General features: G+C 44.9%; 1 protein-coding gene across 8 annotated transcripts; it reads right to left on the reverse strand.

Annotated features, from left to right (window-relative positions):
• Positions 1–33,446: 33,446 nt before the first annotated feature.
• AKAP10 (A-kinase anchoring protein 10) lies at positions 33,447–113,293 on the reverse strand. 8 transcript variants are annotated; one of them, XM_033201301.1, is made up of 16 exons: positions 112,587–113,086; positions 100,857–100,904; positions 94,695–94,877; positions 88,961–89,518; positions 76,558–76,611; positions 73,831–73,929; positions 67,276–67,360; positions 66,033–66,156; positions 64,883–65,019; positions 61,388–61,532; positions 56,358–56,531; positions 51,022–51,131; positions 46,371–46,453; positions 38,731–38,783; positions 37,988–38,083; positions 33,447–34,979 (listed from the first exon to the last, which is right to left on the reverse strand). In XM_033201301.1, the coding sequence occupies exons 1-16, from the start codon at positions 112,672–112,674 to the stop codon at positions 34,974–34,976; spliced, it is 2,043 nt and encodes a 680-aa protein (XP_033057192.1). In that variant the 5' UTR covers positions 112,675–113,086; the 3' UTR covers positions 33,447–34,973. The 8 variants fall into 8 exon arrangements, with proteins under 8 accessions (XP_033057192.1, XP_033057278.1, XP_033057392.1 ...); XM_033201387.1 differs by lacking the exon at positions 76,558–76,611 and having other exon boundaries at positions 34,185–34,979; positions 112,587–113,080; XM_033201501.1 differs by lacking the exons at positions 33,447–34,979; positions 112,587–113,086 and adding an exon at positions 113,181–113,293 and having other exon boundaries at positions 37,591–38,083; positions 94,695–94,846.
• Between the last annotated feature and the right edge of the window lie 30,886 nt (positions 113,294–144,179).

Genomic DNA, 144,179 nt, shown 5'->3' on the forward strand with positions numbered 1-144,179 from the left:
TAACACACCCCTTGGCAACCATCAGAACTGCCACACCCTTTAAGATTATTTTCACTCCCGATATGCCTTTGCAAATTCTTTAGATTCTAAAACCTCTTGTAACTGTACTTGCGAAATAGCAAAGGCTAAAAAAAAAAAAAAAAAAATTTAAGGCTTAAACATGATTTCACGTTCATTGTGATTGAAAATGAATTGTCCAACCACCTTTCTCACCCGGAGCTCGTCTACCTGACTCCGGGGGAGAAAACGGTGCCGGGACTCTTCGGGGTGCAGGGGACCAGTGCTGAGAAAGGTGACACCTCCCAGGCTTAGAAAGCCTGAAGCTAATGGGACATCGCCCATTTTCCGCTGGGTCTGTAATTATCAACCTCAAAGGTGACCAGCCCTGGGCACGGGGAAAAAACCAGAGGTCCATTCACGCCCAAGCCTCGAGTCTGCACGGGGCAGTACCGTCTGTTTTGGGTCCAGGGCAACCTGGGTGCAAAGGCTCCTGCGACCGGCCCGCGGGGTGGGTCCCGGGCACACAGGAAGGTCAGCAGCAGCCGGTCGGTAGGCGGAGCGCTGCCAGAGGCTTGGGCCTCACAACAACCCTCAAAGGAGCAAAACAAACCACGAAACCGGCTGCGCGCACAATAGCATCCCCAGGCGGCTAGCCGTTGGGGGGGCTCGGCCCGCGGCTGCGCCAAGTTTCAGAACCACCTAGCCCAGTGCCTGCCGCCCGGGGCCCGGCCTCGCCCCGGCCGGCGCTCACCTGGCGGTGCCGCCCCCGGAAGACTACGGCGAAGGCCCCGTGTCCCACGAGATCCCTCTTGCTGTATTCGAAGTCGCCCACCACCTCCATGGCCGCGCCCCCGGGGCACACAGCGGGCGGGATGGCGGCGTAGCGCGGCGCAGGTATCAGCACCGCGGGTCTGCGGCCCCGGAGCGCGCCAGCGGGCGGCGGGTCTGGGGCAGCCGCAGCCTCGGGCCCGGGCGGACTCTCATGCCGAGAGGCCGGAGCGGAAACGGGGGAGGCCGCCGCGCGGAGCTGGGGTCAGCGAGGCCCGGCCCCGGTCGCTCCTCAAGGCCCGGCATGCTGCCGGTCGCGGGCTGTCTGGCGAAGCGGCCTCGGCGCTGCCGGGCCAGGATCGCCGTCACCGTAACTGTGCGCGCCTGGAGCCGCACACGCGCTCTGAGGCAGTGAGGGGTCTGGTACTCTCCATCCCCAGCTCGTCCGGCCTCTTCGGCCCTCCCCGCCCGGGGCGCTGCTGCGGCGGCAGCAGCTGTCGCCCTAGAACCCGCACCGCCTCCGCTCCGCGCTTCTCCGCCTCACGGCGACGCCCAATGCCCTCACGCGCGCTACCCGCTCCCGCGCGACTGGCTGCCCTCCGCGACGTCCGCGCGCCTTGAAGGCCGCAGCGCCAGCCCGCTCCCTCCGCCGGGGAAACGAGTGCGGCCTCGGCGGGGCGCCCGCAGCTGGGGAGATCCTCAACTGCTCCTGAGGTGGGAACGGCGGGCGGGACCTGCTGCGGCCACAGCGGGTTACGGGCTGCAGGCTCTGTTCTGGGCCTGGGGAGCAGATTACAGCCGACCACGCCCCGGGCTCCAGGCCGCTGGGAGGCGGACTTCAGAGAAGGGAGTCTTGAACCCCAGCTGCAGGCAGGACGGGAGAATCTCTGCAGGGTAGACCCCCAAATTCCTGCCAGAGCAAAGGAGCGACTGCTACTCCAGGCTTTGCCCGCGCCCTCGAAAACCGCAGTTAATGCTGCCAAGCTGCCGGCCTTCGGACGCCTCTCGGGATTTACTCGTTCCGGATCCCTAGAGGGACGGTGACAGGCGGGATTCTGCACCTTTTGGTGGTCCCTTGACTCTGCGAGAAGCTGGTCAAGCTCAGGGTCCTCTTCGCAGAGAATCTCCTCTGCATACCGACTCAGGATCGCACACGTTTTCAAGGCTCTCCTGGGGGCTCCCAGTGTCAGGCTAGTTTGACCTCGGGCTTACTTCAAATGGCCGAAGGGAGCTTTCTTTTCTACCTGATTGTTAAAGTTGTTCAAGTGACAAGGAACAGACTGTCAGGTTTCCCGCAAGGAAGTACCTTATGAAACCATTTACTAAACAATATGCTTGAAACGATGAGAAAACGCAGGCCCCACACTTGAGTGTGTGTTCCATTGTTTAGGGTTTGTGCTTTCAGGGTCTTTCACCACCTCGAGGCCGCTGCCTGTCCCTGCAAGCTGATCTCTGAACCCTGACAGAGTCTGCTGAGCGAACCCTCCTGCCTCACACGCTCAAAACGTAGGGCCTTGGGTTTCTGCTTCTGCTACTGTGCACCCTTACGTCATCCTGTCCTTACTTACATCTGGCCCAGGTGGTTGTGTTAGACACTGAAAATCTGGAGCCCTCAAAAGTTGACAGCAACTTTTAGGCAAATTTGCACATACACCCAAAAGTGGATAGAAATGATTCCTTACCTCACTGAAAGATTCTCTACAGTCTATCCTTTTCTTTACCTCTTTTTTTTTTTTTTTTTGAGACAGAATCTCACTCTGTCACCCAGGCTGGAGTGCAGATGCACAATCTCAGCTCACTGCAACCTCTGCCTCCCAAGTGCACGTGATTCTCCTGCCTGAGCCTCCTAAGCAGCTAGAATTACAGGCACGCACCACCACACCCTGCTAATTTTTGTATCTTAGTAGAGATGGGATTTCACCATTTTGGCCAGGCTGCTCTCAAACCCCTGACTTCAAGCGATCAGCTTGCCTTGGCCTCCCAAAGTGCTGGGATTACAGGCGTGAGCCACCACGCCCGGCCTGTTTTTTGTTTTTTGTTTTGAGACAGAGTCTTGCTCTGTGGCCCAGTTTGGAGTGCAATGGCACGATTTAGGCCCACTGCAACCTCCGCCTCCTGGGTTCAAGTGATTCTCCTGCCTCAGCTTCCTGAGTAGCTGAGATTACAGACCTGCACCACCATGCCCGGCTAATTTTTTTATTTTTAGTAGAGATGGGGTTTCACCATGTTGGCTAGGCTGGTCTCAAAACTCCCAACTTCAAGCCATCCGCCCGCTTCGGCCTCCCAAAGTGCTGGGATTACAGGCTTGAGCCACCGCGCCTGGCCATGAAGGTATTTTTAAGAAACCACCGATAGGCCCTTCATTTGGACATGCGTCGTCTCCTGTATTCATTCACAGGCCAAACTTGGGCCCCATGGACCTATCTATTTGAAAAGCAAAATGTGCAGGATTTCTGACCTCAAGGGTCAGAAAAGATGTGGGGGCAGGAGGCAGGGGGTGCTTTGCTAAAAAAATGTTTAGTTAGGACTATGTTGGTAGCAAATAGCAAACGTCAAATGTGATAAAGTGAAAAATAAAGAATGTAGCTAAAGATACAGGTGTGCTTCTCAGAGTTCCAGGTCCGGCTTCAAAAGCAAACTACCTGCAGAACCAGGATGTCAAAGAGAACCACCTTCCGTCTGTGCCCCTGCTTTGTTCTCTTGCCTGAGATCTCCTACATGGTGACAATGGCAGCCCCCGTCTCCAAACCAAATTCTTTTTTTTTTTGAGACAAAGTCTCGCTCTGTCGCCCAGGGTGGAGTACAGTGGTACCATCTCGGCTTACTGCAACCTCCGCCTTCCGGGTTCAAGCGATTCTCCTGCCTCAGCCTCCCAAGTAGCTGGGATTACAGACGCGTGCCACTGCACCCAGCTAAAAATTTTTCTGCATTTTTAGTAGAGGCGGGGTTTCACCATGTTGGTCAGGCTGGTCTTGAACTCCTGACCTTAGGTAATCCACCTGCCTCGGCCTCCCAAAGTGCTAGGATTACAGGCAGGAGCCACCACGCCCGGCCACCAAATTCTTAAGGAAGGGATTCTGATCAGCCTAACTTCAGCTGGGTGCTGGGCCCTGAACAATCATTGGAAGCCAGGAATGGGACTGAGGAAGGCAGGATCATGTAACTATGGCGGCCCCCAACACAAGCCTGTGAGTGCTTTGAGTCCCCAGAACTCATAGGCACATAGGCACTCCAAGAAGCGTTCACCCTAGATCAAATTTAGCCTTCATTTGAGAATGGAGGCCAGGGTAGATTTCTAGTTTACCTCTAAAATCACTGGAAATTGTCAATTTGATTCATGTTCATTGTTCTTAATTTGTCCTGTGTGTGTAGGTGCATGTGTGTTTAAACATGCTAAACTGTTGAAATCTTTCAATACCAGTTAGTAAATAGAATAACGGTAACTGCAATAAGAAGTAAAATTAGTTAGTAATATAGGCCAGGCTCAGGGGCTCATGCCTGTAATCCCAGCACTTTGGGAGGCTGAGGTGGGTGGATCACCTGAGGTCAGGAGTTCCAGACCAGCCTGGCCAACATGGTGAAACTCTATCTCTACTAAAAATACAAAAATTAGCCAGGCGTGGTGGTGGGTGCCTATAATCCCAGCTACTAGGGAGGCTAAGGCAGGAGAATCACTTGAACCTAGGAGGCGGAGGTTGCAGTAAACCAAGATTGCACCATTGCATGGATGAGAAGGGCAAAAATCCATCACACACATACACACACACAATCAGCCAGGTGTGGTGGTATTCGCCTGCAATCCCAGCTACTCGGGAGGCTGAGGCAGGAGAACTGCTTGAACCCAGGAGTGGCAGGTTGTGGTGAGCCAGGATCGCGCCACTGCACTCCAGCCTGGGTGACAGAATGAGACACTGTCTCAAAAAAAAAAAATTAATTACTTGGCCGGGCGCAGTGGCTCAAGCCTGTAATCCCAGCACTTTGGGAGGCCGAGACAGGCGGATCACGAGGTCAGAAGATCGAGACCATCCTGGCTAACACGGTGAAACCCCGTCTCTACTAAAAAATACAAAAAACTGGCCGGGCGCGGTGGCTCAAGCCTGTAATCCCAGCACTTTGAGAGGCCGAGACAGGTGGATCACGAGGTCAGGAGATCATAGACCATCCTGGCTAACGCCATGAAACCCCGTCTCTACTAAAAAATACAAAAAACTAGCCGGGCAAGGTGGCGGGCGCCTGTAGTCCCAGCTCCTCAGGAGGCTGAGGCAGGAGAATGGCGTAAACCCGGGAGGCGGAGCTTGCAGTGAGCTGAGATCCGGCCACTGCACTCCAGCCCGGGCGACAGAGCAAGACTCCGTCTCAAAAAAAATAATAATAATTACTAATATAAATTCTAATATAAACTGTTTAGTTGATCATCCAGTGCTATAGAAATGTTCTGATGATAAAATGTCTCCTGTGAAAATAAATGTGAGAAATATTCTGCTGGGCAGGGAGCATTCCAAGATGCAGGAGAATAGCCAGTTTATTATTATCTTCAAATTACATCATTGCTATTCCTTCTAGTTTGGTTCTATTGTTTCTAGTTTCATTACATTGCTGATGCTTTGAAATTCTTGTGAATAGTTAGGGTGCAGTGCTTTGATATTTATAAATGCAAGAATTTACAGTAAAATATGAAAAATAAGCACATAAAAGGAAGCAATAACAAATTTTGAGTATGTTTTTTAAAGTTTTAAAAAAGACCATAATAACAAATCTTCTGAATAATTAAGTTTTCTGAAACGGTATCAGTAATAAAGTTCAGCCTAGGAATATTTTGATGCAATGCAAAAACAAAAAAAACCAGCAGGGAGCATCTTTTTAATATTATGCAAAAATCAGTATAAAATTTGGCCAGGCGCGGTGGCTCACGCCTGTAATCCCAGCACTCTCGGAGGCTGAGACGGGCAGATCACAAGGTCAGGAGATGGAGGCCCTCTTGCCTAACACGGTGAAACCCCGTCTCTACTCAAAATACAAAAAATTAGCTGGGGGTGGTAGCGCCTATAGTCCCAGCTACTCGGGAGGCTGAGGCAGGAGAATGGCGTGGACCCAGGAGGCAGAACTTGCATTGAGCCGAGATCGCCCACTGCACTCCAGCCTAGGCAACAGAGCCAGACTCTGTGTCCCCCCGCCCAAAAAAAAGAAAAGAAAAACTCTATAAAATTTGCATTTCAGGCTGGGCTTGATGGATCAGGCCTGTAACCCCAGCACTTTGGGAGGCAGAGGTGGGCGGATCACGAGGTCAGGAGATCGAGACCCTCCTGGCTCACATGTTGAAACCCCTGTCTCTACTAAAACTACAAAAAATTCGCTGGGCGTGGTGGCAGGCACCTGTAGTCCCAGCTGCTAGGGAGGCTGAGGCAGGAGAATGGTGTGAACCCGGGAGGCGGAGCTTGCAGTGAGCCGAGATCGAGCTGCTGCACTCTGGCCTAAACAACAGAGCGAGACTCCATCTCAAAACAAAAAACAAAAAAAAAAAATTGCATTTCAGGCCAGGCACAGTGGCCCACGCCTGTAACTCCAGCACTTTGGGAGAATGAGGCGGGCAGATTGCTTGAGCTCAGCAGTTCAAGACCAGTCTGGGCAACATAGGAAAACCTCATCTCTACAAAAAATAAAACAATTGACCAGGCTGGGCACGGTGGCTCACACCTGTAATCCCAGCATTTTGGGAGGCCAAGGCAGGAGGATCACTTGAGATCAGGAGTTCGAGATCAGCCTGGCCAACGTGGTGAAACCAGAAGAAGACGACTCTATAACATTGCTTGGGGTTGCAAAGGTTTCTGGAAGAAAGTCATGTTGGATAAAAGTCTTGAAAGATGTATCAGAGCTTGCCAAGTAGGAAAGGTGAGTGAAAAGAGCGTGTTCAAAATGTGGCATTTGTGGGAACCAGTGGGCTGTTTGGCATAACAAGAATATAAAGGACATGGTTGGATGGGTTGGATAGAATAGTGGGAGATGGGGCTGGGAAGTTAGGTTGGGACCATATCCAGGAAGGTGCTAGAGGCCCTGCCAACTCCTACTTCCAGCCCGTCTGATAAGGTCATGTCCAAAAGGACTATGAAATGGGATCAAGAAGAAGCTGGGTTCCCCAGTTCTGTTCCCCACACGGTTGTCCATAGCTCTTACTTCTTCATCTGGGCTCTGGTGAGCATGTGTCCTAGATGAACAGGTGCACAGTTCAAGGAATGTGGGAAGGGGCATGGAGCTTCTATGTCCTCTCCAGGCACACCACCCTCCAGGAACCTCCACCTGTTCAGCTATCTGGAAGCACTTCAAAAATGTCAACAGAATCTACTGTATGGTTTAGAAAGAATAGAGCTTTTTCAGCCATGATGGATTTACTAGAACTTCAAAAAAGAAGTTCTAGTAAAAAGACCGGCCAGGTGCAGTGGCTCATGCCTATAATCCTAGCACTCTGGGAGGCCAAGGTGGGTGGATCACTTGAGGTCAGGAGTTCAAGACCAGCCTGGCCAACATGGTGAAATCCCGTCTCTACTAAAAATACAAAAATTAGCCAGATGTGATGGCACACACCTGTAATCCCAGCTACTCGGGAGGCTGAGGCAGGAGAATCACTTGAACCCAGGAAGCAGAGGTTGCAGTGAGCCAAGATGGCACCATTGCACTCCAGCCTGAGTGACAGAGCAAGACTTGGTCTCAGAAAAAAAAGAAAAAGAAAAAGACGACCAATGTAGATGTGCCATTGCAATCTAGATTTGAGCTCCCTCTTGCAAAACAAAGACCCACTGAAATGACAAAACAACTGTCCTTGGTTGGGTTCTCTGCAAACAGATGCTGACCTGGACTTGAGGTACAAGATGATTATTAGGGATTAACACCAGGGAAAACATGGGAGCTGGAAGCAGAACTGGACAGAAGAGGAAGAACGGTGATGCAGGCTCGACGATGCCTAACCTCCTCAGCAGAAAGCTCTGGAGCAGAACAGCAGAGTCAGAGTTGTCCCACATTGAGCCAAAACATCCCGCCTCACTCAGCCACCTGGTGGGGCCACCCAGGCCCCCTGACAGGGCGGTGAGGCTGCTCTGCCGCTGAGGCCGGGAGGAGTTGACTGCTGGACGCTTATGTGCTACCCCAGCCTCACAGCATGTCCGTCCTCCAGGGAAAGTCTGGGCAGCATGTCCCCAAGGCTACAGCAGCGACTTTCCGGAACACTTGGGAGTCAAGCTATAATTTTCTACCGTTATCAATGCCATGTCTATTATTTCACATTAAAGTATTTTAATAATGTCTTTAAATGCAAATTTTAAGACTTTAAAGATTGTTTAGTGCATCTTGTGAATTATGTGGAGCTAGCAGAAAAAATATCTGAAAGCATCTATTACATTTTTTTTTCCTGAGACTCAGCCCAGTGTGTAATCACAGCACTTGGGAGGCCAACGTGGGCAGATCACCTGAGACCCGAGTTCAAGACCTGCCTGACCAACATAGTAAAACCCTATCTCTACTAAAAATACAAAAATTAGCTGGGTGTGGTAGCGAATGCCTGTAATCCCATCTACTCAGGAGGCTGAGGTGGGAGAATCACTTGAACCCGGGAGGCAGAGGTTACAGTCAGTCAAAATCATGCTACTGCACTTTAGCCTGGGCAAAAGAGCAAGACTCAGTCTCCAAAAAAAAGCAATCCATCCTGATTTAGACAGTTTAATAAAAACGGTAACATGGGAGTGGCTAAATAATAAATAAATGAAACTTTTTGAGGGTCTAGTTTTAATAAATGATTTATAATAGAAAATTCAATCTTTTCTCTTTTTTTTTTTTTTGGGAGGCTGAGTCATGAGAATCGTTTGAACCCAGGAGACAGAGGTTGCAGTGAGCCAAGATAATGCCACTTTACTCCAGCCTGGATGACAGAGCAAGACTCCGTCTCAAAAAAAAAAAAAAAAAAAGCCAGGTGCAGTGACTTCCGCCTGTAAACCTAGCACCAATGAGCCACTGGGCCCGGCCCTTTTCTTTAGCTTTTAAGGATGTTGTTGAAACTGATAGATTAATTCAATGGCTCTCGAAGTGTGGACTGTGAGGGTTCCTATAGGTCTCCAACACACTATCAGGGGTTCTGCGAGGTCAAAACTATTTTCACCATAATACTGAGGTATGGGGTGTTACTATGTGGCATCGAGTGAATATTTGCGGTGATGATACAAAAGCAAGGGTGGGTGAAACTAGCACCACAACGGAAATCTGGACACTGACACTGACCTGTGCCACTCATTATTCAAATCTTCACCACCATGCACTCACCATAAAAAGAAAAAGCCCGCCGGCCACAGTGGCTCACACCTGCAATCCCAGCACTCTGGGAGGCGAAGCAAGCGGATCACTTGAGGTCTGGAGTTCGAAACCAGCCTGGCCAACATGGTGAAACCCCATCTCTACTAAACCTACAAAAAAATTAGCCATTAGTGGTTGTGGGCACCTGTAATCCCAGCTACTTCGCGAGGCTGAGGTAGGAGAATCGCTTGAACCTGGGAGATGGAGGTGCAGTGAGCCGAGATCACGTCACAGCACTCCAGCCTGGGCAACAGAGCAAGACTCCATTAAAAAAAAAAAAAAAAAAACAGCCAGTTTCCCAAGGAATGTTCTTGGTGAAGCAGTAACAATTACTAATTTCATTAAATATCAACTCTTGGAAAAGCACTTGTGCAGTTGTCTGGGTTGTGAGCAGACTTAGTCACTGTTTTCATGGATTACCATTTTTACTTGAAAGAAAAATTGACCAACTAACTATTTAGACTTCGGTATTTAAAAGACATTGTCCACCAGGCACAGTGGCTCATGCCTGTAATCCCAGCACTTTGGGAGGCCAAGTCGGTGGATCACAAGGTCAGGAGATCAAGACCATCCTGGCCAACATGGTGAGACCCCGTCTCTACTAAAAACACACAAAAAAAATCAGCTGGGCGTGGTGGTGCACACCTGTAATCCCAGCTACTTGGGAGGCTCAGGCAGGATAATCACTTGAACCTGGGAGGCAGAGGTTGCAGTGAGCCAAGATCGCACCATTGTACTCCAGCCTGGCAACAGAGCAAGACTCCCTCTCAAAAAATAAAAATAAAAATAAATAAGTAAATAAATAAAAGACGTTATCTTGACAAGGAAGGCCAGGTGTGGTGGCACATCTGTAATCCCAGTGGTTTGGGAGGCCGAGGTGGAAGGATGGCTTGAACCTGGGAGTTTGAAACCAACCTGGGCAACATAGTGAAATCCTTCTCTACAAAAAAAAAACTTTAACTTTTTTTTGAAAAAAAGTCTTGCTCTGTCGCCCAGGCTGGAGTGCAGTGGCACGATCTCGGCTCACTGCAACCACTGCCTTCCAGCTTCAAGCAATTCTTCTTGCCTTAGCCTCCTGAGTAGCTGGAATTACAGGCACCCGCCACCAGGCCTGGTTAATTTTTTTTTTTTTTTTGCCTTTCTAGTAGAGATGGGGGTTTCATCATGTTGGCCAGGCTGGTCTGAAACTTCTCACCTCAGGTGAAACACCCACCTTTGCCTCCCACAGTACTGGGATTACAGGCATGAGCCACTGTGCCCAGCCAAACATTTCTGTCTCTTTTTAAAATCAGGTTCTCAGTCTATTACTCAGGCTGGAGGGCAGTGTGTGGCACAATCACAGCTCACTGCGGTCTTGACCTCTTGAGCTCAAGCAATCCTCCCACCTTGGGTAGCTGGAAGCGCAGACGTGAGCCACTGTGCTGGGCTAATTTAGAAATTCCTTTTAGAGATGGGATCTCACTTATTGCCCAGGCTGGTCTCAAACTTCTGGGCTCAAGGGATACTCCTGCCTCAGCCTCCCAAATTGCTGAGCTTACAGGTGTGAGGCACCACACCTGGCCAATTTCTGTTTTTAATTTCTGATACATTATGCATATGTCAATAGGTCTAGTCTACATAAACCAAAGCTCTCTGGGATTCTCAAGACATTTTCAGGGTGTGAAGGATTTCTGAGATGAAAGGTTTGAGAACTGCTCCACTAGTCCAAGCTCAGGCTAGTGCTGGAAGAGGCCAGGCTTCATCTACACTGTGCTGTTTGCAGTAAAGTAGGTTCAGTTCCAAATTGTGCCACATCCTGGCTGTAGGACTTTAGGCTTTCCTTCACCTCTCTGGGCCTCTGTGCCATCTGTAGAAATGGAGATGATGATGTTTAGTGATTGCTGGTGGCAGACAGAGATAGAGACAAGTTCACTGACTTGTGAAACATTGGTGGGACAGTCAGGAGGTCCTGATGATGTATTATGAAGATGAGAGTAAAGAGTTGGTGGCCGGGGGCAGTGGCTCACACCTGTAATCCCAGCACTTTGGGAGGCCGAGACGGGTGTATCACCTGAGGTCAGGAGTTCAAGATCAGCCTGGCCAACATGGTGAGCTCCCATCTCTACTAAAAATACAAACATTAGCTAGGCGTGGTGGCAGGCGCCTGTAATCCCAGTTACTTAGGAGGCTGAGGCAGGAGAATCGCTTGAACCCAGGAGGCAGAGGTTGCAGGAGCCGAGACCGTGCCATTGCACTTCAGTCTGGGCGACAAAAGGGAAATTATGTCTCAAAAATAAATAAATAAAAATAAACTGTTGGTTTTTCTGATTTATTATGAAGACAGACCTATCTCATGATCTTATTCCCAAGGCTATTCTTTCTGTGCAGCCCCTGCAGCCCTCAGTTCCTCCTTAGAGGAGTCTGTAATCAGGAGGACTGATTTCTGGCTTCTGCATAATTGCTAACACTGGGAAACTAATATTTCCCTTTTTCTGCCCACTGTGGTGAGAATTGCTGAGCTGATATCTTCCCCCAACTCAAGAGGAAGTGAACGCCCTGCCCTGCGCAGGGGGCCCGAAGCCATCTCCTCTGCCTCTTGGGGATGTGGTCGGGATCTTGCCCGAGGTCAACCACACGGCACACACATGCCTACATGCCACACCTCTTGGGGAGGAAGCTCTTGGAGGCTGCCAGCCTTCTTCAAAGGAAGGAAGAAGCAAAAGCCACCGGCAGAAAGAACTAAAACTATGTGTGTGATCCCAGTGCAGACATAGGCAGATACATCAGTAGAACCAAATGGGAAGCCCTGAGACACACTGGGAGGTCAGCCCACGGCGCTGCGCCATGACAGCGAAGGGGTCACTCTGAGAAGCTGCAGCCCATGTCCTCCCTAAGGCTTGACAACGGGACGCTTGCTCTAGAGAAACCACCTCGGTTGGGATGCAGAACTTGGCCTGGCACTTCCGCGAACCTGATTTCACGAGCACCCAGAGATCAGGGTGAGTCTCTCTCTCAAGAGGAGTTCACGTTAATCACAATCCTAGAGGCTGTGACATTTATCCCAGAAGCCGAATGCATTGATTTGTGAGGGAAAGATTCAACTGTTAAAAAGTAAACCAGAAAAAGCATTTGACAAAATCCAACATTCATTTCTGATTAAAACAAAACAAAAAACTCCTAGCAAACTAGGAATAGAAGTGAACTTCTCCCAACTTTGGCATTTGTCCAAACCCATAGTACATCTATCACCAAGAGTAGACACTAATGTAAAAAGCCTCCTGTAAACAGTGGACTTCAGGTGATTAGAGTGTGCCAGTGCAGCCCGATGGATTGTGACCAATGAAGCACTGTGGTGGGGGATATTGACAGTGGGGAAGGCTGCGCATGCAGTGGGGGCAGGGGGTGTGTGGGAACTCGCTGGACTTTCTGCTCAATTTTGCTGTGAACCTAAAACTGCTTTAAAAAGTAAAGTCCTAAAAAATGCTCAGCACCACTAATCATCAACAAAATGCCCATTAAAACCACAATGAGATATCATCTCACATCAGTCAGAATGGCTATTATTAAACGGACAAAAAATAACAGCTGTTGGTGAGGCTGCAGAGAAAAGGGAACTCTTTATATGCTGTTGGTAGGAATGTAAATCAGTACAGCCTCTGTGGAAAACAGTGTGAAGATCTCTCAAAAACTGAAAATAGAACAATACTGTCTTTTGATCCAGCAATCCCTCTATGGGTATCTACCCAAACAAAAAGAAATTAGTGCATCAAAGGGATACCTGCACTTGTATGTTTATCGCAGCATTATTCACAATAGCAAAGATATAAAATCGACCTAAGTGTCCTTCAAAAGGTGAATGAATAAAGAAAGTGTGGTGCATATACACAATGGAATATCATTCAGCCATAAGAAGAAGGAAATTGCCGGGCGCGGTGGCTCAAGCCTGTAATCCCAGCACTTTGGGAGGCCGAGGCGAGCGGATCACAAGGTCAGGAGGTCGAGACCATCCTGGCTAACACAGTGAAATCCCATCTCTATTAAAATTACAAAAAATTAGCCGGGCGAGGTGGCGGGCGCCTGTAGTCCCAGCTACTCGGGAGGCTGAGGCAGGAGAATGGCGTGAACCTGGGAGGCAGAGCTTGCAGTGAGCCGAGATTGTGCCACTGCACTCCAGCCTGGGCGACAGAGCGAGACTCCCTCTCAAAAAAAAAAAAAAAAAAAAAAAGAAGAATGAAATTATTGGCCGGGTGCAGTGGCTCACGCCTGTAATCCCAACACTTTGTGAGGCTGAGGCGGGCGGATCACGAGGTCAGGAGTTCGAGACCAGCCTGACCAATACGGTAAAACCCCATCTCTTCTAAAAATACAAAAAAAAAAAAAAAAAAATTCGCCAGGCGTGGTGGTGGGCACCTGTAATCCCAACTACTCAGGAGACTGAGGCAGGAGAATTGCTTGAACCTGGGAGGTAGAGGTTGCAGTGAGCAGAGAGCGAGTCACTGCACTCTAGCATGGGTGACAGAGGGAGTCTCCGTCTCCAAAAAAAAAAAAAAAAAATGAAATTATGTTTTTGGCGGCATCACGGATGGAAATGGAGGTCAGTCATTATCTTAAGTGAAACGAGCCAGGTGCAGAAAATAAAATACTGCATGTTCTCACTCATAAGTGGATACTAAGAAATGTGTGCACATGGAGGTAGAGTAGAATGCTAGACAATGGAGACTCAGAAGGGTGAGGGGCTGGGGGGATGGGAGGGTGGATGATGAGAAATTAGTTAATGGGTACAATGTACATGGTGGGTGCACTGAAAGCCCTGACTTGACCGCTATGCAATCTATGCATGTAACACGATTGCACGTGTACCCAATACATGTGCACAAATCAAAATAAAGGTAACTAAAAAGATAAAAATAAAGTCTTCAAAAGGAAAAGAGTAACCCAGATTATGTTGTTCTTTGTTAAAAACCCTACAGAGTCCTCTCATCCAATCAAGGGAACCTGAAGTCTTTATAATAACCTTCGAGAACCTTCCCTATCTGACCTGTTTCCCATTTGTCCACATCTCACGTCACCTTCCCCCACCTTGCCTGGCCCGTCACACTGGGCTACATACAGCCTCCTGCTTCAGGGCTCCTGAACATGCTGTTTCTTCCTCTGGGAATGTTCTCACTCTATCTGCAAGGATCACGCCCTCACTTCCTTCAGGTCTTTACTGAGCTGTCACCTGCTCAGTGAGGCTATCCCTAGCCTCCTTTTCTCAAGTTGTATTCCTCCCTCTACAATTCCTATCTCCCTTCCCAGGTTTCGTTTTCTCCTTCGTACCCATCACCAGCTAACATCCTACTTAGTTTGTTTCTTTGATGGTCAGCCAGCTTCCTCCACTAGAGAATAAACGTCTTGAGAACAGGGGTTTTGTCAGTTATTTCTATTATTATTTTAATACATATATATTAAAAATGTAAATATGAATATAAAATACATATATTATATATACGTATATGTATTTCAGAGAGAGGGTCTCACTCTGTTGCCCAGACTCTGAACTCAAGTGATCCTACTGCCTTCTCCTCCCAAAGGGTGCCAGGATTACAGGCTCAAGCTATTGCAACCTGGCTACTTTGTCAATTTTGTTCATTCCTAAATACTTGTTGAATGAATGAATAGATGAACTATCTGGTGGGCTAACATGCTGGTAACAGTAGCTCCTCACATACCCTCAGCTCTGCAAAGCCACCTGGGAAGCCATAGCTTCAGGAGTACTGAGTAAGCTGGAATCTGAGCCCAGGGTGTCTGCTGACCTTGGGCAATGCCGTTGAAGGCATCATCCTTGGCAAGGCAATACTCCCTCTCCCCCATATTTTCTCCTTGACTCTGCCTTTTCATTCTTCCAGGGCTCTCAGCCCCTTTCTGATTAGTACACTCTTTACTCCCTCACCTCCCTCTTCTTCCCCTTGCTTCCTTTCACTTTTTTCTTCCTTTCTTTCGAAAGGGTCTCCTCTGTTGTCCAGGCTAGAGTGCAGTGGTGTGATCATAGCTCACTGCAGCCTCCAACTGCTGGGCTCAAGCAATCCTCCCACCTCAGCCTCCCAAAACACTGGGATTACAGGTGTGCACCACCGCATTCTGGCCAGCACACTCTTTCATTCTTTTTTTTTTTTTTTTTTTTGAGACAGCATCTCACTGTCTTACCCAGGTTGGAGTGCACTGGCATGATCTAGGCTCACTGCAACCTCCGCCTCCTGGGTTCAAGCAATTCTCCCGCCCCAGCCTCCCAAGTAACTAGGATTACAGGCATGTACCACCATGCCAAGCTAATTTTTGTATTTTTAGCGAAGACAGGGTTTTGCCATGTTGGACAGGCTGGTCTTGAACTCCTGACCTCAGGTGATCTGCCTGCCTTGGCCTCCCAAAGTGCTAGGTAGGATTATAGGTGTGAACCACCGTGCCTGGCCCTCACTCTTTCTTAAAATATACTCAATTTAAAAGTCTTGCTGCCAGGTGCAGTGGCTTATGCCTGTAATCCCAGCACTTTGGGAGGCTGAGGTGGGTGGATTCCTTGAGGCCAGGTGTTCAAGACCAGCCTAGCGAACATGGTGAAACCCCATCTCTACTAAAAGTACAAAAACTTAGCTGAGCGTGGTGGCGCACATCTGTAATCTCAGCTACTTGGGAGGCAGAGGCACAAGAATTGGTTGAATCTGGGTGGCACAGATTACAGTGAGCCGTGATCGCACCACTGCACTCCAGCCTGGGTGACAGAGCAAGATTCTGTCTCAGCAAAAAATAAAACAAAAAACAAAAAACAAAAACGCTCTTGCTGACTTGGCATTAAATTATTTCTCTAAGACATCTCACATAACCTCTGCTGTGAGTTACTTTTTGCTGATCTTGAACTCTGTCAGAACCAACCTCCTATCCACATAGCTGTCCTGGGAAACATCTATTATCCATGCCTCCATCATGAGAGTCTTAATGTCTGACCTAGCGCCATTAAAAAAATTTAATGGCTCACAGCTGTAATCCCAGCACTTTGGGAGGCTGAAGCGGGTGGATCACTGGTGAGGTCAGGAGTTCGAGACCAGTCTGACCAACATGGTGAAACCCTGTCTCTACTAAATGCAAAAAATTAGCCGGGAGTGGTGGTGGGCGCCTGTAATCCCAGCTATTTGGAAGGCCGAGGCAGGAGAATCTCTTGAACCCGGGGGGTGGAGGTTGAAGTGAGCCAAGATTGCACCATTGCACTCCCGCCTGGGCAATAAAAGCAAAACTCCATCTCACAAAAAAAAAAAAAAAATTGGCCAGGCATGGTGGCTCACGCCTGTAATCCCAGCACTTTGGGAGGCTGAGGCAGTTGGATCACAAAAGGTCAGGAGTTCCAGACCAGCCTGACCAACATGGTGAAGCCCTGTCTCTACTAAAAATACAAAAATTGGCTGGGCATGGTGGCAGGTGCCTGTAATCCCAGCTACTTGGGAAGCTGAGGCAGGAGAATCGTTGGAACCCAGGAGGCAGAGGTTGCAGTGAGCTGGATCACGCCACTGCACTCCAGCCTGGGCGACAGTGCAAGATTCTGTCTCAAAAAAAAAAAAAAAATTAGCTAGGTGTAGTAGCAGGTGCCTGTAATCCCAGCTACTTGGGAGGCTGAGGCAGGAGAACTGCTTGAACCTAGGAGGTGGAGGTTGTAGTGAGCTGAGATCTTGCCATTGCACTCCAGCCTGGGCAACAAGAGCAAAACTCTAACCAAAAAAAAAAAATTTTTTTAGAGACAGAGCCTTGCTCTGTTACCCAGGCTGGAGCACACTGACGCGATCATAGCTTACTGCATCCTTGAGCTACTAGGCTCAAGTGATCCTGCCATCTCAGCTTCCCAAAGTGCTGAGAGCAACTCTGGCAACTAAACAAAGTGTGGCCTCAAATAAGCAATATTAAAACCATGACAACTCATCCAGCTCACAGATGCTGACTAACTGAACCCCTGCTCCACCAGGCATAGCTACAGCTTTGATTCGTCAAGAGACTGATTTCAGTAACTTTCTCCAGACAAGAAGACCACTTTTGGGAGGCCAAGGTGGGCGGATCACTTGAGGTCAGGAGTTCAAGACCAGCCTGGTCAACATGGTGAAACGCTGTCTCTACTAAAAAAATACAAAACTTGGCGGATCATGAGGTCAGGAGATCGAGACCATCCTGGCTAACATGGTGAAACCCCATCTCTACTAAAAATACAAAAAAAAAAAAAAATTAGCTGGGCATGGTGGCGGGCACCTGTAGTCCCAGCTACTCAGGAGGCTGAGGCAGGAGAATGGCATGAACCCGGGAGGTGGAGCTTGCAGTGAGCTGAGATTGCACCACTGCACTCCAGCCTGGGCGACAGAGTGAAACTCTGTCTAAAAATAAATAAATAAATAAATAATAAAATGTTAAAAATACAAAAATTAGCTGGGTGTGGTGGCAAGCGACTGTAATCCCAGCTACTCAGGAGGCTGAGACAGCAGAATCGCTTGAACCCAGAAGGTGGAGGTTGCAGTGAGCAGGGATAGCGCCACTGCACTCCAGCCTGGGCGACACGAGTGAGACTCCATCTCAAAAAAAAAAGAAAAAAAAAAAAAAAAACCTCTGATCGCAGACTGGCTCTTGCGGGCTTACGAAGGTTTCGTATTTTCACGCCTTCGGGTCCTGAAAAGATCTTTTGACATATAGGGCCTAACTGTAATACATTGAAAAGTTAAGTCTCTACCAGAAAGTGAACACGGGTTGTATGTTACAGGTATGTTTGCTCAGTACACGTCAGGACTGCCTTCATCCTCCTGTAACATGTTGAATATGTATGCTTAGCCATCGTGTCCAGCATAACTTCTACCCTAACCCCTCCTCCTCTGAAGTGCCTATCTCTAGTCTTGGTCAGAGGCATGCTTTCCAGCCTGTGGGATGGCCACCTTGGGGGCTGTAACCCTTTTTTTTTTTTTTTTTTGAGACGGAGTCTTGCTCTGTCGCCCAGGCTGGAGTGCAGTGGCGCAATCTCCACTCACCGCAAGCTCCGCTTCCCGGGTTCACACCATTCTCCTGCCTCAGCCTCCCGTGTAGCTGGGACTACAGGTGCCCGCCACCACGCCCGGCTCATTTTTTAAAATGTATTTTTAGTAGAGACGGGGTTTCACCGTGTTAGCCAGGATGGTCTCAATCTCCTGACCTCGTGATCCACCCGTCTCAGCCTCCCTCAGTGCTGGGATTATAGGCGTGAGCCACCGCGCCCGGCCGCTGTAACCCTTTTATAAAAAATCAAGTCTCGGGGCCGGGCGCGGTGGCTCAAGCCTGTAATCCAGCACTTTGGGAGGCCGAGACGGGTGGATCACGAGGTCAGGAGATCGAGACCATCCTGGCTAACACGGTGAAACCCCGTCTCTATTAAAAATACAAAAAACTAGCCGGGCGAGGTGGCGGCGCCTGTAATCCCAGCTACTCTGGAGGCTGAGGCAGGAGAATGGCGGGAACCCGGGGGGCGGAGCTTGCAGTGAGCTGAGATCCGGCCACTGCACTCCAGCCTGGGCGACAGAGCCGAGACTCCGTCTCAAAAAAAAAAAAAAAAAAAAAAAAAAAAAAAAAAAATCAAGTCTCTTCCCTTTTTCTAAGTTTACATATTGTGGTTTTTAAAAAGCTAACAGTACAGGCCGGGCGCAGTGGCTCAAGCCTGTAATCCCAGCACTTTGGGAGGCCGAGACGGGCGGATCACGAGGTCAGGAGATCGAGACCATCCTGGCTAACACGGTGAAACCCCGTCTCTACTAAAAATACAAAAAACTAGCCGGGCGAGGTGGCGGGCGCCTGTGGTCCCAGCTACTCGGGAGGCTGAGGCAGGAGAATGGCGTGAACCCGGGAGGCGGAGCTTGCAGTGAGCTGAGATCCGGCCACTGCACTCCAGACCGGGCGACAGAGCAAGACTCCGTCTCAAAAAAAAAAAAAAAAAAAAAAAAAAAGCTAACAGTACAAACACTTTGGAAGACACTTTATTAGTATCTGTCAATGTTGAGTACGTGCATTGTCTATGATCCAGCAGTTTCATTGCTAGGTATACAAACAGAGATATAGACATACGTTCACCTGAATTCACAACCTAGAGTGTTTTTAACAGCACTATTTGCAGGAGACATAAACTTGGCATTCGTGGTTTATGCGTACCATGTGATACTGAATAGCAATGAGAATGAGTGAAGGACCACAAGCTGTCTACGGATGACTGCCACATGCATGACGCTGAGTTAAAGAAAGCAGACACAAGCCAGACAAAACTAAATCCAGAGGTTGCGATAGTGTTACCTTTTGGAGTACAGTGGCTGGGTGGGAGGATGACGGGGGTCTGTGATGGGGGAACTGGGTTTCCAGAAAAATGAGTGAATCCAGCTCATCCTATACGAAGAGGCCCAGCACTCTCAGCCAGCTCCAGTGACCCAGATCCTATAGCCCCAGTTGAGTCACCATAGGCAAAATCATGTGGGGCAGAGATGAACCATCCCTGATGGCCCTACCAGAATTCCTGACCTACACAGTTGTGAACCCTTAATTAATTAATTAGTTAATTATTTTTTAAGAGATAGGGTCTTGCTTGGTTGCTCAGGCTGGTCTCAAACTCCTGGGATCAAATGATCCTCCCACTTTGGCCTCTGAAAGTGCTGGGATTACAGGCATGAGCCATCGTGCCCAGCCTGTGAACAGTTTTTTAAAAATGTTGGCCAGGCACGGTGGCTCACACCTGTAATCCCAGCACTTTGGGAGGCCGAGGCAGGCAGATCACCTGAGGTCAGGAGTTTAAGACCAGCTTGGCCAACATGGTGAAACCTCGTCTCTGCAAAAATACAAAAATTAGCCGGGCATGATGACGGGTGTCTGTGATTCCAGCTACTCAGGAGGCTGAGGCAGGAGAATTGCTTGAACCCGGGAGGCGGAGGTTGCAGTGGGCCGATACCGCGCCATTGCACTCCAGCCTGGGTGACAGAGCGAGATGCCGTCTCAAAAAAAAATCTTTTTGGTTTAAGTGACTAAGTTTTGCAAAACAGCAATAGATTACTGAAACAATATTCATCCTTGAGGGGCTACTGAGGAAGGAACCAAATCTTTCTTGTATTTGGGGTGTTAAATATGTTCAACAATATTTAATATAAACAGTATAGGCAACATTTAACAACATTATGTGCTAACATACAAAATTTAACATTTTACTTTTTGAATAAGCCAAATAACACATGCCATAAACACATATATGCCATTGAAGATGTAGCATACATTATTAATTAAATTACTTTGAGGATTTCTAAATTATTTATCAATATTTTGAAGCTGTTGAGTGCTCATATGTCTGATGTGGCTCTCCCTAGTTAAATAAGGGCTCATCTGAACCATGGTTTAACAACAGTGAACTATATCAAACTCTTCTCATGACTTCCCCACTAGATTTAAAGTCACTAAGTGGCCTGTATTTTTTTTTTTTTAAAAGATGGAGTCTCGCTCTGTCGCCCAGGTTGGAGTGCAGTGGTGTGATCTCGGCTCACTGTAAGCTCCGCCTCCCTGTTCGTTCCATTCTTCTACCTCAGCCTCCCAAGTAGCTGGGACTACAGGTGTCCACCACCACGCCAGGCTAATTTTTTTTTTTTGTATTTTTAGTAGAGACGGGGTTTCATTGTGTTAGCCAGGGTGGTTTCTATCTCCTGACCTCATGATCTGCCCACCTCAGCCTCCCAATGTGCTGGGATTACAGGTGTGAGCCACCATGCCCAGCCTGGCCTGTATTCTTAATACCTAGAGAATGTTTCAATATTAACAATATTGTTCATGTCTCTGAATCTTCTTAATCCTTGTAATAATGTCAGAGATTTAAAAAATGTATCCAACAGCTTTATAAGGAAGTGTATATATAGTAATTTATTGGAATAAATATCTTATTTATTTTTAATTTTTATTTTATTTATTTATTTATTTATTTATTTTTGAGACAGAGTTTTGCTCTTGTTGCCCAGACTGGAGTGCAATGGCACAATCTCAGCTCACCGCAACTTCCGCCCCCCAGGTTCAAACGATTCTCCTGCCTCAGCCTCTCGAGTAGCTGGGATTACAGGTATGCGCCACCATGCCTGGCTGATTTTGTACTTTTAGTAGAGATGGGATTTCTCCATGTTGGTGAGGCTGAAACCTCACGGTGAAATCCCGTCTCTACTAAAAAAATACAAAAAAAAACTAGCCTGGCGAGGTGACCGGGGCCTGTAGTCCCAGCTACTCGGGAGGCTGAGGCAGGAGAATGGCGTAAACCCGGGAGGCGGAGCTTGCAGTGAGCCGAGATCGCGCCACTACACTCCAACCTGGGCGACAGAGCCAGACTCCATCTCAAAAAAAAAAAAAAAGAACCCAGGCTAAGGGAGAAGAAGGGGAAATGGAGGGCGGAAGGTTGCCCATAGTGAAGGAGGTAAGTTTAAAGAGAAAAGTAGAGACACAGAGAAGGGGGCCGGGCGTGAGCAGTCAAAGCAGGCGTCCCCGCAATTGACTTGCCACCAAGGGAATGTGGGTGAATGACCAAGGCAGGCGTCCCCGCAGTGATCAGATACCAATGGAGTGTGGGTGAATAACCAGGCAGGTGTCCCTGCAGTGATTAAACACCAAGGGAAGACTGTCTTCCCCAGTCCGTGACCCGCGCCAGAGTTTTGGGTCCATGGATCAAACGTGTCTCCTTGTCTCTACTAGAGAGGAAAAAGAACTGGAATTGGAAGGACAGGGAGATTGGAGGGTAGCAAGAGAGGAAGACTGAAGGGTAGCGAGAGAGACTGGAGAAGAGAGTGAAAAGATTGCTTACCGGATTTGAAATTGGTGAGATGTTCCTTGGGCTGGTTGGTCTGAGGACCCTTGGTCCTAGGTGGATCTCCTCACGGAGTGAGGGCGAGGACAGGGGACTGGTGTCCTGAAGGAGTCCTCCTGTCCCGGGTCGTCGCACCAAATGTAGCGCGTGTCCACGTGAAGAGAACACCAAACAGGCTTTGTGTGAGCAACAAAGCTGTTTATTTCACTTGGTTGCAGGCGAGTTGAGTCCGAAAAAGGAGTCAGTCCTTTTTTTTTTTTTTTTTTTTTTTTTGAGAGTCTTGCTCTTGTCTCCAGGCTGGAGTGCAATGGTGCAATTTCGGCTCACTGCAACCTCCGCCTCCTGGATTTAAGCGATTCTGCTGCCTCCGCCTCCCAAGTAGCTGGAATTACAGGCATGTACCACCACACCTGGCTAATTTTATATTTTTAGTAGAGACGGGGTTTCTCCAGGTTGGTCAGGTTGGTCTTGAACTTCCGACCTCAGGTGATCCACCCGCCTCAACCTCCCAAAGTGATGGGATTACAGGCATGAGCCACTGCGCCCAGCCTCGTGTTTTTTTCTTAAAGGTTAGTTACAATGTAGAGTCTGAACCGTATCAATGAACTGTTCATAGTCTGTTATATTAAAATCTATTGCTGGCTCTTGCACTTTGATCTGTTACCTAAACATGATTTTTCATAGCATGCACTGGTCATTTGGAAAATATTGGCTTGGCCAGGTTTGGTGGCTCATGCCTATAATACCAATGCTTTAAGAGGCTGAGGTGGGAGCATCACTGGAGGCTAGGAGTTTGAGGCCAGCCTGGGCAACACAGTAAGACGCCCATCTCAAAAAACAATTGGACTGGGCTAGGCGTGGTGGCTCACGCCTGTAATCCCAGCACTTTGGAAGGCCGAGGTGGGTGCATCACCTGAGGTCAGGAATTAACAATATGGTGAAAGCCCGTCTCTACTAAAAAAATTAATCAGGCGTGGTGGTGCACACCTATAATCTCAGCTACTTGGGAGGCTGAGGCAGGAGAATTGCTTGAACCTGAGAGGTAGAAGTTGCAATGAGCCAAGATTGCACCACTGCACTCCAGCCTCGGTGACAGAGCAAGACTGGGTTTCAAAAAAACAAACAAAAAAAATTGGACTGGATAATTTAGATCTTCCAAATATTGGCACATTTTATTATACAGCATTTTACAAATCACATTTGTTTGCCGGTATGGTGACTCACAGCTGTAATCCCAGCACTTTGGGAGGCCAAGGTAGATCACTTGAGCCCAGGAGTTGGAGACCAGCCTGGGCAACATAGCAAGACCTCTTCTCCACAAAAAAATCACGGTGGCACACACTGGTGGTCCCAGCTAAGAGGGAGGCTGAGGTGGCAGGATCACTTGAGCATGGGAGTTTGAGGCTGCAGTGAGTCATGATCAGACCACTCCACTCCAGCCTGGGTGACAGAGTAAGACCCTATCTTAAAAATGAAGAAAAGAAAATGTCTTTTAAAAACCCAATAGCCAATTGGTCAGTTGTTCTTTAAAGCAAAGATGGAATTCCATGAAAATGGTGGCTAAGTCGGCTGACCATCCAGACAACTGCATAAGTGCTTTTCCTGGGGACAGTCATCATACTGCACTGTGCAGAAGTGCTTTATGCAGACTTCCCATTTGTTATGCACATTAAAATACATGTACTCGAGGGTTGATACTTAGTGAAATTATCAATTGCTATCCTTCACCAATAACATTTCTATGGGAAATGGTTTTTTTTTTTTTTTTTTTTGAGATGGAGTCTTGCTCTGTCGCCCAGGCTGGAGTGCAGCGGCGTGATCTCGGCTCACTGCAACCTCCACCTCCCGAGTTCAAGCACTTATCCCTGCCTCAGCCTCCTGGGTACTGGGATTACAGGCGACCGCCACCACACCCAGCTAATTTTTGTATTTTTTAGTAGAGACAAGGTTTTGGCATGTTGGCCAGGCTGGTCTCTAACCCCGACCTCAGATGGACCCATCCACCTCGGCCTCCTAAAATGTTGGGATTACAGGCATGAGCCACTGCGCCTGGCAGTCTTTTTTTTTTTTTATGGTGAGTGCACAGTGGTGAAGATTTCAATAATGAGTGGCACAGGTCAGCGTCACTGTCCAGATTTCCAGAGATGCGTTTCATCTATCCTTGCTTTTGCATCATCCATGCAAATATTCACATGGTGACACCCCATCTTAGTCTGATTATGAAGTTTTGACCTTGCAGACCTCCAGAAAGGGTCTCAGGGACCCTTGGGCACCTGTGGGATGATGTCTTGTGAACTGCTGGACTAGCACTAGAGAGAGACATCTTAATGTCAGCCTCTTTGTAGGAGCAGACAGGGTGTTTTCCGGTAGACATCTTGATGTCAGCCTCTTTGTAGGGGCAGACAGGGTGTTTTTCAGGCAGATGGGCCCAATAGGGCCATTAGCTGGGCCTGGTCCATTTACAGCAAACTTATTTCCCCCTGCATCTCCTGGGCCATGTTTCCTGGGGACAAACCCGTCTTTCCTAGGAAGAGCTCACTCACATTGGATGTCATAGAGGCCCAGAACCGAACCGTCAGTGATGCCAAACTGGATGCTATGTGAGGACAGGCTTGGCATCAGGAAAGGCTTTGGGAGGATGTGGAGGAGAAAGTAGTCAGTCTTGAGAGACGAGAAGGACTTCTTTGGGCAGAATGTGGGGGAAGATATTTTAAATTGTGAGCATTGCTTGAGGATAGGTACCAGTTCTGAAGTGTGAAACCCACCGAGGAGACAGGAGATGTGTAGTTCAAGTAGTGGTGCTCCGGCTGGGTGCAGTGGCTCATGCCTGTAATCCCAGCACTTTGGTAGGCTGAGGCAGGTGGATCATCTGAGGTCAGGAGTTCGAAACCAGCCTGGCCAACATGGTGAGACCCCATCTCTACTAAAAATACAAAAATTAGCTTGGTGTGGTGTAATCCCAGCTACAAAAATTAGCTGGGTGCTCCTGTAATCCCAGCTACTCGGGAGGCTGAGGCAGGAGAATCGCTTGAACTCAGGAGGTGGAGGTTGCAGTGAGCTGAGATTGCGCCCCTGCACTTCAGCCTGGGCTACAGAGTGAGACTCTGGACTTTATTCAGTGGACAATAGGAACTTCATGAAACATACAGGTGATTTCTACATTTAATACAAATCCCTATTTCCCTAATAACAAAATCATTTAAAGTACCCAGAGTACTTAAACTTCTAGGAATGCTGATGAAATAGGCACATGTCTAGTTATAATATCTGATTTATTACTTTAGTTACACATGCATATTTAAAATAACATTATATATATAATACATTAATACAAAATATTGCTTTTTTCCCATTCTCACATTTCAAGTAACAATTTTATCCACTCTCTACATGCATCTTGGACATCAACATCTTCCTGACACCTAGAGTCCATTGCTTAAAGTGTATCTGTGTATCTTCTTCACATGAATCTAACATGTCTGAGGTGCAGCGCTTCTCAAATACATGTCTGACTCACTGTCACCACATTAGGACCGCCCTCCCCGACCCCAATTTTATCATGTAGGTGTATTTGTAATCCTTACGATAAAATCACTTATTCTTCCTTCCCCTCTAATCCACTCCAACAGGAGGACTCTATAATGGTACAAAATGTCATTGTTTGAGGTTGTTGTGGGTAGTGTGTGAGGAGAAACCGGAGGTAGAGCAGTTGCAGGGGATCACCGAGTTTGGATACGGGTGCAACCGAGGAGTGAAACGCCAGTCTTGGGAACAGGCCAGATTGCTGGGCAGACTCTGCCATCATGGACAGTGATGTTCCTGGGGTGGGAATGAAGTGAAGAAACCTGGGAGTGGTAGATGGAAGACTTGGAGAAACAGGAAGGAATGGCCTGGAGCCCAGCAGATGGCAGAAGTGAAAGGGCGGTTTCAGGTGGCAAGGCTGTGGAGGACGGGGAGGAAGGCTGTGGAGGACGAGGAGCAAGGCTGTGGAGGACGGGGAGCAAGGCTGTGGAAGCAGCACTGGCCGGGAGTGGGTGCTACGGACAATGATGAGGTGTGGGGTAGGGAGTCAGGACTGGGAAGAAATGGTGTCTTGAGACTTGCAGAATGGGCAGGTCCTAGAGAAAGAGTGAGATGGTCACAAAGTCTGTAAACTGCAGGGTTGAGGGAGGGCACCTAAACTGCCCCCAGCAGGTCCCTTACTGTCTAGTAGCACTCATCCCATTGAGTGGTCATTGCTTGCTTTCTGGGCTGCAAGGAGGGCAGGCAGTGTTTGTCCTGGATACTGCTGTATCCCCAGCAACTACAACAGGCATATGGCAGGCCCTCAGGAAATACATACCTGATGAAGAAATAGAGGGAGGAAGGAAGAGGGAAAGAAAAGACTAAAGTATGAGCAGACTCTGGGAGAGACTTGAAAAGAAGGTCAATGAAGGAGAGACAGGCCAGGAAAGGCACAGTTAGGACCTCAGAGGGAACTGAGGACCTGAGGTACAAACGGAAAGAAAATGAACCAGACAGGATTTGTGTGAAAAGTTCCACTGGGATCTTGGGTAAGATTCCAACAGTCGCGAGTCTCAGCCCGGACTGTCAAGGGCGCTGTTCCCAGCAAAGAGGCTGGGGAGCTGATGGCTATGGGGCTGAAATTGGTCTGTGGCCTCTTCTAAGCCTCGTCCCAGCAAGAGACTTGCTTTGATAGCCTTAGATCTGCCCAGGCTCCCAGAGACTGAAAAACCGTTAAGGTATTCTCAGCTTTGATAAACATCTGAAAAATAGTAAAGGATTTATGTGCTTGTTTGGGTGACTCATAAATAATAGATCTCAAACTACATTTCTGTGTAGCATGGTCATTCCCAATAAAAGGGAATGAAAATATTCATTTCCCAACTCACAGGAAAGATTTTAAGGCAGTGGTTCTTGAAAGTGTGGTCTCCAGAGCAGCGGCATCTGGGAATTTGTTAAAAATGCAAATTCTTGCCTGCAATCCCAGTACTTTGGGAGGCTGAGGTGGGTGGATCACGAGATCAGGAGTTCACGACCAGCTTGGCCAAAATGGTGAAACCCCGTCTCTATTAAAAATAAAAAAATTAGCTGGGCATGGTGGTGGGCGCCTGTAATCCCAGCTACTCAGGAGGTTGAGATAGAGAACTGCTTGAACCCAGGAGGTGGAGGTTGCAGTGAGCCAATATCACGCCAATGCACTCCAGACTGGGTGACAGAGTGAGACTCTGTCTCAAAAAAAAAAAAAAAAAGGCAAATTCTTGCACCATTCCAGACCTACTAAATTAGAAACTTTGGGGGTTACGCCCAACAATGCAAATTTTCGCAAGTCCTCCAGGGGATCCTGATGCATGTGAAAATTTAAGAACCACTGCTTTAAGGTAGATAGATGGGATATTTTCCATTTTAGAGTGAATCCCTCTAATTTTTTCTGCAGTTTTTGATATCTTCTATACTTGTCTGTGGTGAGTACCAATAAGCGCAAAAACAGAAGGAAGAGAACATTTGCAGGACAGAACAGTTGTAAGAGGGCAGTCTCCCCTGGCCGAGACCCTGGAGAAATTCCTTTACCTCTTAAGCCTGTCTTCTCCTTTGTAAGAAGGGAAAAAATGGCCAGGCATGGTGGCTCACACCTATAATCCCAGGACTTTGGGAGGCTGAGATGGGAAGAGTGCTTGAGGCCAGGAATTCAAGACTAGCCTGGGCAACATAGTGAGACCCTCTCTCTAAAAAAAAAAAAAAAATTTGTTTAAAGAAGGGAGAAAATCGGCCGGGCGCAGTGGCTCACGCCTGTCATCCCAGCACTTTGGGAGGCCGAGGTGGGTGGATCATGAGGTCAGGAGACCGAGACCATCCTGGCTCACATGGTGAAACTCCGTCTCTACTAAAAATACAAAAAGTTAGCCAGGCGTGGTGGCGGGTGCCTGTAGTCCCAGCTACTTGGGAGGCTGAGGCAGGAGAATGGCATGAACCCAGGAGGCAGAGCTTGCAGTGAGCCGAGACCACGCCACTGCACTCCAGTCTGGGCAACAGAGTGAGACTCCGTCTCAAAAAAAAAAAAAAAAAAGACGGGAGAAAATCAGTACTTACAAGATTATCATAAGGATCAAATGAGACGCTGCCTGGCACACAGTGTTTACTCATTATCCTGATTATTATTACCACTGCAGAACTCGGGAGCTGATTACTTAATTGAATTAACTCAACAGCTAGCTAGGATTTTCCAAGGTTGTGATTTTACATTGCATGCATATAGTAACTGTACAGTAGTCTTGTTTTTAAGAATTCACATGTCCCAAAGCTCTGCAGAGCCATGGAGCTGAGACTGACTTTAGGCCTCTTCTAAGCCTTACTCTAAGGTAAGCCCTGTTCAGAGACTTGCCTTGATGGTCTCAGGCATCAAGATGCTGACATATTGTCAACCAGGGGCTCAACACCTGAGGAAAAAACCTCCAGTCTTGCAGGAAGTGAACGGAGTGGCACAGCAACTGGTACTTGTGGAAAGATGAGGCTGACAGGAAAAAGAAGGGGGACCTCTCTTCAGGCTCCCCCTCTCGGCTGCAGCTCTCCCTATGGGTCTATAGCAGGAGAGCCTGATGATTTCCAGTAGACCTTGGTGGGTAAGAGAGCTAAATCAAGGGCTCAAAAGACCATCTTGAATAAAAAATGCCAGCACAGTTTAGCTGCTATCCCAACTTCCATCACTTCTTCAGTAGAATGCAAGCTCCAAGGTGTCTGCAAGTTTTATTCCTTCCTGTGTCCCTGTCAACAGTGCCTGGCACTTACAGGGTGACTGAATGGGTGAATTTACTGAACCAACAGTTACATAATTAGAAGAAACAAAAGGTACTCTTTGCCAAGAGAAAACTAAGAAAAACTTGAAAGAAGTGTGGTGCTTCCTTCAGCTGGAGCCTCTTTCCAAGTTGTATGGTGTGTGGAATTCTTACTGTGATGTGGGAGAGGCCAGCTTGGGTCACTTAGGGATGAGTCTGAAGGCACAGTCAATATACAGGACTCAGCTGAAGCTGGGGAAATGGCACAGTTGTTGCAATCATCGTCTCTCATTTGCTTCTTGGTAAATCCCAGCTCCTTTCAAGCTGAAACTAAGCCCTCTCTCTAGGCTCCTTGCCCACAGACTGGGCCAGTCCAACAGGTGCTTCAGTGGTACAGGGGGTGGGGTGGGGAAAGAGATGCACTATCACCTTTAGGCAAGGGGCTGAACGCATCCAGGTGAGTTGTGACATCCTGGATGTGCCAGAGCAGGCAGTTTGAGAGGAACAGACTGAGGAAATAATTGTTTATACAAAGTTACTAAGGCAGGAATACCCACCCTCCTGTGTGCCAAGCAAGCCAGTGGGCAGCAACCCTCCCTGAATATGAATGCCCTCGGGGCCTTTACTCAAATTGCTCCCTCCAATGTCCTTTATTGGACATCACTGGCCATCTCCACCTGCCCAGAATCCACGGTATCACCGGTCCTACTCTGCCCCATTCCCAGTCCTGCCCAAGCAGAAGGGCTTCCTTTAGTGCTCAATGTTAACCCGCAGAGGGCCTCAGTGGGTAAGTATTAGTGTGGGCCACCCAAGTTGTAAGCTTGAGGGGTTTTACTGGGGTTTCTTCCCACTTTATGGTTCCAACAAAGGCCAGAGACCTTGCCTAAATTGGCAGGTATTCACAAATTTTGTAAAAATGATCTCTCCTGCCAAACTTCTACCAGTACTCTAACCAAAAAACTTTCTATTTCTGGGTTTATTACAATTGCTGAAAGTGGTTATAATCCTCATTAGTGTTTGGAAGGATCTGAGAAGCATGAAAAGGCACTGGCCTAGGCCTGAGTTCTAATGGTGATCATCTCACAAGCCAGGGACTTCTCCCTTTCCTGGGCCTCTGTAACTGCTTGTTATAAAAACAGGAGGTGGCCGGGCGCGGTGGCTCACGCCTGTAATCCCAGCTCCCAGGGAGGCAGAGGCGGGAGGATAGCTTGAGCCCAGGAGTTCGAGACCTGCCTGGGTAATACAGCGAGACCCCGTTCTCCACAAAAAGGAAAAAAAAAAAAAAAAAAAAACAGGAGGTGTCGTGTAGGTCCATTAGGTTAGGACACCACTTTGAGAGAATACACATGATGACTAAGTAAAGTTTACTAAAGAAAAATTATTCTCCAGAAATCAGCAGTACTTTGCAGACATGCTGAGCGTACGTAATCATTAGGAATTAGAGCAGTCTGGCAGTATTTTAGCCAAACTCCTTTTGGTTGCACGTAATTAAAAAAACTCACTTCAGACTGGTTTCAAAAAATCAAAAAACACACCGGGTGCCATGGCTCACGCCTATAATCCCAGCACTTTGGGAGGCCGAGGCGGGTGGATCACCTGAGGTTGGGAGTTCAAGACCACCCTGACCAACACGGGAGAAACCCCCTCTTTACTAAAAATACAAAATTAGCCGGGTGTGGTGGCACATGCCTGTAATCCCAGCTACTCAGGAGGCTGAGGCAGAAGAATCACTTGAACCTGGGAGGTGGAAGTTGCTGTGAGCCGAGATCGTGCCATTGCACTCCAGCCTGGGCAACAAGAGCGAAACTTCATCTCACAAAAAAAATAAAAAATAATAATAATAATAATTAATTTAAAAAATCAAAAATCATTATAAAGATAACTGACAGATTAATGAAGTCCAATGCAAGGATGCAGGACTAGATGCAGAAACCAGGGATGTCTTCAGTGTTATCACGATAGCTGCTATCTCAGGCCCACATGCTTCTGTTTGTCTATGCAGTGCTGGCTCCTGATTTTGTAAGTGCCACATCCAAGCACCATCCCACATGGTGACCAGTATCTCTCTTTCCCCATGCAAAATTCTTTTTTTTGAGACAGAGTCTCGCTCTGTCACCCAGGCTGGAGTGCAGTGGTGCGATCTTGGCTCACTGCAACCTCTGCCTCCCAGATTCAAGCAATTCTCCCTGCCTCAGCCTCCCCAGGTGCCTGCCACCATGCCCGGCTAATTTTTGTATTTTTTTTTTTAGTAAGAGACAGGGTTTCACCATATTTGCCAGACTGGTCTTGAACTCCTGACCTCAGGTAATCCGTCTACCTTGGTCTCCCAAAGTGTTGGGATTACAGGCATGTGCCACGCATCTGGCCAAAAGTCTTTTTTTTTGAGACAGAGTCTCACTCTGTGGCCCAGGCTGGAGGGCAGTGGCGCGATCTCGGTTCACTGCAAGCTCCACCTCCCAGGTTCACGCCCTTCCCCTGCCTCAGCCTCCCTAGTAGCTGGACTACAGGTGCCTGCCAACATGCCCGGCTAATTTTTTTGTATTTTTAGTAGCGATGGAGTTTCACCATGTTAGCCAGGATGGTCTCGATCTCCTGACCTTGTGATCTGCCCGCCTTGGCCTCCCAAAGTGCTGGAATTACAGGCATGAGCCACCGCGCCCGGGGAAGTTTTTTTTTTTTCAGACAGAGTCTTGTTCTCTTGCCCAGGCTGGAGTGCAGTGGTGCGATCTTGGCTCACTGAAACCTCTGCTTCCTGGGTTCAAGTGATTGTCCTGCCCCAGCCTCCTGAGCAGCTAGGATTATAGGTGCCCGCCACCACATCTGGCTAATTTTTGTCTTTTTAGTAGAGACGGAGTTTCACTGTGTTGGCCAGGCTGGTCTCGAACTCCTGTCCTCAAGTGATCTGCCCATCTTGGGCCTTCCAAAATGCTGTCATTACAGGCGTGAGTCACCGTACCCAAAATTCTTTTCCCTTTTTTTTTTTTTTTTGGAGACAGAGTCTCCCACTGTCACCCAGGCTGGAATGCAGTGACGCGGTCTCGGCTCATTGCACAACCTCCGCCTCCAGGTTCAAGCAATTCTCCTGCCTCAGCCACCCACATAGCTGGGATTACAGGCGTGTGCCACAATGCCCAGATAATTTTTGTACTTTTAGTAGAGACAGGGTTTCACCATGTTGGTCAGGCTGGCCTCAAACTCCTGACCTCAAGTGATCCGCCTGTCTCCGCCTCCCAAAGTGCTGGGATTACAGGTGTGAGCCACTGTGCCTGGCCCCAAAATTCTTAACATAAAGAACTGTCTTGGGCCTGTCTGGATCAGGAGTTCAACCCAGGTCCAATCGACTGCTATGTGGGGAAGAGGGAGGAGAGGGTGAGAGAAAAGTTCACTGTGTAGAAACAAACCCCACTCCTGAAGTCAGGCAGGTACCCAAATAGTGTCACTGGAGAGAGGTCAGTCACTTCATCAGGTGCTTAGCTCTCAATACTTAAATAAGCAAAGAAGTTTGTATTTTTCTACAATTCAGAATGACCTTCCCCTCCAAATTCCTACTGAACTAGTCAAAACTCCGGTATCGTAAACTACTTACATTTCAAAAAGCTCTACTGAATGTTGAAACCTAAGTAGAAAAGTTATAAAAAGTCGCTCCCTGTTTTATTGCGGTTCACTGGATTTGGCTGACATTTGCTTTTTACTTTCATCAAATCTTACAGAGTGATGAAGACACATCAAGTTACAAAACGTATCACTTTCTCTCTAATATCTTTTTTTTAAAACAATTTGTGTCAATGTCAACAACATGATAAAGATGAAGGGTGTTCAACTGATTATTTGAACCTATGAAAACTCCACCAGGGAATCTTATTTTATGAGCACAATGCACAGAGTCTGGAACATGGTGGGTGCTCAATGTTGGAGGAATCGAATTCCAACTTTAAAATGAGTACAAGGATCTACTTTAGATCAAATATTACATCTGGCTAATAATTTCGGGTCACACTCCGCTTCTGTGTCTCAAAGCAGGTGGGGCAGAAAAAAGTAGCCAAGTGTCAAATTTGCTGCTATTCTCTTTATAAGCTGTTTACAACTACTTGGCATCTCTAGCTCAGAGGCACAAATTGTATATACAAAGAAATGATCAGAAATTATCTTTTTTTTTTTTTTTTTTTTTGAGACAGAGTCTCGCTGTGTCGCCCAGGCTGGAGTGCAGTGGCGCGATCTCGGCTCACTGCAAGCTCCGCCTCCCGGGTTCCCGCCATTCTCCCGCCTCAGCCTCCGAGTAGCTGGGACTACAGGCGCCCGCCACCGCGCCCGGCTAGTTTTTTGTATTTTTTTTAGTAGAGACGGGGTTTCACCGTGTTAGCCAGGAGGGTCTCGATCTCCTGACCTCGTGATCCACCCGCCTCGGCCTCCCAAAGTGCTGGGATTACAGGCTTGAGCCACCGCGCCCGGCCCAGAAATTATCTTAACTGAAAGCACTAGTTTGAACAGCCTAGAGTCTTGTAGAAATTGTTATTCCAAAACATGCAGAGGCAGCGAGTCGCCCAAAACCACATTTTATTCTATGACCTTTACATTGCTTGTCTGTTAAAGATTGAAGCAATGTGAAATGGATGGAAATATTTTGTTAAAAGAACAAAATGAATTAATCATAGCATAGATGCCTAATAAAAACCTTGGGTTTATGTCATACACTCCAAAAACAAGGCAAAGTCCAGTAGTGGCTCATGTTCTGAGTTTTTAGAAAACAAATGGAAATATTTGGAAAGATCAATATATTTCAACAGAAGAGCCATAAATACCCTGAAAGCAGAAAGTTGACACAATTTTAAATAGAATTCTCATATATATATTTTAAAATCAAACACAATTAAATATAATATGGTTTAAGTACATGAATACTTCAGCTTTAAAAGAATAACAGAGGTGGTACATAGTACCAAAAACTTACACAAAGCCTTTTTGCTTCTTCTGTCGATGAAACAGTGTGCCTCTATACAATCAAATATTGCAATGGAATAAATTCTCTGTTCATTCAAGACTTTCTCAAGGACAAAAGTGATTAATAATTATATATTTATACATATATATATATTTTTTTTTTTTGCAAAGTCTGAGCAAAAGCAGTAACATCTAAGAGAACTTTCTTCTCAATCATGTGCATTGAGGAAGCACTGGCGCCACGTGGTCAATGGAGTGTGCTCACCAACTGGGCAGTCCTGCTGATGGCTGTGCGGTCCCGATGCAGAAGCCAACTGAGCAGAAGTGCAATGAGTGAGTCTCTTACTGTCCTAAAGAAAGGAGAAGAAAGACCACCAACTGCACACTTCCCAGCTCACAGCAAAGAATGGGGGAGGCAGTCAAACAAAGTCGAATGTTTTTCTCTCCCCAATCATCCTGCTCACCTTATTTAAAAAAAAAAAAGTATAATTTGGGAATAACTGTTTTGTTCAAGGTGCCACAGGGGCAAAATTGGAGTCATCGCTATGCTTTCTTTCTTTCCACATGTATTCTGAAGGGAAAGTTAAGTACTGGAGTGTAGAATTCCAAAGGGGCAAATCCTAATGCTCAAAGTAAACCAGATTCACACCCTTCTGTTAGCAGGCGAGAGAATGGTTTTAAGTATACTGCATCTCAGGAGGAGGAATTAAAATGTGAAAACTGTATACTGCCATCAAAGGAAGGAAGAAGTCACTGAAACTTGACCCATGACTTGTCAGCTTCCTTCTAAATTAATGCTGCTGTCAAGGAAGACTGCTAATTTACTCTCACCCTGTTCCACTGAAGCTGCTAGCACCACGCTGCCACTCAGAGCTGCCTGGCTCTCGGTGGGGCTGACTCACCTGCTTTGGAAGGACAAAGCAAAGCACCTCTGGCACCTGCTTTATGATGCTGTTAGGGATGAGTTACTGCTACGAGTGTGCATCAAGTATCGGTTCTATGCTTATCTGCTTCCCAGAGGATGTGGTCCCTGTCTATTCCAGTAGGCTAAAAGACTCTCATAAATGGGTTATTGCCATTGGAAAATTAATAATTTTCTAGTAATGTAAACAATACCATTTTGTATCTTTAAGACTCTCACTGTGTGAACGTCATGTGCATCAATTATGCCTACGGGTAACTGCATTATGGTGGAAGTCTAGGATTGTCTCCCATTCTCTCCTGGAAACAACAGTGACAGATCAGAAATATAGTGCTGTTTTCATTGGCTGTGTTGAAGAATTCAACCAAGGGAAAAAAGTTCTCTTATTTTTCACAAGCAGATTTCCTTTATCTCAAGTTTTGAGTCATAACTGAAAAAAGAAAAGAAAAGAAAATGGTAAGGTGCATTTCTCTAGCAAGTGACCTATTATTACAAATTAAGGATGGACACCAACACTCAGTGTTTACTTATATACCAGAGTTTATGACAGCCAGAAGCTAACTACAATTTTGTGAGGTAAGATATTGTAATTTTCCTTGTTTTAACATATGAGTGAACAGAAGCTTAAAGAGGTTAGGTAACTTACCCAAGGGTCATTTAACAAGGACTGGCATCCAGACTTGCTTTCCCATGTTGGCAATAGATATTAGAATGAAAAATACTGCCAATTTTCAACAGAGTAATTCTACTTCTAGGAATTAACCCTATAGCATATTCAAGAGGGATGGTAAAGACACGCATGCAGACATTCACTGACTCCCTCCTGTACTCACAGCACTGGGGACAAATATCACTGGGTCCCCGGTATTGTGGCATGGGACATGTGCACATGAAGCAATTCAGTGATGGTGTGAGGTAGTTTATGCTGAATGTCCAAGTACATCCTATAGGCAAATGTCGAGTTGGAGGTTGAAGCAGAGAGGTATCAACACAGGATAAAGAGACTGAGTATTCCTTCACAGGCCTAGGACTTCATGCATTCATAAAATCACGGAATGAGGATTAGAAGGGGTTTTTCTTTTGGAGTTTTGGTGTCGAATTTCTCTGATCTACTAATGAGGACATGAGGAACTAAAGTAGTCACCCGCAAAAGGTCACACTTACTGCCTAAAGTAAAGAAAAACTCAGCTAGTTCTTTGAGTCTACTGTTTTTTTTTTTTTTTTTTTTTTTTTTTTTTGAGATGGAGTTTCACTCTTGTGGCCCAGGCTGGAGTGTACTGGTGCGATCTCAGCTCACCGCAACCTCTGCCTCTGGGGTTCAAGCGATTCTCCTGCCTCAGCCTCCCAAGTAGCTGGGATTACAGGCATGTGCCACCACGCCCAGCTAATTTTGTATTTTTAGTAGAGACGAGGTTTCTCCATGTTGGTCAGGCTGTCTCGAACTCCCGATCTCAGGTGATCTGCCTGCCTCGGCTGCCGCAAAGTGCTGGGATTATAGACGTGAGCCACCGTGCCCGGGCCCCATTTCTGGAATTTTTAATTTCAAGAAATTCAATTTGGTTCTTTTAAAACTATTTTGCATTTTTCTCATCATACTCTTGTTTTCCTTGATATTCTTGAACTTTTTTTTTTTTTTTTTGAGACGGAATCTCACTCTATTATCCAAGCTGAAGTACAAGTGGTGCAATCTCGGGTTACTGCAACCTCCGCCTCCCGGGTTCAAGTGATTCTTGTGCCTCAGCCTCCCACGTAGCTGGGACTATAAGCGCCTGCCACCATGCCTAGCTATTTTTTTTTGTATTTTTAGTAGAGAAGGGGTTTCACCATATTGGCCAAGCTGGTCTTGAACTCCTGACCTCACGTGATCTACCCATGTCGGCCTCCCAAAATGCTGGGATTACAGGCATGAGCCACCGCGCCCAGTCACTTGAACATATTTTTAATATTTAAAATAGCCACTTGATGGTCTTTGCTAAATTCACCATCTTTCTCACATTTGGGTCTGTTTCTATAGATTGAGTTTTCTCCTGGTTATAGATTAACTTCATGTCATACTTGGTAATTTGTGATTGATGTCAGACATTCTTTTATTTTATTTTATTTTTGAGTCTGAGTTTTGCTCTTTTTGCCTAGGCTGGAGTGCAGTGGTGTGATCTCGGCTCACTGCAACCTCCACCTCCTGGGTTCAGGCAATTCTCTTGCCTCAGACTCTTGAGTAGCTGGGATCACAGGCGCCCGCCACCATGCCTGGCTAATTTTTTCTATTTTTAATAGAGACGGGGTTGCACCATGTTAGCCAGGCTGGTCTTGAACTCCTGACCTCAGGTCATCACCTGCCTCAGCCTTCCAAAGTCCTGGGATTACAGGCATGAGCCACTGCGCCCAGCCTGGACATTAGACATTCTAACTTTACATTGTGAAGTGCTGAATTTTGTTGTGTTACTGTAAAGAGGGTTAGCCCTTTGTTTTGGCATGCAGTTGTTAGAGTAATTTGATCCTTTAAAAATTTGCTTTGAAACTTGGTTCTGGTGGTTGTACTCTAGGCCTAATTTATCTTCAGTAGTAAGGCATAACCTTTGTGAAGACACTACCCAATGCCTTGTGTATTACAAAGTCTCTCTACTCTGGCCAGATCCTTCTGGCCACGAACTTTTCTTAGCCCTATGTTCACCCTACTAATTTCTGGGGGGTTCTTTACTTGGACATATGCATTTTCACCCCACACATATACAGATAACTTAGGCCAAGGATCCAAGGGAACCTCTCTAAATATCTCTACAGCTTTCTTTCTGGGCAGCTTCCTCTTTTCTGGTATCTTATCCTACAACTTCTACTCAAATTGGTCTCTCTGAACTTTGATTTTTTTTTTTTTTTTTTTTTGAGATGGAGTTTCGCTCTTGTTGCCCAGGCTGGAGTGCAGTGGCATGATCTCAGCTTACTGCAACCTCCACCTCCCTGGTTCAAGCGATTCTCCTGCCTCAGCCTCCCAAATAGTTGGGATTACTGGCGCTTGCCACCACACCCAGCTAATTTATGTGTTTTTGTAGAGACGGGGTTTCACCATGTTGGCCAGGCTGGTCTTGAACTCCTGATCTCAAGTGATTCACCCACCTTGGCTTCCCAAAGTGCTGGGATTATAGGCGTGAGCCACTGCACCTGGCCTGAACTTTGATTTTTAACTCTTTCGTTCAGCAAGACTACTGCGCTCTGTTTGGTTTCAATGGTTTCCCTGTATTGCCCATTGTTCAATATATGGAAACAGTTGTTTCAGGAAACAGTTGTTTCATTTAGTTTGTCTGTTTTCTAGTTGCTTATGATAAGAAGGCAATCCCCATAGCAGTTAATCCTTCAAATGCAAAGAAACCCCTTACGTCCTTTTTTATTTTTATACCTGGAAAATAATACTTTTTAGTTTACACAAAACAAAGTCATCCTTACCTTTGTAGATTTCTCTAATGGTTGATCATACTGTGCCTGCTGCATAACGTCACTGACTATCATTTTAGCAATCTTCCAAGCTAGCTCTTCCTGGGCCTAAAGAAAATAATTTAAACTGGTGATAACGGTTATTCTTAGATGGATCGAGATGCACATACTCAGTGCTCTTAACAAATGGCTTATGCACATCATTTCTACTTATTTGGATAAGAATTTCATTCCCACGTACGAAAAAACCTGGGCCACCCTCTGGCTATGAATATTAACATGTCATTCTCTGTCTTCCAGTGTCAACTACTGGATACCTAGCACTGGAACTACTTTCAGGGTAGATGGTCAAAATAAAACACTTTCCTTTTTTCACCTCCCATCTCTCAATGTACTTAACTATTAAAAAAAGCAAGCCTCCACTACTTAAAGTAAAACTGATGGCAGGGAGGGAAACATTTGAGCTTTTGATCTATACATTGATTACTGGTACCTGCTGGCTGATGGAAACTTGAATACATGTATATCCTTCAGTGGTCCTAGCCTGTGGACTGAAGATACTTTCACTGCTACTATCAGGCAATTGTTATACGTTAAGAAGGAACCACTCTTTCTTGATACATTGTGGATAAGAGAGCATAAATGTGCCATGCTGCTTAAACATGGGAACTAAAGAAAAAGAAAATTTAAAACCTTACTCACACGAGGATGGCACTTATAAACAGAAATCTCTTTATCCTAAAAGTAGAATTTACCTCATCAGTATTTCCTTGCACCCATTTCTTCATAGCTTGTGAGAACATGGATCCTAGTAAACAAAAACAAAATTGAATGTACATTTCATGCATAATCTTACATTAAAAATGCACTGGGCACAGTGGCTCACGCCCGTAATCCTAGCACTTTGGGAGGCTGAGGCGGGCGGATCACCTGAGGTTAGGAGTTCGAGACCACCCTGGCCAACATGGTGAAACTCTGTCTCTATTAAAAATACAAAAATTAACCAGGCATGGTGGTGTGCGCCTGTAATCCCAGCTACTTGGGAGGCTGAGGCAGAAGGATTGCTTGAACCTGGGAAGTGGCGGCTGTGGTGAGCCGAGATCGCACCATTGCACTGCAGCCTAGGAGACAAGAGCGAGACTTCATCTCAAAAAAAAAAAAAAGCTCTTATTTGGCTGGCCATGGTTCACACCTGTCATCATAGTACTTTGGGAGGCTGAGGTGGGTGGTTCACCTGAGGTTAGGCGTTTGAGACCAGCCTGGCCAACATGGTGAAACCCCTGTCTCTACTAAAATAACAAAAATCAGCCGGGCATGGTGGCAGGCACCTATAATCCCAGCTACTCAGGAGGCTGAGGCAGGAGAATTGCTTGAACCCAGGAGTGGAGGTTGCAAAAAAAGCTGGGCACGGTGGTTCACTCCTGTAATCCTAGCACTTTTGGGGAGGCCACGGTGGGTGGATCACCTGAGGTCAGGAGTTTGGGACCAGCCTGGCCAACATGATGAAACCATGTCACTACTAAAAATGTAAATAATAAAAAAAAATTTAGCCAGGTAGCAGGCACCTATAATCCCAGCTACTTGGGAGGCTGAGGCAGGAGAATCACTGGAACCCAGGAGGCGGAGGTTGCAGTGAGCCCAGATTACACCACTGTACTCCACCCTGGGCGACAGAGTGAGACTCCGTTTCAAAAACAAAAACCCACCATCACCACCACCACCAACAAAATGCTCTTTTAAAAGCTGTTGCTTCCAGACATGGATATTCTTGTGTGATACCATCCAAAACACTAAGGAATGCTGCATTAATAAAACTGATTAGGCCGGGCGCGGTGGCTCAAGCCTGTAATCCCAGCACTTTGGGAGGCCGAGACGGGCGGATCACGAGGTCAGGAGATCGAGACCATCCTGGCTAACACGGTGAAACCCCGTCTCTACTAAAAAATACAAAAAACTAGCCGGGCAAGGTGGCGGGCACCTGTAGTCCTAGCTACTCGGGAGGCTGAGGCAGGAGAATGGCGTAAACCCGGGAGGCGGAGCTTGCAGTGAGCTGAGATCTGGCCACTGTACTCCAGCCTGGGCGACAGAGCGAGACTCCGTCTCAAAAAAAAAAAAAAAAAAAAACTGATTATATTGCTTCCATAACAGAGTATTTAACTTGCAAACATCATGGCTTGACAAACTTTTGAAAAGGTGTTTCAGAGTTCTGGACTTTTCTTCTACTCTCCTCACTTGATGAAAGAAACTAACATCTAGTGTTAGTTTGCGGCAAACATTAAAAAACAAAACAAAACCCTAACCAGGATATTGCTCTTGGGTAAGGATCTAGCAATACATTGGGAGATATCAACACATTTGTTATGTTTTCAAACCTTTCAGACCAGATCCTATATAAAATGGCTTCTAGGACAGAGTATGCCACTACATTCTAGTTCACTGGTCTATATAAACTAGCCGGGTAAGAGAAGAGTTTCAAAGAGCCATACTCCATCCAAGCTAGAGTACACCTTAACTTCCTAGGATGTGTAAGCCCACCTCTATAATCACATGCTGAGAATCATCTGAAGTAGGCCAGCCTCTATTTCTACAAATGAAATACACAGCTTACTTTGTTATTTAATAATTTGAACACTCTCACTTGCTAACTTTGCTTTAAACCAAGTTAACTGTTGGTAGACTATTTCTTGAGGCAAGGTCCTGATTCATTCCATAACTGAATTCATAAAAAATACAAAACCTGGATCCTTTTCCCTCAATTTTTATTATTACCTAAGGGTTTAAATATTGCTTTATTCAAATTTTACTGCCAACCAGAGTCTACAGAGCCACAATGTTAAATGCTGTGCCTGAAGGCTCAACTGGCTGTTGAATCATCCCATGCAATGTTCTTTTTTCAGGCCACCCTGCAGAGTCACTCTGTTGACAGTCTCCCTCTTGTTGACTGATACTTTTTCCTCTAAACCCACATCTTAGACTCTTCCTCTGTGCATTCCATCCTCCTTTATTTATTTATTTATTTTTTTTGAGACGGAGTCTCGCTCTGTCGCCCGGCCTGGAGTGCAGTGGCCGGATCTCAGCTCACTGCAAACTCCGCCTCCCGGGTTTACGCCATTCTCCTGCCTCAGCCTCCCAAGTAGCCGGGACTACAGGCGCCAGCCACCTCGCCCGGCTAGCTTTTTGTATTTTTTTTTAGTAGAGACGGGGTTTCACCGTGTTAGCCAGGATGGTCTCGAACTCCTGACCTCGTGATTCGCCCGTCTCGGCCTCCCAAAGTGCTGGGATTACAGGCTTAAGCCACCGCGCCGGGCCCATCCTCCTTTAATATGGAGCTTCTCCAGGATCCAACTGCCAGCTTTCCTTTCTTTTTTTTTTTTTTTTTTTTTTTTTTTTTGAGGCAGAGTCTCGCTCTGTCGCCCGGACTGGAGTGCAGTGGCCGGATCTCAGCTCACTGCAAGCTCCGCCTCCCGGGTTTACGCCATTCTCCTGCCTCAGCCTCCCGAGTAGCTGGGACTACAGGCGCCCGCCACCTCACCCGACTAGTTTTTTTGTATTTTTAGTAGAGACGGGGTTTCACCGTGTGAGCCAGGATGGTCTCGATCTCCTGACCTCGTGATCCGCCCGTCTCGGCCTCCCAAAGTGCTGGGATTACAGGCTTGAGCCACCGCGCCCGGCCAGCTTTCCTTTCATCTTCAACACATTCTCTTTGGGCATCTCATTCCCTTGTGTGGATTTAACTTCCTTTGATCTGCAGATAACTTAGAAACCCCTTAAGTGTCAAACCTGTAGTTCCAAATTGTCCAAAGGCATCTCAAACTGAATCTATTTCAAACTGAACTAATCTATCTCCCACCTACTCTTTTTCTGTGTTGTGTGTCTCAGTTAACGTCACACATTTTCATCTAGAGAACCCATGTTAAAAAATTTCAATCTACCTTCCCAATTTAAACATGAAATCTGGTTATCAAATTTCACCTTAGAATTCAACCTTGGACATATCATAAATCTGACCTTCCCTGTAATTCTTGCTACCACTACCTAACTTTGAATCTTTTTCTTCTCCTATCTACATTACTAGCTAATTCCACTGGCTGACTGGTGTCCCTGATGCCAGTCTCTCCCAACTCCAATTCATTCTCATTCTACTGACAGGCAAAAACATCTGGTTAGTACTTTGTTTAGAAATCTCTGATGTCTACATGATGCGAGTCTAAGATCCTTAAAATGACATGTAAGGGATTTATCAATTTAAGTACAGTTTTGTCTCCCACCACTGTATCCAAGCACAAGGGATTGCCACACAACCAGGCCGGGCACAGTGGCTCACGCCTGTAATTCCAGCACTTTGGGAGGCCGAGGTGGGCAGATCACGAGATCAGGAGATTGAGACCATCCTGGCTGACATGGTGAAACCCCGTCTCTACTAAAAGTAACAAAAAATTAGCCGGGCTTGGCGACCGACGCCTGTAGTGCCAGCTATTTGGGAGGCTGAGGCAGGAGCATGGCATGAACCCAGGAGGCGGAGCTTGCAGTGAGCCAAGATTGAGCCACAGCACTCCAGCCTGGGCGACAGAGCAAGACTCCATCTCAGGGGGGAAAAAAAAAAGCTCAGAGATTTTCTATTAATACTGGGGAGGAGACCCCATTATCCTTATAGACAGAAGCTGCCTAAAGACACTGTAGAGTTCTTCCTGGCCAATGCCTCACAAAGGTCATTTGGCACTTCCTCTGTTCTGAAACCACCTCTGACTTCTTCCCAGTATTCCTTAAAAAAATTTTGTTTTGTTTTTTAGAGACAGGGTCTTGCTCCATTACCTAGGTGGAAGTGTGATGGCACGATCACAATTCACTGCAACCTCATCTTCCTGGGCTCCAACACTTCTCCTGTCTTAGTCTCACAAAGTGCTGGGATTATAGGTATGAACCATCATGCAGCCGCCAATATTCTTCTTTTATCCAATACAAGCTCATGCCTGTAAGCCTAGCACTTTGGGAGGCCAAGGTGGGCAGATCACTTGAAGCCAGGAATCTGAGGCCAGCATGGTCAACATGGCAAAACCCCATCTCTACTAAAAATACAAAAAATTAGCCAGGCGTGGTGGCAGGTGCCTATAATCCCAGCTACTTGGGAGGCTGAGGCAGAATAATTGTTAGAACCCGGGGGGCAGAGGTTGCAGTGAGTCGTGATCACGCCATTGCACTCCAGCCTGGGCAACAGAGCAAGACTCTGTCTCCAAAAAAAAAAAGAAAAGAAGAAAAAGAAAGGCACATAACTACTAGACTGTCAAATTTTTGAAAGTAAGATCTGAATCTTCTAACCTGCTATGTGAATACAAGTACACAAAGAGGCACTCAAAATCATTTACTTAAAACATACACACAATTTTTTTCCCCTTTCCTTTTTTTTTTTTTTTTGAGACGGAGTCTTGCTCTGTCGCCCAGGCTGGAGTGCAGTGGCCGGATCTCAGCTCACTGCAAGCTCCGCCTCCCGGGTTTACGCCATTCTCCTGCCTCAGCCTCCCGAGTAGCTGGGACTACAGGCGCCAGCCACCTCGCCCGGCTAGCTTTTTGTATTTTTTTAGTAGAGACGGGATTTCACCGTGTTAGCCAGGGTGGTCTCAAACTCCTGACCTCGTGATCCGCCCGTCTCGGCCTCCCAAAGTGCTGGGATTACAGGCTTGAGCCACCGCGCCCGGCTCCCCTTTCCTTAACTCAGGAAAAGCAAAACATTATTTACTGAATGAACTGTGTAGATTTTCCTTCAGTCTTAAGATTCTTCCCAACAGTGCACCTAAGACTTCTCTGACAAAACAGGAAATAAAAGTAATTATTTGGATAAATAAAGTCAACTAGGTAATAGGCCCTTTTTTGGTTTAAATTACTTCAATAATTGTTGCATTTTTTTGCTTACTCTGTCAAATGTATATCTGACCAAAAAGTAGATCATTCATCAAAATGAAGAGATGCAATTAATTACCTAAATAATAGTTGCATTAAGAAAATAAAATGGGCTAGGTGTGGTGACTCACACCTATAATCCCAGCACTTTGGAAGGCCAAGGTGGGTGGATCACGAGGTCAGGAGATGGAGATCATCCTGGTCAACATGATGAAACCCCATCTCTGCTAAAAATACAAAAAAATTAGCTGGGCCTGGTGGTGCATACCTGTAATCCCAGCTACTCGGGAGGCTGAGATTACAGGAGAATCACTTGAACCCAGGAGGCAGAGGTTGCACTGAGCCGAGATCATGCCTCTACACTCCAGTCTGGCAACAGAGCTAGACTCTGTCCCTCACGCCAAAAAAAGAAAGAAAATAAGATGGCTGGGCACAGTGGCTCACACCTGTAATCTCAGCACTTTGGGAGGCTGAGGTGGGCACAGATTACGAAGTTAGGAGTTCAAGACCAGCCTGGCCAACATGATGAATCCCCGTCTCCACTAAAAATACAAAAATTAGCCAGGTGTGGTGGCACGCGCCTGTAATCCCAGCTACTTGGAAGGCCGAGGCAGGAGAATTGCTTGAACCCAAGAGGCAGAGGTTGCAGCGAGCTGAGATCATGCCACTGCACTCCAGCGCTGGGCAACAGAGCAAGACTCCATCTCAGGAAAAAAAAAAAAAAGAAAATAAGATAAATGGCCAGACATGGTGGATCACGCCTGTGATCCCAGCACTTTGGGAGGTCCAGGCAGGCGGATCACCTGAGGTCAGGAGTTTGAGACCAGACCAGCCTGGTCAACATAGTGAAACCCTGTCTCTACTAAAAATGCAAAAATTAGCCATGGCGCCTGTAATCCCAGCTACTCGGGAGCCTGAAACAGAATTGCTTAAACCCGGAGGCGGGTGCACAGGCACGTGCCACCAAGTCTGGCTAATTTCTGTGTTTTTAGTAGAGACGGGATTTCACCATATTGGCCAGGATGGTCTCGATCTCTTGACCTTGTGATCCACCTGCCTCGGCTTCTCAAAGTGCTGGGATTACAGGCGTGAGCCACAGCGTCTGGCCAATAGCTCTTAATCTTAAATGTACTTATCAAAATTGAGTATTTTCTTCTTACAAAAATTAAAGACAATACTGTCAATTCAACCAAACTGAAAACTTCTAGATATCATCTGTCACGGATCCACATTTGTTTCTGAAATCTTCCTGTGTAAACCAGGAAGAAACCGAAATCAGTCACAAAGAATGCACTTGACAAAAAAGATTTCTGTGTCTAACCCTTGGATTTGACTAAGCTACTCTTCTGATGAAACGAACAATTTGAATTTTGACCTATCAATATTTTCCACATATATTTCTTATTTATTTATTTATTATACTTTAAGTTCCAGGGTACATGTGCACAACGTGCAGCTTTGTTACATATGTATACATGTGCCATGTTGGTTGGTGTGCTGCACCCATTAACTCATCATTTACATTAGGTATATCTCCTAATGCTATCCCTCCCCTCTCCCCCAACCCCACGAGAGTCCCCAGTGTGTGATGTTCCCCACCCTGTGTCCAAGTGTTCTCATTGTTCAATTCCCACCTGTGAGTGAGAATATATGGTGTTTGGTTTTCTGTCCTTGCGATAGTTTGCTCAGAATGATGGTTTCCAGCTTCATCCATGTCCTTACAAAGGACATGAACTCATCCTTCTTTATGGCTGCATAGCATTCCACGGTGTATATGTGCCACATTTTCTTAATCCAGTCTATTTTCTATATATATTTCATTACTTTCATCAATCTTGAGGAAATTTAATAAAAATAATTTAATAAGGCCAGGCACAGTGGCTCGCACCTGTAATTCCAGCACTTTGGGATGCCAAGGCGGGTGGATTGCTTGAGTTCAGGAGTACAAGACCAACCTAGCCAATGCAGTGAAACCCCATCTCTGCTAAAAATACAAAAATCAGCCAGGTGTGGTGATGTGCACCTGCAGTCTCAGCTACTCAGGAGGCTGAGGCAGGAAAATCGCCAGAACCTAGGAAGCAGAGGTTGCAGTGAGGTGAGATCAGACCACTGCACTCCAGTCTGGGTGACAGAGCAAGAACTGTCTCAAAAAATTTAAAAAAAAAGAAAAGAAAAAATATAACAATTTAATAAAATAAAGGGTCTCAAACATTAAGTCCAACTTAGGTTGGGTATTTTGCCATTAAATAAAAAAACAGACAATGCTTTTTCATATTCATGTGCCTTCTGGAGTGGCAAAGCAAGTTCACTAACTTTTGATTCAGAGGAAATTGCATAAAGATGTGACTGCATGAAGCCCTTGTACTTACTTGTGACCATAAACACAAGGTGAAAGATACAGTAGTTATTTTACAAAATAAACAGTTTAAACCTTCAGTGGTCTTTGACTTACAGTCAATGTGAGTAAAGGCTTAATATGAAGTATAAAAATACCACAAACCTTTTGATTTCTTTACATCAGGTTCAGGCTCAGATTCTCGGATGAACTGCCCCAAGTCACTGACTCTTCCAAATGTCATCTTCCTAAATAAGGATGAACAGAAGACTATAACCGCTAACAATCAGTTTTAAATTTAGGAGAAAAAAATCAATTTTAAGTGTTTTATCTAAATCTAGAAAGCCAGAAACACAATTTACAGCTATCCTATGTAACTTAAAGTAGGGCTTATTTGAAGTAAAACGTTGCTGCACAGAAAGCAAGATAACCTTTGAGTGCAATTCCATTAGAAATCCTCAAACGATTTACAAAACATGGTGAGTCAACAGGTAATTCATAATTCTAAAACTCACAAAGAAGAAAAAAGGCACAAGAATAGCCAAGACAATTTTGTCAAAGAAGCAGCCAAAAGGTAGGCCTTGCTCTAACAATGACTGAAATATATTATAAAGCCATAGTTGTATGTATATATGTTTGTTTATACTAAAACTATAGTACTACAAAACAAAGTTAAAAAGCAAAAAGCAGCCCAGCATGGTGGCTCATGCCTATAATCCCAGTACTTTGGGAGGCCAAGGCAGGCGGATCACTTGAGGCCAGCAGTTTGAGACCAGCCTAGCCAACATGGTGAAATGCTGTCTCTACTAAAAATACAAAAATTAGCCGGGTGTGGTGGTGGGTGCCTGTAATCCCAGCTACTCAGGAGGCTAAGGCAGGAGAATTGCTTGAACCAGGGAGGTGGAGGTTGCAGTTGCAGTGAGCTGAGAGCCGAGATCATGCCATTGCACTCCAGCCTGGGCAACAGAGTAAGACTCTGTCTCCAAAAAAAAAAAAAAAAAGCAAAACATACAGTAAGGTTCTTATTTTTAAGATATTACCAACCAATGATTAGTATTGAGAAACATGTACAGATTTTTTTTTTAATAATGAAGTGTCATGCCGAAAAATATACAGAATTTTAACAAGTCACTAATAAAATCACGCAACAGAAATAATGTGAAAAGGAGATGAATAGTCAATTCATAAAGGAGAAAACCTGAACAATCAAGAGATATACCAAAAGAAACCCAATCTGAACCTAAGACTGGGAAAAAAATTAAGTCTGATTTTTTTTTTTTTTTCTCTGAGACGGAATCTCACTCTGTTGCTAGGCTGGAGTGCTGTGGTGCGATCTCAGTTCACTGCAACCTCTGCCTCCCGGGTTCAAGTGACTCTCCTGCCTCAGCCTCCCGAGTAGCTAGACTACGGGGGTGTGCCACCACGCCCAGCTAATTTTTGTATTTTTAGTAGAGACAGGGTTTCACCACGTGGGCCTGGGTGGTCTTGATCTCTTGATCCGCCCGCCTCGGCCTCTCAAAGTGCTGGGATTACAGGCGTTAGCCACTGTGTTCAGCCAAAAGTCTGAAGTATTCTTAGTAATGACTGGTGAGAACATAAAATGATGTAGATACTTTAAGAAGTAAATTGTAAGAGCTATCAAAATTTAAAATCTGGGCCAGGTGTGGTGGCTCATGCCTGTAACCCCAGCGCTTTGGAAGGCCAAGATGGAAGGACTGCTTGAGCCTAGGAGTTTGAGACCAGCCAGGGCAACATAGTGAGACTTCATTTCATTTTTTTCCAAAATTTTTTCAAAAAAAATTTTTTAAATCTGCTTCTTGGTACAAAGAAGCATATAAAAGGAGATCCTTTGTAATACTGGGTATAAGAGGGAAAAACTGCAAATGACTTAAATACTCATTGATACCAAAATGGCAAAACAGTAACACATACACTATGAGATACTCTGCTACAGTCATGAATTATAATAAATATTATATACGGAATACTACAGTATAGTTAAAATGAAGTCTGTATAGATGAACATAGGAATGTCCAAAACTCACTGTGAATGAAAGTACAACGTACAGAATGGAGTGTAATATCAATTACATAAAAACAAGCAAACAGGCCAGGCGCGGTGGCTCAAGCCTGTAATCCCAGCACTTTGGGAGGCCGAGACAGGCGGATCACGAGGTCAGGAGATCGAGACCATCCTGGCTAACACGGTGAAACCCCGTCTCTACTAAAAAAAATACAAAAACTAGCCGGGCGAGGTGGTGGGCGCCTGTAGTCCCAGCTACTAGGGAGGCTGAGGCAGGAGAATGGTGTGAACCCGGGAGGCGGAGCTTGCAGTGAGCTGAGAGATCTGGCCACTGCACTCCAGCCTGGGCGACAGAGCAAGACTCCGTCTCAAAAAAAAAAAAAAAAACAAGCAAACAAAAATGCACTCCATAAGAATGATTACTGTGAGTAGGAATGGAAGAAAATAAGCAATGGTACATGAACAAAGGGGACATTAAACTTAACTATAAATTTAATTTTTTATAAGAATAATGCCAGGTGCGGTGGCTCATGCCTGTAATCCCAGCACTTTGGGAGGCTGAGGAAGGTGGATCACTTGAGGTCAAGAATAATGCATTTGTCAAGTTGGTTAAAAGAAAAATTCTGTGAACATCAATATATCAGTTTATTTCAGGCAAAGTCGATCTTATTTTGGAGATACCCTCCTAATAAGTTATTTCATATATGGGTGCTGATATACCAACTGATACAATTTACTTGCCTCGAGAAAAATTTCAGGAAGATGCTAAAATCACAAAACTAAAACAAATATTAAAAACCATCTTTATTTATTTTTAATAAAGACAGGGTTTCACTATGTTGGCCAGGCTTGTTTCAAACTCCTGACCTCAAGTGATCTGCCTGCCTCAGCCTCCCAAAGTGCTGGGATTACAAGTGTGAGCCACTGTGCCTGGCGAAGGTAATCTTTAAAGATAAAGAAAAATGATCATTTCTCTTTTCTGCTTCATTTTATATACTTAAAAAATACATGCTGGGCGTGATGGCTCACGCCTGTAATAGCAGCACTTTGGGAGGCCAAGGCAGGTGGATCACGAGGTCAGGAGACCGAGACCATCCTGGCTAAAACGGTGAAACCCTGTCTCTACTAAAAATACAAAAAATTAGCCGGGCGTGGTGGCACACGCGTGTAGTCCCAGCTACTTGGGAGGCTGAGGCAGGAGAAACGCTTGAATCTGGGGTGACAGAGGTTGCAGAGAGTGAGACTGCACCAGTGCATTCCAGCCTGGGTGACAGAGCGAGACTCTGTCTCAAAAAAACAAAACAAAAACATGTATATTTACATTACACACATACACAATTACAGAAGTGAAACATCACACAATGGATAGACTTTATGTAAGGTCTTAAATAAATGAACCATTCCTTAAGAATAACATCATCTTTGCGAATGAATTCATTTAGGTTTACTGTCCATTATTTTTTATTTTATTATTATTATTTTTGAGACAGAGTCTTGCTCTGTCGCCCAGGCTGGAGTGCAGTGGCGTGATCTCAGCTCACTGCAACCTCTGCCTCCCAGGTTCTAGCAATTCTCCTGCCTCAGCCTCCTGAATAGCTGGGACTACAGGCACACGCCGCCACGCCCAGCTTTTTGTATTTTAGTAGAGATGGGGTTTCACCATGTTGCCCAGGCTGGTCTCTAACTCCAGAGCTTAGGTAATCCACCCGCCTCGGCCTCCCGAAGTGCTGGGATTACAGGCGTGAGCCACTGCGCCTGGCCTTGTCCATTATTTTCTAAAAGAAGAACTAAAGATCACTATACAAAGCGACACAGCTGAAGAAGCTGGCTTTCCAAATACAGTGTGGTCAAACAAACCTTTTACTTCCTTCAAGTACTTTCCGGGCTCCTCAGTCTCCCAATACCATTGTTGCTTTCTTTTTTTTTTTTTTGAGACGGAGTCTCGCTCTGTCGCCCAGGCTGCAGTGCAGTGGCGCAATCTCTGCTCACTGCAAGCTCCGCCTCCCGGATTCATGCCATTCTCCTGCCTCAGCCTCCCAAATAGCTGGGACTACAGGCGCCTGCCACCACGCCCGGCTTTTTGTCTTTTTAGTAGAGATGGGGTTTCACCATGTTAGCCAGGATGGTCTCGATCTCCTGACCTCGTGATCTGCCTGCCTTAGTCTCCCAAAGTGCTGGGATTACAGGCATGACCCACCGCGCCTGGCCTACCACTGTTACTTTCTACTGAAAGCAATTAAGTATGTTGAAATCCCTTTTTCATGGTACTGCTGGGAACTGGGGAACGGGGTCAGGGTAGGGTAATGAAGCCTTTACACACCTTTACATGTTAATCAAGCCACCTTTAGGGAAGAGAAAGTGATTTTATGATTGGATCTGTGGTAAATTTCAGTAAGTGGCATATCCTATAAATCACTATCTTTTTATCACAAGCTAAAATGAATAACCAAGTTAATTCTTAAATTCAAAGAAATAATTTTTGCAAGTATGAGTTATGCAGCCCAGAGTAAATAACGTTGGCATCTTTTCACTTTGTTATTCTCATTTTACAGATGAAAAAACCAAGATACCAAGAGGTTAGCAGCTTGCCAATAAATGGCAGCAGAGCCAAGATTAAAACCCGGGAAGTCACTCCAGAGCCTTTACACTTAACCACCACATTATACTGCACACTCTAAGTGAAAGTTCTGGGCATATAATAATAGATTAGAAAAAATGTAAAATTTAATTTAAAAATTTTAAAAGATGCAGTTATTTACACTTGTAAATATTCTACACATGAGCTAAGCTTACCCGGCATATGTCCGTTGATACAAAGATTCCGGATCCAGACTTGCCGCATCCACAATTATCGCTTCATCAAAATTTTTCAGTATTTTAATACTGGCTTTTTTCACACTGGACTACAATAGAAATTGTAAAATTACAAGTATATGAAACAATCAGTCCTGGGCTTGGAATGTGACAGATTTGTACAAAATTTTCTTCAGTGTCTGAAACAGAAGTAACTTTCACTCAACCTCATCACTATTAAGATACTTAACAACAATGACTCTGAAATGTAACCTCATACTATAGCTAAAAGGGGAAAGCACAATATTAAAATGTACAGGTCGGGCACAGTGACTGAAGCCTGTAATCCCTAGGTTGAAGTGTGATGGCGCGATCATAACTCACGGCAGCCTCAATCTCCTGGGCTCCAGCACTCCTCCCGTCTCAGTGTCACAAAGTGCTGGGATTACAGGTATCAGCTACCATGCAGCCCTCAGTATTCATCTTTTACCCAATACAAGGATCCCAGCACTTTTGGAGGCTGAGGTGGGTAAATCACTTCAGGCCGAGAGTTCGAGGCCAGCATGGTCAACATGGTGAAACCCGGTTTCTACTAAAAATACAAAAATTAGTTGGGCATGGTGGTGCACGCCTGTAATCCTAGCTACTCTGGAGGCTGATACATGAGAATCACTTGAGCCCAGGAGGTGGAGGTCATAGTGAGCCGAGATTGCACCACTGCTCTCCCGCCTGGGCAACAGAGGAAGACTTTGTCTTAAAAACTAAAAAATAAAACAAAACAAAATGTGTAATATATGAATTTATAAAACATTCTTAATGACTTAAGTTCCAACAAATGTGCTGTACTCACAGCATTATTTCCTCAGTGTGAAAAGCTCTCATCCATACAGAAATATGTATCCTGGGTAGTAAAACCCCATGTTTACAGGGTAAATAGGTGTTTGACTCTTGGTGAGGCCATATGACAAAAAGAAGCTAAGGAAACCTTTCTAAAATGACTAGCTAGCTGAGTACAGCAAGTTACCCTCCAGCATTCTACCTCCTACTCCCCACCTCCACAAGAAAAGTCAGAATTGGTATTTTTGTGAAATACAGAGCCATAGGTTGACCTAGAAATTCCACTTCTAAAAATTCAGTTACAGACAAACTCATATTGATGGAAAACGACTTATATACAAGATTATTCATTGCAGCATTCTTTAAAATAAAAGACATAAACAAGCTTAATGTCCCGACTAAGTAATAGGTTAAGTAAACAAAATAATTGAACAGACACTTATAGAACTCTCTATAGCGGGGGTGGGAGGGTAGGGAAAGGGGCTCTCATTATGTGTTGAGAAGGAACAATCTCCAAGATACACAGTTAAATAAAAAAGAAAGAGGGACCAGAATAAAGAAGAGGGAATACTTCCCAACTAATTCTATGAGGACTGTTACTCAGATACCAAAATCTCACTCTTACTTTCTGATTTCAAAACTTATTACACAGCAATAGTAATCAACAGAGTATGGTACTGGCATAAAGACAGACATACAGATGGATGGATGTCTTATCTTTGGAATGGAAGAGAATTAAGAACCCACAAATACACCCTCACATTTATGGTCAATTGATTTCTGATGGAGTATAAATGTTATCTTAAGCATTCAGATACAAAATCTTCAACAAAATACCAGTAAATAGAATCCAGCAGCATATTGAAAAGATTACACACCATGACCAAGTGAGATTGATCTCAGGCATGCATGGTTGGTTTAACACTGAAAATCAATTAATATTTCACATCAATAGAATAAAACCCAAAACCCATATGATCATTTATACTGATACAGAAAGAACATGACAATATTCAACACTGTTTCATGATTAAAAAAAAAAAAAAAAGCATTAAAAAATTAGGAATGATAGGGAAATTCCTCAACCTGAAAAAAGGCATTTATTGAAAACCCAGACCTAATATCATATTAAATGATGAAACTGAAAGCATTCCCTGTCAGATAGGAAACAAGACAAAGATTTTTGCTTTTGCCACTTTTACTGATCATTGTTCTGTAAGTTCTAGCCAGAAAAAAACTATCTGTATCCATAAATGCCATGATCTTATATAATGAAAATCCTAAAGAATCCACAAGAAAACTATTAAAGCTAACAATCAGATTTAGCAAAGTTGAAGTTGCAAGATCAACATGTAAAAATCACTTGTATTTCTTTCTTTTTTTTTTTTTTGAGACGGAGTCTCGCCCTGTCACCAAGGCTGAAGTGCAGTGGCACGATCTTGACCCATTGCAAGCTCCACCTCTGGAACTCACACCATTCTCCTGCCTCAGCCTCCTGAGTAGCTGGGACTACAGGTGCCCGCCACCACCCCTGGCCAATTTTTTTTATTTTTAGTAGAGACGGGGTTTCACTGTGTTAGCCAGGATGGTCTGGATCTCCTGACCTCGTGATCCACCCATCTCAGCCTCCCAAAGTGCTGGGATTACAGGTATGAGCCACCGTGCCCAGCCAAAATCACTTGTATTTCTGTGCTCTCTCATCAATCTGAAAATGAAATTAAGAAAACAATTCTATTTATAATGGAATCGAAAAGAATTTAAACATAGGAATAAATGACCCAAGGGGGTGAAAGGCTTCTACTCTGAAAACTACAAAATTCTGCTGAAATTAAAGAACACATAAATACATGAAGATACATCTATGTTCACAAATCAGAAGACAATATTGCTAAGACGGCAATATTTCCGCTGGGTGCAGTGGCTCACGCCTGTAATCCCAGCACTTTGGGAGGCCATGGCAGGTGGATCACCTGAATTCAGGAGTTCAAGACCAGCTGGGTGAACATGGTGAAACGCTGTCTTTACCAAAAATACAAAAAAATTAGCCAGGCATGATGGTGGGTGCCTGGAATCCCAGCTACTCGGGAGGCTGAGGCAGGAAGACACTATTAATAGTGAAAAGACAGGTTGCATGTGGCTGACATCTGTAATCCCAGCAATCTGGGAGGCAGAGGTGGGAGAATCACTTTGAGCCTAGAGTTTGAGACCAGCCTGGGCAACACAGTAAGATCTGTCTCTACAAACAGAAAAAAATAGCTGGCTGGGAGAGTGCATATCTACGGCCCTAGCTATTCAGGAGGCTGAAGTGAGAGGATCACTTCGGCCCAGGAGGTCGAGGTGGCAGTAAGCTGTGATTGTGCCACTGTGATTGTGCCACTCCAGCCTGGGCAACAGAATGAGACCTTATCTCAAAAAACAAACAACAAAAACAAAACAAAACAAAAAAACCCCTTTTTTAAAAGGTAGAGGAAAGACAACTCACAGAATGAAGAAAATACCTGGAAATAATATAATTTGATAAGGAACATTTATCTAGAATATATAAAGGACTCCTGAAACTCAATATAAAAAGGCAATCTAATTTAAAAATGGGCAAAGGGGCTGAGCAAGGTGGCTCACACCTGTAATCCCCACACCTTGGGAGGCCAAGGCAGGAGGATCACTTGAACCCAGGAGTTTGAGACCAGCCTGAGCAATATGATGAGAAAATTGGCTGGGCACGGTAGCTCACGCCTGTAATCCCATCATTTTGGGAAGCCAACGCAGCTGGATCACCTGAGGTTAGGAGTTCGAGACCAGCCTGGCCAACATGGTGAAACCCTGTCTCTAAAAAAAATACAAAAGTTAGCTGGGTGTGGTGGTGGGTGCCTGTAATCCCGGCTACTGGGGAGGCTGAGGCAGGAGAATCGCTTGAACCCAGGAGGCAGAGATTGCAGTGGGCCGAGATTGAGCCATTGCACTCCAGCCTGGGCAACAAGAGGAAGACTCTGTGCCCCAACCCTCCCCCCTAAAAAAAGAAAAAAAGAAAATTTAGGCCAGGCCCAATGGCTCACGCCTGTAATCTCAGGACTCTGGGAGGCCTAGGCGGGCAGATCACCTGAGGTCAGGAGTTCGTGACCAGCCTGGCTAACACATTGAAACCCCGTCTCTAGTAAAAATAGAAAAATCTGCCAGGCGTGCTGGCAAATGCCTGAAATGTTAGCGTAGATTAGCATTACCTGTTCTTGTCATTTTATAAATGTCATTTTATAAATGGCGTATATTAGCATTACTTGTTCTTATCATTTTATAAATAAAACCATACCGTGTATTCTTTTTTTGTACAGCTTTATTGTGCTAATTCACATTCACATCATACAATTCAGTGGTTTTTATATGGTCATGTATACATCTTTTTTTTTGAGATGGAGTCTCTTCTGTTGCCAGGCTGGAGTGCAGTGGCATGATCTCGGCTCACTGCAAACGCCGACCCCCTGGTTCAAGCCATTCTCCTGCCTCAGCCTCCCAAGTAGCTGATATTACAGGAGTGCGGCCACTACATCCAGCTAATTTTTGTATTTTTAGTAGAGACGGGGTTTCACCATGTTGGCCAGGATGGTCTTGATCTCCTGACCTCCTGATCTGCCCACCTCAGTCTCCCAAAGTGCTGGGATTACAGGTGTGAGCCACCGTGCCTGGCCAAAAAAAATTTTCAAATTAGCCAGGCGTGGTGGTGCATGCCTCTAGTCCCAGTTACTCAGGAGGTTGTGGTGGGTGGATTATTTGAACCCAGAATTTCCAGGCTGCAGTGAGGAGACCCTGTCTCAAAAAAAAAAAAAAAAAAAGAGAAAGAAAAAGAAAAAAAAGGAGACCTAAGAATTCACTCAATTATTTTATAAAAAGTATCCTAAATAAATACTTACATAACAGAGCTCTTCAGAGGCTATGAATATATTCCATATTACTTGATTTATTAAGAGAAATAGCCACAGATTCAAACAGAATAATGGCCTAAATGAAACAGCATGATACTTTACAATACAGTATATTGTAAGTTACCACAAATGCTTTAATTAGAAGATAGTAAGTAAGCTAATTTTATTTCTCTCTCTCATTTTTTTTTTGAGACAGAGTCTCACTCTGTTACCCAGACTGGAGTGCAGTGGCGCGATTTCGCCTCATTGCAACCTCTGCCTCCTGGGTTCAAGCGATTCTCCTGCCTCAGCCTCCCAAGTAGCTGGGATTACAGGTGCCTGCCACCATGCCCGGCTAATTTTTGTATTTTTAGTAGAGATGGGTTTCACCATGTCGGCCAGGATGGTCTCGAATTCCTGACCTCATGTGATCTGCCCACTGCAACCTCCCATAGTGCTGGGATTACAGGCACAAACCACCGCGCCCGGCTTTTATTTATCTTTTGTTTCTATAACTTAAAATTTAAAAACAGGATCTGTTACTGGGATGTGAAGGAAAGGATGTGTATGCTTTTCTCCCTAATGGCAGATGCAGTCAGTCAATACCTGAGATGCTGAGCTGTCAGAACTCCCTGGGTGAGACTCATCAGGAGGGCCAACAGAGCCAGGAGCAGTCATCGAAACGTTCCCGCCCAGAAATTCATCTCCTCGAACCGAATGGATGAGATCATTCAAATATTTATAATAAAGATTGCTGGACAAAAAGCCAGGCAAAAAGACCTGATAGAGAGGAAAAGCATTATTTTAAAGTTGAAATCAAATCCAACTAAAACTATTTTAAATAAATAAACTTTACGTATAATTTTACTGGTTATAAACGTTAACTACCTATAACAAATGTTTTTCCTTCTTGTTTTACTACAAGTATTATTCCTTTGTACAGTTTACAAATTAAAATTATAATGCATGAGGCTGGGTGCAGTGGCTCACACCTGTAATCTCAGCACTCTGGGAGGCCAAGGCAGACGGATCACTTGAGGCCAGGAATTTAAGAACAGCCTGGCCAACATGATGAAACCCATCTCTACTAAAAACTATAAAAATTAGCCGGGCATGGTGGTGAGCACCTATAATCACAGCTACTCGGGAGGCTGAGACAGGAGAATTGCTTGAACCCGGGTGGCAGAGATTGCAGTGAGCCGAGATTGTGCCACTTGCACCCCAGCCTGGATGCCAGCGCGAGACTATGTCTCAAAAAATAAAAAAAAAAAAATTACAATGCATGTAATTTTGTTGGGTTTTCTCCCCTAAAACATTTGTCATGAAAGTATTACGGGCCGGGCACGGTGGCTCAAGCCTGTAATCTCAGCACTTTGGGAGGCCGAGACGGGCGGACCACGAGGTCAGGAGATCGAGACCATCCTGGCTAACACGGTGAAACCCCGTCTCTACTAAAAAATACAAAAAACTAGCCGGGTGAGGTGGCGGGCGCCTGTAGTCCCAGCTACTCGGGAGGCTGAGGCAGGAGAATGGCGTAAACCCGGAAGGTGGAGCTTGCAGTGAGCTGAGATCCGGCCACTGCACTCCAGCCTGGGTGACAGAGCGAGACTCCGTCTCAAAAAAAAAAAAAAAAAGTATTACGTAAACTTGGTATTTACAGAAACTCGAGTTTTCTGGTTTATGATAAATATTAAAGTCTTTGTGCATATATTGATTTTACTTTCAAACTGATTTCCTTAAGATAACTCACCAGGTGTGTGATTGCTGAGTTAAATTTTAACTTTGATATATATGGTCAGCTTACCCTTCAAAGGAACATTATCAATTTGAATCACTAGCAATATATCAAAATATCTGTTTCCACATAGGTTTTCTAACACTGGGTTGTATGGTTTTTTTTCCCCAAATAATTATTAAATACCTAATTTTATATAGATGTTTTTATTTACATTTAATAATTATTAATTATACTGAATGAGTTCTCATGTTTATTACTTGTATTTCTAATTCTATAAAGGAAAAGTTTGTAACTGGACATGCAAATAACAAACATGAGAACTTATTCAGTATAATTTGTAAATCTTTATGTTCGTATTTAATATGCACCTTTTTTGTTTGTTTTTGGTTTTTTGAGATGGAGTTTTGCTCTCGTAGCCAAGGCTGGAATGCAGTGGTGTGATCTTGACTCACTGGAACCTCTGCCTCCCAGAATCAAGTGATTCTCCTGCCTCAGCCTCCCGAGTAGCTGGGATTACAGGTGCCCACCACCACACCCAGTTAATTTTTGTATTTTTAGCAGAGATGGGGTTTTGCCATGTTGGCCAAGCTGGTCTTGAACTCCTGACCTCAGGTGATCCACCCACCTCAATCTCCCAAAGTGCTGGGATTAGAGGTGTAAGCCACCGTGCCCAGCCAATATGTGCCTTTTTTGTAGACTCCAGGATGGTAGAAACACATTTCTTTTGTTTACCACCGTAACACTTTTTGGTGAATGAATTATTCATGTCTTTTTTCCTACTTAACTACCAGGGTCTTGATAGTGTTCTTAAAATTAGTCTAAGTTCCTTACATACACACATCTAGTAAGAAATACTTTTGCATTTTCTCTCTGCATTTTAATTTTATTACCCTGAAAACTTACATTATTTGTATCACACAGATCTGAACTTTTCCTTTAAAATCAGAAAAGGTTTAATTTTAATCGTGAAAATATTACTATCATTGAGTAACAGCTGACACTCTATTCTGTTTACTACTAGCTATTTAATGATTTGACTTCTATATGTAATTCTTCAGTATTCCTAAAATTCAGTTTTTGTGTATGGTATTATACAATAGCACTTAATTAAGTTTTTTCACCTGGATACACATGACACATATAAACAACATAACCTCATGGGCTCTACAATTCCTGGAAAAATCTCCTCTAGTTCATTAGAAGAATAAACCATTCAAAAAATCAAAACTTTACTTTTATTTATTTATTATCATTATTTTTTTGAGATGGAGTTTTGCTCTTGTTGCCCAGGCTGGAGTGTAATGTCACAATCTCAGCTCACTGCAACCTCCGCCTCCTGGGTTCAAGCGATTCTCCCACCTCAGCCTCCTAAGTAGCTGGGATTACAGGCATGCACCACCATGCCCAACTAATTTTGTGTTTTTAGTAAAAATGGGGTTTCTCCATGTTGGTCAGGCTGGTCTTGAATTCCTGACCTCAGGTGATCCACCCGCCTCAGCATCCCAAAGTGCTGGGATTACAGGCATGAGTCACTGCGCCTGGTCAATGCTTTATTATTAATAAGCTATTAGTAATACCTAGTGATCATAATACCGAAAACTAGTATTCCAATCCTGTGACAGATACTGGTGAAATATTTGGATCATTACCAAGCTAACTCTGCCCCATAATGCCTTCTTCAATTTTTGGAGACAGGGTCTTGCTCTGTCACCAAGGCTGGAGTACAGGGGCATGAACACGGCTCACTGCAGCCTTGAACTCCCAGGCTCAAGCAATCCTTCAGCTTCAGCCTCCTGAGTAGCTGGAACTACAGGTGTGTGCCACTACGCCCAGCTAATTTTTGATAATGCTTTCTAATTATTTAAAAATTTGTAATAATAATAGTAATAACAGTAGTTAACATTTTTTGATGCTTACCATGTGTCAGGTACTGTTAATATGTATTTTTATATACATTACCTTATTTTAATCCTCAAAGTAACTTTGAGGTAAACATGCATATTATCGTCATTTTACAGATAAGGAAAATGGCATTAGAGAATTTCAGTTACTGCCCAGACATGGTGGCTCATGCCTGTAATCCCAGCACTTTCGGAGGCCAAAGCAGGCAGATCACTTAAGGTCAGGAGTTCGAGAACAGCCTGGCCAACATGGTGAAACCCTGTCTCTACTAAAATACAAAAATTAGCCAGATGTAGTGGTCCCTGCCTGTAATCCCAGCTACGTGGGAGGATGAGACAGGAGAATTGCTCGAACCTGGGAGGCAGATGTTGCAGTGTGCCAAGATTGTGCCACTGCACTCCAGCCTGGACAACAGAGTGAGATTCTGTCTCAATCAATCAATCAATCAATCGAATTTCTATTTGCCATTGTGCTAACATCACAGAGTGTACTTATACAAACCTAGATGGTACGGCCTACTATACCCCTTGGCTATGTGGTACAACCTATTGCTTTTGGGCTACAAACCTTTATCACATGTTACTATAATAAATACTCCAGATTACTACTACAGTGGTAAGAATTTGTGTATTTAAACACAAACACAGAAAAGGCACAGTAAAAATACAGTTTAAAAGATAAAAAAAGGTACATCTGTATAAGACACTTACCATGAATGGAGCTTGCAGGACTGGAAGTTGCTCTGGGAGAGTCAGTGAGTGGTGAGTGAATGTGAAGGCCTAGCACATTACCATACACTACTGTAGACTTACACTATACACTTAGGCTACACTAAATTTATTTAAAATTTTTTTCTTTAATAATAATTTAGCTTACTGTAACTTTTTAACTCTATAAGTTTCACCTTTTTTTTAACTTTTTGACTCTGTTGTCATAACAGCTTAAAACACAAACATATACAGCTATACAAAAATATTTTCATTATATCCTTATTTTACAAGCTTTTTTTCTATTTTTAATTTTTTTTTTCCTTTTTGTTTGTTAAAAACTAAGACAAACACCCACATTAGCCTAAGCCTACACAGGGTCAGGATCATCATTATCACTTTCCTTCACCTCCACATCTTGTCCCACTGGAAGGTCTTCAGGGGCAGTAACACGCATGGAGCCATCATCTCCTTTGATAATGCCTCCTTCTGGAAACCTTGTGAAGGACCTGTCTGAAGCTGTTTTACAGTTAATTTTTTTTTTTAATAAGTAGAAGGAGCATGCTAAAATAATGATTAAAATTATAGTACAGTAAATATGAGGCAACAGAGATTTTTCAGCTCCATTAATTTTTTTGGTTTTGTTCTTGTTTATTCTTTATCTTTTTAGTTTTTATTTTTTACTTATTAAAATTTATTTTTTTCTTTTTTTTTTTTTTTTTTTTTTGAGACGGAGTCTCGCTCTGTCGCCCAGGCTGGAGTGCAGTGGCCAGATCTCAGCTCACTGCAAGCTCCGCCTCCCGGGTTCACGCCATTCTCCTGCCTCAGCCTCCCGAGTAGCTGGGACTACAGGCGCCCGCCACCGCGCCCGGCTAGTTTTTTGTATTTTTTTTAGTAGAGACGGGGTTTCACTGTGTTAGCCAGGATGGTCTCGATCTCCTGACCTCGTGATCCGCCCGTCTCGGCCTCCCAAAGTGCTGGGATTACAGGCTTGAGCCACCGCGCCCGGCAAAATTTATTTTTTTCTAACTTTTGTTATTATTGCACTGCCAGCTCTGATCCATCATAATCATACAAGACCATTGTACATGCAAGCCCACTGTTGACTAAAATGTTATGTGGCATGTGACTGTATATACCAGGCCAGACTCAAGGCCTCTGCTCTTAATCACTGTGCTGGACTGCTTCAATTTCCACTGTGCTATTCTGCTTGGTTTTCTCACCTTATATTTTATGAGTTCTACCAATAAAACTTCTTGTAGTTTAATACGTTTGAAGTTCTTGGTTACCTTCTCCATGGTTGTCCAGGCCTGACGTAATGGAGTTGTGAAACAGTTGGGGAGTGGCCCACCTTCCCTGCAGATATTGGATTCAATTTCTAATCGTACGACATCATCAAATCCAAGAGGATGTGTGGCTTGGAGGGAGAAGTATCTATGGTAAAAAGATATCCAAAGGAAAATCAAATTCCATAGGAAGTATAAGCAACTTTTGGCACCTCCTCCGGAGAATCTTATACTAGGCTACTTGATTCAGTCTGCAGGCCTAGAACCATAGAGCTATGTGATGACAGTACTGATGCAACCTTTCTTTATTCCCACTTCCCCACAGATAGTTGGGTCAACTTGCTACCTTTCTATCTGTCTGCCAATCATCCTTAGTTCTTGACAGTGAACTCTACTGTCGTTTAAAAGCCGTAAGGATCAGACAACAACTGAGGCAAAGAAACTAACAATCACATATTTATGGGTACCTATTCTCTGTTCAGGACTTGATAGACAGAAATGAATTTATAGGAAAGGAAGACATGGTCATTTCCCCTAAAAAGCAAGCTGAGAACTTGTATGCACAGAATAAAATAAGAACACATCATCAAAACTATAAGGCATCAGCAGTAAACATGTACAAATTCAAAACAAAACGACACTGAGGGTGAGCTGGATGGATATGATCTATTTGGATAGAACAGGACTTACTGATGACTCAGTGTGGAAATGAAAGGGAGTAACTAATATTGGAAACACAAAGATTTCTACCTTGATAGAGTATAATGCAACTAATGTTTTGGTAAGCTGATTATGAAATGAATACCAAGAAAAGCATTAAATGCGAGGAAAAAAAAAAAAGTTCTCTTCCAAGCACTCTAATGGCTTCTATCTCCTATCTCCTGACAGAAACACAAAGGCTGTTAATGCATGACTATGATGATGCATATATATGATACAAAAACAAATATGCCGGGCACAGTGGCTCACACCTGTAATCCCAGCATTTTGTGAGGCCAAGGTGGGTGGATCATTTGAGGTCAGGTGTTCAAGACCAGCCTGGCCAACATGGTGAAACCCTGTCTCTACTAAAAATACAAAAATCAGCTGGGCGTGGTGGCCCACACCTGTAATCCCAGCACTTTGGGAGGCTGAGGTAGGAGAATTGCTTGAACCCAGGAGGCGGAGGTTGCAGTGAGTTGAGATCGTGTCACTGCACTCCAGCCTGGGTGACAGAGCAAGACTCCATCTCAAAAAAGAAAAAAAAAGAAAACTCTATCCTTTTAAATCAGCATTTTTGTAACAAAATGTGAATCTCCTATGTTGTACTGAATAAGTTGGTCAATACTCCTCCACGACTTGAAGGTTCAGACACTTTACACCAAATTTCTAAATGTAAACTCTTCTTATCTCAACATCTATATAGCAATGTTTCTTATATAGTATCGTCTACAAACATATTGTACGAAAATAAACACTGGACAGAACATTAAGAACTGCATTCCAGTCCAAGTTCTGCCACTAACTTGTTCTGTGACTTTCAGAAAATCATTACCTCTCTGGGCCTTATTTTCCTTACTTACAAAATAGGAAAATCAGACTACATCCCTAATCTGGCTATTTATCAGAATTATCTGGTATGTCTTCTAAAAATGAAGATTCCTGGTCACACCTCAAACCTGTGGAATCAGAATTTCTGAGACTGGGTGGGTGGGGGACTGGAAACTTTTTTTTTTTTGAGATGGAGTCTCCTTCTGTCACCCAGGCTCCAGTGCAGTGGCGCAACGTCAGCTCACTGCAACTTCTGCCTCCCGGGTTCAAGCAATTCTCCTGCCTCAGCCTCTCTAGTAGCTGGGATTACAGGCACCCGTCAAAATGCCCAGCTAATTTTTGTAGTTTTTAGTAGAGACAGGTTTCACTATGTTGGCCAGGTGGTCTCGAACTCCCGACCTCAAGTGATCTGCCTGCCTTGGCCTTCCAAAATGCTGCGATTACAGGTGTGAGCCACCATGCCCAGATTGAAAACTTAAATTTTTTTCTTTTTTTTTTTTTTCTGAGACAGAGTCTCGCTCTGTCGGCCAGGCTGGAGTGCAGCGGCATGATCTCGGCTCACTGCAACCTCCGCCTCCCGGGCTCAAGCAATTCTCCTGCCTCGGCCTCCCGAGTACCTGGGATTACAGGTGTGTGCCACCATGCCTGGCTAATTCTTGTATTTTTAGTAGAGACGGGCTTTTACCATGTTGGCCAGGCTGGTCTTGAATGCCTGACCTCAGGTAATCTGCCCGCCTCGGCCTCCCAAAGTGCTGGGATTACAGGCATGAGTCACCACACCCGGCCTGAAAACCTATTTTTAACGAGCTCTCAGGTGATTCCTATGCAGACAGCCCAGCAAGAGCCTGCAGACCAATGTTCAGGAACCATTGGCCTAGATGCTATTGGCTGTCTTCAAACCCTAACATTTATGGACTTTTCTCTATCCCCAAGTTACCCCTTTACCATTTGCTTAAGGATACAAATAACAAATTACTTCTTTTTTTTTTTTTTTTTTTGGAGAAAGGGTCTCACTCTGCTGCCCTGCACAGGGTGGAGTACAGTGGATCACAGCTCACTGCAGCGTCAACCTCCCAAGGCTCAGGTGATCCTCCTGCCTCAGGCCCCTAAGTAGCTAGGACAACAGGCGCATACCACCACGCTCAGCTAATTTTTGTATTTTTAGTAAAGGCGGAGTTTTGCCATGTTGCCCAGGCTGGTCTCAAATTCCTGGGCTTAAGCAATTCATCCGCTTCTGCCTCTCAAAGTGTTGGGATTACAGGTGTGAGCCACCGTGCCCAATCACAAATTACTTTTTTTACAGAGTAAGAAAAGTTAAATGAAAAGAATACCATACGTTACAGAGCTGGCCACAAGCTCATCACTTGCCTGACCAGATATTTTGAATTTTGTTCACTCTATGATTTTTCTATCCTCTCATTTTCAGTGAAAACTAATAAAAAAACTAATTCATTTAATAACGTGGCAAGGCAGATTTATACAGAAAGTATACTATACCCATAAATAGGCATTCAAGGTCCCTTACAATCTATTCCAATTAGTACCAGCATCCTCACATTTATTCCCCAACCCTTTGATTATCTCAACTCAAGTTTCTTGAAAGTGTCACCTTCCGCCAAGTCTCCATGGCTTTTGTGCCAATGCCTTTGCCTAGAATGTTGTTTCCTGCCTTCTCTGGGTAGCAAAATTCAATTCATTCTTTAGGATCCAAACAAAATCTCTCTTCTGGGAAACACTGCTTGAACACTACCACTGCCATCCTGTTTACCCCACATACACCTCCCCTTTCCCAGCAGAAACTTTTGTTCTAAGAACCCCCAAAGCTTTACAAACATATAAAAAGTAGCTTTTATGCTGCCTCCTGTGAACTCCTTGACAACAGAGACTGAGTTTTTGCATCTTTATTTCCACAAAACATATCAAATGCTCAATAAGTATCTGCTGAATGCATCTATCAGTATAACTCACTTGTCATATAAAATCATGGCATCATTCTGTGCCTCCTGTCCATCGTATTGGCCCTTTTTGGCAGCAAGCTGAGACTGGAAGTTATCTGCTGCCAACCAGAACTGTAAGATATTCACTGCATCCTCTTTTTCCATGTACTAGGAAGAAATAATACACAAGGGAAAGTAAGACTATAAACAGATTTCTCTCACCATCTCTAATCTATAAGCTCAAATATTAAAATATAGGTCATAAGCAAAAAACAAAAAGATCTACTTCTTCAGTTAACACCTGCCAGCAAGTTACAGTCATTTGAGATTGAAAAGTTTTAAAGTATTTAGAGGAAAAAAAAAAACAATTAACAAGAAACAAACACTACACAACTAGATGCAAACTTTTAGTGAACTAGAGTAAAAATTATACTAAATTGGATTTGTGGTTCCTTACCAGCAAACATATAAAGAGTAAACTAACCAAATATTTTATATCTGACCATTTCCACCATTCCATGAGGACATACTAACCTAAACAAATTGTTGATTTAAACTTATAGCAAAGAAAAGGAGTGAAAAAACAGATCAACTGAGTACCTGTATTCTTGCAAAGAGGCGGAATCAAGTGTCTAAATTACTGCTTTGTGAGACCGGGAATCCTCTTTCTGCTTTCTGACAAAATAATTTCACTTATCGAAGCCTAACAAAGAGCATTATACTACACTGTATGCCTCAAAAAGATTAATATACTCATTGTCTGTTGCAAATGCTTCTTCACTGGGCAATCCTATCAAGTGGCTAACGTAAACATGATGAGCATAAGAAAAAATTTACTACTTTTCTTTTTCTCTTCTGAAGTCTGGTCTGCAATTTATGCCCTGGAAGTTTCAAATTCTGTGGTTTTAAAATAGCTCCATACAATTAAAAACATGCACTCTCTGGCACGCAGTAGCTTAATCAGGTTTTTCAAAATTAGAGTTATTTAACATATTGAGTTTTCACGTTCTCTCTAATATATTATTAAATTACTCTTGCTATCAGAAACAACTTGAAACAACGATAAATCTTTTTGGAAATGACTTGGCTCTTCTGGGTTATTTCCTATAGACAGGGCCCCAGCATTGATAGTTAGAGGCTGGAATGCTCGAACAGAGTGTGAAAGGAAATGCAGACTTTACCTCAGAGAAATAAAAGAGGGCTGACTCACAGAAGAGAATGTCAGCCAGGTAAACAGTTCCACTGGTCAGCACTTCAATCTGGTATTTACAGAAATGGTGACTTCGCAGAAACTCACTAAAGTGCCTGCACATGGACAAAAGGGAAAATTTGAGGGAACGACCAAGGAAAGAGTTTAAGTGGGAAAAATATACTCTTTCCATACTGTCCCTATTGTATCTTAAAGTCTAGGTCAACACTATCTCACTCCCCACGGTGTCATTCCTGATTCCTTTACCTGTATGTAATCTCTCCCACCTTTTTATGACTTTGTAGTTCTCCCCTGACATTTAACACATGCCACTTTATATTACAGTAACCAAAGAACATGCCCTATGTCTTTTATTAGGTTGTAACTTCCTTTAAGACTGGTACTATGCCTAACCATGTCTTACACAGAGCACTCTTTTGATAAATGTTAAGTGAAAGAATGAATAGATTTTTTTTAAGGGCACACAGCAGCAATAAATCTAAAAAAACCCTGGAGCCATTTCAACAAATCTATGTAGATTTAGTTATATAGCATCGATTTAGCTTAAAGTCTAACAAATTAGAAGAGCCATCTGAAGACATGCATTATTTCAATAAATAAACCAATTTTTTTTTTTTTTTTTTTTTGAGACGGAGTCTGGCTCTGTCGCCCAGGCTGGAGTGCGGTGGCCCAATCTCAGCTCACTGCAAGCTCCGCCTCCCGGGTTTACGTCATTCTCCTGCCTCCGCCTCCCAAGTAGCTGGGACTACAGGCGCCCACCTCGTCGCCGGCTAGTTTTTTGTATTCTTTAGTAGAGACGGGGTTTCACCGTATTAGCCAGGATGGTCTCGATCTTCTGACCTTTTGATCCGCCCGTCTCGGCCTCCCAAAGTGCTGGGATTACAGGCTTGAGCCACCGCGCCCGGCCAAACCAATTCTAATAGTCATAATCACGACAGCCTCAATCACTCCCCAAATGATTTCAGAACTAAAAACAAATTATTTTAACTTAGGAAATATTAACATTGAAAACGAAAATTAAAATTTTAAGAGTTCACATAATTTATATTTAAAAGAAACTATTAATCAAGATAGAGTATGCCTTATATGTTCCTGTAAATATCCAAAATATTTAAATCCTCAAAAATACTTTGTTTTTAGCTAAGTGAAGCCCATTCCTAACAATGAACCCAAATTCCCTAGGATGTACCATGTGAAAATATGAACTAACTTACTCTTGCTCCATTGCACTAAAGACTATGGACTGTGCCAAAATGAAACAGTTGGGATCCACCTGTCCATCTTCTCCACAAATCTTTGCTGTAAAAGAAGTCATAAATAATTAAATTGCCACTAAATTCAAACTATACACACTTGTGAATCAACTTGGGAGTTAACAGCATAGGCATGTAAATTAAGAGGTTTTAAATAGAACTAAAAGAAAATACAGGTAACACTTGGCCTTGAAGTAGAAAGTCTTTTGAAGTACATATGCAAAAGCAGAAATCAAAAGATTTAACAACATAAAATTATTTCCTAAACATTGAAACACTCCAAAAACAAAATACAAAGGCAAACAAACAGAAAAAAGATTTGTAGCATGCATGACAGTTAAAAGCTTACTATCATTAAAATACCAAGAGCTCTTATAAACTACTAAGAAATGTCCCAAAAGAAAAATGAGCAAAGGACATGACAACCCACAAAGAAACAAACAAAATGACCAACGTGAAAAGATACACATACTCACTAGTAATCAGATCAGAATAAGGAGGCACCGCACCTTTTGCCTAGTAAACTGGTACAACATTGTTTTTAATAATATGCATACTTGAGCAAGGGTACAGGAAAACTGACACTAGTGTTAGTGGGGATATAAACACCTTTTTCTGAAGGCAATTTGGCAGTTTCTAGCATAGCTTTAAAAACGAACATACCCTTCCAATGAGCAATTCTATTTCTAGGATTGTAGCTTTAAAAATTATGTATTTGTTTGGGAGGCCGAGACGGGTGGATCACGAGGTCAGGAGATCGAGACCATCCTGGCTAACCCGGTGAAACCCCGTCTCTACTAAAAAATACAAAAAACTAGCCGGGCGAGGTGGCGGGCGCCTGTAGTCCCAGCTACTCGGGAGGCTGAGGCAGGAGAATGGCGTGAACCTGGGAGGCGGAGCTTGCAGTGAGCTGAGATCTGGCCACCGCACTTCAGCCTGGGCGACAGAGCGAGACTCCGTCTCAAAAAAAAAAAAAAAAAAAAACATGAAATGTGCTAAAATAAGGAACTGCCTAAATAAACTGCAGCAAAACAATAAGCTGTTTAGCTAACTGTTAAAAATGGCTGGAAAAACCATATAACATGATGCCTAGTCTCACTTTGTGTTCATGACTTTAGTGGGATCTTCATGAAACCCAGGGATCATACTGGTGTCGTGGTCTGTTTACATTCACTTTCCTAGACAATACAAATCTGTGATATTGTGAAATATGTTATTTACTCTTTGCCCAGTTTTTTTTTCCCCCCTTTTCTTCTGAGACAAGCTGGAGTCAGTGGTACGATCACGGCTCACTGCTGCCTTGAACTCCCGGGCTCAGTGATCCTCAGCCTTCTGAGTAGCTGGGACTGCAGACAAGAGCTACCACACCTGGCCAATTTTTAAGTATTTTGTAAGGGGGTCTCACTATGTTGACCAGGCTGGTTTTGATCTCATGGCCTCAAACGATCCCCCTGCCTCAGCCTCCCAAAGTGCTGGGATTACAGGCCTGAGCCATTGCAACTGGCTTTTTTAGCTAGTTTCTTAGCATACAGCTCCTAAACTTCATGAAATCTCTGGATTCTTTTGAATACTAATGAGATGACTAATGGCAGATGGCCTCTAAAGAGCTTTAGGATGAGGGCTAATCACCAGAAAGACCAAGGCAGAATTACAGGGTTGGGACTTTCAGCCTTACCCACCAACCTCCCAGAAAGAGGGGACTGAAGGTTGAGCTGATCACCAATAGCCAATGATCAATCATGCCTATATAATGAAGTCTCCACAAAAAAACCAAAAGGACAGAATGGGGAGGGGGGCTTCTGAATAGCTAAATCTGTAGAGGTTCTTGGAGGATGGTATGGAAAGGGCATGGAAGCTGTGCCCCCTCTCCCATACCTTACCCATGCATCTCTTTCATCTGCCTGTTCAATCTGTATCCTCTGTAATATCCTTTATAATAAATGGGTAAATATAAGTAAAGCATTTCCCTGAGTTCTGAGAGCTGCTCTAGCAAATTTATTGAACCCAAGGAGGGGACTGTGGGAACTCCAATTTATAGAAGGCCGGTCAGAAACACAGGCCACAACTTGGGCTTCAGAATGGCATCTGAAGTGGGGGCAGTCTTGTGGGACAGAGTCCTCAATCTGTGGGATCTGATGCTATCTCTGGGAAGACCGTGTGAGAACTGAACTGACTTAGAGGACACCCAGTTGGAGGGGTCACTGGAGAATCATCTGCAGAATTGGTAGTTGACAGGGAAAACCCCCACACAACTAGGGTCATGGAAAGGTTCTGTTTTGTGAGAGTTCAGGAGAAACTGAGTTTTTTTTGTTTTTTATTTTCTACAGTACATCTCCTTTCTCAAATATTCAACACCTCTTCTCCTGTTCTCTTTGCTGAGAACTCTGCTTCCTGCTTCAGTGAGAATATAGAAGCAATCAGAAAATTATTTCCATCGTCCCTCACATCTTTCAACTCACCTCCATCTCTACCCATGTACTGCATTCTTTCCTGTGACTCCAGATAAACTGTCCTTGCTCCCATCTAAGCAATATTTTATGTGAGCACTAGAATTCATCTCTTTTGCCTCCAGACTTCTTCCCTGTAACAACTGCCCCCTCTCCTACATCAGCTTCTCCTTCACTACTGCCTCATTCCTATCAGCTGTGTGGACTGCATGTTATACATGTATACCTGTTCGTATGCTGTAACACACCTTATATGCTTATAATACATTTCACCTTAAAAACAAAATTAAAAACCATTGCCCTCCCCCCCTTTTTTTTGAGACAGGGTCTGGCTCTGTCACCCAGGCTGAAGTGCAGTGGCATGATCTTGGCTCACTGCAGCCGTGACCTACTGGGGCTCAAGTGATCCTGCCACCTCAGCCTTCCTAATAGCTGAGACTAAAGTATGCACCACTATGCCTGAAAAATTTTTGTAGTATTATTATTTTTTTGGTAGAAATGGGGTTTCACTATGTTGCCCAGGCTAGTCTCAAACTCCTGGGCTCAAGTGATCCACCTCCCTGGCCTGCCAAAGTGCTGAAATTACAGGTGTGCACCACTGCCCCCAGGCTACCTTGACTAACATCACCTTCTAGCTCATCTGTAAAGCAACATGCCACATAAGAGTTGTCAATACTCGCTGGTTCCACTCCTCTATTCTCTCTTAAGACTCCTCCAATTAAGTTTCGTCTAAAATGGCCCACTGTAATTAAGATAACTAGTGTACGATGGGTTGTCAAATCCATTCAATTCCAGTATTCGTCTTACTTACCTCAGCTTCATTTCCTCCCAGAAACATTTTTCTTACTTGACTTCCTAAAGAAAACTACTTCTTGATACACCATTGTCATAAGAGGGCCTAAGTGTCTTTTGCTAGTTCTTCCCCATCTGCCAGAATGTCAGGGCTCAGTCCTTAGATCTCATCTTCCCTCATTACACTTACTCCTATGGTAATGTTATCTAGTCTTGCAGCTCTAAATCCATCTATATGCTAATGACTTCCAAACATGTGTCTCCAACCGGGACCTCTGCCATAAAATCCTAATGTAGGTGTCCAATTACCTACTTGACATTCACCATTTGGATGTCTAAAACCAAACTCCTGATTTTCCTCATAAGCCATTACTCCCACAGTCTTTTCATCTTATAAATGACAACCCTACAATTCCAGGTATTCAGTTTTTTAAAAAATGGAGTCATGCAGTCGAGTGGGGTGGCTCATGCCTGTAACCTCAGCACTTTGGGAGGCCAAGGTGAGTGGATTACGAGGTCAGGAGATGGAGACCATCCTGGCCAACACGGTGAAACTCTGTTTTTACTAAAATACAAAAAAAAAAAAATTAGCTGGGCGTGGTGGCAAGCGCCTGTAGTCCCAGCTACTTGGGAGGCTGAGGCAGGGAAATCGCTTAAACAAACAAAAAAAATGCAGTCATGCTTTATTCCTTTTTTTCCCTCTCATACTACTCACTTCCAAACCATCAGCAAATTCTGTCAGCTGTACCTTCAAAGTTTTTAAAAATTCTACCACTTTAAAGATTTGTGGAAGATGAAGGAGGTAGTGGAAGTATAGCTCCTGGATCACTCTAAATCCTCACATAAAAACAGTAATTAGAGAGCAATGCCAAAAACCCAAGGATAACATTTAAAACAAGACTATGCAAGTTGGATACACAGTAAGTGCTGAAGTGAAGGCTCCTTTGAACAAAACTCACTTGAAGGACAGCTATATTCAAATAGTACAACTGCAAGAGGAGACAAATAATTTGGACAGGATTAAGAATGAGGCTCAAGGAGGAAAAATAACTTGCCCAAAGCCATACAGGTAATTAACATCCTAAAATATATAATGATAGACACTGGGATAGAGGTTTTCTCAAATCCCTTGATCACAAAATGTTATCAACTTGATCCTTAAGAAGACTTTTCCTTCATGGGATTACATCATCATTAATTTGATTAAGCTTAAGTAAAAGAGAGTTGCAGTGTGGTTTCATTTTTAAGTGTTTTATTTGACTTGAAACTCCTTCCTTTTCATCCTCACACCAGTGAGGCTATTAACTGGTACAGACTCCCCTCAAAAAAATCACTAGCCAACCAATTCTTCAAACAGGCAAACTCTAATCAGTCAGAACATCCCTGTTGTATTACTAGGAAAAGCTAGTCTAGCGACAATGGTAGCAGCAAATTCTCACATAAAAACAGAGCAACAACACAGAAAACCTCAAATCTCATGACAACATCTGTCAGCAAAACTCAGTGAAACAGTACCCTTAAATACAAGCAGATAGGGATAAGCCACCAACAGCCACCAGGCCTATGTTATAGCTGTTACAGCTATCTGTCTGGGAGAAAGAAAAGGAAAATGGAGGCAACATGAGCTGGACCCCAGAATAGCTAACTGGAAGGTACAGTGGGCCAATTTAAGAAACACAGCTGAGACTAACAGGGGTCTTGCTGTCTCCAGTAGTGAGTGAGTGTAAAGTACCCACAGTAAGATTAAAGAAGCCCCACATTGGGACAAATCTGCTAGAAGTGCAAGAACAAGTTTTATTACATAAATCACAAATACTAACTTTTTTGAAAAATAAAAATACATAATATTAGGACTTATGAGAATGTAATGTTTATTGAATGAATAAATAAACCTCTTTTATCTGTGAATATATGTTCACCAAAGGTCTTCCTGACAAAACACAGTAAAAGCTTTCAAACTATTTTGCTATAACCTATACAGAAATATATTTGTTGAACCAGCACATACATACATACATGTATATATAATGAAAATATTTTTCTGAAATGATGTTTGTCCTTACTACTCTGAGATACTTTGATTTTTTTATTCTAGTGTGTATATACATATATATACACACTAACATATATATACACTAACATATATATATATACACACTAACATATCTATATACACTAACATACATATATATATATTGGCAGGGGGTGAGGGCATAGGAGAAGGTCAGTCCCAACCTACAGTATGAAAAACACTGCCACAGCACAGCAGTTAAGGTATGTGAGGGTCTAGTTTCAAATCCTGACTCCGCCATGTCTGAGCTGTTACCTTGGACAAAGTACTTAACTTCTCTGTGCTTCAGTTTCTTCATCTATAAAATAACTGTATTTATCCCACAAAGTTCTTTAGAAGTTAAAGAGTTTATCCACAGAAAGTGCTTGGAATATTGTCTGGGACACAGTGAGTGTTCAATAAATGTGTACTATTTATTGTTCTTGCTGTCATTGTTATTTAGGTCAAAGTCTAAGAATTTGGGTACAACATATAAGAAAAACTTTTTTTTTTTTTTAAAGTTAGCAAATTGTCTTTATTCAGAAGAATAAAGTTACTTGAAACTGGGACTGGACATGAGGCTGCCCTCCTCCTTGCACCTCCAGCTGTGCCAAATGACACAGAAATGACATTGTGCGTGGCACAATCAACTGGCAAAAAATGGCGAGTCATGGGCCATGTGATGGCTCTGGCTAATGCAGGTAGACGGGAGGTCAGGCCCACTGAGGAGTGGGATGAAGCCCTGAGACAGAGAGGCCACCACTGAGACAACTGTCTGGCCATCCAGTTGTCCGCTGGTCTTGAGACGCTTGGGCTGCAGCCCTGATGCCTGGAGACTTTGGCACTGGCCTTTAGCCTCACTGGACTTCCAACCCCGGAAGTTTCTGTCCCGCCCACTTTGTGCACAGGTGCGGGGCTGCCAGTCAGTCCGTCTGGTGGTCTGTGCCAGTGTGCGTAGCCGCCCGCCGGCCCGGCTGCTCAGCAGCGGCCAGGCCAGAGCACCCGCTACATTGCAGCCCTCCCGGCCCAGGCGAAAACCCTGGCGCCAACTGCAGCCGAGAAACTTTTAAAGTGAGCTATAATCTGACATAAAAAATACTCAGAAAACAAATTAGGAAGGGAACTGCTAAATTCCATGTTAAGAAAAAATTAGTCAGTAACCAAAATTGTCAGTTCTGTGCATTTTTTGTTTTTTTTTTTCTTGCCACAGTTTCAAGCATTGCTTACCTATGATGTCATTTCTCATTGCTTCTGTAATTGGTATTGGTTTAGCAGCATCTGGAGATATATATTTGGTAAAAGTATTCACTGCATCTTGTTCTATACCTGCAAGGGGAGAAGAGAACTTCAAAAATCAAAAAGCCACTTAAGACTCCAGTAATGAATTTTTTTTTTTTGAGACGGAGTCTCGCTCTGTCACCCAGGCTGGAGTGCAGTGGCGCGATCTCGACTCACTATAAGCGCCGCCTCCCGGGTTCACGCCATTCTCCCGCCTCAGCCTCCTGAGTAGCTGGGACTACAGGCGCCCGCCACTAGGACCAGCTAATTTTTTGTACCTTTTAGTAGAGATGGGGTTTCACCGTATTAGCCAGGATGGTCTCGATCTCCTGACCTCGTGATTCACCCGCCTCAGTCTCCCAAAGTGCTGGGATTACAGGCGTGAGCCACCGCGCCTGGCCTCCAGTAATGAATTATGTTCATGAATAGCAGGGCTTAGATCACTGTGAGTTCCTATTGCAAAATGAACTTCCATCACGGAGGTGCTTTTTCATTGTTTGGTTTGTGGAAGAGGAGAGTTATATGGGGATGTTCAAAGCTATGGAAAATGCATATGATGAAAAAACTATGCATGAATTTCAAAGTACTTTTACACCAAAATAAACTCATATTAACCTGTTATATCTGAACAGGATCTACTCTGAGGCACTAAGAAGGAGAAAACACCAGTTTGAAGACAGCCCCTATTGGAGCAACATGAGTTCTGCTAAAATGGAAGAATAAACATCAAATTTACAGTGAAGTTTGGGTGGATGAATGATAAAATTATTGATGCTTTACCAAAAGTTTATGGGGACAAGGCCTCAAAGGAATCAGCGGTTTAAGAGGGATAAGGTACATGAAGTCGGCAGCAGCAGACTATCCACATCAATTTACGAGTAAAAAAAATTGATCTTGGGGCCGGGCGCGGTGGCTCAAGCCTGCAATCCCAGCACTTTGGGAGGCCGAGATGGGCGGATCACGAGGTCAGGAGATCGAGACGATTCTGGCTAATACGGTGAAACCCTGTCTCTACTTAAAAATACAAAAAACTAGCCGGGTGACGAGGCGGGCGCCTATAGTCCCAGCTACTCGGGAGGCTGAGGCAGGAGAATGGCGTAAACCCGGGAGGCGGAGCTTGCAGTGAGCTGAGATCCGGCCACTGCACTCCAGCCTGGGTGGCAGAGCAAGACTCCGTCTCAAACAAACAAACAAAAAAATTGATCTTGTTTGTGTCCTATTTGAAGAGGATCAACAATTACCAGCAGAAATAGACAACACCACAGATATCTCAATATTCCTGCCTCTGTCTCCTGAGTAGCTGGGACGACACACACTTGCTAATTTTTGTATTTTTTGTAGAGATGAGGTTTCATCACATTGGCCAGGTTGGCTTCAAACTCCTAGCCACAAGTGATCTGCCCACCTCGGCCTCCCAAAAGGAAGGGATTTCAGGAGTGAGCCCCCACGCCCGGCCACAAATATTTATTGTATGGCTATTATGAGCAAATTACTAAGTAAAAAATGTCTGCCCAAAAGCTTTAAAATCAGAACCTGGTTGTTTGTAAATGCTTGCTTACCCATTAATCAAAAACACCTGCCAATCCCAGATAAATGCAGCAAGAAATTGTCTAGATATTAATGCATATTTATTTTCTGGGGATTAAAACCATTGGAAGAAGTATTAATACTCTTTTTATTTATTTATTTATTTATTTATTTTTTTGAGATGGAGTCTCACTCTGTCTCCTGAGCTGGAGTGCAGTGGCCGGATCTCAGCTCACTGCAAGCTCCGCCTCCCGGGTTTACGCCATTCTCCTGCCTCAGCCTCCTGAGTAGCTGGGACTACAGGGGCCCGCCACCTCACCTGGCTAGTTTTTTGTATTTTTTAGTAGAGACGGGGTTTCACCGTGTTAGCCTGGATGGTCTCGATCTCCTGACCTCGTGATCCGCCCGTCTCGGCCTCCCAAAGTGCTGGGATTGCAGGCTTGAGCCACCGCGCCCGGCCTTTAATACTCTTAAATAACACATTAACTATATTTCAGAAACAAAACTAGGTCACACCCTTCTTTCGGATATAGAAAGTTTTCATTTGTTTAAGAACAAAAGAACATTAAAACATTTTAAAACATTCTAATAAAATACGTTTTAAAAATTAACTCAATAAATACTAGACTAAAATAAATGCTTTGGGTCTACTTCCTACAATACTCTTTTTTTTTTTGAGATGGAGTCTTACTCTGTTGCCCAGGCTGGAGTGCAGTGGCACAATCTCGACTCACTGCCAGCTCTGCCTCCTAGGTTCACGCCATTCTCCTGCCTCAGCCTCCCGAGTAGCTGGGATTACAGGTGCCCGCCACCACACCAGGCTAAGTTTTTTGTATTTTTAGTAGAGACGGGGTTTCACCATGTTAGCCAAGATGGTCTCGATCTCCTGACCTCATGATCCGCCCGCCTTGGCCTCCCAAAGTGCTGGGATTACAGGCATGAGCCACTGTGCCCGGCCCAATTCCTACAATACTCTTTATAGAACTGCTTAAAACATCCTGTTTAAAAAAAAAAAAAAAAAGTGCCTTTTAGGAAACTGTGAGGTCAGATAAACTAGAATGATCTATTTGAATGGATCTATGTTATTTTTTGAGACGGAATCTCGCTCTGTCACCCAGGCTGAAGTACAGTGGCGCGATCCCGACTCACCGCAACCTTGTCTCCCAGGTTCAAGCAATTCTCCTGCCTTAGCCTCCGAAGTACCTGGAATTACAGGCATGCACCACAATGACTGGCTAATTTTTTTGTATTTTTAGTAGAGAACAGGTTTCGCCATTTTGGCCAGGCTGGTCTGGAACTCTTGACCTCAAATGATCTGCTTGCCTCGGCCTCCCAAAGTGCTGGGGATTACAGGCATGAGCCACTGTGCCCGGCCCAAAATGGATATATTTTAGATCACCGATTTGTCAAGCCGTGGTATGACAGTTTCAGGGCACATGAAGTAACAGTTTGAAGTATAAATCTGTTAGAACAATTAAAGTATTGAAGGTAAGAAATTCTTTAGACTATAAATTCATGCAATGGACAAAAATTTTGCTGAATGCTCAGCTTGTGATTATTCCATTTATTACTGTACCGCTGGTGTCTTGGCATAGTAAAAAAGTGCTTAATAAACATTTGCTAAAAGAATGAACTTACCAGAAAGACTTGTTGAAAGAATGAATTTACTACATATATTACCACATGTTTTCCTATTATCTTAAATTGTTAGCAATATCTTTATGAAAAATTTTGAGGTCAGGAATTCTCCTTAGGCAGAGGGAAGATGTCTGAAGATAAAGACAGCTTAAAGCAGAGAAGATAAGCAATGGCAGTGGGGCTCCACCTCAAGACACGATGGGCAGGCCTATTCCTAAAAGACCATCAGGCAGTCAGGTAAGGGGCTATGAAGAGTATGTGTTCTAGGCAAAATGCAAAATTAGTAAATTTATCAAAGTCAGTAAATAAGAAATTATTTTGTTAACTTCCACCTCTCTGCATAAAGCAAGACCCTAAAATTAAGCTTAGTATCTATTCAAATACCAAGTACAAAGCATCACTGTATCCTAAAGAATTTAGTCAAAAGAAATTTATACACTGCTTTTGAGTTCTTTGTATTGATTTTCAGTTACAAAAGTAGTAAGCCATTACAAATCTGTTCATTGGTAAAAGGAGTAACAAGGACATATTCAAGAAATTCTAGGTCACCCAAGAGTAGTGATATATGCAAATATGAAAAGGTTTATTCAAGAAAGAGATTATCCATTCTTTATGAAAAACGGGAGCTAGAACTACCAGGAGAAGACAGAGTAAGAATTTCTAGGCTCCAGACAAATTTTATATACAAATATAAGAGATGTTACTATAAAGCTATCTTCTGGAGTTCAAGAGGTTTTAATACAACGAAAGTATTAATAATTGGCTGGGTGCGGTGGCTCACACCTGTAATCCCAGCACTTTGGGAGGCAAAGACGGGTGGATCACGAGGTCAGGATATGGAGACCATCCTGGCTAACACGGTGAAACCCCATCTCTACTAAAAAAAATTAGCCGGGCGTGGTGGCAGGAGCCTGCAGTCCCAGCTACTTGGGAGGCTGAGGTAGGAGAATGGCATGAACCAGGGAGGCAGAGCTTGCAGTTAGCCGAGATGCCGTCACTGTACTCCAGCCTGGGCGACAGAGCGAGACTCCGTCTCAAAAAAAAAAGTAAGTATTAATAATTATGACAGAAACTACCACAGGCGGTGTTAAAGTGTTATCTTCCTAATGTGCTTGCTAAAGGGAAAACTGCAAATTAATATAGAGAATATCATCCTTTGATTTGATTTGAAATCCTAAAAGTAGGTCAAGACGAAATAAGCACACTCTACTGTCTCTCCCATGGAATGCAACTAACAACAGTGGACAAATGTATCCAAGGACTTGGAATCAGGTGGACTGAGAAAAGCAACCAGAACTCGCAGTACATCCATACTCCTGACAAGTTTGTCCAGCACCTCCTGGCCTGGACTGAAAAGCTGTAACTGCACACTAGATGCACAAAGAAGAAGTTCCGAGAGGCCCTCTGTTTCTGGTCTGAGGAACAGGAAAGAGGGTTCTCACGGATTAAAGAGAGTGGAGGAAATCCCCTGGGTTGTTGTGTTTTGTTCCTTTCTCCTTTGACTCCCAGGCAGTATCAGAGCAGCCATAGCAGCAATGACAGCAGCTCCAAGAATCCTACTTTCTGACAAGAGAAACTGCAGTCCCAAGAGGAAGAAGAGAAGTCTTGGCCACAGAGGGTGACATAACTACAGGAAGCGTGCTGAAGTATAGGGAATCTAAAGCCCTGACTTTCTAGCCAGACAACAGGAAAGGGATAAAGCGAGGTTGTCAGGAGGCAGAAAGTGTCAGGGATATTACAGAAAAGAAGGAGCCCATGAAAACGTATAGTTGTATGTGTACTCCTGGGGCCACTCGTGAGCTGGATGTGCATGCCCCTGCTTCTAAGAGTATACAAAGGCTTTAGGACCTGCCCATTGGCCAGGTCCCGGACTGGACACAAAAAGGCATATAAGCAGATAAGATACAAAACTGAACTGATGATGGAACCAGAGCCTACAGAATGCTGGTTGGAATTTGTGGTCTGAAGCTAAATAAGTCAACTGCTTGTTAAAGCAAAAACTTCAGTATTTTCCACAAGATTTAAACGAGATTCAGAATCATGTAACATAAGTCAAACTGTCCAAGATACAATCCAAAATTAATTGTCATACAAAGAACCAGAAAATCCCATTATCTCATAAGAGAAAAGACAATCAAGAGCACACATATGGTGGGATTATAAAACAAATTTTAAGTAGCTATTAAAACCATGCTCTAAGAAATAAAGTCACTCTTGAAACAAATGATGAGTTTCAGGAGGAAAGTAAAAGACATACACAAAAAAAGAAATTTTAGAACTAAAAAACATAATAAACAAAATTTAAAATTCACTACAAAGACTCAATAACAGAATGGAAATGACAGGGGAAAGAACTAGTGACTATGAAGACAGATGAATAGAAATTTTCAAAGTTGAACAACAGGAAAAAAGAATTTAAAGAAGTAAATAAGGCCAAAGGAACCTGCCAAACAATAACAAAACTAACATTTGGGTTACTAAAATCCTAGAAGGAAAAGAGAAAAAGTGCAATGGCAAAAAAAAAAAAAAAATTTAAAGACTTAGCTGGGCGCGGTGGATCACGCCTGTAATCCCAGCACTTTGGGAGGCTGAGGAGAGCGGACCACGAGGTCAAGAGATCGAGACCAGACTGGCCAACATAGTGAAACTCCATCTGTACTAAAAATACAAAAATTAGCTGGGCATGGTGGTGCACACCTGTAATCCCAGCAAGTCAGGAGGCTGAGGCAGAACTGCTTGAACTCAGGGGGTGGAGGCTGTAGTGGGCCAAGATCACGCCACTGCACTCCAGCCTGGTAGCAGAACGAGAGACTCCGTCTCAAAAAAAAGAAAAAAGGTATTATTAAATATTTTTATTATATTTCTTTTCTCTCTCTTTTTTAACCTCATCCCTAGCTCTATTTTTATGGTGGTGAAGTTTTCTACATTCCACTTGAAGTTATAAAATAGTAAATGTGAGTACACCGTGAAAAATATGTATATTGTAATTCCTAGAGAAGCCACTAAAAAGCCTACATAAAGATACAATCAATAACTCAACATATAAATTCTGGAAAAAGGCAGGGCATGGTGGCTCATGACTGTAATTCCAGCACTTTGGGAGGCTGAGGCAGGTGGATCACCTGAGATCAAGAGTTCAAGACCAGCCTGGCCAGTATGGTGAAACCATGTCTCTACTAAAAATACAAAAAAATTGGCCGGGCGCGGTGGCTCAAGCCTGTAATCTCAGCACTTTGGGAGGCCGAGACGGGTGGATCACGAGGTCAGGAGATCCAGACCATCCTGGCTAACACGGTGAAACCCCGTCTCTACTAAAAAATACAAAAAACTAGCCGGGCGAGGTGGCGGGCGCCTGTAGTCCCAGCTACTCGGGAGGCTGAGGCAGGAGAATGGCGTAAACCCGGGAGGCGGAGCTTGCAGTGAGCCGAGATCCGGCCACTGCACTCCCGCCTGGGCGACGGAGCGAGACTCCGTCTCAAAAAAAAAATTAGCTGGGTGTAGTGGCACATGCCTGTAGTCCCAGTTACTTGGGAGCTGTGGCAGGAGAATCACTCAGAAAGATAAATAAGTGCCGGGCGCGGTGGCTCAAGCCTGTAATCCCAGCACTTTGGGAGGCCGAGGCGGGCGGATCACGAGGTCAGGAGATCGAGACCCTCCTGGCTAACACGGTGAAACCCCGTCTCTACTAAAAATACAAAAAACTAGCCGGGCGTGGTGGCGGGCGCCTGTAGTCCCAGCTACTCGGAGGCTGAGGCGGGAGAATGGCGGGAACCCGGAGGCGGAGCTTGCAGTGAGCCGAGATCGCGCCACTGCACTCCAGCCTGGGCGACACAGCGAGACTCCGTCTCAAAAAAAAAAAAAAAAGGCCGGGTGCGGTGGCTCAAGCCTGTAATCCCAGCACTTTGGGAGGCCGAGACGGGCGGATCACGAGGTCAGGAGATCAAGACCATCCTGGCTAACACGGTGAAACCCCGTCTCTACTAAAAAATACAAAAAACGGCCGGGCGCGGTGGCTCAAGCCTGTAATCCCAGCACTTTGGGAGGCCGAGACGGGCGGATCACGAGGTCAGGAGATCGAGACCATCCTGGCTAATACGGTGAAACCCCGTCTCTACTAAAGAATACAAAAAACTAGCCGGGCGACGAGGCGGGAGCCTGTAGTCCCAGCTACTTGGGAGGTGGAGGCAGGAGAATGGCGTGAACCTGGGAGGCGGAGCTTGCAGTGAGCTGAGATCGGGCCACCGCACTCCAGCCTGGGCGACAGAGCCAGACTCCGTCTCAAAAAAAAAAAAAAAAAAAAAAAAAAAAATACAAAAAACGAGCCGGGCGAGGTGGCGGGCGCCTGTAGTCCCAGCTACTCGGGAGGCTGAGGCAGGAGAATGGCGTAAACCCGGGAGGCGGAGCTTGCAGTGAGCTGAGATCCGGCCACTGCACTCCAGCCCGGGCGACAGAGCGAGACTCCGTCTCAAAAAAAAAAAAAAAAAAAAAAAAAAGAAAGATAAATAAGTAAGTAAAATAAATAAATTTAAGGAAAAATTCAAATAATCCAAAAGAAAGCAAAAAAGGGGAAATCAAGGAGGGGGAAACAGAGAAAATAAACATAAAACATATACTAAACTGATAATCTAAATCCAAAGACATTAATATTATTATGGATAATATAATTAAATTATATTAATACCAATAATTATATTCACACATTATAAATACTCCCAGTGCAACAGTTACATTTAATGTAAATAATTATACTAAAATGTATATTAAAATAATTAAAGTTACTCACAAAACCCCCATATTGTGAGAAAAGATTAAAAATAACATGACTCGGCCGGGTGCAGTGTCTCACGCCTGTAATCCCAGCACTTTGGGAGGTCAAAGCAGGTGGATCACCTGATGTCAGGAGTTCAAGACCAGCCTGGCTAACATGGTGAAAACCCGTTTCTACTAAAAATACAAAAAATTAGCCAGGGGTGGTGTACGTGCCTGTAATCCCAACTACTCGGGAGGCTGAGGCAGGAAAATCGCTTCAACCCAGGAGGTGGAGGTTGCGGTGAGCCAGGATTGCACCACTGCATTCCAGCTTGGGCAACAAGAACAAAACTCCGTCTCAAAAAATAAATAAATAAACAACACAACCCAACTATATGCTGCCTATAAGAAGCCCCCTTTAGGCCGGGCGCAGTGGCTCAAGCCTGTAATCCCAGCACTTTGGGAGGCCGAGACGGGCGGATCACGAGGTCAGGAGATCGAGACCATCCTGGCTAACACGGTGAAACCCCGTCTCTACTAAAAATACAAAAAAACTAGCCGGGCGAGGTGGCGGGCGCCTGTAGTCCCAGCTACTCGGGAGGCTGAGGCAGGAGAATGGCATGAACCCGGGAGGCGGAGCTTGCAGTGAGCCGAGATTGCGCCACTGCACTCCAGCCTGGGCAACAGACGGAGACTCCGCCTCAAAAAAAAAAAAAAGAAGCCCCCTTTAAATAGAATTATAAAGGTAGGTCAAAAGGAAAAAAATGGAAAAAGATATGCCATGCAAGCACTAATCAAATGAAAGCTGCAGTGTCTATATAAATTGGACAACAGATATTTCTGATCTCAGAACAAGGAAAATTACCATAAAGAGGGAATTACATAATGATAAAACACGCAATTCACCCAGAAGATACGATCCTAAATGTGTACACACCTAACAACAGAGCCTCAAAATACGTGAAGCAAAATCAGATAGAGCTGAAAGTAAAATTGGAAAAACAATTGTAGTTGGAATGTTCAACACTCTTCTGAGTAATAAAGTAATATAATTGCATACAAAATATCAGCAAGTATAAAGACAAACTGAATACCATCATTAACCAACTAAATCAACTTGACATTTATAGAAAACTGTCCAAAAACAGAATGTACATTCTTCACACTGTATGTGGTATATTCACATTAAAAATTTTTTTAATGTTATTTTTAAAAATTAATAAATGAAATCATTCAAATATATTCTCTGACCGTAATATAGTGAAATGAGAAATAAATGGTAGAAAAATAACAGGAAAGAAGTCTCCAATTGCTTGCAAACTAAATAATATATTTCTAAATAATTCATGGGTAAAAGAAGAAGACTCAAGGGAAATTAGAACATTTCATTTGTGTTCAGTTCAAAATACCAGAATTTATGGGGGTATAGGTAAAGCAGTGGTTAGAAGAAAATTTACAGTATTAAATGCTTATCTTAGAAAAGAAAGGTCTCAAACCAGAAATCTAAGTTTCTACTTTAAGTAACTTGGGAGAAAAAAAAAAAAAGAGTTAAATAAACCCAAAGCAAGCAGGAGAAAAGAAATAATAAAGAGCAGAAACTCAATGAAATTGAAAACAAAAACAACAGAAAAATGAAAACAAAAGCTAGTTCTTTGAAAAGACTAATAAATCCCTATACAATCTGACAACGAAAAACAAGACACAATTGCCAACACCAGGAATAAAAGAGGGATACCACTATAAACCCAAAATGCTATAAATAATTACGTGCCCATAAATTCGACAATTCAATACAATTTATTGCTCAAAGGCCATAAAGTACAGTAAAAATTCACTCAAGAAGAAGTAGATAACTTAAATATTCCTGTATCTATTAAATAATCTGAATTCATAGTTTAAAATACTCTGAGAAAGAAAACCTCAGGCCTGTGCCAGGTACCGTGGCTCACATCTATAATCCTAACACTTTGGGAGGCCAAGGTAGGCGAATCACTTGAAGTCACAAGTTCAAGACCAGCTTGGTCAACATGGTGAAACCCTGTCTGCACTAAAAATACAAAAATTAGTCGGGCATAGTGGCACATGCTTGTAATCCCAGGTACTTGGGAGGCTCAGGCGGGAGGATAACTTGAACCTAGGAGGCAGAGGTTGCAGTAAGCCAAGATCTCACCACTGCACTCCAGCCTGGGTGACAGAGTGAGACTCTGTCTCACACACAAAAAACAAAACCTTAAGCCCAGATGGCATCACTTCCCAATTCAACCAAATATCTAAAGAAGAAATGACACCAATTCTACACAATCTCTTCTAGAAAATGGAAATAGAGTAAAAATAAAAACTTACCAATTCATTTTATAAGACCACCATTACCCAGTTTTAAGACTTACTATACAGTAATTAAGACCATGTGGTATTAACGAAGGAATAGACACACACATCTTGAAACAGAAAAAGGAGTCCAAAAACAGGCCTAGACAAATATGGCTAAAGTACAAAGGCAATTCAAAGGAGTAAAGGTTGTCTTTTCAACAAATAGTATTAGAACAACTAGACATCCATATGTAAAAATAAATAAAAAACTTGACCTAGCCCTCACACTTATACAACATTAACTCAAAGAAGATATATATCTAAATGTAAAGTGTGAAACCATAATACTTTTTTTTTTTTCGAAATGGAGTCTAGCTTTGTCGCCCAGGCTGGAGTGCAGTGGCGCGATCTCAGCTCACTGCAAGCTCCGCCTCCCGGGTTCACGCCATTCTCCTGCCTCAGCCTCCCGAGTAGCTGGGACTACAGGCGGCCGCCACCTAGCCCAGCTAATTTATTTATTTATTTTTGTATTTTTAGTAGAGATGGGGTTTCACTGTATTAGCCAGGATGGTCTTGGTCTCCTGACCTCGTAATCTGCCCGCCTGGGCCTCTCAAAGTGCTGGGATTACAGGCATGAACCACCGCGCCTGGCCAACCACAATACTTTTTTATAAGGAAACATATGAGAAAATCTTCATGACCCTTGATTAGGTATGACTCCGAAGGCACAATCCATATAAGGAAAAAAATGACAAGTTGAATGTAAATTAAAAAAAAAAAAAAGTCCTGACCGGGTGCAGTGGCTCACGCCTGTAATCCCAGCACTTTGGGAGGCTGAGACCGGTGGATCACTTGAGGTCAAGAGTTCGAGATCAGCTTGGCCAACAGGGTGAAACCCCGTTTCTACTAAAAGTACAAAAAAATTAGCCGGGCATGATGGTGCATGCCTATAATCCCAGCTACGAGGGAGGCTAAGGCAGGAGAATTGCTTGAACCCAGGAGGCGGAGGTTGCAGTGTGCCAAGATTGCCTCACTGCACTCCAGCCTGGGCGACAGAGCAAGATGCTGTCTCAAAAATAAATAAATAAATAAATAAATAGATAGATAGATAGATAGATAGATAGATAGAAAAAAAAAGAGAAAAGGCAAGCTATTGAGATGGAGAACAGATCAGTGGTTGCCAAGTGTTGGGACAGAGGTGGGGTATGACTTGAAAGGTGAAGGAACTAACTGTTCTTTACCCTTACAGTGGTGACAGTTACAGGAATCTATGTGTTAAAACGGATAGAAGTATATGTTTTAAATAGGTCAAACTTACCATATACAACATTTGAAGATAATGAAAAAGGGCCAAATGTAACTAATGGTCTTTTAATAACTCCACTGCTATTTCTATTTTTATTGAAAATTACCACCAAAGCAGAGACAGTTTCCAAAAACAATAAATGTATTACAATTACAGAAACATAATCCCAGCACTTTGGGAGGTCGAGGTGGGCAGATCATGAGGTCAGGGGTTCAAGACTGGCCTGGCCAACATGGTGAAACCCCATCTCTTCTAAAAATACAAAAATCAGCCAGGCATGCAGGTGGGCTCCTGTACTCCCAGCTACTCAGGGGGCTGAGGCAAGAGAATCGCTTGAACCCAGGAGGTGGAGGTTGCACTGAGCCGAGAGTATACCACTGCACTCCAGCCTGGGTAACAAAGTGAGACTCCATCTCAAAAAAATAACAATTACAGAAATAGACTTTGGACTTCCATTTCCAGAAACAGGTTAGAAACGTTTTCCAATACTGAATTCCCTCAAAATGTTTTTTAAAAAGATGAGTTTGTGTTAAAGTAAGGAAAACACTGGGAGCCAGAAACAAATACAGGCAGTTCCCTTATCTGAAACATTTGGGGCTAGTAGTATTCTGGAATTCAGAATTTTGGAAGGTTTTACAGGGACAACACATTAAGTTTAACAGACAGCATATTAATTAACACTCCAGCACCACCTGGGACAATACCCCATAATCAAAAACTATCATATTTCTGCAATAAGTACAAATCTGCACTCATATAGGATTAGTATGAGCACCCAAGACAAAAATTCAGTTTTAAGTGGTACCAGAAGGGTAGTGACACAGGCCCCAGCTGCATGGCAAAAGAGAATGCAAACACCTGAAATAACCTAATTTATACAGAGTACATGGAGAATTCCCACAGATAAAACTCCAAGAAACATGTTCACAGCCAAAAATCACTAAAATCACAAGCCACCAAGAGTCTGAATCTGAGGAAACAAAGAAATGCTGAATCAGGTCCACAAAAACTGTAGACAGTAGAATTATCAGACAATAAATATACATTTAATAAAACTAAAGAAATAAAAGATGGGATCAAAAGTGGGATAAAGTGTGAAAGGAATAAGAAACTACAGGCCGGGCGCGGTGGCTCAAGCCTGTAATCCCAGCACTTTGGGATGCCGAGGCGGGCGGATCACGAGGTTAGGAGATCGAGACCATCCTGGCTAACACGGTGAAACCCCGTCTCTACTAAAAAAAATACAAAAAACTAGCCGGGCGCAGTGGCGGGCGCCTGTAGTCCCAGCTACTCGGAGGCTGAGGCGGGAGAATGGCAGGAACCCAGGAGGCGGAGCTTGCAGTGAGCCGAGATCGCGCCACTGCACTCCAGCCTGGGCGACACAGCAAGACTCCGTCTCAAAAAAAAAAAAAAAAAAAAAAAAAAGAAACTACAAAAAATGATCCATAGAAATAAAAAATTCAGTAACTTTTTTTTTTTTTTTTGAGATGGAGTCTCACTCTGTCACCCAGGCTGGAGTGCAGTGGCCTGATCTCAGCTCACTGCAAGCTCCGCCTCCCGGGTTTACGCCATTCTCCTGCCTCAGCCTCCCGAGTACCTGGGACTACAGGCGCCCGCCACCTCGCCCGGCTAGTTTTTTGTATTTTTTTTAGTAGAGACGGGGTTTCACCGTGTTCGCCAGGATGGTCTCGATCTCCTGACCTCGTGATCCGCCCGTCTCGGCCTCCCAAAGTGCTGGGATTACAGGTTTGAGCCACCGAGCCTGGCCTAACTTTTTTTCTTTGTTTGAGCTGGGGTCTTGCTTGTTGCCCAGGCTAGTCTCAAAACTCCTGGGCTCAAGCAATCTTCTCACCTTAAGCTTCCTGAGTAGCTGGGAGTACAAGTGTGTGCCACTTCACCCAGTTTACAATAACTTTGTGATGAAAATAACATGCGGCCAGGTGTGGTGACTCATACCTGTAATCCCAGCACTTTGGGAAGCCGAGGCAGGTGGATCACTTGAGGTCAGGAGTTCAAGACCAGCCTGACCAACATGGTGAAACCCCATCTCTACTAAAATATAAAAATTAGCCAGTGGTGGTGAGCGCCTGTAATCCCAGCTCCTCAGCAGCCTGGTTGAGGGAAGGAAGGAGGGAGGAAATAACACACTGAAAACTTGATTCAGTAGCAGATTAGACCTCATTTTAGTTCACTGAGAATGAGTGAACTAAAAATCTGAAATCACTTAGCCCTTTGAGACACAAAGAACACTTAAGATGAAAAAGAAGAACATGAAGGCTGTCTAATCAAAATCCCAGGTAATAATTAAGAGTATAGAATTTCTAAACTAATAGAGAAGAAAAACAAACAGGTGCTCTTGTCAAAATGCTTCTAGGTCCACATTTACTGTACAACCTAGGGGAAGTTACCTAACCTTTCTAAGCCCTGGTTTTCTCATGTGTAAATAAGATAATCATGCCTACTACCTGCATAGAGGTCTTGTGACTAATAAATAAAATCCAAATATACACTAAGCACAGAACTTTTTTTTTTCTTTTGAGACGCAGTCTTGCTGTTGCCCAGGCTGGAGTGCAGTGGCACGATCTCGGCTCACTGCAAGCTCCGCCTCCCAGGTTCATGCCATTCTCCTGCCTCAACCTCCCAAGCAGCTGGGACTACAGGCACCCGCCACCACGCCCGGCTAATTGTTTTGTATTTTTAGTAGAGATGGGGTTTCACCGTGTTAGCCAGGATGGTCTCGATCTCCTGACCTTGTGATCTGCCCGCCTCGGCCTCCCAAAGTGCTGGGATTACAGGCTTGAGCCACCACGCCCAGCCCTAAGCACAGAACTTAATAAATGTCACTTATTGGCCATTTTAAAAATAATTTTTAAAAATTTTATCTGCAGCCAGGCGCGGTGGCTCAAGCCTGTAATCCCAGCACTTTGGGAGGCCGAGACGGGCGGATCACGAGGTCAGGAGATCGAGACCATCCTGGCTAACACGGTGAAACCCCGTCTCTACTAAAAAAATACAAAAAAACTAGCCGGGCGAGGTGGCGGGCGCCTGTAGTCCCAGCTACTCCGGAGGCTGAGGCAGGAGAATGGCGTAAACCCAGGAGACGGAGCTTGTAGTGAGCTGAGATCCGGCCACTGCACTCCAGCCTGGGCGACAGAGCGAGACTCCGTCTCAAAAAAAAAAAAAAATTTTATCTGCGAAGTGCAGTAAAATATTAATCAAATTAAGACTGAGGGACGAAATAAGGCTATGTGGATAACGGTTTGATTTCAAAATCAGTGGAGGAGAAAAGTAGGACATTTGACCCTTCTTCATTTACTAATTCTGATAACACACTTCTTAGAAGGTCCAGTCACTCCAGATATCCCTCCTGCTCCTTTTCCATACACCCATCTGACTCTACTACACTCTCCAAATTCTCCCAAATTTACAAGTAGTTAGAGGAGGAAAAAAAAGATTCCAATCATTTTATTCCTCATCTGAAGTTCTGCTTTGTAAATTAAAAAAAGAAAGTGAGACACACACGTACACACAAGAAAATCACATACTCACTTTTCATTAGTTTTCCTGACAATTCTTTTAGTGGAGAAGCAGGACTATTTTTACTGGCTACTGTAAGTGTAGAGGAAGATTCTTGGGTTTCCATGGAAACTTGATGAGTTCCTGCTCTGGCCCTTTCAAGATGGAGAGAATGGGCACTGTCATATTCCTGGGAAAGCAGCAAGTGATTCTGAGTGCTGTTAGTTCTATTATTCAGGTCAATTCCTTCTGAATGAGTCATAAAAAACTGTGCTGAGCTGGAATCCTCCAATCTCTTGTCAAGAGAATCAGTTAAAAAAGCTGCTGTAGTTTCGTGCTTTTTAGATGGAGAGACAGGCTCAGCCAGTGAGCTCTGCTTCACTGTGTTTAAACTGTGTGCTCTTATTCGTGACCAAGTTGTTGAGTGAAAACTTTCAGCTTCTAACCAAAATTTCACCAAATGCTCCATTCGCCGAAGTTCCATGAATTGAATGAAGTAAGGGAGGACAACAGTGTCGTGCAAGACTTGTTCAAGGGTCTTAGAAAGGCTTGATTTGGTCTCTTGAGTCTGGTAGTCCAGACAAGATCTGCCTAAAAGATAGAAGCAAAAGAATTAGCAGTTCAGCAACAAATAATTTCAGATTGACAGATTAGTCGATCACTTTTAGCAATAACTGGTACCAGAGACCTTAAATAAAGTTTACTTCCTACCAACTAAAATAAATTTAAAAAACTACAAATACTATGCTTTTGGTTTCTAAACAAAGTACAATTCTCCAAAACTTGCCTAAATTATTAAAAAGTTCTTCGTAACTCAATAATTCTCATATCTCTTTTAATGGCAATTCAGATCATACAAATTCTTTTTTTTTTTTTTTTTGGAATACTCTTCACTCTTGTTGCCCAGGCTGGAGTGCAATGGCACGATGTCGGCTCAATGCAACCTCCACCTCCCAGGTTCAAGCGATTCTCTTGACTCAGCCTCCTGAATAGCTGGGATTACAGGCACCCGCCACCACGCCCAGCTAGTTTTTGTACTTTTAGTAGAGACGGGGTTTCACCATGTTGGTCAGGCTGGTCTCAAACTCCTGACTTTCGGCAATCCATCCGCCTCAGCCTCCCTAAGTGCCGGGATTGCAGGCGTGAGCCACCGCACCCAGCCCAGACCACGTAAATTCTTAAGAAAACAAACTTATGATACTAGTTCCAAAGAAAAGGGGCCAATAAAAATATTAAAAACTATACTCAACCTCATTAAAAATTCCAGAAAAGCAAATTAACATAAAATGCATTTTTGCTGTCAAATTAGATTTTTTTCAAAAATTATTAAGCAGTAACAAGGGCACAGGAAAACAGGCAACACTCTCATTCACTGGTCATGGGGATGTAACTGGACAAAACCATTTTGGAGGAGCATTCAGGAATAGATAGCAAAGTCTTAGCAAACTGCATGATTTTCAATTCAGTAATTACACTTGTAGGCACTTATCCTGAGAGAAAATTGTGGATATATCTACAAAGATGTTATGAAGTCAGCATTATTCATTCATAGTAGGTTAAAGAGTAGCTTTGAGATCGTACCTTGAAATATGAAACTAAACTTAATAAAAAATCATTTATCTTATATTTAACTAAATTTAAGTTATAATTATAACCACAAGCTAATTGTTAGGAAAAAGAAAAAAAAATTTTTTAAATTGGCTTTCATAGCAAGATCATAACGATGGTCATTCTTACAAAACTGACTGAGGGTTTCATCAATTTGTCAAAAGAGCTTTTCTTAATCTGTTGATCACAAAGATGGTCATTCTTACAAAACTGACTGAGGGTTTCATCAATTTATCAAAAGAGCTTTTTTTTTTTTTTTTTTTTGAGGCGGAGTCTTGCTCTATCGCCCAGGTTGGAGTGCAGTGGCCAGATCTCGGCTCACTGCAAGCTCCGCCTCCCGGGTTTTACGCCATTCTCCTGCCTCAGCCTCCCGAGTAGCTGGGACTACAGGCGCCGCCATCTCGCCCGGCTAGTTTTTTGTATTTTTTAGTAGAGACGGGGTTTCACTGTGTTAGCCAGGATGGTCTCGATCTCCTGACCTCATGATCCGCCCGTCTCGGCCTCCCAAAGTGCTGGGATTACAGGCTTGAGCCACCGCGCCTGGCAAGAGCTTTTCTTAATCCATTGATACTCAAATCATTTTTTTGAAGTACGCCATGTCATCATCATCAGTCTTACTGTCAATGTCAACTAGTTCATCTTTGTCAACATCACAAACTTGAGGAAATTCTGATCTTCTGCGAGATTTACAATTTATTTTAATTAAATTCTATGAGATAATGCTAGATTCACATGAAGTTGTAAGATAAAATACTGAAAGGGCCAGGCGTGGTCGCTCATGCCTGTAATCCCAGTACTTTGGGAGGCTGGGGCGGGTGGATCACTTGAGCCCAGGAGTTCAAGACCAGCCTGGGCAACATGGTGAAACCCTATCTCTAAAAAAATAATAATACCTGGAGATCCCTTGTACACTTTAGTTTCTCCCGTGGTAACATCTTGCAAAGCTATTGTACAATATCACTCTAAGATACTGACAGTGATACAACACTCTAACTTATTCAGATTTCCCCAGTTTTACCTGTACTCATTCCTGTTTTTAGTTCTTTGTAATTTTATCACATTGAGATTTCTGCATCCACTGCCAAGATAGAATTTCAACATCACAAGGATCCCTCATGTTGCACTTTTATAACTACACCCACTTACCCCTCTCACCTCCTTGTCTCTAACATCTGGCAAACACTCATCTTTTCATTTCTCTAATTTCTCTATTTCAAGAATAGTATCCAAATGGAATCACACTGTATGTAGCCTTTAGGGATTGGCTTTTGTCTGACAGCAAAATTCCCTTGATAGTCATCCAAGTGGTTGCATGTATCAACAGTTTGTTCCTTTTTACTGCTGAGTGGTATTCCATGGTATGAATGAACCAGTTCATTCACCTGCCGAAGAACATCCAATTTTTTGATATTAAGGTGCTATGAACATTTGTGCACAGGTTTTTGGAGGAAGGTAAGTTTTCATCTCTCTAGGAAAAATGCAGAGTGCAACTGCTAGGTCATATGGTAATTGCATGTTTCACCTCATAAGAAACCACTAGCCAAGCATGATAGTTCACGCCTGTAATCCCAGCACTTTGGGAGGCCGAGGCGGGCTGATCACCTGAGGTCAGGAGTTCAAAACCAGCCTGACCAACATGGTGAAACTCCATCTCTACTAAAAATAAAAAATCAGCCTGGCATGATGGCAGGCACCTGTCATCCCAGCTACTCAGGAGGCTGAGGCAGGAGAATCACTTGAACCTGGGAGGCAGAGGATGCAATGAGACAAAATGGGGCCACTGCACTCCAGCCCGAGAGATTCGTCTACAAATAAATTTAAAAAACAAACAAACAAACAAAAAAACTGCTTAGGTCAGGCATAGTAGCTCACGCCTGTAATCCCAGCACTTTGGGAGGCCCACACGAGTGGATCATTTGAGTCCAGGAGTTCGGGACCAGCTTGCGAAACATGGCGAAACCCTGTCTCTACAAAAATACAAAAATTAGCCAGGCGTGGTGGTATATGCCTGTAGTCCCAGCTACTCAGGAGACTGAGGTGGGAGGATCACCTGAACCTGAGGAGGCTGAGGCTGCAGTGAGTTATAATCACGCCACTGTACTCCAGCCTGAGCAACAGAGTGAGACCCTGTCTCAAAAAAAAAAAAAGAAAAAGAAAGAAACTGCTGTTTTCCAGAGTGTCTGTACCATTTCAAATTCTCATCAGCAACTTATGAGTGATCCAGCAAAACTTATAATTTTACTCTGTGAGCCATGTGCATTTTGTTTGCTATGTATTATTGCTAAGTGTGACCCACAAACACATTGACACTGGTTTGAATACACACAAAAGTAAAGAGAGATGTCAAAAGAAGGACTGATTTTATTAGAAGTCTATTCGTTCATGGATCTTTTTTTCAACTTATGACAACATGACATGCAATTTTCTTTTTTTTTTTTTCTTTTGAGATGGAGTCTCGCTCTGTCGCCCAGGCTGGAGTGCAGTGGCCGGATCTCAGCTCACTGCAAGCTCCGCCTCCCGGGTTTACGCCATTCTCCTGCCTCAGCCTCCCGAGTACCTGGGACTACAGGCGCCCGCCACCTCGCCCGGCTAGTTTTTTGTATTTTTTAGTAGAGACGGGGTTTCACCGTGTTAGTCAGGATGGTCTCGATCTCCTGACCTCGTGATCCACCCGTCTCGGCCTCCCAAAGTGCTGGGATTACAGGTTTGAGCCACCGCGCCCGGCCATGACATGCAATTTTCTAAGTGCAAAAATTTGGTTAACAAATATTGAGAAAATAAAGGTATCCTGCATATGTTTTTGTTTTGGAAGAACTTATTTTAATATAAAGGATTTTACCATACATACTGTGATTTGCTTCTCACTTTCAAACATGCCTTAGACATTTTCCCATGTCTTTTTTAGACTTCTAAATGGCTACACTCAGCCAGGTGTGGTGGCTCACGTCTGTAATCCCAGCACTTTGGGAGGCCTACATGGGAGAACTGCTTGAGGCCAGAGGTTTGAGACCAGCCTGGGCAACACAGTGAGACCCCGACTCTACGAAAAAATTAAAATATTATCTGGGTGTGGTGACACATGCCTGTAGTCCTAGTAACTCTGGAGGCTGAGGCGAGAGAATAGCTTGTGCCCAGGAGGTGAAGGTTGCAGTGAATCATGATCGTACCACTACACTCCAGCCTGGGCAACAGAGTAAGATCCTGTCCCAAAAAAATAAATAAATAGAAACAAATGGCTACACTATACGCCAGAGCAATGCGTATACCACAATTTGGTTATTTTCCTCTAACAGATATATCTGTTGTCCATAATTTTTTGCTATCACAAACAATACAACAATGAATAGCCTTAAACATACATACATACATGTGCATATGAATGAGCATATCTGAGGACTAGGTCTTAGAAAGAGTGGCCTAAATGACATGCATATTTTATACTGATTTCCAAATTGCTTTCCAAAGAGTCTTCAACGAATTACATTATCACTAAATAGGAGGGGTATTTTTCCTTGCATCTTCACTAACATTCAAATTGTCAAACTTTAAATATATGCTAATGTGGGTCAGGCGTGTGGCTCATGCCTGTAATCCCAGCACTTTGGGAGGCCGAGGCGGACAGATCGTGAGGTCAGATTGAGACCATCCTGGCTAACTCGGCCCATCTCCACTAAAAATACAAACAATTGTATTGTTTGTATTGTGGAGGGTGCCTGTAGTCCCAGCTATTCAGAAGGCTGAGGCAGGAGAATGTCGTGAACCCGGGAGGCAGAGCTTGCAGTGAGCCAAGATCCTGCCACTGCATTCCAACCTAGGCGACAGAGCATATATATATATGCTAATATGTTAGGGAACATTAACTGATTATTTTAATTTGCACTTCCCTCAGTAATAAAGTGAAGCATCTTTTTCATATATTTATATTTAGTAGTCCGACATATTTCTTCTGGAAATGCTTGTTTTTCTACTGGGCATGCTTTATATTCTATACTTACAGGAACACAACACAGTGCTAACCATTATACTTGTAGTTGTTATTTTAAATATATTTTTTCCAAAGCATCTTCCAGTTATATAGTTTTGTATCCTACGACAGAAGTTTCACATATTGTACTCAAATCCTTCTGTTGCAAGTTAACAAAAAATGATAGTTACTTACCCAGGTCACCAAAATGAGCGGCCTCCATGTGGCTTGGCTGCTTCTTAAGTGTGGCTGTCCTGCTACTTGAAAAGGAGTCCATGTTGGCAGAAATGGCATTGATTGCAACATGACTTGGTCCTGCAGCCTCCAGCAAGGCATGATTTTTAGTGCTTTTTTGTGGGGAATGTACGGATATTGAAGCTATAATTTTTCAAAAAATTGTTAAGAATTAAACACAATTTGATAGCCTAAAATTCTCATAAGGGGGCTTTCAGAGAACTTTAAAAAATTAAATTTTGTAACATTACTCTTAAGTCAGCATACTCAGCAAAAAATACTTTACAGGAAAAGTAACTTAATCAAGTGGCAGAAAATTGGGAAGAAAACACGCTATTTTTTTTTTTTTTTCAGACAGTCTTGCTCTGTCATCCAGGCTGAAGTGCAGTGGCACGATCTCCGCTCACTGCAACCTCCGCCTCCCAGGTTCAAGTGATTCTCCTGCCTCAGCCAGGAGAGTGGCTGGGATTACGCATGAGCCACCACACCCAGCCAGAAAACATTCTAATATTATTTATAATTCTCAAAATACTGTGCCAAAAAGTTAAAAGAGCGAGATCTTTCTCTGAGAACTTCTATTGTGTATAAAGAGTAACAAAGCCAGAAAGCATTCTAAAATATGGATTATTTTAAAATCCTTAAACCTTGCTTGCTTTAGGAACAAAATTGAAATTGCAGAATAAATGCTTAGGGTGGGAGGAAACCTAGAAAAACATTCCTTAGGCCGGGCGTGGTGGCTCTGCCTGTAATGGCAGTACTTTGGGAGGCCAAGGAAGGTGGGTCACCCGAGGTCAGGAGTTTGAGACCAGCCTGACCAACATGGTGACACCCTGTCTCTACTAAAAATACAAAAAATTAGCCAGGTGTGGGGGCAGGCGCCTGTAATCCCAGCTACTTGGGAGGCCGAGGCAGAAGAATTGCTTGAACCTGGAAGGCAGAAGTTGCAGTGAGCTGAGATCGCACCACCGCACTCTAGCCTGAGCAATAAGAGTGAAATTCCATATCAAAAAAAAAAAAAAAAGAAGATAAAGCACACTCAAAATTCATAAAATATATTTTTAGTAGTCTGAAGAAATATCAATATCACCCTTTTGGCTTCAGAATAAAGATAATTTCAGTCATTCAATAATAGTTGTGGGAATTACAAAATGAAGAGTGACTATCTTCAAACTATTTTTTCAATTTTAAAGGAAGGTTTATTTTTATTTTCATGAGAAATTGGAAGGAGCAAAATAATTTTTAGCTTATTTATAAACAAAAGCCAGTTTTCGTGTTCAGACAAGTATGAGTCTATAGGAATGGTGAGACTCTTGCATTGTTTCTTAATTAGATGTATATAATATAAAATGCTATTAACTCATTTGTACAAGGCTTTCCCTGGTCCCTCTAAACATCTCTGTTAGAACTAGCAACTTATTTTTACTACGCCTTCCTCACAGTCTATCTTTCTTGGTTTCCATGGTATTATACTCTCTTAATTTCCTCTTCTATCTGCTCATTCCTCTCATTCTTTTAATATCCTTTTATCATTGCCCAGTGTGTCAGATATGGTCTGCTTCTTTGGCTCCTCTTCTTGAGGCTATCTGTTCTTCTTTTATTCTTTCTGCTAGAAAGCATATTTACTCTCAAATCTTTAATTATTACTAGAGCAATACTTTTCAAACTTTTTTAAAGCTGCAACCTCCTTTGCTTACCCCCAAAATAAACTTAACAAGGGGTCGGGCGTGGTGGTTCATGCCTGTAATCCCAGAACCTTTGGAGGCCGAGGCGGGCGATCACGAGGTCAGGAGTTTGAGACCAGCCTGGCCAACATGGTGAAACCCCATCTCTACTAAAAATACAAAAAAAGGCCGGGCGCGGTGGCTCAAGCCTGTAATCCCAGCACTTTGGGAGGCCGAGACGGCGGATCACGAGGTCAGGAGATCGAGACCATCCTGGCTAACATGGTGAAACCCCGTCTCTACTAAAAAATACAAAAAACTAGCCGGGCGAGGTGGCGGGCGCCTGTAGTCCCAGCTACTCAGGAGGCTGAGGCAGGAGAATGGCGTAAACCGGGAGGCGGAGCTTGCAGTGAGCTGAGATCCGGCCACTGCACTCCAGCCCGGGCAACAGAGCGAGACTCCATCTCAAAAAAAAAAAAAAAAAAAAAAATTAGCTGGGCTTGGTGGCGCGTGCCTGTAATCCCAGCTACTTGGGAGGCTGAGGCAGGAGAATCGCTTGAACCTGGGAGGCGGAGGTTGCAGTGAGCCGAGATCTCGCCACTGCCCTCCAGCCTGGGCAACAGAGCGAGAATCTGTCTCAGAAAAAAAAAAAAAAAAAAAGTAATTCTGGCAAATTCAAGGGGAACATCTTACTCACACCCTCCACATGGACTCTTTGCAACAGCTCCTGGGGTACACCTCTGCAGAGCAGATGAGAAATCTCTGATCTCTATCTGTGAATTGTCTTTGACCTGGACTTTGGTCTTGTATCACTGATTACCCGCTACTAGGCATTCCCACCCACACTGACTTTACCATCTTCAGCACAATCTATCTAAATATCAACTTAAAACATCATCGTCGGCCAGGCGCAGTGGCTCAAGCCTGTAATCCCAGCACTTTGGAAGGCCGAGACGGGCGGATCACGAGGTCAGGAGATCGAGACCATCCTGGCTAACATGGTGAAACCCCGTCTCTACTAAAAAATACAAAAATCTAGCCGGGCGATGTGGCGGGCGCCTGTAGTCCCAGCTACTCGGGAGGCTGAGGTGGGAGAATGGCGTAAACCCTGGAGGCGGAGCTTGCAGTGAGCTGAGATCCGGCCATTGCACTCCAACTTGGGCGACAGAGCAAGACTCTGTCTCAAAAAAATAAAATAAAATAAAATAAAATAAAACAACACATCATCGTCTGATTCTCCTCTCAATTTCCCTGTCTGTTCAATCCACCAGTCTCCAAAACTCAAAATCTTGGTCCCATTCTTTTTCACTGTATCTGTTTACTTGCCAAGATTTGTTGACTTTTCCTTCAAGATGTTTAAACATTTACTTACCTGTTTATTTTTAACACCACACCCTCAGTGCAAGTCTGTCTGTATTATAACAAAAAAACTTCCGGGGTCTCCATCCTGCAAATCTCTTCCAGACTAACCTTTCGTAAACACCACACTTACAGCATCAATATCTTGCTCAAAAACCTACAGTGGCTTCCTGCTTCCTGTCTCAATTCTCTTTTCTGGTCTTTACAGCCTTCTATACCTTCATCTCAATCTTTCTGTAAAAATCTCCCTTTACTTGTCTGAAGGCCCCTCTGCCCAATATATCCTCAAATAAGAAGCTGGGCTGGTAGGGAGAAAAGAGAAAGAATCTCTCATTCAAATCTTTCTTAATCTTTAACTTTTTTTTTTTTTTTTTTTTGAGACGGAATCTCACTCTGTTGCCCAGGCTGGAGTGCAGTGGCCTGATCTCAGCTCACTGCAAGCTCCGCCTCCCGGGTTTACGCCATTCTCCTGCCTCAGCCTCCCGAGTAGCTGGGACTACAGGCACCCGCCACCTCGCCCGGCTAGTTTTTTGTATTTTTTAGTAGAGACGGGGTTTCACCGTGTTCGCCAGGATGGTCTCGATCTCCTGACCTCGTGATCCGCCAGTCTCAGCCTCCCAAAGTGCTGGGATTACAGGCTTGAGCCACCGCGCCCGGCCCTTAATCTTTAACTTTTATACAAGGTAAGTGTTATTTCCATGAAGTCTTCCCTAAACTTCAGAAATCATTTGCTGACCTCAAATTCCTCTGAACTCCTTGTGATGCTTCATTTAGTTTGACGAATTCAACAAATTGAAGGCTATGTTAAAACTAGATAATGATAGCTACCAATGGAGGACCTACTATATACCAGGCACTATACTAGTTTCTCTATGTATGTTTTTTTTGGATATTATTTCATCTATCTCTCACGACAATCTTGTAGGACCATATTTTCCTCATTTTAGAGGTGAAGACAAAAATGAAAACAAGTTGAATACTTTGCCCTAGGTTAATGAGCTAGTAAACAGCCATTTCAACAGGCAGGATTTCAACCTAGGTTTGCTAGACTCTAAAAAATCACTCTCTAACCTGTGGTTTAAAATTCAGACCTTAAAATTACTGTGCATATAAAATAACATATGTAACATATGTAAATGAATGACTCAAAAGCACCTCCCACCCAACATAACAAAACTGAACATATAATTTCCTGGCTTGGTTCTGTTAGGCAAGTCAGAAGGTAGGTATCAATCTTAAATATTCCTCTCTCTCACACCTCATATTTAATCAATAATAAACTTCTATCCATTTTGCCTCCTAACGTTTTTTCAAGTCTGTTCAGATCTCTTTACTTCCATCACTACCAATCTAGGCCAAGCCATCTGTGGAATTACTTGATTAATGTTCCTCTCCCCTACTAATCTGGAAGTTCAATGAGGGCAGGACCTAAGTCTTTTTTGTTCACTGTTACAGTTTTTGTCTAATGCCCAGAATAGAAGAAGTGTTCTATAAATGGCAGCTATTATTATTTTGGTTTATTTGCTACTGTTCTGCATATAAGTTTGTCTTTCTAATGAGACTGCAAACGTCTTGAGGGGCTGTTTCTTGTACTGCTTCTGTATTATCCTAAGGTTAAGTCAGTGAATGTTAAGTACAGGTTACCTACTATCATAATCAGAGTATGAGCATAAAATTTTTTAGCCCGGTAGAGATTTAGAAATTAACTAGGCCACTTCCCTCATTCAACAAATGAAGAATCTGAAGAAAGTTACAACTTCCCAAGGTCATACTGTTAGTGGCAAAGTTTAGAGTGAAAGTGTTGTTCTCACTGCCTGAGACGTCTAAGTTCCTTCCTTCTACTACAATCAGATCTAGTCTTTTTAGGTCTCTGCTTGAGAAGGGCTTTAAGCCTTTATCACTGCCAATCAAATTTTGCTCAAAGAAGGCAGTTTGAACTAATGTGGAATCCAACTGGCTTTAAATAAGTAAAGTAGGCTGTAAAGTACCTTATTTTTTTTTCCCTAATTTTACAACTTTCCTAGGTTATAATTAGTCTTTTCCAGCAAATTGAGCATGTAGAATACTCAATGCGAGCAATGCAACATAAACACATTTGAAAGAAAAATCTAAATAAGCAGCAATCTACAGATTTTATGGAAAAAAACTGATGAAATCAATATGTAATGACTATGGAAACAATTTCCATTATAATTTTCCCATTTCAATCTCTGTATACTGGACAAATAAAATCAGTGAATAATACAGCATCTTTAAAAAGTATGCTCTAATCTATAAACAAGGACTATGTATCGATCGCAACAAAAAATAAACAAAACTAATATATTTTAAATTAAGTTTGTTCATTCAAATAAAAAAGCAAAAACTGTAATCCACCATACTTCTGGATAAATGACAGAAAACTAAGCCTTATAAGTGCCAGTGCTTTCCTGCAGTTACCAGACTGCTCAGTTAAGAGGATTCTTCATTTTTCATCTTACTAAATAAATAAAGTCAACTAATCACTTTTAGGGAACAACTAAATGTGTGATTAATAAGAAGGGCACTGGTTCACTGTAATCACTAGGATAGCCGATACACAGAAGGCTCAGTAAAAGCCTACTTATGGCTGAGTGTGGTGGCTCACGCCTGTAATCCCAGAAGTTTGGGAGGCCGAGGTGAGTGGATCACTTGAGGTCAGGAGTTCGAGACTGGCCTGGTCAACATGGTGAAACCCTGTCTCCACTAAAAATACAAAAATTAGCCAGGCATGGTGGTGGGCACCTGTAATCCCAGCTACTCGGGAGGCTGAGGCACGAGAATCGCTTGAACCCAGGAGGTGGATGTTGCAGTGAGCCGAGATGGCACCACTGCACTCCAGCCTGGGCGATAAGAGCAAAACTCGATCTCAAAAAAATAATTAAAGTAAAAAAACCTACTTATTATATGCTAGGTGTTAAAGCGTTATACAGGTTAAAGGGCGAAATAAATCAAAATCACAAGTAATTATAAAATAAGGCAAAAATGATTAATGCCAAAAGAGAGAAGATAAGAGGATTAAAGAGCCCACAAATGCAAAGCACATCACTTTCTAATGCAGTGGATTGCCAAGGGCAGAACTTACCTTTAATGGACTTGACATCTGAGGTCTTCTCTTGTTCTTTGCCTTTCACTAGAATATAAAAAGATAATTATGACCAATTTTGCAGTCAGAGATCCATTCGATAATATTGTAAAAATTAGCCGGACGCGGTGGCTCAAGCCTGTAATCCCAGCACTTTGGGAGGCCGAGACGGGCGGATCACGAGGTCGGAGATCGAGACCCTCCTGGCTAGCACGGTGAAACCCCGTCTCTACTAAAAATACAAAAAACTAGCCGGGCGAGGTGGCGGGCGCCTGTAGTCCCAGCTACTCGGAGGCTGAGGTGGGAGAATGGCGTAAACCCGGGAGGCGGAGCTTGCAGTGAGCCGAGATCGCACCACTGCACTCCAGCCTGGGCGACACAGCGAGACTCCGTCTCAAAAAAAAAAAAAAAAAATTAGACCAGATTTATTCTAAGATGAGTATTCAAAGTTCTAGAACAATGGACAGCCTTGGAGGACAGCACAGGAGGGCAGTTGTCAGCAAAGGCTTCTCTAAGGAAGTGACCTTGGAACAGCATCCAGTCAAAAGAGTTGAAACTGCTTATGGAGAAACAATGTAGTCACGGGCTCTACCACTTATAAGCCACGTGATCTTGGACAAGTTACTTTACTTCTCTGGGTCTTAATTTTCTTGATTTATAAAATTAGGTCAATAATAAAAACTACCTTAGAGGGTTATTGATGAAAAAAAAAAAAAAATACCTGTAAGGGGCTTAGAAGGGTGACTAGCACAGTAAAGTTAGGACAAATGTTAACCAATATTATTACCATACGTCATCCATAGTGATACTAGCTACTAGAAGCATAGTGAAGAAAGTTCTTTGGTTGTGTATCACATATTACTTCTTATTCTTCCCATAGCATCAAGTAAAAACATCCTAAACCTCTAACACTCAAAGTATAATAATTTGTCTGGGCCAGGCATGGTGGCTCACGCCTGTAATCCCAGCACTTTGGGAGGCCAAGGCGGGTGGATCACCTGAGGTCAGTAGTTCAAGATCAGCCTGGCCAACATGGTGAAACACCATCTCTACTACAAATACAAAAAAATGAGCTGGGCATGGTGGCGGGCACCTGTAAGCCCAGCTACTCGGGAGGCTGAGGCAGAGAATTGCTTGAACCCGGGAGGCGGAGATTGCAGTGTGCCAAGATCACGCCACTGTACTCCAGCCTAGGTGGCAAAGGGAGACTCCGTCTAAAAAAAAAAAAAGATAAAAAAAATCTGTCTGTAGGCCGGGCGCGGTGGCTCAAGCCTGTAATCCCAGCACTTTGGGAGGCCGAGACGGGCGGATCACGAGGTCAGGAGATCGAGACCATCCTGGCTAACACGGTGAAACCCCGTCTCTACTAAAAATACAAAAAACTAGCCGGGCGAGGTGGCGGGCGCCTGTAGTTCCAGCTACTCGGAGGCTGAGGCAGGAGAATGGCATAAAACCCGGGAGGCGGAGCTTGCAGTGAGCTGAGATCGGCCACTGCACTCCAGCCCGGGCGAAAGAGCAAGACTCCGTCTCAAAAAAAAAAAAAAAAAAATCTGTCTGTAAAATAATCATCTAATTGCTTCTTTATTACATAAAACAGTAAAAATTCTGCTGTAGATAAGCTAATATGACATCCAAGATAGGAAGGTGCCAAGCAGCTTAAGCCAAGTGTGAATTCTATTACAAGATCTGACATAAGACTATTTTTAACCCTCTTTTTTTAACCTTAAACTTTAAAAAATCTTACTAGGAAAAGGTTATCAACATAAGAAATGCCAAAACGTGCCCATCTCTCTATTTGTGCTCTTAAACACTGAAAGGTGAAAGGCTAGTAGCAGGAAATAACTCGCCCCCAGAGTATCTGGTTGAAGTCAATACATCAACTGTTGAGTGCTCAGTATGTGCCAGACACGCTTCCAGCTCAGAAAAGGCAGTGATTTTGCCTTCAAAAAATCTACATTCAAGCATGTGGAGACTAACATGAAAAAAATAAAAAAGATCGTTGCAGGTACTCATCACTGCTATCAGGAAGACAACATTTAAAAATGTAGGGTCGGCCGGGCGCGGTGGCTCAAGCCTGTAATCCCAGCACTTTGGGAGGCCGAGACGGGCGGATCACGAGGTCAGGAGATCGAGACCATCCTGGCTAACATGGTGAAACCCCGTCTCTACTAATACAAAAAAAAAAACTAGCCAGGCGAGGTGGCGGGCGCCTGTAGTCCCAGCTACTCCGGAGGCTGAGGCAGGAGAATGGCGTAAACCCGGGAGGCGGAGCTTGCAGTGAGCTGAGATCCGGCCACTGCACTCCAGCCTGGACGACAGAGCAAGACTCCGTCTCAACAAAAAAAAATAAAAATAAAAATAAAATAAAATAAAATAAAATAAAAATGTAGGGTGACTGGTGTTTGCAGCCCTCTCAGCAGCATCTGCCCATGGACTACATCACTCACTTGAAACATTAACTTGTCTTGGCTTCCTTGACTCCTCTCTTCTGCATATACATCTGTATTCTCTGGCTGTTCTTACCCATTCTTAAGGCTTACAATACCATAGATATGCTGTTACTCCTAAATTTATATTTCCATCCTAAATCTTTTATCTCAAATTCATATAGCTAACCACCTACCTGCCATCTTCCATAATTCCACTTGTCTAAAAAGGAACATGTCATCTTCTCCCAAAACTGTTCCTACTTCAGTCTTCATCTTCCCTTATGAATGACACTGTCATCCACCCACTACTCAGGCCAAAATTCTGGAAGTCATCCTTAACATGGTCTGTTTATTACCTTCCACATACAAACTATGACCAACTGATTCTACTGCTAAAATAAACCGCCACAGTTCCACTTTTACCACCCTAAAAACATTCTCCTACTAACAATCAGATCTCCTATGTTATACTTCTAACATACACGCAACTCAACAATCAAATATCATCATTTTGCTTCATTTCCTTCTGTCCCCCTAAGTATTATACAGAGTTTACAGTTCCCATGAATCACCACCTGACCCTTCCTTTCCCAGATATAAATACTATACTAAATTAGATATTTTCTGGCTGGGAGCAGTGGCTCATGCCTGTAATCCCAGGACTTTGGGAGGCCAAGGCGGGTGGTTTACTTGAGGTCAGGAGTTCGAGACCAGCCTGGCCAACATGGTGAAACCCCATCTCTACTGAAAACACAAAAATTAGCAGGGTGTGGTGGCGGGTACCTGTAGTCCCAGTTACTTAGAAGGCTGAGGCAGGAGAATCGCTTGAACCCAGGAGGCGGAGATTGCGGTGAGCTAAGATTACACCACTGTACCCCAGCCTGGGCGACAGAGTAACCCTGTCTTAAAAAATAAATAAATAGGCCGGGCGCGGTGGCTCAAGCCTGTAATCCCAGCACTTTGGGAGGCCGAGACGGGCGGATCACGAGGTCAGGAGATCGAGACCATCCTGGCTAACACAGTGAAACCCCGTCTCTACTAAAAATACAAAAACTAGCCGGGCAAGGTGGCGGGTGCCTGTAGTCCCAGCTACTCGGGAGGCTGAGGCAGGAGAATGGCGTAAACCCAGGAGGCGGAGCTTGCAGTGAGCTGAGATCTGGCCACTGCACTCCAGTCCGGGCGACAGAGCGAGACTCCGCCTCAAAATAAATAAATAAATAAATAAATAATAAATAAGATGTTTTCCTTCCATGTCTGTTTTTTGACTATGACCACATCCAAATACTTTCTTTTTAATTTTTATTTTTTTGAGACAGGGTCTTGCTCTGTTGTCCAGGCTAGAGTGCAGTGGCCTGATAATACTCGAACTCCTAGGCTCAAGTGATTCTCTCATGCCACCATGCCTAATTATCCTTTCTGTTGTTGAGATGGGGTTTTGCTATCTTGCCCAGGCTAGTCTTGTACTCCTGGGCTCAAGTGATCCTCCTGCCTCAGCCTCCCAAAGTGCTGGGATTATAGGTGTGAGCCATCACACCCAGCCAAATGTATATATACATTTTAATAGCATTATTCTGCACATCTTTAAAAATTATGTGAATAGCTAAGCACAGTGGCTCACACCTATAATCCTAGCACTTTGGGAGGCTGAGTTGGGTGGATCACTTGAGGTCAGGAGTTCAAGATCAGCCTGGCCAACACGGTGAAACCCCGTGTCCACTAAAAGTATAAAAATGAGCTGGGCATGATAGTGCATGCCCGTAACCCCAACTACTCGGGAGGCTGAGGCAGAAGAATCACTTTAACCCAGGAAGTGGAGGTTGCAGTAAGCTACATCACGCCACTGCACTCCACCCTGGGCGACAGAATAAGACTCTGTTTCCAAAAAAAAAAAAAAAAAAATTAATTACACAAATGGCACTCCATACATATCTGACCTGTATTCATTCAATAATCTGACATGACTATTGATGCAGTTCTAGTTCATTCATGCAGCTCTAGTTTATTCATTTTAGCTACTTAATTCCTTTATAAATATACCTTTATTTACTCATTTTCCTGTTAGTGAACAATTACTTTATTCCTAATTTTCACGTAAATATTCAACTGATGAACATTCTAGTACACGTGTTCCTATGCATATAAGCAAAAATTTCTCTAGAATAAACCTCTAGAAACGGAATTGCTAGGTAACAAATTATGTGCATTTTTTTTTTTGGCCAGGAGTGTTGGATCAGGCCTGTAATCCCAGCACTTTGGGAAGCAGCTCACCTGAGGTCAGGAGTTTGAGACCAGCCTGGCCAACATGACAAAACTCTGTCTCTACTAAAAATAAAAAAATTAGATGGGGAGTGGTGGCACACGCCTGTAATCCCAGCTACTCAGGAGGCTGAGGCAGGAGAATTGCTTGAGCCCAGGAGGCAGAGGTTGCAGTGAGCCGAGATCATGCCACTGCATTCCAGCCTGGGCGACAGAGACTCGGTCTCAAAAAAATAAATAAAAAACAAATTATGTGCATTTTAAATGAAAGTGACTGTACCAGTTCCATGCACTCAGATAGACACGCTTCATAGTCTCATCCTTGGTATTTTTAATTTTGCCAACTTATTAGTTTTGAAATGGCATTTGATGTTTTAAATTCATTTCCTTGTTGCCTCTGAGGTTAAAACATCCTTTCATGTTTATTGGTCATTTTGGTTTCCTCTTTTATAACTGCCTCTTCATGTCCTTTGTCTTTTACTTATTACTTGTAGAAATTGTAGAAATTCCATACGTGTCCTGGATGCAAATCTTCTCTTCTTTTAAGTATCTTAGGTATATTTTATTGTGTGAAAGTTTTAGGTTTTTTGTTTTGTTTTGTTTTTTGAGACGGAGTCTTGCTCTGTTGCTTAGGCTGCAGTGTAGTGGCGCGATCTCGGTTCACTGCAAGCTTCGCCTCCTGGGTTCACACCATTCTCCTGCCTCAGCCTCCCGAGTAGCTGGGACTACAGGCACCCACCACCACACCCAGCTAACTTTTTGTATTTTTAGTACAGACAGGGTTTCACCGTGTTAGCCAGGATGGTCTTGATCTCTTGACCTCATGATCCGCCCACCTCGGCCTCCCAAAGTACTGGGATTACAGGCGTGAGCCACCATGCCCGGTGAAAGTTTTAAGTTTTAATGTAGTCAAATTTACACAACATATTTTCCTGTGTCTTATGTTAAACAATATCCCTTCCTATCCCGAGATCAGGATTTTCCCCCCTACCTGTTCCTCTACACGATTTTAAGTTTTGTTTTTTTAACATTCTGGGCTCTTATCTACCTGGAATTTGTTTCTATATCAGGGATTGGCAAACTACAGCCCATTGGCCAAATCCAACCTACTACCTTTTGTTTCGTTTTGCTTTAAGACTCCATCACCCAGGCTGGAGTGCAGTGGCGCTATCTTGGCTCACTGCAACCTCTGCCTCCTGGGTTCAAGTGATTCTTGTGTCTCATCCTCCAGAGTAGCTGGAATTATAGACACGCAACACCACGCCCAGCTAAGTCTTGTATTTTTAATAGAGATGGGGTTTCACCATGTTGGCCAGGCTGGTCTCAAACTCCTGACCCCAAGTGATCCGTCTGCCTCAGCCTCCCAAAGTGCTGGCCATGCCTAAACTGGCCCACTACAGGTTTTTGGAAGTAAAGTTTTATTGTAGCACAGCCATGCCCATTTGTTTACATATTATCTGTGGCTTCAAGGATAGAGGAGAGTGTGACAGAAACCACATGGTCTGGAAAGCCTAAAATATTTACTATTTGGCCCTTAACAGAAAAAGTCTATTGATCTGATATGTATGACAGGAGGCAGGAAATTATTTTTTGCCAGATGATGGATAATTGGCATCATTTACAGATCAGTCTATCTTTTCCCAACTAGGAACTCTTTTTTTTTTTTTTTTTTTTTTTTTTTTTTTTTTTTTTTTTTTTGAGGCGGAGTCTCGCTCTGTCGTCCGGACTGGAGTGCAGTGGCCGGATCTCAGCTCACGGCAAGCTCCGCCTCCCGGGTTTACGCCATTCTCCTGCCTCAGCCTCCCAAGTAGCTGGGACTACAGGCGCCCGCCACCTCGCCCGGCTAGTTTTTTTTTGTATTTTTAGTAGAGACGGGTTTCACCGTATTAGCCAGGATGGTCTCGATCTCCTGACCTCGTGATCCGCCCGTCTCGGCCTCCCAAAGTGCTGGGATTACAGGCTTGAGCCACCGCGCCCGGCCGTAGGAACTCTTTTATATCCGAAATTCCCATATATACCTGGGTCTGTTTCTGTGCATTTGTTTTGAACATATACCATAAGTATCAAGAATGGAATGGAAACCAAATGGAAGCCTATAGCAAAATAATGCTGCCTCCTCAATCTTTATAAAACCAGCTCCCTCTTGACATTTAAGCTTAGATTTGAATGTCATCTCCTTAGAGGACATCCTTAACCACTCAATCTTAACAGAGATGACTGCCTAGATCAGGGTGTTAATTGTCACAGATGGTGAGAAGTGGTAGGATTTGGATATGTGTGAGGTAGACCTAACAGATTTGCTGATGGATCAGATATAGAGTAGGAGGAAAGATGAGGTTCAAGGATGTACTAAAATTTTGGGCTGAGCAATTAAAAATCCAAAAATGCAGGCCGGGCGCGGTGGCTCAAGCCTGTAATCCTAGCACTTTGGGAGGCCGAGACGGGCGGATCACGAGGTCAGGAGATCGAGACCATCCTGACTAACACGGTGAAACCCCGTTTCTACTAAAAACTACAAAAAACTAACCGGGCGAGGTGGCGGCGCCTGTAGTCCCAGCTACTCGGGAGGCTGAGGCAGGAGAATGGCGTGAACCCGGGAGGCGGAGCTTGCAGTGAGCTGAGATCCGGCCACAGCACTCCAGCCTGGGTGACAGCGCGAGACTCCGTCTCAAAAAAAAAAATAAATAAAAAAAAATAAAAAAAAAAATAAAAATCCAAAAATGCAACCAGGAGCGGTGGCTCACACCTGTAACCCCAGCACTTTGGGAGGCTGAGGCGGGTGGATCACCTCAGGTCAGGAGTACAAAACCAGCCTGACCAACATGGTGAAATCCTGTCTCCAAAAATTAGCTGGTCATGGTGGCGCATGCCTGTAATTCCAGCTACTTGAGAGGCTGAGGCAGGAGAATCACTTGAACCCAGGAGGTGGAGGTTGCAGTGAGCCAAGATCCACCACTGCATTCCAGCCTGAACAATAAGAGCGAAACTCCATCACAAAAAAAAGAGAAAAAAAAAGCCAAAAATACTACTTACTGAGAAAAACTGATGAGCGAGTTTAAAAGGACTAAATCTGGCATAAAATTTTAGATATTGTAAGTTGAAGGCATATACTGGATTAAGCTTACCCAACCTGCAGCCTATGGGCTTCATGTGGCCCAGGACAGCTTTGAATGAGCCCAACACAAATTCGTAAACTTTCTTAAAACATTATGAATTTTGCGATTTTTTTTTTTTTTTTTTTTTTAGCTTATCAGCTATTGTTAGCCTTAGTGTATTTTTTTCTTTTCTTTTTTTTTTTTTTTTTGAGACGGGGTCTCGCTCTGTCGCCCAGGCTGGAGTGCAGTGACCGGATCTCAGCTCACTGCAAGCTCCGCCTCCCGGGTTTATGCCATTCTCCTGCCTCAGCCTCCGAGTAGCTGGGACTACAGGCGCCCGCCACCTCGCCCGGCTAGTTTTTTGTATTTTTTTTTAGTAGAGATGGGGTTTCACTGTGTTAGCCAGGATAGTCTCGATCTCCTGACCTCGTGATCCGCCCGTCTCGGCCTCCCAAAGTGCTGGGATTACAGGCTTGAGCCACCGCGCCCGGCCTAGCCTTAGTGTATTTTATGTGTGGCTCAAGACAATTCTTCTTCCAATGTGGCCTAGGGAAGCCAAAATAATGGACACCTCTGTATTAGTCAGGTAGAGATATAAAGTGAACCTAAAGTTGGATATACCAATCTGGATTCAGGGGCAAGGATCCAAGGTAGTGATGTCAACTTGGGACTCAACGCATTGGTGGTATTTAAAGTCTGAATCGAATCCCTAACAGAACATCTCCAGCTTCTACTCTTACCAAATCCAGTCTCCAAAAAGCTTCTAGAATGATTTTTTTTTTCCTTTGAGACAGGACCTCACTGTGTTGCAGTGGTGGGATCACAGCTTACTGCAGCCTTAAACTCCTGGGCTCAAGTGATGTTTCTGCTTCAGCATCCTGAATAGCTCACAATGCCCAGGTATTTATTTTTTCTTTTTATAGAGATGAAGTCTCTCTATGTTGTACAGATTGATCTTGAACTGGCCTGAGGTGATCCTCCCGTCTCAGCCTCCCAAAGCACTTGATTACAGGCATGAGCCACCGTGCCCTAAAACGATCTTTTTAAGATATAAGTTCAGATCACTCCTCTTTCAAAATTTTAAATTAACATTCTCTCTGTATTTTGTTTGACACAGGGTCTCACTTTGTCATTCAGGCTGGAGTGTAGTGACTCAAATATGGCTCACTGTAGCCTCTACCTCCTAGGCTCAAGCGATCCTTCTGCCTCAGCCTCCTGAGCAGCTGGGACCACAGGTGTGCACCATCACACCCAGCAAATTTTTATGTTTTGTACAGGTCTCACGTTGCTCAGGCTGGTCTTGAACTCCTGAGTTCAAGCTATACTTCTGCCTCAGCCTCCTAAAGTACTGGGATTACAGATATGAACCACCATGTTTGGCATCTCGGCATTAGGAATAAAACCTAACCACGGCCTGTAGAGCTCTCAATCACTTGACACTTGCCTACATCTATGCCCCAGTCACAGTAGCCTTCTTTCCTCTCTTGAAGGGCACCATGCTCTTTTTTGCCTCCTGAACTTTGAACATGCTATTCCCTGGCCTCTCTAGTTACCTCCTACTGATCTTTCAGCTCTAAGTTTCAAGGTCACCTGCTGAGTCCTCTCTCTAACATCTAACCAAAATGTGTTTCTCCTCTTAATCTTTCATAACACTTTACTCAATTTGTAAGTAAACACGTACACACACACACTTACATGGAGCGGGAGGAAGAACAGAGGAAGAGATTTGTTTGCTTAATTATTATCTGTCTACCCCAGGAGACAATAAACTCCACGGGTGCAGGGACATTGTCTGGTTCACTACCCAATTGTGAGGGCCTAGCACAGCGCCTGGCAGACTGTGCACACTCAAAAGATATTTGTTGACTAGAGACAACAGTCTCTTGTGCAATATGCAGTTTGCCTCATTATTCTTAGAATGCTTTTCCCCCTTAAAAAAACAAAAAGTAACCACTGCAACGCCAACAAATTAGAGAGCTATTAAGTATACCCCTGCCTTACCAATAAAGCTTCCTCCTCCTATTTTACCTGTTTCATTCATTCAGCACTTTCATTAATTCATCACCTAGAATCAGTTACCAAAACCATGTACCTACTTAACAAGTATTTAATGTCATTCAGAGTTCAATGGGCCTTTGGGAATCATCTAATGCTCAGCTGATAGAAGACAGAAAAGTAGGTTAACTGGTCTGTCCCCCGTTACAGTTAGTAGCAGAGCTGTCATATGAATCCAAGTTCCTGATTTTGTTTAGTGCTTTTTCCAAAACCCATTTCTGGCTGGCCGCGGTGGGAGGCTCACTTGAAGTCAAGGGTTCAAGACCAGCCTGACCGGCCGGGCGCGGTGGCTCAAGCCTGTAATCCCAGCACTTTGGGAGGCCGAGATGGGCGGATCACGAGGTCAGGAGATCAAGACCATCCTGGCTAACACGGTGAAACCCCGTCTCTACTAAAAATACAAAAAAAACTAGCCGGGCGAGGTGGCGGGCGCCTGTAGTCCCAGCTACTCGGGAGGCTGAGGCAGGAGAATGGCGTAAACCCGGGAGGCGGAGCTTGCAGTGAGCTGAGATCTGGCCACTGCACTCCAGTCCGGGCGACAGAGCGAGACTCCGCCTCAAAAAAAAAAAAAAAAAGACCAGCCTGACCAATATGGTGAAACCCCGTTTCTACTAAAAATACAAAAATTAGCCAGGCATAGTGGGGCATGGGTAATCCCAGCTACTTGGGAGGCTGAGGCAGGAGAATCGATTGAACCTGGGAGGTGGAGGTTGCAGTGAGCCCAGATTGAGATCGCGCCATCGCACTCCAGCCCCGGGCGACAAGAGCGAAACTCCGTCTCAAAACAAAAAAAGAAAACAAAACCCATTTCTGTTTGGTACTGTTTTTTTTTTTTTTTTGAGACGGAGTTTAGCTCCTTTTGCCCAGGTTGGAGTGCAATGGCGCAATCTCCGCTCACTGCAACCTCCGCCTCCCAGGTTCAAGCGATTCTCCTGCCTCAGCCTCCTGAGTAGCTGGGATTACAGGCATGAGCCACCACCCTGGCTGATTTTGTATTTTTAGTAGAGACGGGGTTTCCCCATATTGGTCAGGCTGGTCTTGAACTCCGACCTCAGGTGATCCACCCGCCTCGGCCTCCCAAAGTGCTGGGATTACATGCGTGAGCCACCGCGCCCGGCCTCTGTCTGGTACATTTTATCTGAAGCAACAGGAATTGACAGGAAAAATCACTGCTGTCCACAGATTCACACTTGCTCACTTCGGATATGTATTTTTAATGAAGTGCAACAACCTTACCCAAAATCAAAATCAAGCTGCTTCTACGTAAACATTGGGCAGGTTAATACAACTGAAAATCAAAAATGTAAGTAGCTCGTTTATAAAGTTAGGCTTCCAGTAGCTAGTAAACTTGCAAAGTCATCAAAAGTAGTGGTCTTCCTCTTGGGGAACTTTAGCAGTAATTAATTTTATTTTAGTAACAGCAGTAACTACCCCTCCCCCCAAGAGGAAATTGTAAGACAGCACTGGGTGAAGAAAACAATTTTTTCACGTGTTGCTTTTAGACATAAAACCCTCACTATTTGGAAAATTCAGACTTCCATAATAAGGTTCTAAAGAGATTTCCTTGATCTTGATCCACGGTCCTCAAAGAAATACAAAAAAACTAACCACCACCTAAGAACTGTTCTTAACCACCCAGGCAGGAACTTCTGTGGGCTTTAGCAATCGCTTCTGAACCAGCGCGACAATTCTCCTCTGACCTCGCGCAAGAAGACCACCTTCTCCCTCCCAGAAGAGTCCCGGAGCAGAGCAAGGCACTCAGGGGGCATCTGTGCCGAGGCCGAAGCTCGCTGAAGGCCTTGCTTGCCGCCCTGGAGAAAGCCCTCGCAGGCCCACCTGCCCCACCGCCGCCCCTGAGGCCCGGCCTGACTCCCTGCCGGCGCCCCCTCAGCTACCTTTCCGCCGGAAGAAGGACATGGCGGGGCCCGGGTCGGGGCGGAGGGTGCGGGGGGACTGGCGCGGGGAGGGCCCGGCTCCCCTCATTCAGCAACCGGCCCGGACTTCCGGGTCCAGAGGGGCCGCCGCACTAGCGCGAAAAGGGACCCTTCTTCTGGGAGTGGGCCCCACCGCCGCCTCGGGATGCCCAGGCAGCTCCAGCCGCCATATTATCAACAAGCCGCCCGCCCAGAGTTCCGGTCCTTCCCCGCGCTAGGCTTCACGGGAGGTCAAGCGCCGGCCCCGCCCCTTTCCCCCACCGCCTCCCGCGGGTGCAGAGGCCCACGCGCGCATCGCCCGCGTGATCCGCGCGTGCGACCCGCGCCTCTTTCCCGGGCCCTGGGTGCTTGGAGCAAGCCACCGTTCCTGCAGCTGTTTTGTGGCGTCTGTCGCCGGCCCTCGGTGGAGCGCTGCAGACTCAGTCTCTGCAAAACTAATCTCCCTGGAGCGGGAGCCCTCCCAGCAGCTGGGACGGGGCGGGCCTTAGGTCCCCGGCTTCCGGCCCCTGGGCACCCTTCAAATTATGCCCTTCTAAAAGGCAGGGCCAACCCTACCACGTTCCGGCTCGACCGCTCCTGCTCCTCCGTTTGAGTTTTGCTCACAGGCGCTGGCCGACACGAGCAGCTTCACCCTGCACCCCAGCCCCTGCTTCCCTAGGAGAGCAGCCCACCACGGCCTGCGGGTTCGAGGCGATGCAGAACCCTGATAAGAAAAAGGCACAACCTGCTGCATGCGGAACCAGCAGCTCCTTCCGTCATTCGCGAATGAAAAGGGGAAGCGGGCTTATTTCGTTGTGCAATCCCTGCGAATGCTCAACTTTGTAAGGGACTGCAACATAAAAACCTCACCAGTATTTAAAAGCAAGCTCCAGTGAATCATCCTTGCTCAAATGCCATTTTCCTGCTAATCTTCTGACCCTCCCTCTACTCCCAAAGCAAAATGAATCAAGCCTCCCTGTCTTTGGTGCTTCTTACACCCCGCGAGTGCGCTCAGCGGCTGAGGTTGTAACTGCTCCATGGGGTTGGGGTTGGGGTTGGGGAGGGCAGGAAGGTAATAGTAACTCAATAAATGTTCGCTGGAGTTTTTTAACCAATGAAATTTATCATGTGACGGATGGGGAAACAGGCCCAGAAGAGACAACTAGCCCAAGATTGTTGAGAATGTTACAAATACCAAAATTGTTAGAAATAGATAATCGGTGCCGTGAAGAAAAGTCAGCACGGAGACAAAAGATCTCTCAGCAAGGCAATCTTTAGTTTCTGCAAAAGTGTGCTGAATTGCAGATGGGACAATGTCGAGAGCACACCTGAACAACGGAAAAGCAGACATATTTATCCCTTACACATTTGGGTCGTCCTCACTGCTGTGTCCTGCATCCATTGGCTGGAGCGGGACCTCACACTCTTAAGCTGACACCCGATTTGCTGATAGCTTAAAACTTTCCTAAATAGGTAAGTGCAAGGAAGAACGAAGAAGGAAAGGAAGTTGCTTACCAAAAGGTTTAAGGAAGCAATAACATTTCCAAATAAGGAAGGGGCATAGGCTGTGAGCTGGAATGTGCCTATGACCATGTCCAACAGTTACATAGGATAGGGCTTAACAAAGAGTTATTAGCACAAAGCAAGGAGGTTTGAAGAAAGTTAGTCTTTAAAAGAAGCTATTACTTATTACACTTATGATGTAGTCTTTAACAAGAAGGGGAACTTTGAAAAAGAAACTTTATTTTCTACAAGAATGTCCACGTTTAAGACTATAACTAGAACCCGAAAAAGGCAAATCCCTTAACCTGCTCTAATAACAATATGGTCTTTTCACTATAATAATTAGAGCAGGTTAAAAGATTTGCTTATTTCATTTCTGGCCAGGCGCGGTGGCTCATGCCTGTAATCCCAACACTTTGAGAGGCCGAGGCGGTCAGATCACCTGAGGTCAGGAGTTAGACCAGCCTGGCCAAGATGGCGAAACCCCATCTCCACTAAAAATACAAAAATTAGCGGGGCGTGTGGCGCGCCTATAGTCCCAGCTAATCAGGAGGCTGAGGCAGGAGAATCTCGTACACGGGAGGTGGAGGTCACAGTGACCCGAGATCGCGCCACTGCACTCCAGCCTGGGTGAGAGGAAGACTCCTCAAAAAAAAAAAGATTCGCCTATTTCGTTTCGGAGCATGGCATGTTTGCAAGTGCACGAAAGGTAACCAAAACTGACATGGAAAATTTACTATGCGCCAGTACTGTGCTAAACCCTCCAGATGAGTAATAGTCTTTGGAGTCAGTCCTGGTATCTGGAAAACTAGGCACTGAAAAATAAAGTCAACTGCTCAAGGTCACACACTAGGGATGAAGCCTGGATTTCAAGGTCAAGCCTCTCTCCAGGTAAGGAGAGTGCGTCCAGGCGCACTGGACGGAAGCAGCGGCTTCCGGACGTCCGGAGTGAGCTGGCGCCGAACGGACGCGGTCTGGCCGCTTCTTCCTGGCCTTGGCGGGGCCTGCACCGGGAGTCTGAGCGGCGCCCCACCCAGGGATCCGAGATGCCCTCGGAAGCCAATCTGTGTTCTGGGCGGACCACACCCCGCTGTCTGTAGCCAATAAAACTCTGGATCCTGCATCCCACCCCCACCAAAGGGAGATTGGCCGAAACCAAGGACCCGGGCGCGGTCTAGGTGGGATTTCTCCGCAGGCTGAGGGGACACGTGACTGTCTACCAGGGACCCAAGTACAGGGCATCAGCAAGAAAGCGCAGCGCCCTTCTCTCGTTCCCTTCCAGCGTGCAGAACCTCGCAGGGCCTATTTTGTATGTGTTGTGTGGTTAATTGGATGGGACGGGAGGGACGCAGGGGAAGGGAGAGTGCGAGAAATCCCCTGAATGTCTTTAGCACGGGGGCAGATCCGACAGAGTTGGAGGCGGAGGACTCTTTAAATTCCTCAAATCTCCTCTAACCCTTTCTCATTCTCTCCAGCTAAGCAGAGTCAGTGCAGAAGCAGTGCCTCACCTCCACTTCCAGTGTGATTAGCTGCCTTTGAGCCCCGCCTACCAGAAATTCCCCGACAGCCGCATACACCTCAGTCATGATAATGGCCGTCATTCTTTATGGAGTACTTATGCGCCTTCCTTGTATTAAGTGCTTTACAATTACTAGCTCACTTAATCCATAATTCCTGCCCTTCCCCGAAAAGAGACCCTGTGAGATATCTGCCATCACAACCCCCAATTTACAGATGTGGCCCTGAGGCTTGGGGTAACTTATGCAGGATCATGAGGCTGGTAAGAGGTAGAGACAGGATTTTAATCGCTGTCAATCAGACTCCAAAACCATTTGCTTATACCACTTTCTCCTATCTTTCCACCCACTCATTTATCCAGTGTCCCAAAATGGGATGTCTGTTGGGCAGGTATATGGGGATGAATGATATCTGGCAGTACAGATTCTTCAGGTACCTACTGAATCATCACCCATTAAAATGTTTATATGCTTAGGGAAGCTTGCTGCTAAGAGTATTGTCATTCAATCTTTTGAAATTTGATGATCCACATATGAGTAAAATTAAAAGAAGAATTTAAAAATAACAGCAATATTACATTAGCCTGAATATGCAGCTGTGGCAAGCTAATACCCTGCATTATATTTCTGAATAAACTTGATACAGTCATTTTAGTTTACATGTAAGATAAAATTAATTTTTATCAGAAGGAGTTCCTTTAATTGTGCTCCTAATTTTTGGGAATTGTTACAGTTTTTTTTTTTTTTTTTTTTTTTAGACAGAGTTTCACTCTTGTTGCCCAGGCTGGGGTGCAATGGCGTGATCTCAGCTAACCGCAACCTCTGTCTCCCGGGTTCAAGCGAATCTCCTGCCACAGCCTCCCGAGGAGCTGGGATTACAGGCATGCACCACCATGCCCAGCTAATTTTGTGTTTTTAGTAAAGATGGGGTTTCACCATGTTGGTCAGGCTGGTCTTGAACTCCTGACCTCAGGTGATCCGCCCACCTCAGCCTCCCAAAGTGCTGGGATTATAGGCGTGAGCCACCGCGCCTGGCCTCCTCACAGTCTTTTTATACCAGTTGTATTAATTACAGCAAACCAGTGAGGTAAAATCAGTAAGTTAATTATCACAAATCCAGTGAATGATTTAATCTAACATTGTTTAAAAATCAATGAATAGTATTCTACAACAAACGTTCTAACAAATACAGTTTATCAAACATTCATAACCTTTTTTTTGAGACAGATTCTAATCTCACTCTGTTGCCCAGGCCAGATTGCAGTGGTGGGATCACAGCTTACTGCAACCTCCACCTCCTGAGTTCAAGCAATTCTCCTGCCTCAGCCTCCTGAGTATCTGGGGCTACAGATGTGGGCCACCATGCCTGGCTAATTTTTGTATTTTTAGTAGAGACAAGGTTTCACCATATTGGCCAGGCTGATCTTGAACTCCTGACCTCAGGTGATCCACCTGCCTAGGCCTCTCAAGGTGTTGGGATTACAGGCGTGAGTCACCGCACCCGGCCCTGGTTTTCGTTTTAATCAAATCAATTGTACCAAAAGAGGAGAAGAGAGAATTTAGCAAGGAAGTTTTGAAAAGCTACTGGCTGACAATTTTCCTGTGGTGATAACAGAAACCAACACACTAATTCAAGAATCACTATGAACTGCAAGCAAAAGAAATACAAAGAAATCTGCACACAGATTATTAATAACAAAACTTCAGGAAATAAAAATGAAGAAAAAGTATTAAAAATTGCTAGGGGTAGGGAAAGTAGATTTCATTCAAAGGAGTGCCACTTGGCCGAGTGCGGTGGCTCATGCCTGTAATCCCAGCATGGATTGGGAGGCCGGGCTGGGTGGATCACCTGAGGTCAGGAGTTCAAGACCAGCCTGTCCAACATGGTGAAACCCTGTCTCTGCTAAAAATACAAAAATTAGCCGGACGTGATGGTACACACCTGTAATCCCAGCTACTTGGGAGGCTGAGGCAGAATTGCTTGAACCTGGGAGGCAGAGGTTGCACTGAGCTGAGATTGCATGACTGCACACCAGCCTAGATGAGAGTGAGACTCCATCTAAAAGGAGTGCCAAGTAAATAGCTGATTTTTTAACAGTTACAATGGATGCCAGGAGATTGATATTAAATCTCCAATATGCTATAAAAAGTAACTACTGGCTGGGCATGGCCCAGCACTTTGGAAGGCCAGGGTGGGTGAATTGCTAGAGCTCAGGAGTTAGAGACCAGCCTGGGCAACCTGGTGAAGCCCCATCTCTACAAAAAGTAGAAAAAATTAGTTGAGCATGGTGGCATGCATCTGTAGTCCCAGCTAATGGGGAGGCTGAGGTGGGAGGATCACCTGAGCCCTGGGAGGTCAAGGCTACAATGAACCGAGATCATGTTACTGCACTCCAACATAGGCAACAGAGTGAGACCCTGTCTCAAAATAATAACAATAATGATAATAACTATCAACCTATAATTTTATACCCATCAAAAATATATTTCAAAGATGACACTAAATAAGATTTTCAGACAAAAGCAGAAAAAATTGGCCGGGCATGGTGGCTCATGTCTGTAATCCCAACACTTTGGGAGGCCAAGGTGGGTGGATCACCTGAGGTCAGGAGTTCCAGACCAGCCTGGCCAACATAGTGAAACCCCATCTCTACTAAAAATATAAAAATTAGCCGGGTGTGCTGGTGGGTGCCTATAATCTTAGCTACTCAGGAGGCTGAGGCAGGAGCATTGCTGGAATCCGGGAGGTAGGAGGTTGCAGTGAGGCGAGATCGCACCATTGCCCTCCAGCCTGAGCCAACAACAGCGAGACTCAGTCTCCAAAAAAAAAAAAAAAAAGTCACCAGCAGACCTCACTAAAGAATATTCTAGGCCAGGCGTGGTGGCTCAAGCCTGTAATCCCAGCACTTTGGGAGGCCGAGACGGGCGGATCACAAGGTCAGGAGATCGAGACCATCCTGGCTAACACGGTGAAACCTCGTCTCTACTAAAAAATACAAAAAAACTAGCCGGGCGAGGTGGCGGGCGCCTGTAGTCCCAGCTACTCGGGAGGCTGAGGCAGGAGAATGGCGTAAACCCGGGAGGCGGAGCTTGCAGTGAGCTGAGATCTGGCCACCGCACTCCAGCCTGGGCAACAGAGCGAGACTCCGTCTCAAAAAAAAAAAAGACTATTCTATTTTGGCCAGGTGCGGTGGCTCATGCCTGTAATCCCAGCACTTTGGGAGGCTGAGGTGGTTAGATCACTTGAGGCCAGGAGTTCAAGACCAACCTGGCCAACATGGAGAAAACTGATCTCTACCAAAAAAATACAAAAGTTGGCCGGGCGCGGTGGCTCAAGCCTGTAATCCCAGCACTTAGGGAGGCCGAGACGGGCGGATCACAAGGTCAGGAGATCGAGACCATCCTGGCGAACACGGTGAAACCCAGTCTCTACTAAAAAATACAAAAAGTAGCCGAGCGAGGTGGCGGGCGCCTGTAGTCCCAGCTACACGGGAGGCTGAGGCAGGAGAATGGCGTAAACCGGGAGGTGGAGCTTGCAGTGAGCTGAGATCCGGCCACTGCACTCCAGCCTGGGCGACAGAGCAAGACTCCGTCTCAAAAAAAAAAAAAAAAAAAAAAAAAAAAAAAAAAAAAATACAAAGTTAGCTGGTGTGGTGGTGCGTGACTGTAATCCCAGCTACGCGGGAGACTGAGGCAGGAGATTCGCTTGAACCAGGGAGGCAGAGGTTGAAGTGAGCTGAACTTGCACCACTGCACTTCAGCCTGGGCCACAGAGTGAGACTCTGTCTCAAAAAAAAAAAAAATATATATATATATATATGTATATATATATACACACACACACATATATATTTGATAGTACAACAGAGTGACTCTAGTCAGTAAAAAATTAATTGTACATTTAAAATAACTTAAAGAGTGTAATTGGATTGTTTGTACCCCATTCTCCATGAAGTGCTTATTTCACATTGCATGCCTGTATCAAAACACCTCATGTACTCCATAAATACATATACCTACTATATACCCACAAAAATAACAAAATTAAAAATAAATAAAAAATGAAAGTATGTATGTACAAAGTTAAAAAAAAAAGATCCTAAAGGATTTACTTCAAGCAGAATAAAGTACATGAGATAGAAAGTCTTTGATGCAAGGCACTAGAAAGAAGAAAGTAAGTGGTATGTGGATAAATGTGAATAAACATTGAGTGTAAGCAGTAATGATAAAGTTGTGAAAGTTAATCAACTACAAAGTTAGAGGGCATGGTCCACACATGAGCACCCTTACTTATGACACCACTTGCAAGTTCAGGGGTCCCCAAGGCTATCCTTAGGTTCGATAATTTGCTAGAAGTGCTCACAAAACTCATTGAAAGCTGTTTTATCCACAGTTATAATTTACTACAGCTCAAGGATACACTTTAAGAATCAGCCAAGGGGGCTGGGTGCGGTGGGTCACACATGTATTCCCAGCACTTTGGGAGGTTGAGGTGGGCAGATCATGAGGTCAGGAGATCGAGACCATCCTGCCTAACATGATGAAACCCCATCTCTACTAAAAATACAAATATTAGCCAGGTGTGGTGGTATGCGACTGTAGTCCCAGCTACTTGGGAGGCTGAGACAGGCAAACCGCTTGAACTGGGGAGGTGGAGGTTGCAGTGAGCCGAGATTGTTCCACTGCACTCCAGCCTGGGTGACAGAGTGAGATTCCATCTCATAATAATAGTAATAATCAGCCAAGGAAAAAGTGTGCAGGGCAAAGCCCAGGGAGGTACCAAATGAGAATATCCAGTTGTCCTCTCCCTGTGGAGTCAGGATGGGGTTAGTTTCCCAGTATAGAGCATTGCCAACCAGGAAAGCTTACCCAAGCCCTTGTGTCCAAAGCCTTTTTTTTTTTTGAGATGGAGTCTTGCTCTGTCACCCAGGCTGGAGTACAGTGGCGTGATTTTGGCTCACTGCAAGCCCCGCCTCCCGGGTTCACGCCATTCTCCTGCCTCAGCCTCCCAAGTAGTTGGGACTACGGGCGCCCGCCACCAAGCCCGGCTAATTTTTTGTATTTTTAGTAGAGATGGGGTTTCACCATGTTAGGAAGGATGGTCTCGATTTCCTGACCTCCTGATCCGCCCACCTTGGCCTCCCAAAGCGCTGGGATTACAGGCATGAGCTACCATGCCTGGCCTGTCCAAAGTCTTTATTGGGATTCCATCATGTAAGCTGGGTTGACTGCCCATGTGGTTGATTCCAGTCTCTGGCCACTCAGGAGGTCAACTGATGCCACCTGACCCAAAGTCCCCAACCCAGATCACATTGTTGCTATCAAGGCCCCCAGTCAAAACAAAAATCCTTTTATCAGGAATGCTATTTCAAGAGTTTAAAGAGATTACCTCCCAGTAGCTGGGGACAAAGCCCAGACCCCTCTTTAGGCAAGGTTAAATTCTTTTCTACACAAACATCTAGCAGGTTTAAAAATGTCATCAGTGTGGCAGGCCACTGAATCTTGGTAGAGTTTACATCTCACCTTCTGACATGTATGTGTCTTGCCTGTGTTTCTGGAACACTTGCCATTTCTTGCTTACAATGGGCATGATGTCATCAATATAGTGTCTCAGTGTGATGTTCTGCAGAATGTCCAGACAATCAAGTATCCTTTTTTTTTTTTTTTTTTTCGAGATGGAGTCTTGCTCTGCCACCCAGGCTGGAGTGCAGTGGCGCGATCTTGGCTCACTGCAACCTCCACCTCCTGGGTTCAAGCAATTCTCCTGCCTCAGTCTCCTGAGTAGCTGGGATTACAGGTGCCCAATACCATACCCAGCTAATTTTTGTATTTTTAGTAGAGATGGGGTTTCACCGTGTTGGCCAGGCTGGTCTCGAACTCCTGACCCCAGGTGATCCACCCCCTCTTGGCCTCCCAAAGTGCTGGGATTACAGGCGTAAGCCACCGCACTCAGCATTTATTTATTTATTTTTGAGACAGCCTCGCTCTTTCACCCAGGTTACAGTACAGTAGTGGTGTGGCGTGATCTTGGCTCACTGCAATGCCTCCTGGATTCAAGCTATTCTCCTGCCTCAGCCTCCCAAGTACCCAGGATTACAGGCATGCGCCACCATGCCCAGCTAATTTTTTTGTATTATTAGTAGAGGTTTCACCATGTTGGCCAGGCTGGTCTTGAACTGCTGACCTCAAGTGATCCGTCTGCCTTGGCCTCCCAAAATGCTGGGATTACAGGTGTGAGCCACCATGCCTGGCCGATCAAGGATTCTTTATACTTGCACTGTCCAAAATTTTGGTGAATACTAAATAGCCACATGTTGCTATTCAGTATTTTAAATGTGGCTAATCAAACGAAGATGTGCTGTGAGTGTAAAATATACTTTCTCTTTCCATGCACTCTAACCTGAGAGCTTCGTACTGCAAATACCTGTGACTCTGTCTGTGCTCTTTTTTTTTTTTTTTTTGAGACAGATTCTCACTCTGTCACCAGGCTGGAGTGCAGTGTTGAGATCTCAGCTCACTGCAACCTCCACCTCCTGGGTTCAAGCGATTCTTGTGCCTCAGCCTCCTGAGTAGTTGGTATTACAGGCACACGCCACCTCGCCCAGCTAATTATTATTATTATTATTTTTTAGACAGAGTCTCACTCTGTCACCAGGCTGGAGTGTAGTAGTGCAATCTCAGCTCACTGCAACCTCCACTTCCCAGGTTCAAGTGATTCTCATGCCTCAGCCTCCTGAGTAGCTGGGACTACAGGTGCGCACCACCAAACCTGGATAATTTTGTATTTTTAGTAGAGATGGGATTTCACCATGTTGGCCAGGATGGTCTCTATCTCTTGACCTTGTGATCTGCCCACCTCAGCCTCCCAAAGTGCTGGGATTACAGGCGTGAGCCACAGTGCATGGACTGTCTGTGCTTTCTTTAGCAGCTGGTGTGCTCCTGGCCTGTGCACCAAGGAGGCTGGGAGTGCCAGAGAACTAACAACCATGGGTCAGATTTCAAAGACTTGGTATGAAAAAAGAATGTGGAATACCACATTAGTATTTTCATATTGATTATACAGTGTCTGTTACATTATCCCAGTTCCTACTTTGGGGATGAAGCAATCACCACAGAGTGGATCTGAAGACTCATTGGGCCCACTGCAGGCTGGACTTGGGTCCAGACTCCACATGACTTCATTTTAAGCACAAGAGCACATGACATTTTGGGTCCTCTGGTTTTAATCATTTTATATCCCAGATCCCGTATTGCACAGTCCTAGGAAGCTCCGGATGTCTCACGTGTCTGTGTGAACAGACCACCAAACAAGCTTTGTGTGAGCAACAAGGCTGTTTGTTTCACCTGGTGCAGGTGGGCTGAGTCTGAAAAGACAGTCAGCAAAGGGTGGTGGGGTTATCATTAGTTCTTAAAGGTTTGGGGATAGGCGGTGGAGTTAGGAGCAATGTTTTGCGGGTAGAGGGTAGATCTCACACGGTACATTCTGACGGGTGGGGAGAATTACAAAGAACCTTCTTGAGGGTGGGGGAGATTACAAAGTACACTGATCAGTTAGGGTGGGGCAGAAACAAATCACGATGGTGGAATGTCACCAGTTAAGGCTAGTTTCACTTCTGTTGTGGCTCTTCAGTTGCTTCAGGCCATCTGGATGTCTACGTGCAGGTCACAGGGGATATGATGGCTTAGCTTGGGCTTAGAGGCCTGACATTCCCGTCTCCTTATATTAATCAGAAAAATAAAACGAAATAGTGGTAAAGTGTTGAGGCAGTGAAAAATTTTGGAGGTGGTATGGAGAGAGAATGGGCGATGTTTCTCAGGGCTGCTTTGAGCGGATTTAGGGGTGGCATGGGAACCTACAGTGGGAGAGATTAAGCTGAAGGAAGATTTGTGGTAAGGGGTGATTCTGTGGGGTTGTTAGAAGGAGTATTTGTCAAATAGAATGATTGGTGATGGCCTGGATACGGTTTTGGATGAATTGAGAAACTAAATGGAAGACACAAGGTCTGAATAAGAAAAATAGGTATTAAAGGACTAAGAATTGGGAGGACCCAGGACATCCAATTAGAGAGTGCCCAAGGGGGTTCAGCATAATTACCTGCTTGGTTGGTGAGTTTTGGGGCTCTATCTTTGACAGAATCCTCCTTTTTAAGTTGGAGGTTGAGCTTGGTGAGGTGTGTTTTTAAAATTAGTCCATTCTACTTTTCCTGAAGATTGAGGATGGTAAGGGGTATGAACATTTTACTGAATACCAAGAGCCTGAGAAACTTCTTGGGTGATTTGACTAGCAGAGGCTGGTCCATTATCGGACTGTATAGAAGTGGGAAGGCCAAATTGAGGAATTATGTCTGACAGAAGGGAAGAAAGGATCACAGTGGCCTTCTCAGACCCTGTGGGAAAGGCCTCTACCCAGCCAGTGAAAGTGTCTACCCAGACCAAGAGGTATTTTAGTTTCCTGACTTGGGGCATGTGAGTAAAGTCAGTTTGCCAGTCCTGGCAGGGGCAAATCCCCGAGCTTGATGTGTAGGGAAGCGGGGGGTGGGGGGGGGGCCTGAACAATCCCTGAGGAGTAGTAGAATAGCAGATGGAACACTGAGAAGTGATTTCCTTGAGGACAGATTTCCACGATGGAAAGGAAATGAGAGGTTCTAAGAGGCAGGCTAGCGGCTTGTAACCCACCTGGAAGAGGTTATGAAATGACAACAGAATAGAATAGGCCTGTGAGGCTGGAAGGAGGTATTTTTCCTTGGCCCGAGAACCACTGCCTTGTGTGGGAAGAGATAGATAGGTGGAAGTTTCAGTAGGAGAGTAAATAGGAGTGACCAATGAGAAGGAGAGAAACTGGCTGTGAGGGACAGAAGTTGGAACGCTAGCTGCTTGTTTAGCTACCTTATCAGCATAAGTGCTGCCCTGAGCAATGGGATCTGATACCTTTTGGTGGCCCTTGCAGTGTGACTCCAGCTTCCTTTGCAAGTAAAGCGACCTTGAGAAGAGTTTTTATTAAAGAGGCATTAATGATGGAGGACCCTTGCGTAGTGAGGAAGCCTCTTTCAGCCCATATAACAGCATGGTGGTGCAGGATATGGAAGGCATATTTAGAGTCAGTATGAATATTGACGCGTAATTCCTTTGCAAGAGTGAGGGCCTGAGTTAAGGCAATGAGTTCAGCTTGTTGAGAGTTAGTGGAGGCGGGCAGAGCAGTAGCCTCAATGATAGATGTGGAAGATACTATAGCGTAGCCTGCCTTTGCTGGTGTGTGGCTATTAGGCCTGGTGGAACTGCCATCAATAAACCAGGTGTGATCAGGGTGAGGAACAGGAAAGAAGGAAATATGGGGAAATGGCGTGAATGTCAGGTGTATCAGAGAGATACAGTCATGGGAGTCAGGTGTGGTATCAGGAACAATGTGGGAGGCCGGATTGAAGTCCGGAACAATGGTAACTGTGGGGGACTCAACGAAGAGTGAGTACAGCTGAAGGAGCCAGGGAGTGGAGAGTATATGTGTCAGGTGTGAGGAAGAAAATAGATTTTGGAAGTTATGAGAACTGTAGGGAGTGAGTTGAGCATAATTTGTGATTTTGAGGGCCTCTAAAAGTATTAGGGCAGTGGCAGCCACTGCACGGAGACATGATGGCCAGCCTAAAACAGTAAGGTCAAGTTGTTTGGATGAAAAGGCTAAAAAAAAAAAAAAGAAAAAAGAAAAAAAGAAAAGGCTACAGGGCACAGTCCTGGTCCTTGTGTAAGAATTCCAACTGCACAGCCCTGCACTTTGGCTGTGTGTAATGAAAAGGGTTGGGATGAGTTAGGGAGAGCTAGTGTAGGGGCAGTTTCTAGGGCTGTTTTTAAGGAATGGAAAGAGGAGTGGCGAAAGGACTTAGGATCTATGGGGTCAGCTAGGTTTGCTTTTGTGAGTTTATATAATGGTTCAGTCAGGATGGTAAAACTAGGTATCCAAAGGCGGAAGTACCTAACTATGCCTAGGAAGGAAAGGCGTTGTTGTTTGTAGAAGGGATTGGGGTTTGGGAGATTAGCCAGACATGATCAGCAGGGAGAGTACATGTGTTTTTTTTGTTGTTGTTGTTGTTGTTGTTTGTTTTTTGTTTTTTTGAGACGGAGTCTCGCTCTGTCACACAGGCTGGAGTGCAGTGGCCGGATCTCAGCTCACTGCAAGCTCCGCCTCCCGGGTTTACGCCATTCTCCTGCCTCAGCCTCCTGAGTAGCTGGGACTACAGGCACCCGCCACCTTGCCTGGCTAGTTTTTTGTATTTTTTAGTAGAGACGGGGTTTCACCATATTAGCCAGGATGGTCTCGATCTCCTGACCTCGTGATCCGCCCGTCTCGGCCTCCCAAAGTGCTGAGATTACAGGCTTGAGCCACCGCGCCCGGCCAGTGCATGTGTTTTTATGAAGAATTATGTCGAGGTAGGTAACGGATGGAGAATAAATTTGGGCTTGACTGAAGTAATGGGGGCTGTCCGTGAGGCCTTGCAGCAGTACAGCCCAGGTAATTTCCTGAGCCTGATGGGTGTCAGCGTCAGTCCAAATGAAAGTGAAGAGAGGCTGGGATGAAGGGTGCAAAGGAATAGTAAAGAAAGCATGTTTGAGATCCAGAACAGAATACTGGGTTGTGGAGGGAGGTATTGAGGATAGGAGAGTATATGGCTTTAGCACAACGGGGTGGATAGGAAAGATAATTTGGTTGATAAGGTGTAGATCCTGAACTAATCTGTAAGACTTGTCTGGTTTTTGGACAGGTAAAATGGGGGAATTGTAAGCGGAGTTTATAGGCTTTAGAAGGCCGTGCTGGGCCGGGCGCGGTGGCTCAAGCCTGTAATCCTAGCACTTTGGGAGGCCGAGACGGGCGGATCACGAGGTCAGGAGATCGAGACCATCCTGGCTAACCCGGTGAAACCCCGTCTCTACTAAAAAATACAAAAAACTAGCCGGGCGAGGTGGCGGGTGCCTGTAATCCCAGCTATTCGGGAGGCTGAGGCAGGAGAATGGCGTAAACCTGGGACGCGGAGCTTGCAGTGAGCCAAGATCTGGCCACTGCACTCCAGCCTGAGCGACAGAGCGAGACTCTGTCTCAAAAAAAAAAAAAAAAAAAAGAAGGCCGTGCTGTAGCAGGCGAGTGATAACAGGCTTGAATCCTTTTAAAGCGTGCTGTGGTATGGGATATTGGCATTGATTGGGGTAAGGGTGATTAGGTTTTAATGGGATGGTAAGGGGTGCATGATTGGTCACCAAGGAGGGAGTAGAGGTGTCCCGTACTTGTGGATTAAGGTGGGGAGATATAAGGGGAGGAGGTGGAGGAGGCTTTGAACTGGGGGAAAAGGGCAGTAATGAGGTGTGGCTATATAGTCCAGGAATAGTCAGGGAAGCAGATAATTTGGTTAAAATCTCTTGGCCTCATAAGGGAACTGGGCAGGTGGGGATAACTAAAAAGGAGGGCTTAAAAGAGTGTTGTCTAAGTTGGCACCAGAGTTGGGGAGTTTTAAGAGGTTTAGCAGCCTGGCTGTCAATACCCACAATGGTTATGGAGGCAAGGGAAACAGGCCCTTGAAAAGAAGGTAACGTGGAGTGGGTAGCCTCCATACTGATTAAGAAGGAGACAGACTTACCCTCCACTGTAAGAGTTACCTGAAGTCAGGCGTCAGTGACAGTCCAGGGGGCCTCCGAGGTGATCGGGCAGTGTCAGTCTTCAGCTACTAAGCCGAGGAGATCTGGGAAGGAGTCGACCAAGGAACATTGGGTTTGGGCTCCAGGGGCTTTAGGAGCGGCGGCGATGTGAGTCAGACAGTCCAACCTCCACTGGTGGCCCACATAGACAGGGCACGGCTTAGGAGGAATCCCGGGCTGTGGGCATCCTGAGGCCCAGTGGCCAGGCTTTTGGCATTTGAAGCAAGGCCCACAAGGATGTTTTGAAGGAGCCCCTGGGACCTGTGGCTTGGATGTTCTAAAGTCCTTGTATGTTGGAGATGTGGTTGTGGGTTGTCTTACAGTGGAGGCAAGTAGCTGTAACTCAGAAGTGTGTTGCTGTCTGGCTACCTCCTCTCTATTATTGTACACCTTGAAGGCGAGGTTGATTAATTCCTATTGTGGGGTTTGAGGGCCAGATTCCATTTTGAAGCTTTTTTCTAATGTCAGGAGCTGACAGGGTGATAAAATGCATATTAAGAATAAGGCGGCCGGCCGGGCGCGGTGGCTCAAGCCTGTAATCCCAGCACTTTGGGAGGCCGAGACGGGCGGATCACGAGGTCAGGAGATCGAGACCATCCTGGCTAACACGGTGAAACCCCGTCTCTACTAAAAAAAATACAAAAAAATTAGCCAGGCGAGATGGCGGGCGCCTGTAGTCCCAGCTACTCGGGAGGCTGAGGCGAGAGAATGGCGTAAACCCGGGAGGCGGAGCTTGCAGTGAGCTGAGATCCGGCCACTGCACTCCAGCCCGGGCGACAGAGCGAGACTCCGTCTCAACAAAAAAAAAAAAAAAAAAAAAGAATAAGGCGGCCTTCTGACCCCTCTGGGTCTAGGGTAGTAAAGCGTCTAAGGGTTGCTGCTAAGCGGGCCATGAACTGGGCTGGATTTGCATCTTTACCTTGGGTAGTTTCTTTAAGTTTGTCATAATTAACAGCTTTGTAAGCTGCCTTTTTAAGCCCTTCAACTAGGCAGGAAACCATGTAATCTCGCCTAGCTATACCTGGGGAATCTGCCTGATAGTTCCATTGGGGATCTTCTCGGGGAACTGCTCTAATGTCTTCCTGGAGGTCTGGTTCATGAAGCCGGCGGTTATCAGCATGAGATTGGGCTAGAGAAAAACTCATTCCCGTTCATCTGGGGAGAGGGTAGAAGTTAGGATGACATTTAAGTCACTCCAGGTTAAATTGTAGGACAGAGTTAGATATGGGAATTCCTGTATATATTTAGTGGGGTCTGATGAGAAAGAGCCTAAATGCTGGCTGATTTGGAAAAGGTCTGCTAGAAAAAAATGGCACATGTACCCTGACTATGCCTTCAGCTCCAGTCACCTCTCTAAGCGGAAATTGTTGGGCAGGTTGGGGAGAGCTAGTTGCAGAACAAAACTATAAACCAGACCAGGTGTGAGGAAGGGAGGTGATAGAAAGATTATAGGGTGGGGGAGCAGAGGCTGAGGAAGAATTGGGACCTGGCTCTGCCTGGCAAGGAGCAGGCTGGGGAGAAGGGGAGAGGTCAGATGAGTCTGTAGAAAAGAAGGATTCAAAGGACTCAGAGCTTGGGGTGGAGATTGAAGGAACAGACAGGAGAGAAAGAAGAAAGATTTGGGACATGTTGCATTGGAAGCAGAGACTAGGGAGGAACCAATGTGTAAAAGAATGCCTCAGACATCAGGCACCTCAGAACATTTGCCCATTTTTTGACAAAAATTACCTAGATCTCATAGGATGGAGAAATCAAAAGTGCCATTTTCTGGCCATTTAGAACCATTGTCGAGTTTGTATTGGGGCCAGGCGGTGTTGCAGAAGAAAACAAGATGCTTAGATTTGGCCGGGCACGGTGGCTCAAGCCTGTAATCCCAGCACTTTGGGAGGCCGAGACGGGCGGATCATGAGGTCAGGAGATCGAGACCATCCTGGCTAACACAGTGAAACCCCATCTCTACTAAAAATACAAAAACTAGCCGGGCGAAGTGGCGGGCGCCTGTAGTCCCAGCTACTCGGGAGGCTGAGGCAGGAGAATGGAGAATGGCGTAAACCCGGGAGGCGGAGCTTGCAGTGAGCTGAGATCCGGCCACTGCACTCCAGTCCGGGCGACAGAGCGAGACTCCGCCTCAAAAAAAAAAAAAAAAAAAAAAAAGATGCTTAGATTTTAGGTCAGGCGAGAGTTGAGGTTTTAAGTTCTTGAGAACTCAGGCTAAGGGAGAAGAAAGAGGAATGCAGGGTGGAAGTTGCCCATAGTGAAGGAGGCAAGTTTAAAGAGAAGGGTAGAGACATGGAGAAGGGGTTGGGGAGCAGCCCTGGGCTGCAATGTGGGTGAGCAGCCAAAGCAGGTGTCCCCGCAATTGACTTGCCACCAAGGGAATGTGGATGAATGACCAAGGCGGGCATCCCTGTGGAGATCAGACACCAATGGAATGTAGGTGAATAATCAGGCAGGCGTCCCCGCAATGATTAAATACCAAGGGAAGGATTAAATACCAAGGGAAGGCTGTCTTCCCGAGTCCGTGACCGGTGCCAGAGTTTTGGGTCCACAGACAAAATGTGTCTCCTTTGTCGCTACTAGATAGGAAAAAGTACTGGAATTGGAAGGACAGGGAGATTCAAGGGTAGCGAGAGAGGCTGGAGAAGAGAGTGAAAAGACTGCTTACCCGATTTGAAGTTGGTGAGATGTTCCTTGGGCTGGTTGGTCTGAGGACCCAAGGTCATAGGTGAATCTCTTCACGGAGTGAGGGTGAGGACAGGGGACTGGTCCTACAGTTTAACTGGAGTGACTTAAATGTCATCCTAACTTCTACCCTGTCCTGGGAGTAGGAGTCCTCCTGTCCCAGGTTTCAGCACCAAATGTCACACGTGTCTGCGTGAAGAGACCACTAAACAGGCTTTGTGTCAGCAACAAGGCTGTTTATTTCACCTGCTTGCAGGTGGGCTGAGTCCAAAAAAAGAGTCAGCAAAGGTGGTGGGATTATCACTGGTTCTTATAGGTTTTGGGATAGGTGGTGGAGTTAGGAGCAATGTTTTGCAGGCAGGGAATGGATCTCACACAGCACATTCTGAAGGGTGGGGAGAATTACAAAGAACCTTCTTAAGGGTGGGGGAGATTACAAAGTACATTGATCAGTTAGGGTGGGGCAGAAACAAATCACGATGGTGGAATGTCACCAGTTAAGGCCAGTTTCACTTCTGTTGTGGCTCTTCAGTTGCTTCAGGCCATCTGGATGTCTACGTGCAGGTCACAGGGGATATGATGGGTTAGCTTGGGCTCAGAGGCCTGACACTGGGCATTCTCCTTTCCCTTGTGCTCAGTTACTTTTGAAAAATAACTGCAGGTGTATTGGGGGAATGATTGGGGAATTATTTGCTATACATGCTTATGGTGGTACTGTTAAGGTCTTTCCTGCAGAGGACTTAGCTTTCTTTTCAAATAGTGAACTGTGGGCCTATAAACTAACTTATATCTGGGAACATGGGAGGAAATGTGACTTTCCGTTGTGGCAGCTGAGAGACTTCCGAGTAGCTGGGACTACAGGTCTACAGGTGCCTGCCACCATGCCTGGCTAATGTTTTGTATATTTAGTAGAGACAGGGTTTCACTGTGTTAGCCAGGATGGTCTTAATCTCCTGACCTCGTGATCCACCCGCCTCGGCCTCCCAAAGTGCTGGGATGACAGGCGTGAGCCAGGGCACCTGGCCCATGAGCTGTTGATTTTTAAAAATTATGTAAATCAGGCATGCCCTAGTCTGTTGTCCGTCTTTCTCCCCAGTAGGAATACTATGGGCCGGGCGCGGTGGCTCAAGCCTGTAATCCCAGCACTTTGGGAGGCCGAGACGGGCGGATCACGAGGTTAGGAGATCGAGACCATCCTGGCTAACACGGTGAAACCCCGTCTCTACTAAAAATACAAAAACTAGCCGGGCAAGGTGGCGGGCGCCTGTAGTCCCAGCTCCTCGGGAGGCTGAGGCAGGAGAATGGTGTAAACCCGGGAGGCGGAGCTTGCAGTGAGCTGAGATTCGGCCACTGCACTCCAGTCCGGGCGACAGAGCGAGACTCCGCCTCAAAAAAAAAAAAAAAAAAAAAAGGAATACTATGAACCTATTAGCCATCTCTCCGGAGCCTTATGGGTCAAAGAACCCCAAAAGGCTGTCCCGCCTTGCTTCCCAATACAATAAGTACATTAGCCTTCCTTTGATACTTAAACGCAGCCACCTGGCCAGTTCCAGAATCCCATCATTTCCATTGGTAGTTGTTAAGAAATAAAGCTGGAGTCGTAAAGAACGACGAACACTTAAATAAAGGATTTTTAGAAAAGCAAATTTACTTCTGTGCAGAAGGGTGTTTTTTGTAAGGCTGATTGTCACGAGAGTACACCAAACAAAGGAGAGTGGAAGCTTGTATTTTTTTATTTTTGAGACGGAGTCTCGCTTTGTCGCCCAGGCTGGAGTGCAATGGCGCCATCTCTGCTCACTGCAAGTTCCGCCTCCCAGGTTCAGGCCATTCTCCTGCCTCAGCCTCCAAGTAGCTGGGACTACAGACGCACACCACCACGCCCGGCTAATTTTTTGTATTTTTAGTAGAGACGGGGTTTCACCGTGTTAGCCAGTTAGCCAGGATGGTCTCAATCTCCTGACCTCGTGATCTGCCCGCCTCGGCCTCCCAAAGTGCTGGGATTACTGGCATGAGCCACCGCGCCCGGCCGGAAGCTTGTATTTTTAACGTGACTCTGGTCTCCATGTCCTTTCCCCATTGGCTGGGGTCGGACTGCACAATCTAAACTATACCCGAATGGCTAAACATTTAAACTTTTCTAGATAAGTGGGTGAGTGATGGGAGAGAGGGGAGAGGAGGAAGGAGTCATCTACAGAGGACTAGAGAGCTAGTCCTTTTTTTTTTTTTTTTTTTGAGACAGAGTCTGGTTCTGTCGCCCAGGATGGAGTGCAGTGGCGCGATCTCAGCTCACTACAAGCTTGCCCTCCTGGGTTCATGCCATTCTCCTGCGTCAGCCTCCCGAGCTACTGGGAATGCAGGTGCCCGGCACCACGCCCGGATAATTTTTTTTGCATTTTTAGTAGAGACAGGGTTTCATCGTGTTGGCCAGGATGGTCTCAATCTCCTGACCTGGTGATCTGCCCGCCTCAGCCTCCCAAAGTGCTGGGATTACCGGTGTGAGCCACTGTGCCCGGCTCCAGTCCATTTTTTTTTTTTTTTTGAGACAGAGTCTCGCTCTGTCGCCCAGGCTGGAGTGCAGTGGCGGGATCTGAGCTCACTGCAAGCTCTGCCTCCCGGGTTTAGGCCATTCGCCTGCCTCAGCCTCCCGAGGAGCTGGGACTACAGGCGCCCGCCACCTCGCCCGGCTAGTTTTTTTGTATTTTTTAGTAGAGAAGGGGTTTCACCGTGTTAGCCAGGATGGTCTCGAGATCCTGACCTCGTGATCCGCCCATCTCGGCCTCCCAAAGTGCTGGGATTACAGGCTTGAGCCACCGCGCCAGGCCCCCAGTCCATTTTTAAATAAGGAAAGGAATGTGAGCTGGGGCTGTGGCATGCCTGGGCATGTAGTAAAATCAGAAAGAAGGAAAAGGAGAAGAAAGCGGAGGGTGGTACTTGGAATTAGAGAATAGGAAGCTGAGCAGCCTGTTTGAAGAGAAAGCTTGTGATATCTCACAGTAGTAGCATGTCCCACAGTCCACACTGGCCAACAGAAGATAACCACCACCCAGCCTGTCACAGATGCCAGTGTCCTAATGAAGGCTGTGTCCTCCGATGGCTTCTCAGGTCTTGCATAGTAATTCAATTCCAACATTCCTGCTGTCAGAGGCATTGGAACCAGAGCGACCCCATGGTAAAATGAGGCTGAGAACTGCGAGGCTGCATTCTTAGTCACAGGATGAGATAGGAGGTCTGCAGGACAAGTCATAGGTCATAAAGGCCCTGCTCATAAAACAGGATGTGTTAGAAAAGCCGGCCAAAACCCACCAAAACCAAGATGGTGATGAAAGGGACCTCCGGCCGTTCTCACTGTTCATTATACACATTATAATACATTAACATGCTAAAAGACACTCCCACCAGGGCCATGACCGTTTACAAACGCCATGGCAACGTCAGGAAGTTACTCTATATGGTCTAAAAGTGGAGGAGATCCATCAGTTCTGGGAAATCCCTGCCCCTTTCCTGGAAACCTCACAAATCATCCACCCCTTGTTTAGCACAGAATCAAGAAATAACCATACGAATACTCAGTCAAGCAGCCCATGTCACTGCTCTGCCTATGGATTAGCCGTTTTTCTGCTGCTTCTTTAATAAAATTGCTTTCACTTTACTCTGTGGACTCACCTCAAACTGTTTCTTGTGCAAGGTCCAAGAACCCTCTCCTGGGGTCTGGATCAGGACACCTTTCCAGTTACACTACCTCCTTAAGCCTTCTGACCTCTTCCTCAATACTATGTTGAGAAAGTTCTGGCACTATCCTCCTCATTTTACTCTAGGCCAAGTTCGATCCCGACCATCTATTAGGACTAGCTCTGGGATCTCTTGCCGTAACACTGGATCTTGAGTTGTGGGTAAAGGCCCCCAGATGGGAAAAAACTCCCTGGGGCCAGGCTTATACTCCATCCCACCCCCAGTCTAACAGCTTCAATATTGACTCCCACACACAGCAGCCAGGGCTAGCAAATCCTTTGGCCAGTGTGGTATTTTCTCCTGTAGCAGGGTCTGACTTTCTTGCTCAGGCTGTGTGGAGACCTGACTTTGGTTATTTACGTAGAACAGAGTGGAGGGGTCCATCTCCAGTAGGACAAGTGGCATCTTGCAGGGCTCCTGCCTGAGCTGAGGTCCATGTCCAGCCTCCTCTGGGGAGCAGGGGCATTGAGGAGTCTGAAGGTGCAAGCTTCTCAGGGTTAATCACTCAAATGTCCCCATTTCACATCTCAGGGTTTGACTCTTATTTATCAGGGCATTGACTTTGACTAGGAGATGAGGTAAGACTACCCATCCTCTCTTTTTTTCAACAATTAGAACCTGGGCCTGATCATCAGCAAAGTCTGTTGTTTGGTGAATAATCTAACTTTTTTTTTTTTTTTTTTTTGAGACGGAGACTTGCTCTGTCGCCCGGGCTGGAGTGCAGTGGCTGGATCTCAGCTCACTGCAAGCTCCGCCTCCCGGGTTCACGCCATTCTCCTGCCTCAGCCTCCCGAGTAGCTGGGACTACAGGCGCCCGCCACCTCGCCTGGCTAGTTTTTTGTACTTTTTAGTAGAGACGGGGTTTCACCGTGTTAGCCAGGATGGTCTTGATCTCCTGACCTCGTGATCCGCCCGTCTCGGCCTCCCAAAGTGCTAGGATTACAGGCTTGAGCCACCGCGCCCGGCCTGAATAATCTAACTTTCAAATCCCAATCCTCTTTTAGGGCCACTCAGTATTTAGCCTCAGTTCCCCCAAAAAAGCAAAGCCTGAGATGAAGGGCTTATGGCAGGGCTATGTGAAGGTGCACAGTCTCAGGGGCAGGGATGAGAAATGAGGGAAGTGAGGGAGGAATGGAGGGAGGGCACACGCAAGACTGTGTTATCGAACTGCCTGCTTCTAAGTCTGAAGAATTGCCGGATTCTCGAACTCCTGACCTCATGATTTCTCCACCTCAGCCTCCCAAAGTCCTGGGATTAAAGACGTGAGCCACTGTGCCCGGCCCTGGCCATATCTTTAATGTGCTGCTGGAAGTAGGGCTGTAAATAAATGGAATAAATGAAATGCCAGAATAACCTTTCTTGGTTGTGTTGTTGTATTGTATGCATAAGAGAGGCAGTTGAGTCATGTCTAATCCATCAGGAGTAGCTCAGCCTCCAGAATCAATTATTAATACCACATTTGGAGCTCTTGCATGATCTTTTATCCAGGATGTCTCAAATATATTTCAGCAGAGAGCCCTAGAATCAGTGATCAACAAAGCTAGGGGTCTAGGGTTGGGCACAGTGGCTCATGCCTGTAATCCCAGCACTTTGGAAGGCCGAGGTGGGTGGATCAACTGAGGTCAGGAGTTTGAGACCAGCCTGACCAATATGGTGAAACCCCATCTTTACTAAAAATACAAAAGTTAGCTGGGCGTGGTGGTGTACACCTGTAGTCCCAGCTACTTGGGAGGCTGAGACAGGAGAATCACTTGAACCCCGGAGGCGGAGGTTGCAGTGAGCTGAGACTGTGCCACTTCTCTCCAGCCTCGGTGACAGAGTGAGACTCCCTCTAAAAAACAAAAACAAAAAAATAAAGGTAGAAGGAATCTTAGCAATGGTCTATGCAATTCCCTCACTCTATGGATCAGAAAACTGAAGCCTCTCTCAGTATAATAATAACAACAACAATGACCATCACTGCAATAATATAACTATCATTTTTGATCACCTGTTAGATGTACTTTTTCAAAAACTAACCCATGACAGCTCTCATTTTGGAGATGAAAAACACAGCCTCAGATGGGCTCTGATTTCACCAATCTGGGTGAATCTAACGAGTGGCAGGGGTAAAAATCTAGAGCCTAAAGTTTACCTTAAAATTGTTTTTCCCCCCTAAAAGGAGACTAGTGAGCCTGAAGCATTATAATCAGTCCTCTTGTCTTCTTCTTTCAATTGCCTCGCTGCCCACATCATTTAAAATGAATTTTAATGACGTTTCAGTGATATTCCATTGTGAGCATCAGTTCTGAGATGCTAAGTATCCACATAAAAGGATATCCTTGTGGAGCACATACTTTAGCCAGATAATGTCCAAGGGACTTCTCATTTCATTCAATGTAATGTTGCATTTAATTCTCATGACAACCTAGAAGAGCAGATATTATTATTTGCCTCGTTTTGTGAATGAGAAAATGAGTCTTTGGAGAGGTTAAATAAATTGCCTGAGATCTTGCAGCTAATAAAAGGCAGAGCCAAGTATTGAAAAATGGTTCTGGGCTGGGAGCAGTGGCTCATGCCTGCAATCCCAGCACTTTGGGAAGCTGAGGCCGGTAGATCATCTGAGGTCAGGAGTTCGAGACCAGCACGGCCAACATGGTGAAACTCTGTTTCTACTAAAAATATAAAAATTAGCCGGGTGTGGTGGCACACGCCTGTAGTCTCAGCCACTTAGGAGGCAGGAGAATTGCTTGAACCCAGGAGGCAGAGGTTGCAGTGAGCCGAGATAGCGCCACTGCACTCCAGCCTGGGTGACACAGCAAGAGACTCCGTGTCGAACAATAATAATCATAATAATCCTAGGGTGTTCTCTCAGCTCCTCTATCCAACTCTTATCTTTGCTTCAGGACTCAGCCCAAGATCTACCTCCTGATAGGAAGTCCTCCCTGACAAATCCAGCATTTCCTGACTCAATTGCTTCTAAACTGTTATAATTAGAGTAATGCAGCTATCAGTTGTTGAATACTTAGTATACACAAGGCATCTTTTATGCATTATCTCAAAACGTTCTAACACTCTTTTTTTTTTTTTTTTTTTTTGAGATGGTGTTGCTCTCTGTCGCCCAGGCTGGAGTGTGGTGGTACAATCTTGGCTCACTGCACACTCTGCCTTCCAGGTTCTAGCAATATCCCTGCCTCAGTCTCCCGAGCAGCTGGGATTACAGACACGTGCCATCACACCCGGCTAATTTTTGTATTTTTTAGTACAGACAGGGTTTTCCATCTTGGCCAAGCTGGTCCTGAACTTCTGACCTCAGGTGATCCGCCTGCCTCAGCCTCCCAAAGTGCTAGGATACAGACGTGAGGTAATACTCTTGAGTGTTAGAAAGTATTGCTTTTACAGATGAGGAAACGGGCTCAGAGAGCCTTCCAAGCTCCTCCAGCTAACCAGTAGCAGAGCCAGAATTCAAAATCAGATCTGGGTGAGCCCAAAGCAGGAGTTGGCAAACTAAGAATTGTGGGCCAAATCCAGCCCACACATTGTCTGTTTTGATAAATAAAATTTTGCTGAAACAAAATCAGACTCACTCATTTACATAACCCTGATAGCTGCCTTCAAGCTACAGTAGCAACATTGAGTCCCTGCAAATGAGTCTATGTGGCTCTCAAAGCCTAAAATATTTACTATCTGGCCCTTTATAAACATGTTGCTTGTAAACGTTTTTGTTTTTATAGAAAAACTCCTGCTTGGAAGCCTGTTTTCTTGCCACTTCATGTCTTTTCTTCTCTGCGTGCCACTGCTATTACAGTATTGCAGTTGTCACTCTTGCTCCCAGCAGGTGAAAGGACAGCACGCTTCTCCTGAAAAGGACCTCAGTAGGACACTCACAGAAGTCCGGGGAACTGAGACGGAGACCATGACCCCCAGGAAGGGAGTGGTCAATCAGCGCAGGGATCACCAGTACCGGAGCCCCTGTTTGGAAGGAAAGTCAGAAAGATCCTGTGGCCTCGCTCTACCAACTTTTGGCAGCCTACCTGGCCACATCCCTACCTCCCAGAGGCCCATGCTGTGGTTCCTGGATGTCACCCTGTTCTCTGCAGGTGCCAGCAATGTTGCTTTTGCATCATCCCAGGGGCCACTATCCATATGTTCCAGGGACTCCATCTACATAGTTACCCTGGGTGCAATGATCACCTGTGTGTGTCTGGAGTGGGTGGGGGAGAGGGGTGTGGCTGTTCTTGGGATCTGCAGTAAGAGACTCTGTTTTAAGGGTTCTGAGAGAGGAGGCTGTGCTGTGGGGTGTGAAGGAGCGAGCTGGGACTCTGCAGCTTTTGGTCTTTGCAGAGCAGTGGGACTTGAGGAGGTAGAGGAGGAAATCCTGGGAAAGAGGTTGAGGGTACTGTCTTGAGAAGAGAGTGCAAAGCCACACACACCCAGACCACATAACATGAATATTATATAGAGTTTATTGGGGGCAAAGCCTATATGCGGTGAGGTCTGAGAGCACACTGCTGCTATGCCCGAGTCAGCCTAAGCCATCAAGGATGACCCTGCAGTCAGACCATGTCTGGCTATTGACTCAGTGCAGTTAGAGGGACTGCACACTGAGCAACATGGGAATGGCTCAGCACACAAAGGTCAGCACAGAGTTATTCCAGGACTTGAGGGTGGTGTGAAGTTAAGGTGACAATTAAATGAAGCAGTGCTTCGATAGGCTCATAGCAAACCAGGCTGGGTATTGTGAGTCAACATCAGGTGTGGGCTGGGAAATGGACCCAGGGTCTTGTTTCTTCGGAAATAATAATTTTTTTTTTTTTTAATTTTTTAGAAGGAGTCTCATGCTGTTGCACAGGCTGGAATGCAGTGGTGCCATCTTAGCTTACTGCAACCTTCGGCTCCTGAGTTCAAGCAATTCTCCTGCCTTAGCCTCCCCAGTAGCTGGGATTAAAGGCAAGTGCCACCATGCCCGGCTAATTTTAGTATTTTTTTTTTTTTTTTTTTTTTTTTGAGACGGAGTCTCGCTCTGTCGCCCAGGCTGGAGTGCAGTGGCCGGATCTCAGCTCACTGCAAGCTCCGCCTCCCGGGTTTACGCCATTCTCCTGCCTCAGCCTCCCGAGTAGCTGGGACTATAGGCGCCCGCCACCTCGCCTGGCTAATTTTTTGTATTTTTTAGTAGAGACGGGGTTTCACCAGGTTAGCCAGGATGGTCTCGATCTCCTGACCTCGTGATCCGCCCGTCTCGGCCTCCCAAAGTGCTGGGATTAGAGGCTTGAGCCACCGCGCCCGGCCTAATTTTAGTATTTTTAGTAGAGATGAAGTTTCACCATGTTGGCCAGGTTGGTCTCCAGCTCCTGACCTCAAGTGATCTGCCTCGACAGCGTCTTACTCTATCACCCTGGCACAATCTCAGCTCACTGCAACCTCCGTCTCCCAGGTTCAAGTGATTCTCCTGCTTCAGTCTCCCAAGTAGCTGGGATCACAGGTGCCCACCGTCACACCTTGCTAATTTTTGTATTTTTAGTAGAGATAGAGTTTCACCATGTTGGCCAGGCTGGTCCTGAATGCCTGACCTCAGGTGATCCACCTGCCTTGGCTTCCCAAAGTGCTGGGATTACAGGCATGAGCTACCACACCTGGTGGCTTCTTCCTCCTCCTCCTCCTCCTCCTCCTTCTTCTTCTTTCTTCTTCTTTTTGTAGAGATGGGATCTCACTATGTTGCTGGGATTTACAAGCGTGAGCTACTGTGCCTGGTGTCTATATATTTTTTAATTAATTAAAAAATTTTCTAAATTCTTTTTTTTTTCCTTTTCTTTTCTTTTCTTTTTTTTTTTTTGAGACAGAGTCTCACTTTGCTGCCCAGGTTGGAGTGCAGTGGCGTGATCTTGGCTCACTGCAACCTCTGCCCTCCGAGTTCAAGTGATTCTCCTGCCTCAGCCTCCCAAGTAATTGGGATTACAGGTGCCTGTCACCGCACCCAACTAAGTTTTGTATTTTTAGTAGAAATGGGGTTTCACCATCTTGGCCAGGCTGTTCTTGAACTCCTGACCTTGTGATCCACTCTTGGCCTACCAAAGTGCTGGGAGTACAGGCATGAGCCACCACACCCAGTCTTTGTTTTGTTTTTTAGAGACAGTCTCGTTCGAGCCAGAGTACAGTGGTGAGGTCATAGCTCACTGTAATCTCAAACTTCTGGGCTCAAGGGTCTTCCCACTTCAGCCTCCTGAGCAGCTGGGACTAAAAGCACACTGTCATGTGTTGGGATTCACTCAGGATGGTGGCAGAAATATTAAAGGGAAATATTAGGGAAAGTTATAGGGAATAGTCACAAATCTTTTGAAAGGCCGAAAGGTTACGTAGCTTGTAATAATTGAACAGCTGAAGGCAGCCAGTTCTTACCTTAGAGCATTAGGTCATAGGGTAAATACTAGGGACAATAGATGCTTCCCCAGTTAAAGTCTGTTTACCCTACCTCCATTAACACCTTTGAGCCAGATGGCCCTCTTGCGGGGAGGTCGACCAGGGACATTGCCCCTCATAGTATTTACCTTAGACCTGGTACCTGAGCTTTAATCATTCCTAGAACTACTCTCTTAACCATGTTAAGTATCCCCAAGTGTGTTTACTCAAAGCTTCTGTTGTTAATTGTATACCAAATAAATGCCTGGAGTGTGAGCTGCTCAGGGCGGACCAGGCCGTAGTGACAAACCTCTCTCGGTATGCAGGCGGTCGGACACTCAGCTGGACTGGCAAAACAGAGTATCTGTGTGTCAGTGTACGTTTTATTCATCTGTCCTTTGGGTCAGGGTCTGCGGACAGACCCCTGCAGCTAATGCCCTCAAGTGTGAGGAGCAATACCTCAGCCATGCCCAGCTCTCTTTTATTTTTTGTAGAGATGGAGTCTCCCTATATTGCCCAGGGTGGTCTTGACCTCTTGGCCTCAAGTCATCCTCCCACTTTGGCCTCTCAAAGTTCTGGAATTACAGGCATGAGCTACGATGCTCAGCTCTCTGCTTTTAATTCCTGCTTTTATATACCCAGAAGTGGAATTGCTGGGTCATATGGTAATTATATGTTTAGGTTTTTGAGAAACTGCCAAACTGTTTTCCATACTAGTTGCACCAACAGTGTATTCCCACCAATGATGCACAAGGGTTCTGATTTTTCCATCAACACTTATTTTCTCACCAACACTTGTTATTTGTTTTTTTTTTTTTTTAAATAATAGCCATCCTAATGAATATTAGAAGTGGTATCTCATTGTCATTTTAATTTGCTTTTTCTTCATCATTGGTGATCTTGAGCATCTTTTCATGCATTTACTGGCCATTTATAATCTTTGGAGAATTGTCTAATAAAGTCCTTTGCCAAGGCTGTTACTTTTTTTTTTTTTATTTTTTGAGATAGAGTTGCACTCTTTTGCCCAGGCTGGAGTGCAGTGGTGTGATCTCGGCTCGCTGCAAGCTCCACCTCCCAGGTTCACGCCATTCTCCTGCCTCAGCCTCCTGAGTAGCTGGGACTATAGGCACCTGCCACCGTGCCCGGCTAATTTTTTTGTATTTTTAGTAGAGACAGGGTTTCATCGTGTTAGCCTGGATGGTCTTAATCTCCTGACCTCATGATCCACCCGCCTCGGCCTCCCAAAGTGCTGGGATTACAGGCATGAACCACTGCACCCCGTCGGCTGTTACTCTTAAGAGCTGAGTTTGCGCTTTCTCCAGGGCTGCTGTAGTAGGGATAGGCTAGGTTATCCTGCAGTAATGAAAAACTCTACTATCTTAGTCACTTAAGACAACAAAGTGTACTTCTCATCAACAAGTCTACAAGGGTCTTTCTCAATGTGGCGTTCCAGGTCACAGGTTGACAGTGACTACATATCCACCACATGTGCTTCCCCTGCTACCACATCACTGGGAAGGGGACATGTCACAGCATGCACTAGGTCTCAGAGCTCACTGCCCGTTACCAAAGCAAGCCACACAGCTATGCTAACCTCAAAGCAACTTCAAAGGTGAAACTTCAAGGAAGTAGAGAAATGTCATCCTACCCAGAGTCTAGAAAAAGAAACAGTGTGTTCCTGGACAGCGCTAATGAGCTCACATCTGCCTACACACTTCCTGTCATCTTTCTCCAGCCTCACCTGGGGGTTGGGCTGGAGTTGGGACCCTGATGCAGAGCCATGTTAATCCTTACCAGAATCTCCTTTCTTTCTTGGCTACTAATCTTTGAAGTTTATTCCATAAGATTATATCCCCTTCTTTGGTTGCCACAGAATTTTTGGCCATTTCTCCCTGTATTTTGTTAACTTTAGTATATTTCAGATGAGGAAGATTTTGGGCCCTGCTTTATCTTGCTTTTTTTTTTTTTTTTGAGACAGGCTTTGTCTCAAATAAACAAACAAAAACAAAAGGAAACAAAACAAAAACTCCACTCACCCCGGGTTGGAAAGCAGTGGCACAATCTTGGCTCACTGCAGCCTCGACCTCCTGGGTTCAAGCGATTCTCCCGCCTCAGCCTCTTGAGTAGCTGGGATTACAGGCAGTGCCACCACACCCAGCTAATTTTTATATTTTTAGTACAGACGGGGTTTCACCATGTTGGCCAGGCTGCTCTCAAACTCCTGACCTCACATGTTGCACTGCGTTGGCCTCCCACACTGCTGGGGTTACAGGCATGAGCCATCGCCCCCGACCCTCTCGCTCAATTTTAATAGAAACACTGCAAAGCCAAGGTTTTTGTATAATGTTCTATCAACTCTTGACCAAGAAACCTATTTAAAAGAAACCCACAGTTGACATACATAATACGTTTATTGTGTAACAGGCTCTGAACCTACCGTTCACATTCATGATCTCGTTTAACCCTCACCCCAAACCCATGAGGTAAGTACCTTTTACCCATTTTGTACCTGGGGAAACTATGGCTGAGATCCAAGTCTGAATGCCTGGTGAGCACTGTAGCCTGTGTTTCAGCAGAGCGTATCCAACTCCAGGGCTGGCCCCGCTCCAGAATAAGCAGAGAGGATCTCCAGCATTGTCCTGGGCATTAAGGATGACTTGGTTTGGCCTGACTGACGCTCTGCTCTGGATTCCTCTCCACTTTCTTTTTCTTCCTCCCACAACCCCCACACAGCATCCATGTTTTAAAATTTATTGGCTAATTTCTGTATGTTTTGATAGAGAGGGGGCCTCGCCATGTTGCCCAGGCTGGTCTCGAACTCCTGGTCTCAAGAGATCCGCCCGCCTCGGACTCCGGAGTAGCTGGGACTACAGGTGTGAGCCCCGTGCCTGGCCCAAAGCCTCTTTAGTAAGAGGGTAGGATCCGGCCTAGCTTTTGCAACCGCGCTGGCCCTTCCGCGCTGGCCCTTTGGCCTCTGGGGCTCTCCAACTCCCAGTCCTCGGAGAGGACACAGGGTTTGGTGGCCGCGCGAGCTTCCCCAGGCCTAGTGGAAAAGCGGGTCCACCTCGCCCTGGCGAGGAACCTGGACTGCGGCCACGGCGTGGGGAAGGCCAGGACATCCGCGCAAGGCGGTGACCTCGCCCGGACGCGGTACGCAGCTGTGGCCCCTCCACGCCCGTCCCGGGCCCCACAGCCATGGCTGTTTTGTTTTTCCAGCCAAGGAGGTTCATCTTCCAGACCACATGGGAAAAGGACGGCCCTTGGCGGGACCCGGAAACAGCCACTTCATCTGGAGCTGACCGCTGCGGAGCCGGTTCGTGCTGGCCGAGCCCTGGGCGAGCCCCAGGCCGCGGGATCGGCACTCCGCAGACGTCCGGGTCCCCGGCTCCTGGCGCCGGTCCTTCCGGTGCCAGGGTGCCCCCTGCTGGCTAGGTGCGGAAAGCCCCTCCACTTTCCCGTGTCTGGCCAACACTTCACTGTCAAGTGGAAAATGTAGGCTCTAGTTTGTAAATAGATCAATGTTAAACCTATCCTTGAATTTGTAGTCTGATCTTTTAGTTATTAATTCCCATGTAAAACAGGTTTTAACTGGGATTAGGCTTTAGTGTGCTCTTCGGTGGTCTCAGGATCCCTGGAAACGTGTGGCATGTGCATTTCGTAGAGTGTCTATTGTTTCATCATATCTTAAAATGAGTCCATGACGCAAAGTGTTAATTGCTAACATAAGACAGACATCTAAACGTTTTTGTTCAAAACTCCAAGGAATTCTGCTTTATTCTGTTAAAAGCAGCCTCCAGTTTGAGGTTCGATTTCTGCGCTCACAGTTCAGTACTACATAAATTCTCTAGGTGGCAGCATAACCCTCAGTATAAACACCCATTTTGAGCGCCGCGCGGTGGCGCGCCCGGAATCCCAGCTACAGCTACTCTGGAGGATCGCTAGAGCCCAGGAGCTGATGCAGCGCTCCAGGACTGCACCTGTGAACAGCCACTGGCACTCCAGCCTGGGCAGCAGCGAGACCCCGTCAACAAACAAAACACCCCATTAGGCGCGGTGGCTCACTTATGCAATCCCAGCACTTTGGGAGGCCCAG

The sequence above is a fragment of the Trachypithecus francoisi genome, unplaced genomic scaffold, assembly GCF_009764315.1.
Source record: "Trachypithecus francoisi isolate TF-2019V2 unplaced genomic scaffold, Tfra_2.0 Contig00204, whole genome shotgun sequence".
NCBI classification, from domain to species: domain Eukaryota; kingdom Metazoa; phylum Chordata; class Mammalia; order Primates; family Cercopithecidae; genus Trachypithecus; species Trachypithecus francoisi.

Excerpts from the sequence above, each read along its gene's own strand:
- AKAP10 (XM_033201180.1), bottom strand. The coding sequence starts at position 112,674 with ATGAGGGGAGCCGGGCCCTCCCCGCGCCAGTCCCCCCGCACCCTCCGC. Across the intron at positions 100,905-112,586 it reads GTCCTTCTTCCGGCGGAAAG|TGAAAGGCAAAGAACAAGAG; the intron begins GTAGCTGAGGGG and ends TTTATATTCTAG. Across the intron at positions 38,784-46,370 it reads TGATGTAAAGAAATCAAAAG|GATCCATGTTCTCACAAGCT; the intron begins GTTTGTGGTATT and ends TTTGTTTACTAG.